Source organism: Coffea arabica, chromosome 4c (assembly GCF_036785885.1).
Source record: "Coffea arabica cultivar ET-39 chromosome 4c, Coffea Arabica ET-39 HiFi, whole genome shotgun sequence".
NCBI lineage: Eukaryota > Viridiplantae > Streptophyta > Magnoliopsida > Gentianales > Rubiaceae > Coffea > Coffea arabica.
In genome coordinates this window covers 8,598,582-8,718,948 of record NC_092316.1, presented here as the reverse complement: position 1 = coordinate 8,718,948, position 120,367 = coordinate 8,598,582, and the positions used below count along the sequence as shown (strand labels likewise).

Here is a 120,367-nt window from a genome sequence, read left to right as displayed (position 1 = left end):
TCCTAGAATCACAATTTTAGCCACTAAATTAAAGTCTCATCGTCACCACCATTTACATCTAAACTCCTAAAAAAAAGGGGGAAAAAAAACCCTCGTTGACACTCATTAGGAGAATTAAGAAAAAGAAAAGAAGAGACACCCTTCATTTATATCAATATCAGTAGCTTTTAGAATAAAGTAAAACATGTCAAAACCTATTAATACAAATGCTCAATTCCACCAAAAACAAAAGTGGAAGCCTATGCACGTCTACAAAATATCAAGCAATAAAATTACATACATACTTTTTTTTCTTTTCGTGTATAAATAGGAAGGTCATAGCCACAAAAAATAAAAAATAAAAATAGAGAGAAGGTAATAGCCACTGCATTTAAGTGGATATTTTAGGGAAAAATTAAACAAAGAAAAAAATAAAAGGGATATATAAACAAACTAGTACAATATTTCTGGCTGATGGAGGTGCTGCTCCGGCTCAAAAATTGACCTCCCCGCTTTCTCGCTAGAGCTAGAGAAGAAAACTTAATAAATCAAACGCCACGGCTCTTCATATTCTTCTTGGGGTAAATAGCACTAACCTCCCTTGAGAATTATCAAGATAATTACAGAGACTTGTACTCTAAAATTTATTTTTGTTGCAACTACATTAAATTCTCTCGTTTAAAGTTGTATGTCAAGTTAAATAAACTTTTCATATATAGTCAGGAATATTGTCAAAAGTTTATATGAATTTTCGAACTACTTTGTTAAGAGTAATGGAGAAAACATATTTACAAAATAGTAAAAGAAGAGCCATTTTCTGACCAAAAAAAAATCAAACGAGAGTTAATGTAATTCGACAAAATTAAGAAAGGAGGTTTGTGCTGTCAAGATAATTCCAAGAAGAGGTTAGTGTAATGTACCAATCTTTTCCCAGTTAGAAAAATCATGCTTGAGCTTTTGCAGGGAGCAAGTGGGTTCGGTCGTGATGGGAGTTGGATGACATGCATGCTCGGACATTGAACATGTTCTTTGCTTGTTTACCAGTTGGTAAAACCTTCTTGAAACTCCTCCTTTTCTTCCCTTTCTTCGATGCCTCAGCCACGGGCAGTTGCTGTAGGACAACGGAGAAATGAAAAACATATACAATTGTATTGACTCAAAAAAATATATATATGTTTTGTTTTAACAAAGAAGAAAGAAATTAGTTTTGATGGGTGCTTTTACCAAAATATAGTTTCATGATCTACATGTAAGGCAATTTAATTAATTTTCAGACAAGAGTACATGTACGTACCGATAAGAGTTATCAACACCTTATCAAATTCTGATCCTATTTCACATTGACAATTGATTGTTCTTTGATAATGGCAATCAATTAAAATCTATGAGAGGCGTGTGTCACTCAGAGGAGGTGTGACTAGAGTTAACATTGTAAGTTTCGAGTTATTCATCGAAATGGCAATGCATTGTTAAACAATTCATAGTCATAAATACAAAGAATCTATTATAGTTGATCTCAAGTCACAAGGAAGGAAAAAGATCTTCATAAGCTGCATGGCTACATGCCAAAATGAAGAATACCTTTGACGGGACGGAATCATCATCAGTTGGAGCCACATCTGTTAAATGATCATCCACTCCTGCATTGCACGTTTTCTGGTTACTCTAATTTTACAGACTATTTTGAAATATCAAAACGGAACGATCAAAATTCGCAAGACAAATGTATTCATGGCTAACCTTCATCTTTGTTGTCTTTTGTTTTATCTACAAAGTACACTCTGAAACTTGGGGAGCCTGGAAAGAAGAGATCATCCTCATGATTTCTGATCATTCTTCCATCATCATCAACGTCGTCGTCGTCGTCGTCGTGATCATCATCCTCATGATCTTCGACCTCTTCCACTTTTTTAACATCTCCATCCATGACACGTTCAACCTTGGCCTCATCTTTGGCCAATGGTTCAATTGATCTTCCTTCATTTTCTTCCAAATTACCCTTTTCTCTTGAGATATCCTCCTCAGAACATACATCTTTCTTGCTGGCGTCCTCTTTTTCGGAGTCTTCTTTCGTCAGTCTGTCTGGTGATCCCCCTTTTGAGCCCTCAGACGTGACACAGCTACCGGTTTCATCATGTAAAAATGAGTCTTTCCCGGCCTTGTTAGATAAATCCTGTTTTGTTGAACCGCTTTGATCTTCTTCCTTATCTGCCAATAGCAATTCTTTCTTCGAAGGCGTAGTGCCTTTAAATGCCTGGGAATGTCTTCGTTTCTTGAATTCCTCAAACCGATGGAGGAAGAGAGGCCGTGCCTTAACCGGCATGACAGCGCCATTGTCACCCAATGTTGAAGCACCACAGCCCATTATTTTGTTTTAGGTGTCTTATAGGGGATCATAGGAGCCAAAATGAAGGGCAAAAAACTAAGGAAGATGGATGTAAAGAAGACAAAAAATGTAATGAGAGAAATGAGAGAAGGGATCCAATAGTTTTTACTTGGAAGTAATTAAACCTTAAGTTTAGAGGCCCTGCGCCTTTTAAGGATGAAAATTTTAGTTGCTAAATCTTGGGATGGGAAATGGTGAGAATTCCCAAAGACGAAGCAGCCTCTACTTGAAGATTGAATCGTCGACCCTTATATTGCAGTTATAATGGATTATATTATTAGCTGTCCTTATGGATATACTTGTAATTTAAATTCACTTGCCTTTTTACACTTGGGAGATTAATAAAGAAAGAGCAGGAATCCCATCTTGTTTCAAGGGTAAATTAATCTCGCTATCTCCACGTACGCTAAGGAGAAAAAACTCTTTGTGGTTATCAAGAAAATATATTTGAAGATGAGGATAAAAAGAAGGAAATTATGCCAACGTCTGCAATTTATTTTAAGTTCGAACATAAAAATATAATTAATAAATAAATCAATAACTAAAATACTATAAACGAAGGTGACAAACATAAGTTGAATTTAAAGCACTTGGAAGGTGCTAGATACGTCTTTTAACTATCGTTTCTCCTCAAATCACGTAAACTTAGCGCTTACGCTCTAGAAATGTGTTCATGCAAATAAAAATGATGCAAATGTTTACGGGCTCCTCCTATTCCTCAGTCATGTTTTTGGTTTTGGCCAAAATTACTTCAATTTAGGCCACTAGTGCATCCTTTTATTATTGGGATAATTTCAGAAACCTCCCCGGAGGTTTTGACAATTTCACTCAGCTCCCCTTAATTTTAGAAAATTACACTAACCTCCCTTCCTTTTACTATTTTAGTAACAATCCAGACCCAATAGACCAAAACTATCTTCAAATATCCTAATATACCCTTTTGCAAAATTATATAGTCTATATAGAAAAGGGAAAGCAAAAATTTTTACTCATCAGTTCTTCACCTTGCATGAAAACTACAATCTTACCAAATTGATCATGTTTGACGTTACCAAATTGATGAAGCAAACTTGATCAACTTTGGTAGTCCTAATTTTGATTCCTAAATTCCACCAATTTTTGCAGCCCCAAAATCCCTAATTTTTGCCCCTTTCACCAAAAATCAACTATAAACCAAGATACCACCACCTTATCAACCATATATAGACTAAGTGCTTAGGAAGTTGTCCGATGGTGTGTTTTGTTTGCTGACATGTCATTTGATGATTTGCTGAAAAGTGGTCGTTCTCCATGATTGTTGGCCTGTGGATTGCGTTTGTGAGCCACCGAGCCCTGGCTGAAAAAAATTAACTCCTTCAATGGAACCCAAGACCGGACTCATAGTGGTCATAATAATAATAATAATAATAGTGTTAGGCTTGTAGTGCTGATAGTAATACTCTGCTTCCCATTTTACCTAATGTCAGGTTTTTGGTGAGGTTAGAGTGTGTATTTGGGTCAATGTGACAACTTCTGTTTTACCTATTTACCCTTGTCTTACATGTTTATTTACTTTCTTTTTGTGGGTTGACTTAGTTTAGCTGTTGTTGGGTTATAGATGTCAAAACAATGCTTTGTCACTGTGTAACTTTTCAGCCATGCGTCCCTTCTTTGCCTCTTATACTTTCGAACGTTGTCCTCCGTACGTCTTTGGAAGCTGCTCCATACTTTCTGTCCTGGATTTTGCAGATGCTATCATGCTTTGTGGTTGGTTTATGCATCCGGTGATCATTTTCCCTCTTTCGTTCTGTTGTTTCAGCTATAAGGTTGGTTTGCTCTTTATCCCTCTGCTTCGTTCTCTGTTCTTTTGGAGCTTTCATTTCTATTGACCAGCTTCAGGGTAATTATCTCCACCAGTTTTTCGCTTTTCGTTTTATATGCTGTTTACTGCTTCTCCTTATCACCTGTGGCAGCATTTGCTATTTTATTCGCTGACTTTGTTCCTTTTTCCCCTGTTCCCGTGCTGATGAATGCTGATCCATGTATGCCGTTGCTATTGTGGTGAGCTCATTTTAAAACAAAAAAAAAGGCTTTCCCGCCTCTTTGTTTTCTTTCCAATATCTCATCTTTCTGTGCTTGTCATTTCCTCTTCTACAGCTTTATTTGATGTCCTTGTACTTGGGATTTTCTGGCATTCTCGTTCTTCCGAGGACGCTGCTATGGAGCTGATCTTCTGTTATGTGTTATGGCAGGAATTTGGTTGCAGGTCAGATGCTTGTTTCTTTGTTTTGGTTGGCTTTTTCCTCCTTCTGGCTGCATTAGTTGCCGGCTATTTCTTGCCTCCTTCCTGGTCATTTCATACTTTACTTATTTTCCCCAACATGCATTCTTCAGAATCTTCATGCTTTCTTTAGTATTTTTGCTTCGTACATTGTTTAAGCTTGCTTTACCGTTTTCGCTCGCTACATTTTTGTACTGTAGATGGTGTTCATGCATGTCTTCATCCTTTGATTGTTTTATTTCTTACATCAATTCACGTGTGTCGTGGTCTTCAGACTCTTCACTGGAAATCAGGAACTGCTCCACCAACTCTTACCCACTCCAATCTCCAGAGTCCAGACGTCCTCCTCACCCCTTTGTTTCTCCTTTTCCTTTTCTCAATCAATCAATCTTCTTCCTCTGCTCTTTTGCCCCTCTCTTCTTTTCTTCAACACAAGTCAAATCTCTTCTCTCCATCTCTCTGTTTTTTGTTTGTCTCTCAAGTCCACTGCTTTCTCCATTTTAATTTTGTTTATGCTGTTCCTGCCCCTTGATTAAATTTTCTTTTATTCTCTATTAAATTTTATTTGCTGTTCCAGACTTCCAGTTCATCTCAATCAGACTCTCAGGCAGACAGACACCCAATTAAAAAGTTTCGAGTTGTTTCACCTATTTGTTTCATTGTTCTCCCCTTGTGACCTTGAATCAATTTGGTGAAGGTTCAACCTTGCAGTGCGCTTGACATGGAAATGAAGTGCAAACTGATTTCAGAGTATATGACAAAGGTTACTTTTTTGTGTTGTATGATAACTTGCCTAAGCTTCTTTGGGTGATCTAAGGTTAGAGTAAATGGAATGCAAGAACTCTACTTATGCTTGTGATTATCCTTTTGACAAATTTCAACTTTATTTTTGGACGAAGCACTGCAATGTATTGGGGAAGAAAGTAAAGTTTTCCAGTTCTACTCTCAACATTTTTTGTTTGTTGACTATCTTCTTATGGATTGTGCCCTCAGCTTCATTACATAGTGGAGCTGAGTTTAGGCCATATATGACTTAAATGAATCTGAAAAAAAGAGGTCACTTGCTCGTTTGTATTAATTGTCTGAAACTTCTGCAAAATGTCACTTTAAAATAAAAAATTTATTTTCTGCAAAATGTCACTTGAGCTAAACTACTTCTTGGAAGGGATATAGGGTATATCTTTTAGGTTTATTAATTCTTTCTGCAAATTTTAGCTGACTGTTCTGTTTTAATTTGTAGGTAATGAACATATTGAAAATGCTGTGCCAGTACATTGTGATGATGAGCAAAAGGTTGATTGATCATGAGACAACTTCCAAGGAGCTGCTACAATTGGGCTGGACTCCATGCTTTGAACAAATTCTACATTGGAAGATTTTGTGAGCAATATTGTTCTTTGTTATAACCAAACCATGCAATCTTTAGCAAAAGTCCTTTTTTTTATAGTATTATAGGAGTCTTTTCTTTTGCCTACAGAACTGGGTTTAAAATTTATTCAGGCTGGTTTTACTTTATATTATAGGAGGAAATTCTTGTTCTTGCAATGGCAAGACTTTTCCTTTGGGATTGTCCTCAACATTGTTGGACTTACGGTACTGATGAACGGTGCAGGTCATATTTTATGTTTCATAAGATGGATGTTCACCAGCCGCAGTTGATATTCAAATACTTACCAATACTTTCATTTACAGAGAGTTACCTTTATCAGGTAAACAAAATGCAACTCTCTCTCTCTCTCTCTCTCTTCCCTTACTATATGTGGCTTATATCCTGCATTTTGGTGTGTACATTAACTTGCAAATCCATACATTGTTGGTCCATTTACCTGTACAATAGATGCTCAGTGACTTCCTTATGTGTCCTAAATAAAATGTTAAGCTTCCTTACATAGTCCACTACCCCTTTTCAGAATGGAATACGGTAATACCAACAAATCTTCATGACATGAAAAAAATTCCATTACTTTTCCAGTACATGTGAATGTGCCTACTGCTTGGTACCTATAAATGTGAAAAGTTGTGACAGTAATTGTTCCAATTTTTTGTTACTATAAGTAATGTGTCAATTATGTACCTGAATAGCATAGTGAGAGCTGGCATTAACTTTAAAGTATGGGGAAGAAATCTTCTTTAGCGATGATAATAAGCACATAGGTATAATCATGTGTTGTGTAAATCAGCAAGTCAAGCTTGACTGAGAAGTTTCTACCTTAAAACATCATGCCAACTCTGATTACAAGGTTTTGGAGGATGCTTGATTTTCTTTCTCAGATTTTCGGCTAGACAAGGTGGAAGGGCATGATAGCAGTTCTTTGGCTCGGTTCAGTTAATGTCAAGTGTCAACATGCTGCAAGATAACAATTAGTTTTCTCGATAAATAACTGATGCTGTTAAAAAGGATTTTAATTCCATAATATGTTTCATTCATGCTTCCTATTATCTTGATTTTGAATTTACAGTTGGATACTTTGAATGAGAAGCTACGTCAGTCACCAACTTATGGAGTTCAGCTTGGAGAAATAGAATCCTATGCAGTAAAACTGCAATTTAGAAGATCTTTATGTCAAGCTATTTTCAGGATTTAGGTTTCATTGTCCTTTTGGCACATGTGTGCCAAACAGAGGAAAGAAGGGCAATAAGATCCTTGAAGATGTTAGAAGCTGACCCATTTAAACCACTTCTTATCCTACTTGAGCATCAAGGCCTTCTCATGGAGCGGTCTATATCTATTTCTGTTATGATTTTTGTAGTTTCCTTTATGTTCCCTCCGTGGGTTCTTAAACAGTATTCTGGAGGTTTTTAGAATCATAAAGGTTATATTGCCCCCTCCATTTTTTCAGGATAAGAGAAGAGCTTTGGTTTGGAGTAGAGTCCTGGAGTCTTGAAAGAAAACTATATGTTGTCATCCCTTGAGTGGAAGTGAGGTAAAATTAACAAGTGCATTCTATATTTTGACAAATAAAGTTTTGAGACATTTTCCTTTCCTTGTTTGACTAAACCATTGGCATCAGATTCTACATAGTGCAGATATCTGTTTAACACATGCATAAATTGGTAATCTATTGTATCTGATTTCTAAGCCTCCAATCACTTGTATATTTGTTTATTAATTCCAAGGATTGTATTTCGATTTGGATCATGGATTTAACTGGAACTCTCTGTCCTATTGCAATGTCCTCTGAAGTCGAAAGGCTAACTCAGTTTTCAACTACTGAGCTCTAATGTTTGCAAATAGAAGTAATTATCATTTTTTTTTACAAAACAATTGTTTCCCTCTATTTTTTCAAAAGCTTATATTGCTTTCTCGCTTTATCCGCACTAGAACATGGATATAGGTCAGCATCTCCAGACTATTCTACATTGAAAGATGCTTATATGCTACATCAAGCCTTCTACTTCAAAGTCCAGGATGATGAAATGCGTAACTTATGAAATATACCACTTACTACACTACAAATGAAGCTCTCAACATTGACAACCTCAACATTAACAATCTCAACATTAATGATTGACAATCTACCTATTCTGTATTTTTACTCGAGCCTTCATGTATCAACAGTCTGCACTTATTACTTGTAATGTTTTTTACTTATGCCTTTGATATGTTATTCATTATAATTTCCAATTTTGTCAATTCCTTGTTTCCAGTTTTTTATTAGTTTACTCAGCAACACCGGGCATGCCAGTCTTTGAAATCTACACCGCGCATAAGCGCGGTGAGCACCTCCTAGTATGCTTCTAAAAGCTTACTTACAACCTCATATCACCTCAATTCTACAACCAATCTTGTATTCATGAATTTTGCACTCCAAACTGTGAACCAAATGCCTATAACCTACCTAATAAAAAAAAAAAAAAAAAGCTAGCCCTCAACTACTTATACCAACACTAAGAGCAACCCTAACCTCCAGCCATGCCTAGAAATAGAGAGCCACCAGTCTGTAGGCAAACCAACAGCAAAAAATTGCAAATAAAAAAAAAACCCACATGGAGATGTTAATATTTTTGTGCACAGTAAACATAATAACATACCATCATCCATCCTTCCAGCAATCAACTTCAAAATTTTTTTTCTTTATCACTATCATCTTTTTCATCTACATCTTGTTTAAAAAAGGAAATCCGCTTGCTCAATTTGTGAATTTGGCAATTTCAGTTCTCTATTATGAGTGAAGGATAATAAGAATTGAAAAAACTAATGGGGCTAATAGTATAATAAAAAGAAAAGAGAAAATAAGATTGGAAATAAACACTGTTCTGTTAGGTTTGCATGGTGGTGTAGTTGGTGGCAGGGAAGCAATGGTGACTGGTAGTGTGGAATTATGGGAAAAATGAGATAGGAGATAGAAGAGAACAGGAGAGAAAAAGAAATAAGGAAATAGGGATTGGTGGTTGAGTCATGAGCAAAGAGGAAGAAGTGTTGTAGGTTTGTAGCGGCAATTTTTCCTTTTCTTTAGGATTTGTTTTTTATATGGTGTGAAACTGTGAATTACCTGTCAAACAAAGGACATTGTAGTCATTTTACTGCTCCAAAGGAGGTCAATGTAATTTTCTAAACCTAGAGGGAGCTGAGTGAAATTGTCAAAAACCTCAAGGGAGATTTCTGAAATTAACCCTTTATTATTTCATAGATCAAGAATGGTGAGAACATCTTTCTCTGGTATGATAATTGGCACCCTAGAGGACCTTTGTTAACAGCCTATGGTTCTGAAATAGCAAGACAGTTTGGAAGCGAGCTGCAGGCTAGAGTCTCAACTATTATAGAAAATGGTGATTGGATGATTCCCACGGGTAGAAAAAAAAAAAAAAAACAGCTCATATTGAGAATTTTGTACAACTCCTCCCATTTAGACAATCCTTGAATGCTGACATCCAAGACTCAGTAAGGTGGTTGGCTAGTAAGACTGGTACCTTTTCTGTTAAATCTGCAGTTGAATCGTTAAAACTTCAATCTGTTGAAGTTCCCTGGCACCACCTTTTATCAAATGAACTATGATCTCAACTATCAAATGAACATGACATGAGTGTATTATTATTGTATTTTCTCCATATAGTATTTTTTTTTTCATTCATTCCAAATTATAGTCCACTTTCTAATTGAATAATAAAATTAGTTTTTAAACTCTCTAAAATGCCCTTATTTAATGTACTTTTTATCTATTAGTATTCACATATATGGAAAAAAATAAATCTCCAAAAGGGACTGGTGTATAAATCATGCACGGACTAATTTCTAAAGTTTAACTCATGTTGCCTTCAACAAAATTATACCACGGAGTGCTTTCACTTTATATATATTATTGAGATAGAGATAGACAAACCTATTCGATGAGGAAGGGGTTGAATTAGATGGTGAGATGGGAGAGGTTGTAAATAAAAAGTTTTAAATTTAAATTCTTCTACTTAAAAAAAAAAAAAAAAGGAAACTATGAGTCGATGTTGTGCTCTCAAAAGAATTAATTTGCTTTTCTATTCAAATATAACACGCTAAGTTGCTTAGGTGATTTTCTTAGAAAATTAGCTTAATTTCTTTTATACAAGTTTCTTGTTTTGTATAAAAATAATTAGTTTCTTAATTATTTAGATACTTAAAGTAGTAACCAAAGAATTTGCTATTTCTATGAATTTAGAAATTAGAAATTATTTCTTATTCTGTATAAGTTTAGTAATTAGCCATAATTTTTTTTCTTATTATTACTTAGGTGTTGGTCAAATAAGGTTACATATAAATAAGTGGGTGTCAGGATACTACAAGGGGACAAACAAGGGAATACATGTTGCATTATACATACATGGGGTGAGAAAGGGTTCTTAAGAGGTGAGAGAAATTATAGAAAAATTGAATTTGGATTCTTGTATGGGTTTTATTCTCTCATAATAAAAAGTAAAGAACATATTTTCTCTCCATTGATGTAGATTTAGTGATAGAGGCGAATCACGTTAAATCTTGTGTGTTGTTTGTTTTTAATGCTTGTGATTTGGTTAATATTAAATTATTGTGTACTTAATATCTCAATAGTTATTTGTTTTGCACCTGGATTGCAATAGATTCAATTCTCAAAGGTAAAGATGAACTAAATTTTAAGCAATAATCTGTGTTTTATTACTCAAAACTATACCATGAAAACGAATAAGCTCCAAATATCCCTTACCAAATAAAAAACTATATCTTATATCCACCAGAACAATAAAATCACTTTATCAATCAAAACAGTAACTAACAACCATATGCAACCAATCAAAACCTTTTGACTCTCCTCAACAATCAAGATAGAGTAAAAACTTTACCACTTGAGGCAACGAATAACAAGTGGACTAAAGAAAAATCACATCTTGTAACCAACCGATTCAATTAGTATAAAGGAAAGCAAGAGCAAACCCATAAAATCAAATTAGTGTTTGGATTAAGATTATCTGGAAAAAATTATTAGGAATGATACTATAGCACTTTTGTGATATGATATATGTGAGATAAAAAAAATAATTAGAATTTAAAATGCAAGGACAAGTTACACTTTACCCTCCTATGATTTAGTATTTTTTTATATAACCCCCCTCATGATTTGGATTAGAGTGCCAAAGTGACAGAAATAATCATTCGTAACGAGTCACCTAAAATGTCAAAAATAATCTTATGTAAAGTTGAAAATTATTTATTAACCAAGGGGGGTTGTGTGTATATTTTGAAAACCATAAGGGGATTATATGGTAAAATATTAAACCATAAGCGTTACGTTACGAATGATTATTTCCGTCACTTTGACACTTTAATCCAAACCATGAGAAGGTTATGTATAACTCTTGAAACCATAGGAGGCTACATAAAAAATACTAAACCAGAGGGGGGTAAAGTATAATTTGCCCAAAAATGCAAGTAGGATAATGTTTGCAATTTTTTTTTTCAAGTTAAACTGTCCAAACAGACCTACGTACGAGTTGCTGTGCTGCTCCAACGAAAGAGCGAGGACATTACAAAGGGAAGAAAACCATTGGATTTGTGTTATATGTATCAGAGAAGTAGCTGTAGATTTTAATGCATAATCATAATGTACAAGTGGCCAAAACTAGAGGTTCGCTTGTTACTGAAAGAAAAGTTGTCCTACAGATACATTGTACATAAGCCAAAACTCATTCAACCAGTAATTCAGGAACAGTTTTGGCAAAATAATGGTTGGAACTTGGACGAGTTCCACAAAATTAGTAATTGATAATATCACATTCTATCGAAGCTCAAAAGTCATTAGCTTGTTCAAAAAAAGCTACTGTAATGTCAGAATTCGAGTTTTAGAATAACACCAAGCATCTTAAATAACATACAGTTCAGGTCATTACACTTCCACTCATGGTTGCCGCTGAATTTTGTTAGTAATTGGACTAAAATTTCAAGAACTTGGAAGATTCAAATGCGCGTGCTGCTTAGTCATATGATGACTCTTCTGCATGCTTCTATAGTTACTATCCAAGTCTTTTTCAATCTTTTAGCTCCCATCATATATCATCTAACTATATATGTTATTTAACATACAGAGATGGAGCGAAAGCACCAAGGAACAAAGAAAAATTATTAAATTTACCTGCGAACGCCAAACACCAACACTTTGCGCAGCCACAATGGAGGATAAATGTTACGCCAAATTGCATATTGCTCTGGCTTTCCTTCAATTCAACCGAATGTAAAAGGGTAAGAAGCCAATTTGTGCAGCAATTGGGATCGAGAACAACGAAGAGAGGAAGAAGAGGAGGCAGCAGGAGAGGAAGTGGTGAGAGGGACTAAGTCCCTACTCTCTTTGGATTATAGGTCAGGGGTTTAAACCCCACTTACAATGAAAAAAATTCAAAGAAGGTGTTAAAGCACTTTTTTTTATTTAGTTAGGTCTGTATATCTGCTAATCCCTTTCACAGCTTCTTTAGGCTCCCGTTCCTATAAAATATGATAGATTAGATTATACAAATGTTATCATTGCCAAAAAAAAGAGAGGAGAGGAAGCGGTGGCAAATTTTTTTTTTTTTATCCTACCAAATGAATTAATGTGCTGATAAACCATTAAACAAACAAACAGCTTGGATGAATGGTCAAGATGCTATACGTAAAGATGCTTTTATTATAGTAAGATAAGATATAAATTTCGTTATATAATTGTGACCAATTAATCCTTCAAGGACCATATACGCCTACAAAACTAGCGGTCGAGGATCCTATGTATAACTTCCCCAAGAATTCTTGTACTTCGCTAATCAAGTTATTTGTATACTGTGCCGTCAAGTTCACTGTTGCCTCAACAATGCCCAAGTCGCCATTGATCCTTTGCCCAAGAGACGAAGTTGTCTGAAAAGTGTGCCGATTTAAAATGGTCACAGCTGCAAAAAAATCCCCTGAAATGGTTCTTTTAATGTTATCTGGGCTCCCTGGAAGATTGACCAATATTTCTGAGGAGCCAGCCTTTGGACCTCTCGCCCAGTATCTTCGAACTCTCGATGCAATATATTCGTCAATCAGAACGTATGCACCACACTTGCTTACAGCAACTCCAAGTGGTCCAGACAGTCCATTTAGCATCAATGACAACGTTTTAGTCCTTGCATCATATTTGTATAACTTTCCTGAAGTGTCATTGCTCTGGATGATCGTGGAAAGATTCCTGCAAAATAATCAATTTTGCCCAGTCTTATTAGGCATGTCAATCTCCAAGAACGCTTAAATAATTTGATGATATTGGAATTTTCAACGAACCTGGACAAAAATATTGCGCCAGCATCTGTGAAGTAAACGATTTGATTAGCTTGGTCGATGTCTAATGCATTTGGAAATACAAAAGTGGTGCCATTGAGTCCAGTTGCTAGCTGAGTTGCAAGCCCTCCACCAGGTGAAACCACTAGGAAGCCGAATTTGAAGTCAAGAACATATAATTCACCGGTTTTGAAGTTAAAACCGAGGCCCAGTGGCCTTCCACTTGTTGATGCAGCTGAGCTATTGGCACCATCACATAGTTGCTTGGTCCTGAATCCTAATTAGAAGAAAATTTTAAGGAAAACACATTCTTGTCTGGTGAATTAGGTAGAAACCCGTCAAAGAAAAAGGAAGATTTTCAATTGTTTTGAAGGAAAATAACCATTCATTAATTACATGATCAATTCTGTTACTAATTTTACATTTAATTTTGGCAATGGAAAAATTTTGGACCAAACGAGGAGAGGCAACAGCCGTAATGAGATATCTAGCTAAAATGAGAAGGCTATCAAGCGATAGCAATTGGAGGAACAGAAAAGAAAGAAGAATGACAATAATGAGAAGGGGAAATGTGGAGAAAAGAAAAATAGCCGAATTACTTTGTATGACGTTTCTAACGGTTCAAAATATTCACATAACTCTTCATAATAAAAATATAGTATACTCAATCATTTTCTTCCACACTTTTTACAAATCAACAAATTAATTCCTAACAATCATCCAAGTATAAGTTCTAAATCTAAGTAACCATCCAAAATATTCCAAATTGCATATAGAGCATCAGTGCGTGCCACGCAAAAAAAAAAAAGAAAGAAAGAAAAACACATACACGCCCCATTAACAACCAATTTTATATCCAAAATTAAATTTCAATGCTCAAATATCTTTTTAATACAAGCTAATTTGGTCTAGAACCACCATTACAATCTTCCCATGGTCTTAAAAATGTTAATATCTCAAAAGTAGAAAATAAATTCTACTTTCACAATAAAAGCATAAGAAAAAATTTCTAATCCAATGAAAGAAATCCTTGTGTAATTATTAACATTTTATAAAAAATATTTCTTGGCAACGAATAAAATATGACAAATACCACATCTTTAGGTTTTTTTCCTATTTCAATCATCAATGTCATCATATATTTCTCTATCACTGTAAACCTTTTCATTTCCTTCTAGTTTGACACATAATCTGCTCCCTTTATTGATTTTGTAATTTTAATTTGCTAATATCCAAGACTGACTTCTTTGGTTTGATAGTTTAATGATACATTGGTGTGAATCGTTGAAATTCAGGTTGTTGGTCCAATTTTGACTTCTGCAAAAGCTAATAGAGTAGTGGCTTGTCAACGCCACATTTTGTGACCATATGTTAATTTTGAGAGCTAGGGAGCCCAGTTGCAAGAAAGTTTGAGCACATACCTGATACCTCAAGAATGAGGCCGTGATAAAATAAAGATTGATATCTCAAAAAAAAAAAAAAAGAGCTCAAATTAGTGTATTCTAAAAAAGCAAAAATGTTTTTAGTGCGAGTTTATTTTGTGAGTGTTATCTACTGTATGCACATTGAGTTTATTTTTTTGATGTGTGATTTCTAATTCCAGGTAGAACGTTCTTCTCCATAGAGGAGATGTGCTTTTCACATGAAATGAAACAGGGTAGAAGAATTTGCACTTGCCCATTGGTCCCTCAAATTTCACAACAGACAAGTACTAATTTGTTCTCCTCCTTAAATGGTACATAGTGGCAGCGAAAGCAACCCTGCGAACTGGGCAGACAAAGGAATTCTAAGAGCAATTTTGTATTAAAAACAAGTTGAATGGGAAGCATGTGGAATCCTGGTTTTAAGCCCCTTCTTTACATCAGATTCTTCAGAAAAGGTGATAAGTATATGCTTTGCTTGCTTCTTCCCCAACCTCTCTTTCATTATCGTAATCTAATTCTATGTAACATGCTACTTTAATTTTCTATACGAAAGCTTAAGATTCGAATGCCTCTTAGTCCTCACTTACAATAAACCTGCTGTCTCAGTTGACTTTCAAGATCTAGCAGCCTCTTTTTTGGCAAAAAATCTGAAGATTAATTACTATATAGCTGTTGTACTTTCTTTTGGGATACTTCCTGGAAGATTTTTAACATATATATATATAGCAGGAAACTTGGATTTTTAAAAAAAAAAATTTTTTTTGAAGTAGCCTCATGGTACAAAGATATCGGATCTGGGGTCTCACCGGTCCCTTTTAGGGTAAAATGTGTCTTCAGACACAAAAGATTTTTCAACTATATTATTTTATTTACATTATAAACACGTTTTACCCTAGTATTTTATATTCTCAACCACATTTTTATCTTCGATATATTAAATAATAAAAAATATTATACTCTGTAATTATTTAAAATAATATTTAAATAGTACTCTATCCAAACATGTCATTTCAAATTCTTTTACTCCTTACTCCAATTTCTTTACATTTTACTCCAATTTGTTTACATCTTAACTAAACTTTTTTACATCCTTCTCCAACTTGTTTAGTCTATAGGGACGAACTGGTTTGAAATGGAACTTGTGAGCCCCATTCCCCCCCCCCCCCCCCCCAAAAAAAAAGGTAGAAGGGAACAATCAATAAAGTCTGATCTTTATGTCGGAAAACATTTTCTTCCAAGCTATTTTGCCCTTTTTGAACCATGAGTAAATTTCCAGCTGCAATGACTTCTTGAGCCAAAATTTGGTCCTCTTGATTTCTATTAGGAGGAAACTGCTGCAGTTTGCACGTGTTTTTGAACACTTTCAGTTTCTTTCCTAAGAGGCGTACGTCCTAAAAGCCTGTGTTAGTACGCCAATTTTCTCATTCTTTTTGGATTTGCGGCTGCCTAATTAAAGACGTTCAACTTTCACTTTTCCATTGTCAAAAAACATACAAAAGAACCCAAAAGAAAGGCTAAAGATCAACACAAGATGAAGAGGAACTAGATCCAAAGTGAGATGAAGCCAATAAATAAAGGAAATTATACAATGGGGCTACTAGTTTCTTCGTAATCACACTGACTAGAGGAGACCTCAGTTAGAACACTTGGATCAGAGAAGAAAGAACTAGAGGACGAGGTTGAAGCTACTTCACTCAAGTTGCCAATAGTGAAATTTTCGAATCTATGCTGGTCCATTCTCACATTTTGCTCGGCTATATTCTTATAATTCTTGCAAACCTGCACAGTTTCATCTACAGCTTTGGTGCTTCCTTTCTTCAAAAATATATGGCATAGAACCCAATTGCCCAATTGGACCGAAGAACTCTGCAAAACATTAAAAAGTAACCAAAAAAAAAAATTAAACAAATGATTAACGGATCAAGAACACAATTATCTGGCAAAGAACATATTCCACGCATTGAGTGAAATCATAATGTGTAGTAGTTCCTAAGCCATGTGGAGACTCTAAGGCACTATAGAGAATCATATTCGGGTTCCACTGATACTAGTAATTGGTTTAATCAACTGTTGTACACTTACATATGTATATGTACGTTGACTTATTTAACAGACATTCTGCAATACCAAAAGAGATAAGTTGTCTATTTATAATACTCATTTGTACGTAACATAGAGTGATTCACTTTGATAATTCAATACTTAATGCATCTGTGCCATAACTTGTCCGACCTCTTACTTTATTTTATGCTCCAATGCTAAAGAAGCACGTAGAACTAGAATATATCTATATTACTTATGAGGTTCTCTTTTCTTTTTTCCTTTTCCATTCAAGTGGTCCTCAGAACTTGAATGTATCTATATTCAATCTCATCCATAATCCTTTTAAGAGTTTACCTGAGAAGATTTTGCAGTTTGTTGCGAGCAGCAGGCTGTTTTTCCTGTGAGGATAAGGCGATATTCATGCATGATCCAATCCGTTCTGGAGCCATGCGGTGACTTCCCTTTGTGGAATACCAATGTTTTCCTTAACCCCAGCAGCGGTTTTCTCCTGGAAGACACAATTTGTTTGTCTACACCAGTGGCCTTCCAGTAGCCAGTATCAGTAGCTCTATTCGTCCTGTTACCGTTAGGGTACTTGGCTTCCTTGTTGCTGAAGAAATATCTGTCTTGCTCTAAATCACCTATACAAATATCATGCAGGTCAAGAAAATCAGCAAATTTATATACCCGCAGCAAGTTTTTGATACCATACCAATCTTTCCCTTCCCAAGTTAAATCAAATAATACTACTACTTTGACTTGGATAGATAGTATTATCGTTTTTACGAGAATTGCTGCAGCATTAAAATGTGAATTATGACAAATACCATTTCCCATATATAAGCCGGGCAGCTTAATACATTTTGTAGCACCAGTAAGGGCAAGACTTTGTGCCCACGTTCGACTGACATTCTAGACAGTCCATTTGTTTTTCCATAATTTAAGATGAGGTTGTATTTCAAATCAGCTTAATCATGGTAAACAAGAAAATTGAAAAGGTTATGGTAAGAGTTCAAAGTGAGCATTGAGTTCTCGAGGTAATTACCCGGCAAATCCCAGGGATCATGCTTGCAGACATTGATCTCAGGAATGATTGAAGCAGGCAAAGGACAAGAAAATGTTTTACGCAGCAAATATTGGAAGACAATCTCTTCATCCGTTGGTTGAAATCGAAAACCAGGAGGCAGCCTGATTACTCCATCCTTGACAAACTTCAGACAGCCCATATCCTCAATTAATCCCAGAGAACTGAGACAGAGACAGAGACAGAAAGGAAGAGAGCTCGGGGAAGATGTTGATGATGAGGAGGCTGTGCTTGATAGGTTAAAAGTCATGGCTCTTTATAGTGCAATGGGCTAGGACATAAAGGTGATGGTATGGATACTTGGAAGCTTCAAATTTAAGAAAGAAGGATCGTATAATCCTTTTGCTTTTCTACTGTCTAATGGTCCATGAAGATCAAAATGCTTCGTTGCTTACCTTTTTTTCCCCTCCACGATCAAAGCTGACTAGGAGTTTAATAAAATACTACTACTGGTAAAGAAAGATAGAAAGGTCAGCTAACATGGTTGTGTTTCTTACTATAATTTATGATTGTGAATAACATTCAAATTAAAATTGCGTGGCATGAATTCAAGAGTGAAAGTGTATATATTATTAACATATATAAAATTAATCCGTAACATCAATCTAATTAATTTCAATCTAAAACCAAAAAAATGAGCAACTATTATCAAGATTTTAATTACCCCTTGAGCATAAGAACATGAGTCAATATGACGTAATATTATGTAGAGATTTTAAATGATAATCTCCATAGTGTCATATTATGTAGAGGCTTGGATCTAGAAAATAAGTTGGTTTGTTGTATATGCCTATTGATTTTTCTTTAATGTTTAAATTATTTGTGATAGCAAAGGACTTCTTCATTTTCTGTTGATACTCTTTCTTTTTCTTTTTTTTAACTTTTCACCATGTGACTTGGATAAAAATATCCCTATTCATAATTGAATTAATGACCACTTCTTTTTATATAAAATTATAAAAATAAAATAAAAAGTACGAGCTATTTTTATCCTTTCGCATGAATCAAAAAGTCAAGAGTGTCATTAACTCATTATGGAGTGCTATTAACATTTGGATTAATCTTTTATGCACTGACGATATATACACTATCATATTTAGATAAATGCCACATATGATAAATTTAAATTTCACTTATGTGGTATTCATATAATGATGATAGTGTATATATTGTCAGTGCATACAAGATTTATTCTTAATATTTACCATATTGTAAAATCAAACTTACTTAGAAGAAGAAGATTTGTGTGTTTTCTTTTTTTTTTTTTTTGGCCCTTTTTGGTTTTCTACGAGGAAGAGATTTAAACTGACAATCAGACTCCATATTTTTCTATTTCGTCCGATTCTCTTTCGTATTCTTACATCAGTCAGAGTTCCAAACTGGTAATTGTCATCATGAGCAAAGAATAACGTAGCAAAGAAAGAAAGAGACTTTATCCTGTTACGGAGTAATATCGTAGACAAGATAATACATTTTCAACTTTGGCTGAAGACAACAAAGATATATATACAGACGATGATTGGCAACTGGAAAAGAGAGCAAAAATGCTTTCAATTTTCTTAGGCGGTAAACTTCACTGATTCCTTTGGAGAAAATAAAAAATCTACAAATGATTCCATTTCTAGAGAACGAAGAAAAAAGAGAAACGTGACGAAATAGATTCCCACTTCCCCGTGCATAAGCAAAACAACTGGCAGTGAATCATTATATTCCTCACATAATCATTTTGTTTGCATCGTGTTCATAATTGATAATCCAGTCCATTATCTTTTGTTCCGTGAATGAATTAGCAGCCAAAAATTTTTCTTCTAGTAACATTTTAGAACAAAGAAACAGGATAAATTAATATGCTGGATAAAACCATTTTCAACTCTACAGCTAAATTAGAAAATTTCAACTAGCATTTAAAATTTAGCAAGCGCTCAATGGGGGGAGGGTTGGGTTGGGTTGTACGGGGGGAGGGAGTGTAAGCAAGAGGTCTCGGGTTCGAGTCCTCCCGCTTAAAAAAAAAAAAAAAAAAAAAAAAAGCGCTCAATGTGTACTTGTCAGCACATCTAACCTACCGTTTAAATACACATAATAACTAACAATAATTATCATCGCTTGTATTTATATATTTTTTCTAATTACAACTATATATTATTCTCCGTTGCATTTATATCATTTTCCTAACTAACTTTACTTTTTCAAAAATTTACATCTGAAAATTGGACATTCGTTAGACATACTCTTCAAAATTTCACCAAAAATTTTCCCTCCGCAGTCTGCAGCTGTTAGCTTTATTATAGTTTAACATGTTTGCATTAAATGGTTTTGACAATCTTTTGAACTAAATTAATTGTTTGCTTTAAAATATGGGTATCTGACATAGAAAGGTCGTCTATCCACCTCTATCATAAGGTGACATTTTAAAAGATTGAAATAGCGGATGTCTTTCTTTTAGTTGATTTTGAAAAAATATGCATAGTTTGGTTTGAAAGTAGGAAAAAGCTATTTGCTTTCGTATAAAAGTGAAGCCCTCGAAAAGATAAGGGTTGAAGATCTAAGCCGATTGACCCATATGGGATAGCATAGGTGCCTTCCTTCGTTCAGAAGGTGCTGCTTTTGTTGTTCCATATACAGATGGTGGTAAAGTCATAAAGGTAGCTCATGAACGAAAAGCAGCAAAATCTGCATGCATTCTTGCAATCCCTTTGCATTAATTTCTTTAGTTAAATGCTCCTCTTTCCCTACCATTGAAGGCAATTAGAGGTCTTGATCTTTTGAACATTTCATGGATTTCACTATGCTACGTACCTTATTTTCTTAGTAGAAGATCAGAAGATCCAGAGCTGTGAAATTTGGTCTCCATATAGGAAAAATTACCAACTTGGAATTGCTAAAATGCAGAGCAACAAAGATAATTCGGGATCAATCAATCAAAGTCTTTCGATAAATATGAGGAATTATTACAATTATTTTTTAATTAATAAAACAATATAACACTGTTTGTATTTTGCCCAACCACCCTATCCCCCGCGATGCTTTCTAATTGGTAGATGATAGATTATCGTTTGGGTTGATTGACCCTAATTCATGAACTATGTTAATTTCTAACTCACATATGTTGAAAGATTTATGATATTCCCTAACGTGCATTTTAATAGATTTTCTTCTTTAGAAGTTATTTAGAGATATTTCATGATTTTGGAATAACCACTGAGAAAATAAAAAAATTCTCAATGTTTGTTCAACTAGTCCAAAGAAAAGAAAAAGAAAAAGTTTTCCAAGGCTTTCACTTTCGGAAGGAACGACATGTTACAGGCAGCTTCTGTGTTTGGCTAAGCGGATATTAACCAAAAGTAGTAGCCACTGGAATATAACAGCCGTAGAAAATTAGCATGCTGGGTTCATTATGGAGGGATTTTTATTTGGTTCAAGGGAAATTCAAACCATGCAGGAAAAAAAATGGAAACAATGGGAGGTTTAAGAGTTAAATATATTAATTTTTACTTTTTCAAAAAATTCTAAAATTTATAATAAAAAATGAAATACTAAGATTAGCTCTTATGCGTTAGACATTGTACAAGATGAGAAAATACTAATTCCTCAGTGTCATGTTCCTTGACTGAATAGTCAATTCAAACTTTTGCTCGTAGTTGTACATCTTTTGATATCAATATAATCAAATTATTGTTTCAAAAAAATATAATAAAAAATGAAAAAAAAGAGAAGAATTTGAGATTCGAACTAAAATCTCATTATTACTTAAGTAATCTTTTTACAAACCAAACTTTGGCTCTGTTTGAATTCTCCATTTTTTGAAAAACAAGTTTTTCATATATAATGTTACAGTAATACACAAATAAAACACAGCTCCAAAAATACCATATCCATACAATATATCAAAAATAACTCCAAATATACAAAAAAAATTAAAAAATAAAATCTGCACTATCTTTTTCTTCCATCTATCATGATCACCATTACCCCCACCCATCATCTTCCTCTTCTTTCTCTTTTCTCCTCTTTCCTCTCCCTCCCTCTCCCTCCTCCCTCTCTTTCCTCCTCCCCTCTTCTCTTCCCCTTCCCCTCTTCTTCCCTACCACATCCCACCTCCTCCGCTTTAGCCTATCAAAGGCCGCGACGAGGCCAAATCGGGGAGGGGCGGGGTGTGGTGTGGTGAGAAAAGAAAGGGAAAGGGAAGGGTGGGAGAGGAGAGAAAGAGGAGGAGGAAGAGGGACGGGAAGAAGGGAGGAGGAAGGAGAGAAGGGGCGGTGGCGGTGGCGGTGGCGGTGACGGTGGTGGATAGTAGTAGTAGGTGGAATGTTAATGTTTAAAAATTATCTTAAAATTTTTTAAAAACATCACTAAAAATATTTTCAATAAAAATTTTTCATATACGTTATTATAATAAAATATTTTAAAAACGCATCTAAAAACATCTAATCCAAACGGAGCCTTTGTAATTGGCATTACCCGGCATAAATTGTTTAGGCTGGATAGAAACAAAGCATAAAGTGTTTGTTTTGTGGACTTGGCCTAATCGTATCGAAATGCTTGTGCAGACCTGAAAGCTTGGGTTGACTGTAGCACAACAGGTGACAGAAAGGGCCCAAACTTGCCAGTTTACTAGGGGTTGTTAATTTAATAACGTTTGTGTTTCATGTTTTCCAATACTATATGTGTTTAAAACTTTATGAACAGAAACCCAAAAAAAAAATTTGTTTTTGGTAGAAGTATAAACAAAAAAACATTTCTGACACTGAGGGCAGTTTATAAAATACCAAAAAAGTCGTTATTACTTGTTCTTGAAACAAATACTTGAGTCCTTCAAAAAAAAAAAAAAAAAAACAAATACTTGAGCAGAGTGAGGTGCAAATTTTGAATTTCACGGTCCCGGTTTTATTTCTTCTCTCTCCCCTCTAATCTTCATCGTCAATAATAAACTGGCCAACCAAGAAAGGCAAAAGCCAAGAAGTGAAGGATGATAGGGAATCACCTAACTCATCTCTCCCCCGAATAAAAGGTGGGGTTAAGGTATATTTTCTCCGCAAAAGAGTGTACACAAAATTGAAGAAAATGCAAATGTACGAGTTCATCTTTAAAGCAACTGAAAATTACAATATGTCTAAACAATAAATATCAATGTAAAATATCTAAAATTAAGAAGATGGTCGTCATTTAATTTATATATGTTGTATAGATTGTATGTTGTTTAAAGTGGGATTTTTTTGTTTGAAGGATTTGAAGTAGGATTTACCACAAATATATTTGTCTAACTAATCTATCTTAAGTGAACTAGATGGTAAGGTCCGCATATGCTTTGTTGGCCCAAGTCAATGGGCTAAACTCGGACCATACTCCCCTGTAGCCTAACATAGCTATCGCTAGTTTTGACGGCCTGTTGTCTGTGACTCAGAATTGTCTTCGTCTAGGGTTTAAGAAGGGGTCTAAGAAGGGCAATCCGAGATTTCTACGATCTAAATCCCTGAGCTCAGTTGCTGAAAGAAGAAAAAGAGAAGTCACAAGTAGCGGAGTTCAAGTTCTCTTTTGCTGATGGATACTTCACGGGTCAACTCCACTGAATTGGAGCAGTTTCTGAGTGTAAGTTCTCAATAAGGATCTCTTTTTCTTGGTGTATTCATTTTTTTAAAAAAAATTCTTCTGTTCTCGATCTCTAATTTGCTTGTTCTTTTTGTTTTCTAGTTTGCGTTTGAATAAATGGGTTTTTCGGAATTTTTTTCTCCTCATGAAAGATGGAAATTCTAATCGTCAATGTTTTAGTTTGCGTTGTTTTGTTTTTCTGTTGTTTTGCTGTTGATTCTTGAACATTTGAATATCTTCCTAAATGAGCATTTTTTTTTAATATTTTGCTTGTGGTGGGTTAGCAAAAAATTTTTGATCGTGTGATGGTCATGAATGTCAATGAAGATAGATGGGTTTGATTTTTTATTTTTTAACTTTTGTTGCGAGGATAGCTACATTGATATTTTCACTTGCTTCTTGTTACCTTAGAAAAATAATAGGTGCCAATATTGTTATATTAAAAAATAATAGCTACATTAATTTATGTGATGAGACTGGTAGCCAAAGATGATTATTACATAGGTAGTAGGATTATAGGAAATTCTATTCAGGGATGGAATTCGTGGGGTTTCATTGAAGAACTATGATTTCTGGTGATCTTGGAGAGCTAATTCCACTTTAAAGAAGAAATGTAGTTTAATTTTTGTTTCTGTTAAATTTTATTACGAGATAAAAGAGGCAGAAAAGGTGATGCTGTACATTGAACAAGTTATTAAATTCAAACATTGGTTTTGGAAATTAGATTTCCTTAAACCTTTTTAAGGAAAAATCATTGATCTTGCAAAGGTTGGATGCTTTCCTTATAATGGCTCCATAATTGGTTGATTGGCTAATATGTCCAACAGAGTAAACATGTTTTAAGCACGCAAAAGAAAAATCTATATGTTATGCAAGATAAAGCTTAAGTTTCCCTTTTTAAAGTACAAAGCTGAACTTCAGATGCAAAAGGATCTGCACTGGCTAGTTAAAACGCGAGTATTTCTTTCCATTTTATTCATTCTTGGTCTTAGCGATGAATTAGAATTTATCTTGAAACAGGTAGAGATAGCTGTTGGTCTGAAGTAAAATGTGGCAAACATATTCGTTTGGATACTTACTAGTAGTTTTTCTGCCTAAAGGAGTATAATTCTCAGCAATTGGTGCCTTTTTAACTGTTCTTGTATGTGCAGTTAGATACAAAGTTAGATGAATACTTGGAGGACTACCCCAAAGGAGCAAGGAATAGCTTGAATACTTTTTCTGGGGCCTTTGTGTTTGGGAGAGAGAAAATATATAGAAAAGAAAAGTGTTTGAAAGGAAGCTTTTTTCTTGTTTGGGAATTTCAAAAGGAAAAGAAAAATAGTGAACAGAATAGGCTCTTATTTTTTTCTGCCCTTGTGGAAAGAAATGGGAAAAAGAAAAAGAAGAAATTTTAGTTGATGAAAACGTATAATAGCTAAAATCTTATTAATCAGTTCAACTGGCCTAACAGAACAGAAGGGATATACAACACATGAAATTGCAAAAGTTTATGAAGTAAGAAAGCAAATTTTATTCTTTCTAAACCCCCCACCAAAATTAATGGGCTTTTGTTTTGTTTTGTTTACTCTCCTACTAGAACTCTCTTTTTTCTATGCTTGGTTTAAGTTCCAAAGAGTGGGTTAGATCTTTCTTGATTATGACGTCTCTCTATTCTGAACTATTGTCTTTTGGAAACGGTTCTAGTTTGCAATTATTGGGATGAAGATGGTTTTGAGATGACACAGATACAAAAGCTTGTCCTGGAGGTATCTTATTGAGGAATGGTTGGAGAAATGTAACTAGATGGGTAAGTATTTATTCTCTTAACCATCCTCGGACGGAGTGCAGTAGGATCAGGATGATAGGGGAAATTTGCCTCAGGATTGAATGATAATTATGGATCCCTTGACAAATCCATGGAATGGATCTATATGAAGAAACCCGTTGCAGCTATAAGTTGTTAATGAGGTGGTCGTCATCTGGCAAAACACATGATTAAGTCCTTGTACATACCTGTCAAAACTGAAGTTACACAAGGGACAGAAAAATGTACGAATCTGTGCTTTTGGTGAACTAGTGTCAGGTTTTGATGTCTCTACAAGTTTTCCTGCTGAGCTATGTGATATACCTTGAATTTTCCTTATTCTTTAGTGAGCATAACCTGATTGAAATATTAATGTCAGATCTTTTTGTTTCTATAGATATTTAATGTTAATCATGTAATACTGCAGAAAGAGAAGGAAAAAGCCATGGCTAATGAAATAGTTGCAAAGCTTACTCACATATGCTGGGACAAATGCATTACCAGTACTCCTGGAAGCAAGTTTAGCTCTAGCGAAACCACTTGTCTCACAAACTGTGCTCAGCGCTACATGGATATGAGCATGATAATAATGAAGCGCTTCCAATCCATGCACTAAAAGATTAGATTGGCATCTTAATGGTATTGGAGGATGGTGCTTTCCCTTTATTAAAGAAAATTTTCTGTCAGTTCTGGTTTCTAATCCTCCTTGTAAGCAGCAGGATATTGTTCATAGCATATGCTGCTACTTTTGACCAGTAAATGCCGATTATTTAACTTTAACACCTTTTCAGTTCTTTGCTTACTGTATTTGAGTTTACTCCTGTTTGCAGTTGGTTTAAATCGTGAAAGTTATTAATCACATTTTCTGGTTGTTGGCGAGCTAATTACTTGCGTATCTCGGTTTCACTAAGCAGCTTCAAGAAATTCTTATTGGACATTCGAAATTTCGAATACCTCGTGCCTTCTCACTTCATAGAACTAGCACTATAAAAAGGCAAGGAGCATGGCTCGCTTTTCTTTCATGCAATAGGCTAAGGGCGCAAGACGTAATCTTGCCTTGCAAAGATGTGGTGATCAGTCCGCAAGTCATACTCCCTCCAGTACTCATTCAAACAGCAACAGCTGCGTGCTGCCATAATTCATGCAGTCATTGGGGGACTGTTTTAGGTAGTGACAAGCACCAAACTGTATACTTGCGAGCATTCTTGAGCATCCAAAGTTCCAAACTATTTGAACAGAAGAAAAGATGTGAAATTTGGAAAGCTTGCTTTAAATCCTGGTGTCCACATTTCGGTTCGACAACCTCCTATGCTTTTATTTCTTGGGGCTGGAAGGTCTGAGTTAAATCAAGTATACGGAGACGACAAGAAATGGGAGCACAAAAAGGTAGGTAAAAATATATTATGATAGAAACAAGGAGCACGCTTAAACTCGCACATTCTTTTTTCTTTTTTCTTTTTTTTTTTGTGTGTCAAAAGTCATTCCTTAAACTCGCACATTCACAATCGTTGAAAGAAGATATACAGAGACCACGCACACCTCAAGACTTTTCAATCAAGCAAAACTCGAAACTCGCAAGCATTTCCCTTTCTTTCTTTTACCCTTGATGGAAAAGGGAGGAGGTTTCTATGATTTCCCCTCTTTTCTCCCCTGTTTGTTGTAGTATCCGACTGATTTGTCATTGCTGATTTTCTACTGTAAATCTTTCGCCCAGAGGAACGTGATTTGAGTCTCCCATTCGACAGGCCATTGCGACAATCTCAGGGGAGGCAGCAGCGGGTGGTTGCTGGTCGGATAATTGGAAATTGTCCAACTCTTTAGGCATGCTTCCAACTTCAGCCGGCATATCCAAGCTTCCACTTGTCCTTGCCCAACTAGAGCGCCTGGAGTGTAGAATACTCCTTCCCTCTGTGCTCTCAGTAAGAGTGATCCTACTCAGCTCAGGGGACACGATTGGCAGTTCGCCAGATTTGTCCAGACCATCATCATGTCCATATTGCCTTTCAAATTCATTTGCATTAGTAGTACCTTCATCCCAAACTGGCTTTCTTCCCATCTCCAGATCACCCAAGGGTTTCCCAACTTTCGAAACTGAAAAACCATCACCCACCACTCGAGGTGGGAGCTCAGGCTCTCTCTGCACTTTCGCCCTAAATTTGAATTTTGACGGAGGAATCCTGGTGCAGAATACCTCCATGAAGTTCTTAGATATCCCTTTGTTAAATGGATTGGCTCGTCCATCATATCGGTATCTAAAGTTTTCATATGTCGACTGCAAAACAAACAAACAAACAACTTATCACGTTATCCATATAAACTACTGGGTTCTGAAAATGGACTTAATCATCAATATTTTGAAACATTAGGGGCCTCTCCCAAATGTCCAGGGAACAAGAATTGGAGGTAAGTAATCGTAGTTTTAGTTAAGCAGTTATACCCGGTTTGTGCTAATCAGATAAAGATGGAAGACTGAGAGGCCCCCAACAAACCAGACGCATACAAATGTGTAAACTATTAGGACAATGGAAGCTGGAGTCTTGCTCATTGCCTTCCAGATTGTTGTCTTCTCACTGTCCATTATTTTTCTGATGTAAACCCAACAAAAGCCATGTACGTACAAACACAGGATTGTTGTTGAGAAGACGAACATGAAAAAGAACCTGTAATTCCGCTGCACCAAAGACAAAATGATATATTAAGAGTCAAACATACAAGTAAGATTGCCCAAAGTTAAGGAAATTTCTTGTCAATACTTGTAAGGGCTGCCATACTATGAGTTTTAGTTACTTAAAAGAATAATTGAACAAGCACTCTGAAGATCACACTGCAGATAGCATAAAGTAACATTCATGTTGGAGTTGCTATATCCGTTATCAGCCACCTCGAAAAGTTAAATATCCATCACAAAGTTACATTGCTCAGTTTCCTGTAAATGTTTCAGGGGAATCAAAATGCATGATACGTTGAGCAGGCCAAGCCAATTTATTTAGGTGCTTTCTATTTCCAATGGTAAACATTAGGAGTCGGAAATCACTGAGATCAATAGAAAAACATGGTTAACAACACTAAAAATATAAAATTCAAAAGGCTACGGATTACTACCCTGCACCCTTTTCCCTCCTAACAACATCCACAAGAATCTAACTAATACCTCCACCAGAAAAAAAAAATTTTTATTTTCCCCCCTCCTACTCCCATAACCATATACTAAACTTATCGTCTTTAGTCCATATACAATAAATCAAGTATTTGACTGATAAGAGCTAAAAAATCAAGCTTTCATCAATTATTCACTGGGGTTCAAAAAAGTTTTGGGCAGATCAGAGAAATGCAAGAGTAATGACAATATCATTTATATTCAAAACGGTTTTTATCTAAAGATAACTATTATTAAAATAACAAACAAGCCATAAAGGACAAGCTACAGATGCTTGCTCCTAAGATTTTTTAAGTTGGACAAACATACGCGTTCTGATGCAAAACAAATCAATATATGTTGCTATAACAAATTGACCATGTACAAGTAAATCACGCCATTCATAGTGTAATGTAGAAATAAGTGCCTAATTGCTGTATTCTTGAAAAATATACAGCCAGAATGTAAACCTTTTTTTTGTCAAAACATAAAAAATCACCTAATGAAAAGAAATGTAAAAACAGCTTCATGGTCCAAACGAAGCTGAAATAACTATTTGCCTATATCATTGGATTTTTTTCCCAAACAATAATTAGACACAACAACACTTACCAATCCAATGCATTGTCCGACCCATGGACAGTGATGATCAAATCTTTCCACACAGTTATTGCATATGGAACAGTGTGAACAACGTGGAGGCCTATATAGCATGCAGGTATCACAATATTTAACTTTCACTACAACGCCATTCACATATACATCTTTGATGCGACGAAGACGTAACTGTGGAGTTTGGCCAGGCTCTATTACTGGACTGCCTTCATAGGCTTCTGGCTCCGGAGGACGTGCACTACGAGGAACTATACCAGGATCTCTTCCAGAAGTCAGGAGGAGAATGACCACATCCTAATGAGAAAAAAAAAAAAACCCATCAGTTAATTACCCTACATGATTTAGCCAATAAATAAAGGACAAAATAAGTTCTCCTTACACCTGTAAAAGATCCAAGAGAAAAAGGATCCATTAATTAGGCACAATTTTAAGGAGCAGATGCACATCCTTCTCAATATTAGATCATGCCTTCATCTCAAGTACATGCAGCAAAATTACTGCCAAATTAGGTGAGAGTGGAATTTAATAAATTAAGGTAGGGCATATATAAATCAAGAGCCATCATGTTAAACTATTCATGTTTAATATATTCATATACATGGGTAATTTTCCACGGCATCTATTTACTGAACTTGGTGGTATTTTTGGCAGCTGTAACTCACTTCATTTCCTTTATCACAAGCACAAGCTTTTAGCTCCAGCAATCCAATTAAATGCGAATTTCCTCTAATCATTGAAGTTGAACTTCTACACTTCTAAATAAAGAAACTTCAGTAATAAAAAGTAGAGATACAGTTAAGACGACATGAAATCCCCAAGGAAAAAAGATCAAGTTTAATAAGAATTGCCTCAAATTATCCACTATATTATATTGATGAAATGTTTAAGGAGATCTAACTGAAAAAAGATCCAATAATTCATAGAAAAAGAATCATAAAGTATGAGAGTTTCTGCTTTTAAGAACGTAGGAGAAGACCTAAAACTGAGGAAGCAACTGTTTGATGACATGGCTAAGGGAAGCTACTTGAGAAAGAGAACCCCAAAGTTTGGATATGAGTATTTATATGCTGCCATCGAATGATTGACGCCAACTTAGTCCATATGATTCTTCTAAATAAATCTTTTCATTCATAGGTCATCTACCTAAAACACAAAGGGTAAGAGAGAATTTCGCAAGATTTCACTACACAACACTACAACAGACTCCACATGTAATATAATATCTCTAATGTATATCCAGCCTATTAAGTACCTTCCGTATTAATCCTTCGTCAATTATTTAAGTATCAAGGTGAAGGTATTTTGGTATTTCTAAAAAGTGGAAATGTGGGATCATGCCATTTAATCGATGAAAAACAGTAATGAAAAGTATGTGATCATATTGGACACAGGATTGTCTACTGATCAACACAAATGCAGACAACAGGATTGAGTGCAAAAGTTTGAAATCTTAGGAAGTCTGGCACGCCAAGAAGTTTACACATAGCACATCCATCATTCAACCACAGACATTTTTATTCTCATGGAATACAAGAAAAGAGTATATGGACTTACATAAACCGTGAAAACGATGGCTACAACCATAATTGATATGCCCCAATGATCAGAAAAATCATCCATCAGCTTTCTGGCAACGAAGACGCAGAAAACAGCAACAGGAGCAATTATGAGGAATATCGTTAGAAACAGTGATCTCACATCAGGCCCAAAAATGAATCGTCCCCAAAGGAAAAATTTCTGCAAGGTAAGATGAAAAACCAGATCAGGCAAATTATGCACTATTCAGGATCTGCTACACAAACATACTAGAATAGAGGACAAAATATTCTTTTTTCTTTTTCTTTATTGCAAGGGAAATTTGGTAAGCAATGGAACTTCATCAATGTTATCTAACCACAGAATATGACTTTGAGTCATGACAAGGTTTATTGCTTCCAAGAAGAATTAAGCACAACAACAGAATCTTTTGATAAACATACTTCTTTAGGCGACTGTTGTTTCATGCTATATTAGATGTGATATCAGTGACAATCATGGCATGTACATTAAGTTTGCTATATATGTCTCAGCATATACATTCCAAAGTGAGGTTTCCACGCATATGGATTCAGAAGCAAGGATCCTCGCTATAATTTGATGCAATGAGGATAAGTACTTATACACGCAACTTGTAGATAGTTCCATCCTTCATATAATCAACCAATAAAACTCTGCGCAAATATTCACTTTCAAGTCTGTGTTGGAATTAGTTTATCTGAATATTGATGTGGGCAGCGCAATTTGGATTTTTTCCAAGCTTAAAACACATGAATTTTGATTCAGAACCATCGAGAGAATACCCTCGTACTTTTCCCCTTTATGCTTCCAATCCATGATCTGCATAACGGTTAAGATTGGAATTCCCAGCAGTAGAAAAAGTTGAAAAGAAAAAAGAAACCAATAAAAGATGATTCATTTATATATATACATCTAATAAAATTCACAAACAAACCATAAGCAATAAACAAGATCCCATTACTGATAACCTTTCAATTCTGCATAATCTGAAAGAGCTCAAGAGAATTTCAATTCTTACTATGTATTTATATATATATATATTTTTACAAAAAACTTAATCTTTGATTGACTATTCTCCAAATTATACATATGAAAATGAGCATAGAGAATTCTGAACTCACATTACTGCCTTTCCAAGTCTGATAAGCCCTGACGAAGGCTGCACCATCGGCAGCGCCACCATCCGAGTCCGAGCTCCGCGGCGGAGCCACCCCATACATCTCTTCCTCTATTTCTCTTACTAAACAAAACTTTTTTCCACCACAATTACTATTAAAATTTTAACAAACCACAAATTCAAAATGGAATTGAAACGAAAAACAAAACCCACCAAAAAGGCGGCTCTTTCAACGATATAATAATCTAACAGTACCAAGTAGTGAGAATCAATACTAGTATAAAAAATTTCTTTACACGGTTTTGACTTGGTTGGCTGTAACGGGTTATGAGAAGGGCATATCAAGCCATGTAGGAGAGATAATCTGCGATATATTCCGGCAACCACCAGCCAGCCACGGCGGCCGGGAAGGTTGGTGAACAAAGGTCTACAGAATTTATGTATGGACTGTGGGAAAACTGAAAAGTAATCTAGCACTAGTTTGCTGGCAAGTAGAGGAGGACTTTTTGCAATTTTGTTATAGTGAGTAATTATACTTATTTTTTTTTTGGGATATCTGACTTATTCTAAAACTTCAAATTAAGAATGGTAAGAAAGCAAGGAAATTTCTATTATTTCCTTTTCAAACATACTTTTTTTGCTAAATAATTATATTAGAAATTGAAATTTCAAACCTTAGAAGTGAAAAAGAAAAGAAAGGAAAAAAACAGAAGAAATGTCTATTTTCTTTTCTTTAATGTTTAAGACGAACTTTTTCGGCTAAATAGTCACGATCGAGGTTGAAATTTTAAACCTTACAACTAGAAAGAGAAGAAGGAGGGGAAGTGAAATTAAAAATGTTCAATTAGATGAACGAAAGTTTTGTTGATAAGAAAAGAAAGTCTTCAAAATGATTTGATTAATAAATGAGAGTATAATTAAAGAGGTCCTTTAGATTTAACTAGTATAACATATGACTATTACAAAGTTACTAGTTTCTTTCTCTCTTTTTTTTTCTTTCTTTTTTTGAAAAATATACATTTTGTGCATCAAGAATCTATATATAAGAAGTGTCTCATAAACACTTGGTTTTTTTTTTTTTCTTGCAATAGTGTCTCAATTCATATCACTATTGCAAAAAATAATTTGCAAGATGATAAGAGGCCAGTGGAATAATCCCAACCAGGTGCACCTTTTTGTTTTCCTAATTTCCAAGAAAGACTTTACTCCTTTTTGAAGAATATTTCTTTAGTGGATGAGTGTTCAACAATATAACTACTTCCCTTTTTTTTTTTCTCCTAAAAATATGGCCCAAGTAATAAATGTACAAGTTTCCTTTGTGTGAAAGCTTTTATTGACGTCAACAATAACAACGTGCCCAGTTACGACCTGATACTAACTCATGGCCCCATAACAATAAACGTCATTGTCTTTCCTGAAGGAATTCAAACTAATTTTCTCAATATTAAAAAGAGCTGCCAAAACGTAGCTGCCATTGAAACTGGTTTACTTTTTATAAGTTAAGACAATAATCAACTTTTGTATAGCAATTATTCATACCTAACCCTCAAGTTGTCTGGTTTTATGTGCTTTTTTTTTTTGTGAGGATCAAAACATATAGTTTGTTGGAAGGAATTAAAAAAAAAACTGAAATGTTAAGCATATGATTTGGTTTTATGTATAATTGAGATTAAACCATCACCTCGCAATTAAAAGAAAGAAAGTACATTTATACAATGGGTGTATAAAATGAAAATTTTGGTGGCAACCCAACTATTTGATTTTTGTGGCCAATTAAGATCCCTATTAACTAGATGTAATATTATTGTTTTAGAGTTAATTATATATATATTAATAATATATATACTATCACGATTAATTGCATAATGCAAGAAAAAGAGACGAAAACTGAAAAGGCAGTGCCAGCAGTATGCAAGAGTTTGTTTGTTTACGTTTTGGAAAAAGTTCTCTCCAAAAGAGAATTAATAATGATGTTTGGGGAAAATTTTCCGCAAAAGTCTATACTTTATTGACTTATGGGCCATGCACAAGAAAATGTTTGAAGTTGTTTGTCACTGGTTTGAAAACCATGTATATATGCATTAGCATTAAATCTAATCTAAGGCCCCGTTTGATAAGTAAATTTTTTGTGTATTTATCTAAAATTTTATTATAACTTATTGTAAAAGTTGTAGTAAAAATTTTTAGGATGAAAAACTTTTTTCTTTCTTTCTTCTTTTCTTTCCTCTTTTCTTCTTCTCCCTTTCCCCTTCCTGCCACCGCTGTCTCTGACGTAGAAGAACCAGCAACCATTGGAAAAATTATTTTTTTTCTTTTTCTCTCCCCCTCCCCCTCGCCCTCCCGACGCCAAAGAACTTGCAGCCATGGATTTTTTATTTTTATTTTTTGCTTTTTCTCTCCCCCTCTTCTCCATCTCCCTATCCCCCACTCCTCCCCTCCCTCACCACCCTCTCCTTTCTCCTTTGCCGATCTGGTCGTGCGACCAAATTGCAGCTAGGGGAAGGGGAGAGTGGCGGGAGAGGCAGAAAAGGAGAGGGAAGGAGGGAGGGAGAGGGAAAAAGAGAGGGAGAGGGGAGAGAGAAAGAAAAAAAAAAAGGGGAGCGCCAACAAATCGGTCAAAGGGGGAGGGGGAGTGACAGGTGCCGAACCTGTGTAATAATAATAAATAAAACATAACTACCACCAAAAGCAGTCAATGATTAATTTTAAGTATTGGAACAGGAACTCTAGGTGTGCAATGGGTTACTTGATTCACCCTGTTCCCGAAGAGTTTGCTTTATCCGATATATCAGAATTAATTATGACTAAATTCACTAACTAGTAGACAGTGGCAAGTAGGGTCGTCTTCTCAGGGACTGGAGAGAAATTTGTTTCCTTTCGAGTCAAGAATAAATGGGGGATTTGGGAATTAAAAGCTAACTAAATAATTTAACTGCAGAAAATAATTAATTAAAAGAAATAATTAAGAGAACTCTAGCCAAGGGTACACTTCAGAAATTGTTCATGCATTGATCATCGATTCACAGATAATTCCAACATTTATTAATAGATTGGTTATAGTTGTCATGCACGCGATAAACAACCAACCCTTCCTTAATTTCTCGATAGTTAAGGTACGACAGTTAACTATTTCTCTAATTCAAAAATAACCCTAGGTACGATCGTAGGATTCAATTTTTAGATTACATTAATAATTAGAAAGGTTCAATTCTAACTAACAAACACGCTATGAGGGTTTGTTTAAGTTAGATCGTACGTTTCCCTGACATAAACCCAATTACGTCAGTTGCTACCATGCCAGAGATAATTGAACAATTACGGATTCAATTACCCCTAATTAGCAAAATAGCTTATATGAATAATCAATTATTGCGCACTAATCAATCATATACAAGAGCTATAACAATTAAAAGTAGGAAACATATAAATACCAATAAATGAAGGAAACAATTAAAAATGGTTTAGATCTCATAGTGGGAACCAAATCATTAGTTGCCCCCTTGACTAGAAATAAGAAGTTATTTCTCTATCAATGGAGAACAATCCATGCGAAAATTAAGAAATATTAGTTGACGGCATTCTTCTCCAAATTCGAAGGAAGAAAACTCAATGGAATAAGAATTATCTCTTGAACTACCAAGTCAAAGGGATAATTAAATGTTCTCTGCTATGGCCTTTGCGGCACACATGATAGATACCGAATAGGAGAAGAAAACTACTAAGACCCCAAAACAAGTCTCCTCAATCTAAACAATGACTAGTCTCTCATCTTGTCGGTTTTTCCACCAAATAAGGAAAACAAAGAGATAAGGCAACTACTGAAGTTTGCTTCTTTCTTGTTTCCTAATGCTAGTAAACTACTAGTCACGAGAGGAAAGGCGTTGGTTTAGCACATCTTGGAGTCGGATTTGCAAGGATTCTCAAGACTTCCCACGTGCACGGGATTTTCTCAAGAAAGTTATCCTTTTAAGTACTTTTCTGCTCCACTACCTGTAATTAGGTCCAAATACCAAATATAAGTATATTTCGATAATTAAAACAATATTTGGCAAAAACAAAGAGGAAAATTAACCATAAAATTAATAACAAATTATACCCTATCAGGGAGAGGGAGGGAAAGGAGAGGGGAGGGGAAGGGAGAAGAGGAGGAAGGGGGGAGAGAGAAAAAAAAAGGAGGAAGGCTGGCATCGGAATCGGCGCCAGAATGGGTGACCGACACCGGAAACGGCGGTGGAGGTAGTGGTCGGTGATGGAGGACGTGATAGGTTGGGTGGAGGAGGAAAAAGAAGAAAAGAGGAAGGGAAAATTTGTGTATTAGATATTTTGAAGTGTGTAGGTTAAAAATTTTAAAAAGTTTTTTTGGGTTACTGTAACTAAAGTTGTTAAAAAATTAGTAGCAGACAAATTTGGTAAAAAACTCAAATTCCATACAGGGTCTAATTTTTGGTTATGAACAATAGAATTTCTTGATACCTCCTTTTAAAGTTCTTTACATCTTCCACTGCTTGAGGGATGGGAAAGCACTGAAAAAAAGGTGTTAAATGGAGGGACAATCCTCCAAATTTTTTTGTTTTGCTAAACATGCTTGTTCCATCTATAATGATTTTCAATGGAGGGATATTTCTTCAAATTTTATTGTTACCATACTTGCTGCGGAAATTATTTCAGATTAATGAAAATTTTTAATTTCTTTTTTCAGAAAAAAAAAGGAGATGGGAAAGCATTGATACCAGTAAATTACTTGTGGATGAGCTTTGGCCCATTTCTTGTTTTATTCCTTGGCCCTTGGACAATGATTTCTCCTCCGTGAAATTGGCCTTGGACAATTTTTCAAATTCCATTTCAGGTATAGCATATTTGTAATTTCCTTCTCTTCTATAAAACTCTTATAAATTTTAATTATAAAAAAAAAGACAATATCAGTTGAAGAAGAGTAACATCTATAAAGTATAAACCCTTGAAATAGAGAAAATATATTCTTTCTTTTTCTTTAAGGTCAAGGTAGAATATCTTCTTCTTTCTTGTTTTTTTATGCTATTAAAGATAAAGCAAATCAAACATCTCCCTGTAATAGTCCAGAGTCGTTAACTTAACTCTTCAATATCTTTATATAAATAACCTCTATAGTGCTGTCTCTATCTATTAAGATTTGCGTGTGTTCTTTTTCTTTGTTCCTTTTTCGTCCAACTTAATCAAGTTAACTAGAAATCTCAGCTGCCAAAAAAAAAAAAAAAATAGAAATCTCAATTGCTTCCAATCTCATGAATAATAGTTCTTTCAATAGAAAAATAAAACAGCTAAATTTATTGAAGATTAATCTAAAGATCTGTCAAATACTGAGTAGGCATGAAATTCTAAATTCAAGCAGAGGAGTACATTTGTCAGCTTCATTGAAAAATAACCACAAAACATTCAAGAATCAAGAGCCTCCCCATCATTCAAGAGCTTAACTATACATAGGCCAATTGAAAGCATATTCAAGTCCATTGGCATCTGATTTTTCAACTAAACCTGATGGGATGCATCTTGTTCCCTTTCTCCTTGTTGGATTTGTTCTTGCACTTTTTCATTCTTAGCCTTATTGGTTTCATCAATTGGCAAAGAGCCTAGTGGTAGCATTTCAGATGGGATGATTGTGATGGGCTTCACGATAGTGGGGAGCTTTGGCTCTTCTGGTTTCATCTTGATATTCTTGTATGTTACGTATAGGGCCATTTGTATCATCCCAAAAATGAATCCCACTACGGTGGGAACCTGTATTAAAATGGAAAGACAATTAATGGAATATGAAATTCGATAATCATGAGTTCTTCAAAAACCTCGATTAATTGAAGAAAAAAAATGATGATTTCTATAAACCAATTTTTGACCTTTTTCATGGCTTTGTGATTTAGAACATATCATCTGTTCTCTTAGGTTTAAGGTAATGATTGGAATACTCGCAATTCACACATGAGTTAGCAATATATAGTACAAGTCATAAAAAACTACGCAGGAATATATTGAGACACATAATTAATCTTGAGTCAACCAATCGAATAGTGCCCAATCTGAATCTGATTTAACCTAAGCACTAAAGAATATCTCACGGAAATAAAAACTTTCTAAAAGATCATTAGTGTTTAATTAGGAATTATTGCTAGTGATTCTCGTAAATAAATCTTCAATAAGAGGAAGAAGTTAATTACCGTGATATGTATGTCCTTAAGTAGTAAACCATAAGAACACCACGTAAGAGAATTCAAAACAAGGGAAAATGATAACCAGAATGGCATGAACTCCACACTTCTAGTACTTATGACCTGCTTCTGCATTGCACAACACAAAGAAAAACAAAAAAAAAAAAAAAACAAAAGTAAGCAGAAGATAAAACTAAAAGACAAGCACACGTACGAAGTTTGCTACCAACAAAGTATCTTGTTGAAGATTCGTTGAGCAAAACTCGACAAAATTGATAGAACAATCCTCAGATTTTCTATGGTGAAATATCCTCATTGCATCAAGCAATTAAAAAGTGACAAATCATTGAATTAAACGTTCAAGTGGGATAACTAGATCATGATTTAAGGCCTAGCAAGGAGAATTTAGCATAAAATGAGCCGTTTTTAGCATCCTTACCATTACGCTTAGAGGTGCAATGTATACCATCGCGGACGAAGCAACACAAAGCCAGCCTAGGGCTTGAGTCTTTCGAGCTCCTTTGGCCAGATATTCGGTCAGAATGCAAATCGATCCAAAACCAATGAAGTTCAGAAGAATTACAAGCTTCAAAGTGAACATCTGCAAAGGCCAGTTTAAGTTCAAATCAGTTCATGATCACTTGAGATATTGAGTTATATTCATTATTAAAATCATGAGGGAGAAAAAAAAAAGCCCTGGAAGAAGGAAAATATTGCTGCATGTTTTTTCCTTTTCTTGATAGATATGCTACGCACTCTGGGCTTCTTTGGTGCATGAACAATGAAGAAGGCAATGTAGATGGTCTCTATGAGACAGCCAATGGAGTTGACGGTAACCAGAAGCACATTTGATTTGACTCTGGCATAATCAACCCAAAGCATGGCACTGAATAACGAAACCACGTAGGGGAATGAATGAAACCCTTCAGTTGATTTTTTCTTGACAATCCTACGAAACGTTGGCCTGAAAATCATGTCGAAATATTCTTCTTGGTTAGTCATTGATCATGAAAATCACTGAGAGGGCAACAAGTGTGTAAAACTATACGAGAATACGACTTACACTGGAGCAAGATACACCAAGAAGGAGACCAAGTTACCTGAAAAACATTGATTGTTAAGAAACAATGAAGAATATGAATACAATCCCTAAAATGTCTGCTCGACATGAACACAAGATACTGAGTAAGCATCACATATACACTGTCCAATGTCCTCCCATTTTTCATTCCATGCATCCTTGTGTGATCGGTGTTGCAAAACCAACGTAGCCCAGAAAAATTAAAAATTCAGAAAGCTATGTTGTTTATTTTATGCGTACGATGCTGTTATATTTAATGTGGTTTAACTTTTTGTTTTCTACCTAATGTCATGCACATATAAAGTTTTGCCACGTTTCATTCCACTGAAGGATGAAAAGGCACCTAAAATTTGAGTGCGAAGTATAATGCTATCAAATATATCGAAAGAAAACTATTCTTTTCTATTTTTACCTATAATACCAAGGGCGAACACCCATGGATTTTGGATGGGGAAGAGGGGCATAGCTTCAAGAAGCTAGAAATCTTTCCCTTTTGGCAGTGGGCCTCTAGAGGACACCCCTAAATTTGCCTGATTTCTTGATGCAGCCCATTGTCAGTGGGTTGGGCATATATATAGTGTGGGAATTGAATATTTGCTTCACAGGAAAAAAAGTAAAATTCAGGGTAAACGTGTGAAGTAATAGTAGGTTGGACACATTATTGATCATACAACAAATCAGCAACCACTAGCCCTAGAAGGCTGCCACATTATACATGAAATTATTTTCAATTATCCTCTTTTTCTTGCGTTGAAGTAATGATTTCTGGTAAGGATATGCCTCGTAATTGCCTGACGTCTCTAAAGTTGATTGTAAGTTCGATGGATGATTAGCACTTGCATTTCTAATTAATTAAGCTTAAACAATTCGTTGTTAAGGTATGGGGTCCTTAAATTTTGACACAAAGGTTCAGATTAGCTCATCATTATCATATTGTGTTGATTGAGTTTGCGGCCTAACACAAAAGGAAAATTGAATTGTTGAATCGGCAATCACAAATAGAAATGAAAACGACAATCATTAATAGAGATAAAATCTACTTCAAATTTTTCGTTAGTTTTGTATTTTTTTTTAATGCAAGTGAGAAGTCTCAAATCCGAAATCTGTCACTTATACTCCTTCCCCTCAACCATTCAACTCATCTTTCCCCCAACTTTTCGTTAATTAAGAGTCTATAACGAAGCTTTTTAACAGTTGGGGTATGTAATCTTACCATAATTTCCACGGTATGCGACTTAGAAAGCTTACACTACAGTTGGAAAAAGTTGATTCCCCAACCAACTTATGGTATTTTACCTTACACTTGGGTAATAGATTGCGGTCCATCAAAAATGATGGCTTGAGATGCAAAATGTTCTGCCGGGATAATACTACAAGAAATTCAATGGTAGGATTGATATAACTAACAAATTAACTCATAAATGGTGGGAAAAATAACTCAATAAACTATAAATACACCCAGTACAATTATCAATAATAATAGGTATAAACCAACAAATACTGTGATCTCTTAACTTAGATATAGTTAAATTTGAATTTAAACTTCTAATTTTTGAGATTTCAACGTTTATCACTAGACCAACTCCTCATCAGTTACACTTAAGTAATTGAACTGCATGAATTTCATATAATAAGATTTTAAGTATAATATTTTGTGGTGAATTACTGAAAAAGTTCTCGAACTTTTTCAACGAGTTATGTTTCATCCTTGAATTATAAATTACTTTATTGTAAATTGTACATTTATTACACCACAACTACTTACTCAAAATTAGGAAAGCAACCATTTAGCTCTATCGGATTGGAATTAAACAAACACAATTTGCTTGTTATATTACACAAAGATTTCAATATCTCAAATATGTTGCACCACCACTAACAACTTTACATCAGAATAAAGACCAAACTTAGTATTCTGTTTTTAAAAAGGATATCTAAGCGATTGAATTACAATAACGTTATCTCTTAATTCTCAAAAATTATTAGACAGCTCTTTATGGTATTATGAGCAGATGAAGAATTAGGACCAAAATCTAAGACTAAGACCATTTTACTCTTACGACCAAAAAGACCAACAAATATTGGACAAAATTTAATGACTAACAGATAATTTAAAAAGTTTGAGCACCTGAAAAGTTTTAGAGCAAACTATTTTATGAGAGGTTTATTGATCCATTGGAATCATAAGTGTTTTGACCGTCAAACAAAACTCATTCTCCTAGCTTTCAAAAAGAACTCATAATTAAACCCCTAAAGAATCGCAATCTTTTGCACTTCTCCTCTGTTAATCATGCCAATACAAAAATAAAGGAAAAATAACAACAAAACAATTCTGGGCTTCTTCCTTTTTCTTTCTTTCTTTTATCTTTTCCCAGAACCCACCATAACCGCAAAATAAGCCATGCAAAACACTCGACTGCACCTTTTGACTCGAAAGATTTCCAAAAGGAAATCTAAAGGCAAAACCAACCCAGAACCGCACGTATTAGAAACCTTAATTCCTAGCGCCAAAATCATTCTGGTGGATGGCGGCTTTCACGCTCGGTCAAACTTAAATATCAGATGATAGAGACTTTCTATGAACCACCAGAATAAAGGGATTGCCATCATTGTTTCAGTGCTTCTCATCAATAGATTAATCAAAACGGGATCGTTATGTAAAAATTCTCCTGTGTTTGTAGTATCCCAAAAAAAAAAAGGGGAGGAACGTGAATGGTCATTGTTGGTTTCCATCGTTTAAGTTGAATTGCACCAATACCCCTGTGAATTTGCTTTGATGGATGTTAAAACTAGGAGGAATATGCGGCGCAGTTCGAGATTGGGGGTGAGTGGAAGGAGGGCTGATGGGGTTAGGGGTGGTTCTGTTTGGTGGTGCAAAGGATCCCGGCGATGGGCGATGTGGGCTGTTAAAGTGTTGCGGCGGCGAAGAAGAACCAGAACTAAAAGTAGAAAAGGTGGTGCTTTGTAAGCGTTTCATGTGTGCATTATTGCGTCCTTCAATTTAGTAGAGGTTGTGTATGCTTAACAGTTGAGTTTAACATCTACGTTTGTAAGACCTGGATGGATAAATTCTGTACTAAAAATTTACTTAGAACGTGAAAATTTAGTGCCATTGACAGTGAAATCATTTGTTAAAGGTGAAAATTTTATGTTGATGAATAGTTACTTTGATTTGAAAAAGATGCCAAAACTTACAAGGAAAAAATTAGCGGTCTAATGATTAGATAAATTAAGCACTAATATTGGTTGGAAATACATGAAACGTGTAACAACAAATTAAACCGTTAAAAACACATTGAAGAATGACAATTTCATTTGGTGCTGAGAATCATTCAGCAGTTCTAATAATGTGGACATTAATCTGCAGGGCTGTACATATTGTGACTACTTGGGAAAAGCAATGTTTATCTTGTTTCCGCCTTTCTTAGCATGTTCTCCATTATTGACATCTTCACGAGCAAGCATGGATACTCTGTATCATGTGAAAAATGAAGCAGACAAATCACAACCCGATGTTTCCACTAAATAGCCTATGATTTGGATTTGGAGGAGCTGTCGATCTCTGAGTTTAACTTTCGCCATTTGTCAAAAAAGGTTTCACAACCAATTGGTACAATATATTATCATCACTTGTTGCTAACTTGCTATTGCGCTCTATCCTGCACCCTTTTTTTTTTTTTGTGACCCTTACCTGCCAGTTCAGTAGTGGATTCAGACTTCTTAATGTGGGCTCCTGATTGCACCATAAAATACATGACTTCTTAATAATTACCAATTAATAACTACAGATACTATAAGAAATTGGGTTTTCTAAAGTATTCATATGCCACTAATAACTGCATCACGGATTCGAATCGTTAAATGGGTAAGTAAAAGATGACTGTTAATTCTATTTTTTTTTTTTTTAAGAAGTATTCGTATACCAAGCAACGTACTCAAAAGAATGGAACCGTTCAACTTCATGACTTTAAAAATCTCAAGTGCCTTTCAAGAAAGTTAAGCAAAATAGGTATAAGATTAATTAATTACCAAAAATAGGTATCAGATTAATTAATTACTTTGGAGGATAATTTTTACAATGCAGGTATCTTTTTATCACTAGCATAATGGACCATTTTATAGTAAATACGGCAGCAACATTGACAGGGAAATGGACTAATGGTGGTAGGTTAACTATTCTTTAACAGGGAACATTGACACTAGCATTACATAACAGGAGACTCTACCGTACTTACGTGGCAAGTTTAACGTTAGAATCTGTTTTATAAAATAACAATACTTTTAAGCGCATATATAGATTACGAATCCGAATCAAGCCGCGTAAGAAGGAAGATCCAAATTCTTGACCTTAAGAAAAAGTCTTTAAGAGTTTTTAACCGTCAAACCAACCACAAATGGTTCAGCACCATCGTCCGTACTTGACCAATGATCTTCACCGCATGTTTGGTTGATCAAACTGATTCAGACCAAATAACTTCAAGGGGATTTGCATCTCCAAGCCTAGTACTTTTCTCTATTTATTTCCCAATTTAGTTTATCTAAAATGATTATCATATTCGAAACTCGAAGAATTTGGGAGCATTCTGTCCAATTAAGTGATGATATGTCCTTTGGCCGTTGCTGAATGCCAAATGATATCTCACTGAAGATGAGTATTAATGTGACAGCTCTGCTTTCTAAAAGTAAGTTTCGAGGAAATAAAGGAAGGATCCTTCATTCACCTTTAAATGAAGACCTTAGAAGGTGGGAAGCCACCAGATGTACGGCTACTTGAGGTGTTATTCAGCAAATGATCTTTAATTAGTCTTTTTTTTTTCATGATATTTAATTAGTTACTTGTGATTACGGTCTTGGAAGATATTTGTAGTGGTCAAATTAAGTAATTAAAGTGAAACTTTTTGTTTTTATAATAACATTTATGCCACTTTGAGCGATTATTGTTTCATTTCCCTTAAAGACATTTTGATTTATAAATATCAGTGTGTTGACTAATTAGGACGTGAGAAAGTTAAAATTCGTGCAGCCTATTGCTTCAAGGGTGAAATTTGATAGCTCATGTTGAACAACTATTTCAGTCCAATATGCTTGTCTTCCATTACACGAATGTGCTTGTGATCTTGCTGTGGACAACGAAATATTAGACTAGATTCAATGCAATTGACTCATTTACTATGCACTAATCATGTACATCTAGGCTAGGGTTCTTTTACATAGCTTTGAAGTTTTTCTTTTATTTTATCTTCCCATCTCTCTTCACACCCTTTTTAATCCCAACTGTCAAGCACAGAATTCGACTCCTAAATCTGACAGTGATAAAGATTCTAAGAAACCTCTTTTAATTATTGGGTCGACTTAGACATTTTAATATATATATATATATATACACACACATATATATATATGTGTGTGTGTGTGTTCAATACTTCCGGCTATTTCAATGTTCAAATGATTAATCTATTAATACGTATTACACATACATGACATTTATACTAATTCATCAACATATTTGGGCTCGTCATCGATGGGACAAGTTCCAATCTAGTCTGTGGATCTAGATTTGCATATGTTGTTTCCAGCCGCATAACGTTTCGGACTGATTTCTTCCCGAAGGACTACAAATGACACAAAAAAATTGGTCTCTATCTTATAGTAGAATGTTATATACGGATTCTCAGAATAATTTGAGAATCCCAAAACCTAAAACAAATGTTGCTCATAGCTAGAAAAGAGGGCAACTAGTTTTTGGCTTTGACTCCTCTTTGAACCCTTCGTTTATTGTAGCTTTTCCTCAGATGTATTTCTAAAGAAGGCAATGTAGGATTTTGTGTCGGACATACTTGTATAATCAGGACACCAATTGACTATTAAATCTCATGGTTATGAGTTATGACATAGATGTACTCTGTGGATATGTTGACAACTCAATAAATGAATGACAAAATAAAAAATATATGTGAGGAGAAGAATTTCTTGCTTTAATTAAAGTACTTTTACGTGCATTTTAGAGAATAGAGTGAATGAATAAGGGATTTTGAACCGCCAAACAAAAGAAGCTTTGGACATAAAAAATGCTAGAGGTAATCATACAAAAATAATGTACCATAAAGAAGGACAAGAAAGTTTCTGTTCCAATTAACTAATCAACTTGTATTATTTGACTCGGTGAAAAGTTAATGAAAGCACAATAAAGCAAGAAGAGATCAAATACAAATTCAATAGGAGTATAAAATATTCTTTGTCTCGGAACATTAAAACCTAAGGCTAAAAATCTCCGACTGAAAAGTTTTAACCTTTTTCGGTTCTCTGTTCCATTGATCATTCTGTTGGAATATACCCGTTTTTCTAGCACTTATGCATGAAGCTTAGTTCAATCCTATATATATATAAAAAGGAGTTGGTATTTGACTGTTCGTTGTTTTTCATCCGACTTTTTTAGGGGTAATTTAGGTAACATGATGGCATAGTACAACTAATCCAGTTTCGAGTGCAAGCATACTATGCTTATTGCTATGTGAGTTGATAAGCGTACCCTTGGTGGCATGATGATTACATTCTCAAATTAAGCTTATGTAGCAGTAGTGACAGCTTTACCCTTTTAACCATCCGTTAAATCTGTTTTTAAGACAAAGAGGTAGTTGGGTGAATTTGGAATTTAAACTTGTGCAAAGAGGATTAATTGAATTCAGTAACTGAAGTATCATTAAGACCATATGAATGCATCAAGATGATGATTAATTGACTACTCTATAGTGGAGGTGTAACTGTAGACGTTTTCCTCTCTTGAACTTCTGCATGTGCAATTGAACTCATACAAAGAGTGGGATGATCAAAATGAGCAATTATGACATCTTAAAGATAGGAGTAATGCATGAGAGATGAGGAATCTCTTGGAAAACATCTTTAAAGTGTAACTGCAAAACTCTTCCTCTTCAGTAGCATTTGTTGAGCAAATTTTTGAGGTAGTTGGAATAATGGGGGTTGTTAATATAAAACCTCATTGGTTCAGCTGGTTATGGTTCATACCACATGTTGTTACTCTTTTTCTTTCCTTTCCTTACGGTTTCCATTTCAACCCTTCGTGAAGGTATGCTTATTTTGCTACCCTTCTCCTTCTTATATTCCTTGATTAGATTTGAAAAGTTTGTTTTTTGTTATTTAAGTTCTTTGATTCAAAAATCCGATGTTCTTTTTTCCATATTAGCATTGTTATATATGTATGATAAGATATCAATGGGTTGTATCTTTTTTTTTTTGGAATCTGCTTTTGTTTAATTGTTTCAGTCCTGGTAGACGCAGGTTTAACTAATCATTGGATCCCACTATTAAGGTTTGCTTTTCATATCCTTATATACTTAAGATCCATTAAATAGTTTAAATTTATATACAATTCTGATCTCCTTTTCATGTCTTACTCCAATCAGCTGTGGGATGATCAAGCCAAAAGTTGTCTCCGAATGCTTGAAGGCCATGGTATTTGAGCCATGTGTTTTCATCCTAAATTTCCTATTATAATCATTGGTTCAGCTGATGATATTGTTCCGGATATGGTGTGCAACTACTTACAGGTAATTTATACATTTGAAAACTCAACTTATTATTATTCATCTTATGAGAGTGCGATGCACCTGTTTCAAAAGTTTCATTTCATTCCAAAATAATTTGATGCAAGGGCTTTGTTTGGTATTATAATAATTATACCAATGTGATATCATCACTTTTGTAGCCTTGATCTCCTCTATTTTTTTTTCGGTACTAGGTTCCCTCATTTTTAAGAAAACAATATTTTTTATTCTATACAAAATCATGCTTTATTTCACAGTGAATTTACCGATTAAACCACTCACTTGTTATGAATGATGAGTTCTATATATTTAGAAGACTAAATTTAGAGTATTACATATTGACAGTTCTTTTTTACTTTGTCCCATGTTCTTTTCAACTGAATATTTCAAATTTGTTAATTGCTACTCTAACTACTTATTCACAACACAGGTATCAACTCCCACGCGTTGCGTGGGACTCTTTGCTAGTAGTTCAAATAAAATAAAGAATCAAAACTTAGTTGAATGAAAAAAAAGTGTGTCTAATAGGTGCTCTATGAGCATGCATTAAGATATATTTTACGTGTTATATTATTGAAAATATGAGATTAATTAGGAAAAGTAAATAAATACAAGGAAAAGTAGGTAAGATTAAATAAGAAATTAAAATATATAAATGTAAGAGAAGATAATAATTATTAGTATGTGTATATATGTATATGTATATATATATACAGTAGTTTAGGTGAATACTAGATTTGTTAACGAGTGTTCTAAGGGTATTCGTTAAAAAAATGCATAAAAAATGTACATTTTTTTTTTAATATGGCTACTCAATTAAGATGATTTTTAGATTCAATAAAAAAAAAGATTACTTTCGTGTTTCAATTAGTACACCAAGTTAACATGAGATAGTACAATTTGAGCATATTTTACGCCTTTGTGCCATCAGGTTCTTAATCAAATGCAATAAGACTTAAAAACTAACATATCGAGCTACAACCCAACCCAACTAAGGAAATAATCTCAATCAAGAGATATTCTAGGATCTTTACCGTACCCCCACAGCTAAGGTATCAAAAAAATGGCTACTTTCAAACTCACAGGCCAGCTTGCTACTGTGGTGTAGTCCAACCATAACAGCCATCAAACTCATTCTACATTCTGATAATAAAACAAATTCCTTATACAACTTTAGAACATTTTTAATAAATTTAGATTCTTCATGCTAAACCTAAAACTATATGAACTTATATTTATACTGGTGGTCTGTCTAACGGGTGATCAAGATGGAGTTAAACATATAATGTAAAATACGATAATATTAACATATGAATTCATATAATAGATCAGTTGTAATCTAAATATATTAACGAGTACCCATTAAGTATCCGTTGGAAAAATCCTATCTATATTTGAATTCACTTCGACTTTTAGAAGAAAAATCAGAATGTAATAGTCCCCACAGCCGGCAGTCTACGAGCCATATCGGAATCCATATTGTCCTCGCAATCTGAAATTGATGGTGTCATTGATCACGCTGAACCTCTAGTTTCTCATTACTTCGGTTTTGGAGGCTCCAACGTTAGTACGAGCTACTTTTTACATTTGGTGCAAGTCCATTGCAACATTCAACTCCTGAATAATGCTATGTTCCGACAACAAAAGCAAGAATCTTTGAATGACTTGTTCCAAGAAAGTTCTCTGAACAACTTGGAGAACTATTAAATTAGTTTATACTGTTTTTGAGAGCTAATAAGATCTGAATTCATCTGAGAATCGAATCCCACTGGCGATTTGTAAAAGACAAATGAGAAGGAAATAGCTCCTACTCCAATGTCACACCTTTAGTGGTTCAAAATCTAGTCTTTCATAAACTTCAGTCTGAGCCACATAGGAACCCATTGTTGTTCTCGCAATTTAAAGGTTAATTATGTCACCCACCACGCTTCCTCAAGTTCCTTAGTACTTACATTCGCCAAGCTTCAGGGTAGGCATCAACTACTTTTAAGATTAAAAAATAAGTTCTATTTGTTTTAGCTCTTAGATTAAGAAACTAAACTATAAGGTTATTTGTTTGTTTCTCTTGTTCTTTTTGTTCATATGATCCTGGAGATTTTAACTACCTGTTGCTTTTGGTTGATGGTCTTGCTTGGAGCTGCTTTTTGTCGATGGTCTTGCTTGAAACTGATTTTTATTGACTGGTGCAGCCAATAGGATAGGTGCAGCTGAAGATGCCCCCTATTTGAGCACTTGAAATAGTATAATGAGAAACTCAAAGCAACTTTGAGCAATTAGTTTTGTTATAAATTTGCTTCATTAGGAGTTCACTTCACATAAATGTTACTGCATCTTTTTGGCTGAAAGAAGAAGGTTGTTGAGGCTAACTTCTCTGCCTATTTGGGCAGCTTTGAATTCTTGGCCATTATGAACTTTTTAGTAGGTGTGGACTAGGAACTTTTACTAGAAATGAAAAATAAAGACCCTTTAAGGTTAGGTTAAATCTAATTGTACAGTTAATTATAATTTTGTTAAACCATACGATGGTAAAAAAATATTGCTTCGACTATTCTCTACCTGTTTATATGCATACTATAAAAAGTAGAAGAGATAGGTGTATATGCATCTCATGCATACTATTCTTTACCCGTTTACACGTGATATCTAACTTATCGGGTGAAGCTCAAATGCTACTTTGCCAAAATTTAAACAGTGATATGTTTTGAAGGTGGTTTGGACAAATTCAAATACCTTTTGTTACAATTAACTTTTAGAAGCATCTTTTTTACAAGGTTATGCCAACAAGTTAATGTAGACACGGTGTTAAAAGTGATTGAAGCGATTAAATGGGTAAACTTTTGCCAACAACAACGTACGGTTCTATGGTGTAGTGGTTAGCACTCTGGACTTTGAATCCAGCGACCTGGGTTCGACTCCCGGTAGGACCTACGTGTCATTTTTGGCAATTTATTGTTCCATTATTATTATTTTTTGGTTTTCTCTGTCCATTTAAAGCTCCAAGAATATAAAAGTCTTATTTGATTCAGCACTATTACCTACCAAACTCTACATTCAAACTAGCTGTAAAGTATTCTAAATATATCATGACTCAGCTTCCTTTCTCTCCGTTTTGGCAATTTGATATTCTATTTTTTTTTTGGGTTTTGGGTGTCCATTTAAAACTCCAAGAATATAAAAATGTAATTTTATTCAACACTATTGCCTACCAAACTCTACATTCAAAGTAGTTGTAAAGTATTCCAAATATATCATGACTCAGCTTCCAAATACAGTGTGAAAATCACACCTAAATTTTGTTACAGATAACCCAAGTTACCACTTTTTCACGGTAATAAAATGTATCTCAAATCAACAGTTGGTATTGCCTCTAATTAATTATACGAGATTGAAAAGTGCCCATGTCTATTTACAATTCACTCATGATCCTTGGTCTCCTCAAGGCTCAAGGTATCTTCGTTTATGGTTAGAACAATAGGTCTCCATTAGCTTATTGTACGATTAATTTACAGAAAGAACGAGGCTACAAGAGAACTCTTGAATCCATAATTTTCTCCTAAGAATTTTCTTTTTTTAGCCAAGTCCCTTTGTGCAACAAAGTCTAATTGACCCTAAATGCAGATATTTTAAGGAATTATAATCTTGGTTCCTTGAATTCTAGATTTGGACAATTCTTTCCGGTAAGATTAACCAAAAACACTGTCTTTTTTTTTTTTTTTTAAGACAGCTAAAAAAACAGTTTAGACCCTTTGATTTATAATTTGGACACTTTAGGCAAATTGAAAGAAATCGGCAAACAAACAGACAGGTCATAAATTTGAATCAACAAAGGAGATAAGTGAGAAATTACTGTTGATCCTCTTTAAAAAAAGAGCATTATTTTAAGAATAATCAAACATTTTCCGTTTAGGATTAACCAAAAGTACTTTTTCTTTCTTTCATGGTTTTTTTTTTTTTTTTTGGTTTTTGGGGGGGGAGGGGGTGTTTTAAGACAACTTAAAAATAGCATTCGATTTATATTTTGGAGAGCTCATGCAAATAGAAAGATATCAATTCACAAACGTTCCTAAGAGCCAAGCTTTGGAGGGAAATCAGAGTGTCTCTTCAACCACGATTTTCATTCTAATCCTTTATTTTTCCTCCCTATTCCTATAGTTTCTTAATGAAAAGCTAAATATCAATTGTGAACTTAGTTGAAATGGCAATCATTGTATTCGAGATTTGTTGCGGCTATAAAAAATAGCCATAAACTTGTACTAGTCGGACAAGTAAAATATGAGCGACACATGGACCGATACGCAGGCTGCTATGTGGCGCTTCTTCATCGTATTGTTTATACTCCAAATACTCGTAGACAAACGCCCTGACAGCTAATCCTAGCTTTTTTGAAGCATTAGCAACTTCAACTGTTCAAGCATCTTTTCAAGGGTGTACGTACACAAAAATTATCACGTAAATGTGCCCAACTTTTGTTTCTCCTTATATTTTAGACACTTAATTTTTCTTTATTAATAAACTACGTGCTCCTCCTGAAGACAAACCCAATCTATATTTAACTGTCAATTTTCTTGGCATTGCTAGCCTCTGAGAAAGATCCGTTTGAGTGGATCGGTTTTTTATACGCTTGATGTATTGATTATTATCCTGTCAATTAGAGCGAAGAAGAAAAAAGGGAAGATGTATATATATACCACGCCAAAACTTTACCAGGGATGGGAATGAAACTATATGCAATCAACTGGAATTCAATGATTTTTCTTCCAATCGATCACTTATTTTTTTCTGAAAGAGTCAATTTCCTACTCATATTTAAGTAGGTAAGCTAATCAAGCACCAACTGAATGTGGAATTCGTGATAACAAAGTCATACAAATCAATTTGCCTGGTGCAGGGAATTAAGATGAACATCAGATATTTGCGGGTAAATGGTCTCTAGCGCGCCAGTCATCTCAAGAAATTTGCTCCAGATGTTAAAAGCCCATTTCTATTATTATGTTCCGACACTATCCAATAATTCAACCAAACCATGCCAGCTTTAATTTCCGAGAAAAAGGTGAATTCATCCTCCCTTGCTTCAAAGAATGACATAATCCACCGTCACGAGATAAGATAAGGCTACGTACTAAAACATATCGCTAGATTTCCATCACTACTACTGCTGCCCTTAATCTTTTCCATCTAACGATCCATCCAAGAACCACAATGGCATGTCCCTTTGTATTATTGCTGCCAAGTGGACGCAATGAGGTGGTTCCTTCAATCATTCTGGATTGGTTTCTTGCTGAATCGGAGTTCATTTTGCAATAGAACTTCCCAGAAAATATGAGGATGACTTGGACACCTTATAGCCATCGGGATTGGAGGATGACATAATAAAAGAAGGCAGTTGGGACCCTAATGTTCTACTGTTCATGCAGCGGACCACGAAAACAATGCAAATCAGGATGTATTAGCTTGGGAGGAGTGTGCTTTTTATGGTAATCATCTAAACAGTCCTCGAGCACAAAAAGATCTTTTCCTACTGCACTTTCGGACTGTTTCCTTTTTTTTTTTTTAATTTCTTTGTAATTTTTTATCATTTTATTCCTTGTTTTGCACTTTCGCACTAATCAATGTCGTGTTGCCGGGTCTGTTTGGCACCCTAATTTTTTATCAAGTTTTTTAACTACTAATTTTTTAATAATTTTTGCTACAACAATTCAAAAAATTTCCCAAAATTTTATCTACACACTTCAAAAATCTATACACAAAAAATTTCCCAAAAACTTTTCTTTTTCCCTCGCCCAGCCCAACCCACCACACCGGCCACCACCTCCACCATCTCTCCCGGCGCCGATTAAAAAATTTCTCTAATTAAACCTCAAGTTTTGATTTTGTCCGCTTCAAGCGCCGGAAGATTCAGTCCGCTCTGAAACAACCAACAAAAAGTTCATATCTCACCAATTCTGCTCGCACTCTTTGAGCCTTCTCTCCCTGCCGTCACAGCATGCAATTTTAATGAAAACCAACCCACCATTTTAATGAAATGAAAAATTAGCAGAGCTACCCAAAAAAAAGAAAAAAAACCCAAGAAAATTAATACTAGGATTTTTGGAGGAGCAACAAATACAAAAGAGAAAACAAATCATCAAGAAGAAGAAGATGGAGGAGCCCAAAAAGCACTTTTCCCAAGCAACGAAGGAACAAGACTGTGATCAGCAGAATGGGCAAAGCCGGGGGTGGTGGAGGGATTGGAGTTGGAATTATTTTCCTGGGCGGAGCAGTAGCCAGTGCTACTGCAGCTTTCCTCATCAAGAGGCGGCTCCAAAAGTCCACCAGAAATATCAAGAATTGCAGCCATGATCCGTCAACTCCATCCGCTGAGATTCCTTACAAATTGCTGGAGGACAAAAACACAAATCAAGCCAAGGGCCTAAAGTTTATTGCTCGCGATTCAAATTCTCCTGCATGTACGGATACGTATCAAAACTTGAGGTTTGTAATTGCCGAAAGATCCTGGCGGGGGGAGGGAGAGGGAGGGGGGAGAGGAGAAAAGCAAAAAAAAAAGAAAAAAAAAAGAGCAGAGGTAGTACTGGCGGAGGTGCTGGAGGTGGGAGGCAGAGGAGAGGTAACGGGAAGTGGGAGGGGAAAGGAAGAAGAAGAAAAGGAGAGGAAAGAAAAGAAAAAGGAAAGAAAGAAAAAGAAAAAGAAAGAGAAAGAGAAAAAAAAAGTTTTTCACGTCATAAAAATTTTTCACCTCCTAAAAACTTTTATAAAATTTTTTTAAAAACTTCTACAGTACATTACAATAAAATTTTAGACAAACTCCTAAAAAACTCAGGTTTCAAACAGGCCCTATATATATGTACATAGCTCAACGAACCATGCATGTTCGCTCACAAGCCACAACTTTGTGTGAAATAAGGCTGAGAAAGAGCAAGAAACTAGTAGTCTTTGCTACAAAAACTCCAATAATGGCTGTTTCTTCTGATCAATTGGCGTTTGTATTCGGCATACTTGGTACAAACTACTCTTTTACCTTTCTCTCTAATGTTGCATGTATTCTATTAATTCGCATACTGCACATCAAGCTATTCTATTTTAAATTCTCAGGAAATTATTAGCTCTCACTAAACACTCTTCATAGACTATATTTCTTCTAGTAAATTTCTCATGATCCTGCCCAAACATTCTCCACAGGCATTTCTTCTAGTATTCTTTTTCTCTCATGATCTGTTTTTGCACAATCAAAATATCATTTCCACGCCATGCAATCGTTTTCATTCACCTTGAATAAATAATATAATTACTTTTCCATGACCTTTTCAAGTATCAAGTGGATAAACTTTTCACGAATTGACTCATGAATTACTAACAATTTTTTTTTTTTTGCCTTTTTTCTGCAGGCAACGTCGTCGCATTTTGCGTGTTTTTAGCCCCAGTGTAAGTCCATATTTGGTTGACCATTTGTTAATATTGCTCTAAAAACATTTTGTCGAGCTAATTGATTTCTTCTCTTTTTTTTTTTTTTCATTTACAGGCCAACGTTCTACCAAATTTACAAGAAAAAATCAACTGAAGGGTTCCAATCAATTCCATATGTAATTGCACTATTCAGTGCCATGCTGTGGATATACTATGCATTTCTCAAGCCTAAAACCACTTTCCTCATTACCATCAACTCATTTGGCTGCTTCATAGAAACTATCTACATTTGCCTCTTTCTTTTCTACGCAACAAAGAAGGCTAGGGTATGTATCTAAACCCTACATTTAGAGGGTCCACGGCAAAACCAGTCCTTTATTCTCTAACTTTTATATCAAAAGGTTAAGAAAATAAAATATTTAGTGATTCTTATTAGTTTTATTAATATATGCAGGTGGAAACAGTGAAGCTACTTGTGCTGCTACTGGCTTGTGGATTTGGCCTTCTTGTTCTCCTAACTCACTTCCTAGCCAAGGACTCCACCCGTGTCCGTATTGTTGGATGGATTTGTCTAGTTTTCGCGCTATTGGTGTTCGTTGCCCCCTTATGCATAGTGGTAAGTTCACAAAATAGGGCGGAAAAAAAGAAAGAGTTCCTTCTTTTTCATTAAATCTTCTATTCGCGCGTCTTCTTCCCTTTTCCATCTTCAATGACCCTCAGATTACTAATTTTCGTTTTGTCATTTTGTGCAGAGACAAGTTATACGAACCAAAAGTGCCGAATACATGCCCTTGCCTTTATCAGCTTTCCTCACACTAAATGCAGTTGCATGGTTCTTCTATGGCCTTTTACTCAAAGACTTCAACATTGCTGTAAGCTCTTTAGCAATTTCTAAAGTTTATACTAGTTATTTGGACACACCTATGAAGAGAATCTTATACTGACATTACATTAATAAGATCAATCTTTTTTAAATATTTTTGCGGGCTAATATTTCTCTCTTCTTTCGTGACAGATTCCCAATGTTCTGGGATTCGTTTTTGGCGTTCTCCAAATGGTGCTGTATAAGATTTACAGCAAGTCAGAGAAAGACAATGACCTTGAGAAACAAGGCAAGGTTTCTCAGTTGGCAGACCAAATTATCATTTTGGAGGAAAATAAGCTTTCGGACATAACTGAACAAATCATTGACGGGCAAATTATCATTGCAAAACTTGGACAATTGGAGAAAATTCCTGTGGTTCTACGAGCAAATAATGACGGGCTTGAAGCTGATACAGATCTCAATGTTCAAATGGAGCCTATTATAGTTTAATTATTGCCTGAAGGAATGTTGAATTTCCAGTTTATTGCACAGCGAAGGGAAAAGGATGTGAAGTTTCATGTCCTTGACTCTTACATTAATATGTTTCGTTTTGTACGTGGTGTGACATTAGCTTGTCGTTAGTCAATTTATTAAAATCAATCAAAAGTCGAGGGACTTTCCATCAATTCATCTATCTAGTTTTCATTTTACTAAAAGTTGATCATTGATTTATATATTACGCACCTATCTAATGGAGTATTATATTTTTGGGATAATTTCAAAAACCTCCCTAAGGTTTGTAATGGTTGCATCCACCTCCCTTAAAGTTTGAAAAATTATAGAAACCTCCCCTAAAAAATATGTTTTGATAACAAATGGTGACGTAAGTACAAAAAAGTCTATTGAACATCCTATACTGTCCCTATTGCTTTGTGAAACAAATTAAATGGCAAAAGAAATCAAATATCAACATTACTTGCTAAGTAAAAAATTTTAAGGTAGTTCTTTGCAGCAAAATTTATGCCATATTTCAAGGCATCATTTTATAATGTTTGGGCTTCCCTTTTTTTTTCCCCTTGCTAAGTAAGTTGTGAAGAAATTGTTTCACAAATGCATTGCTACTAGTAGTAAGCAAGAAGTCCATTTAAACAACCTAGGAATTTAATATAATATATTAAATGAGATGACGTTAAAACTATTCGATAAAGAAATATTTACAAAATGCAGATTTCTTTTTCCTTCACACCCACTTTTCATTTAAGATTTGTAAAGTTATCAAAATTATAATAGTCTTTTCATAACACCAAGGAAGGTAAGTGTAATTTTTTAAATCTTAAGGGAGGTGGCTGCAATTATCAAAAACTCCAGGAGAGGTTTATGAAATTATCCCTATATTTTTATTTTCTTTAACTTCATACAGTTTGGGGAAATGATAAGGGTGAAAAGTACTTGCACATACCTGGGCATGAACGACAGTGTGATGTAAGCTAATCTTATGAGCAAAAGTTGAGTGGATTTGATAGATTTCTGCCTTTCTGGGACTCAAATATTTCTTTCTTTTTTTTGTTTTGAATTTTGGAGAAATTATAGTTGAATAGTTGAATGGCAGGCTTTTCCAAAAAGGGGCTAATTCCTTAGACTATTGTTTGAAAAAAAAAAAGTCGTCTACCTACGGATCTGACATGGGGTAAGTATGAATCTATGGGTGCCGGGCTGTCTCAGCCCGGCACCTGACACAAACTTATTTTTAAGTTTATGTCAGGTGCCGGGCTCAAACATTAAGTTTGTGTCAGGTGCCGGGCTGTCTCAGCCCGGTACCTGACAACTTTTCTTAAAAACCAAAAAAAAAAAAAAAATTACCGGTCAGCAAAATTCACTCTTTCAATTCTTAGCGTACGTGACTCCAACATTTCCATTAGAATTGCTAGGGTTGAAACAAAATTCATCACTTAGGATTTTTTGGTGAACCATAGGGGAAAGAACAGCATGGGGCGGCAAGGGAGAAATATGAATGGTTCAAGGCAACTCTTAACATCCGCGAGAGTCGAGTAACTTTTGAAAAGGGGATCAATTTTTGGACAATGAAAAAATAATACCAATGAAAAAGTATCAAAAGCATTTATTAAGTATTTAGGTGCAATTTTAAAGTGAAATTTTTTAATCTTGATGATCAGGCTGGAGGATGCTACTTTTGATGATTTGGACCTGTTACAAATTGAGCATAAGAAATAGGCGTTAATCATAATTAATTTCCTTAGAATATATATCATTTTTCCCTTTAGCTTCTAACAACGGCTCCGTTTGGATTAGCTGTTTTTGGTTTTGTATTTCAAAAACACAATTGTAGCATTTTGAATATGAAAAACAAGTCCGTTTGGATTAGTTGTTTTTTGGGTTGTTTTTTAAAAACTATATGAAAAACTTTTACTATAGATTTTTTTGGATTATTTTTAGAGGTATTTTTGAAACATATGTTTGAGTATTTTTAGAATATTATAATTTTTATATTTTTATATAAATATACATTTATGCATTTATAATACATTTATATTTACAAATGTATAGATGTATATTATTATAAATGTATAAATTATAAATGAATATTATATAAATGTATAAATTATAAATTATAAATTATAAATTTTATATTTTTATATAAATATGCATTTATGCATTTATAATACATTTATAGATATTTATAAATAAATATTTATATATTCATATAAAAATATATAAATGTATTATATTATATATAATACAAAATCTAAATATATTTATAAATGTATAAGCGTATATTATTATAAATTATAAATTATAAATGAATATTATAAATATATTATAAATTATAAGTGTATATTATTATAAATGTATAAATTATAAATGAATATTATAAATGTATAAATTGATATATTATAAATATATATTAATATTATGTAGAAATGTATTTATATAATTAATATAAATGTATATATGTATTGATATTATGTATAAATGCAAAATTAATATTATGTATATTAATATAAATGTATAAATGTATTATATTATATATAATACATAATATAAATGTATATTTAAATGTATAAGTGTATATTATTAAAAATGTATAAATTATAAATGAATATTATATAAATGTATAAATTAATATATATTAATATTATGTAGAAATGTATTAGTATAATTAATATAAATGTATACATGTATTAATATTATGTATAAGTGTAAAAATATTATTATGTATATTAATATAAATGTATAAATGTATTATAAATGTATTGTATTATATTATATATTATACATAATATAAATTTATATTATAAATATACATAAATATTTATATAAAAAGCTTAATAAAAAGCTAGGTCGACCTGAAGTACTAAATCTTTTAGTCTTTTAAGTTAATTAATTTTCATTTCAAAGTTGAAACATAAGAAAAAGATGAAAATAGATTTGTGCAAAATCACTAATTACTCTTATAGGATGTTAAACTAAGAAAAGGTTTTTCAAACAAAATATCCCATTCATTTTGTTAGAATTATTATGTAACTTTTAAATGTTCACTATAATTTTATAAATATAAATTTATTGTGCAATATAAAAAGAAAAAAGGACGAAAAAAAGAAAGAAAAATGCATAGTGTGACATGGTGATATGGTTAAATATAAAAATAACGATAAGCATTCAAATAATAAAAGGCTAAAATAACGCTAAATCCCCATATTATAATATTTGATATTTAACAAACATGTACTAAAAATGATCACATCAACGCCCCGTGCGCCTTTTGCCCTTGCCTTTATCACCTGGTGTTGTGGACGGACAGCAAAATCTTTTGGGTTGTCGTCTGCAACGTTCCCGCTAGGGGTGCAAACGAGTCGAGCCGAATCGAGTTTTGAATTTATCGAGTCGAGCTACACTTATTTATACGCGAGCTCGAGTTCGAGCTCGAGCTCGTCGAGCTCGAAAAATAAAGCTCGAGCTCGGCTCGATGTAGGAAAAGAAAACTCGAGATCGACTCGTTTATAGCTCGCGAGCCTAGCTCGAATTCTGGCTCGCGAATAGCTCGAATTCCGCTCGATTTTCTGGCTCGCGAATAGCTCGAAGTCAGCTCGATTTCTAGCTCGTTAGGAGCTCGAGTTCGAACTCGAAAACAGCTCGAAAATTTCTGCAAATTTAAGCAAGAAAACAGCAATTTTGTCCGCATATTTTTGACAAAATTTAGCATGATAACAACAATTTTTCACATATTCTTGATCTTGAGGCCTACAAATTATGCACTAATACAATCATAAATGTCCAAATGTCCACTAATACAAATTATCCAAAAATATCCAGATGTCCACTAATACAAATTATCCAAATTTCCACAAATATCCACTAATACAAATTAAAGTAGCTTGTTGTCCACAAGAACCAAGGCATGACATGAAGCGAGAATTAGTCCACCAACTCCAACTCCAGAAAATTCCTAAAGGTTAAAAGAATCATAAGAAAAACGATTTGGCAAAAATGCAAATGCCAAATACGAATAAAACCATCAATCAAAGAAATGAAATGCCTGATAACCAGCAATGCACAGAGAACTCATGTGTGATAACTAATGAAATGGAGATATACTAATAACAGAGAACTCATACCCAATGAGTTATAGATGACGCAAATGAAATACATGACAAAAGAAGATCAAATGTGAGATGCAAAAAGTATAACAATTTCCAAGATGATATAAACCATTTGCATCATTAAATTTCATAAACATGTGAAAGAAATCAACTTATTAGTACAAGCAAATCACGCAACTATCATTATTGACATTATTCATCTATATGAAAAGAATATCAAATCTTCGAATCCTTAAAGAAACCATAAGTTAACAGGAGCACAAGGGTGCCTACATCATAAGATGTTTGTTCATCTACATGATCGTAGTCATTGTTAGCCTGCTGCATTGCGCAAGAATGGTAAAACAGATCAATAGAATAGCAAAGTTTCTTCCATGTAATCGAAAGGGCACCAATTTCCCATGCAATTGCACAAGCTGTTAAAAAAAAGACAAAAAAAGCAATAGAAAACAATATATTGCTCCTTGCATTAGGCGCAAGATGTCCCCTACTGCCTTAATTTCCTACTGGAACAAACTCAACACAACACATAACCATCGCATATATGATTGCATTCCACCAGCGTTCTATAACCATCTACAATTCTGCACTAACCTCTGTGATCTTAATACCATGAGTTAGAATTGGACAAAACTCTAAATAGGAAATTAAAGGTGAATTACCTCAAACATCTCCGAAGTCAAGAAATAGGCAACACAATCTCTTGTCTATCCTTCAATTTCTGGAAAAACAAAAAAATAAAATAAAAGAAATTAAGAAATAGTAAGGCCGAATTTAAATATTATGTGTGATAATTTTTTTTTTGTTACCTTTTCCCTTTTCTTCACCCCGTGTAGCTTACGACACCAATCTCCAGCACACATTAACATTTCTACAGTTTCTGGAGCCAAGGAAGCACGGTAAGAGTCGATTACTCTGGTTCCAGCACTAAATGTAGCTTCTGAAGCTACAGTGCTTATTGGAATGGCTAAAATATCAGCAGCCATCTTGGGAAGAATCTTGTATTTTGTCGTGTCTTTCCACCACTTCAAGGCATCCAAATTCACGATGTCTATCGTTGAATCATCTGCAGCTGTGAGGAGACCATCTTCAAAGTAGGTATCCAACTCATTCTTGACGGGTTGAACACTCTCAACGGTAGCAATATGGGTAAGAAATTCACTCATACCCGAAACATGGGACACTGATGAAGATGCACTACTACTGCTCTTGGTTGGGTGATCACTGCCGATTAGTAGTTGAGAAGATGATCCACTTTGGCCTGAAACATGTATCTCCACATATTCATCATATAGGTCATACAAGGCTTGTCGAACCTTGCCTATATTGCTTTGCACTTCATGTGAAGGATAAAGTAATGGAAAGCAATAGTTTATGACCCTCATCTTGCATCTGGGATCCAAAATAGCTGCTATAGACATTAATAAGTTACATTCTCCCCAGTACTTATCAAATTTCAGCTTCATCTTTTGCACCATTGACCGGACAAAATCATCTTCATCATCAACCTTACTATCTAGTAGCACTTTTATCCGACAAACTTCATTTAGATATAAATTTGCTGTCGGATAATCACTACCAGGTATCACATGAGTTGCTGTCCAAAAAGTTTTTAAAATATTGCACACTTTTGAAACCTTTTCCCAATCTTCTGTGGTTGGACAGAAATCATAATTTGGCTCTCTATCTCTGTATCTTGGAAAAACATCTTGAAACTTCAGTGCACAAGTCAGCATCTCATAAGTAGAATTCCACCTTGTTTTGCAGTCATAAATTAGCATTTTTTCTGGCAACTGCAGTTGGCGTACAATTTCAGCAAATTGCAAGCGTCTTCCATCTGTCTTATTGATAAACTCCACACTGTTCCTGATTGTGTCAACTATTTCCTTGATCCGACTAAGTCCGTCTTGAACCATCAAATTCAGTATATGAGCACAACATCTCACATGAAATAACTTTCCTTTTGCTAATAGACACTTGTTTCTGGAGAAAGTGTCCTTCAAACATCTCAGTGCACTGTCATTATTTGAGGCATTATCGACTGAGATTGTATAAATCTTACTCTCAATTCCTCAATCCGTTAAACATTTGAAAATAGCATCCGCAATTTGGATGCCCCGACGTGGAGGAGGGACGTACACAAAGTTGAGAACCCGTTTCTGCAATCTCCAGTTACTATCAATCCAATGTCCGGTTACGACCATATACTCATTTTTTTGGTTCTTGGACTTCCAAAGATCTGTAGTCAAGCTGATTTTCTTGATTTTCTTTAATTGATTCTTCAATTTTGTCTTCTCTCTTTCATAAACTGATGTGCAATCATTTTTGTTCATAGTCCGATTGATTCTTTGCCATTCGGGCATCCCTCTTTTTTGCATCAAATTGAAGCCTTCTTCCTCCACAATTGAAAATGGATGCTCATGCATAAGCACCCATTCAGCAGTAGCCTCTCACATGGCTGCCATATCAAACGTCCCGGAGTGAAGATAGGTTTGAGAAGCTTCGGCAGAATCAGCAGATGGGAAATTGATCTTTGTTTGTTGTGTTGCTTTTTTTAGTTTTTGCAATCGGATAGCACATGACTTCCTATGCCTTAGCAAACTTGAAGTTGTACTAGTTTTCGTTTTCTTGAACTTTGCATGGCAATGAATACACTCAGACATGAGAGTTTTTTGATGGCCAACTTCAACATCTTTAAAGTCATCCCATGCTACTGATTTTTTCTGCCTCTTTTTTTTTCGAAAAGCATCCAAGCCATCATCCGCAGCAGCTTCTTCTCCAATTGTTTGAGTGGTTGCATGTGTATCACCTTCTAATGCTTCATCTTCACTCCCTAATTCTTCATCACCAAGAGAGAATTCCAGCTCTTCGTCAATGTTAACAGCAATACCCTTGTCAATGATATTCACTGGACTAGCGGAATCACCAACTGATCTAATAATTGGTGAAGATTGCTCTTGGTTGGACGTATCCATTTTATTTTCTCAATTTCTTTTAACTATACCAAAAGGAAAAAAAAAAAAAGCCATAAGCAGCATTCTTTAGTCCCAAAACAGATTACTATTACTAGGAAACAAGTTAGTAGCAATAATTATTTTCAAGAAAGTCCATCTTTTTTTTTACTTTAATTTGGGGTGACACACACATCTAAGAGAAGTCATCAAGACCAATGGGAACAGTGGATCTATCAAAAGAAGATAGCAAATGAAAAATAAGCAAAGAGATTTAATTATGAGATTGAACAAAAAGAATAACACATTCTTTTTTGTCCTCACTGTTTTGTACCGAATAGGAGTATGAAAATGAATCATCAATGTCATGAAGCCAAAGCCATTAGAGAGTCTTGACATTAATATACTATAATTGAGTTAGATCATCAAGAGCCCTTGAAGGCTATAGAAGGTTGAAACTATATTTAAGTAATTCAAGCGTCAATATTGCTGGATTAGATATTAACTTTAATGATATAGATTGCAAATGACCTCATGTTATGTATTCACTCATAATCAAAACTGTGTGAAATTAAAGGAACAAGAACATCCAAGCTATGTCCTCCAAGCTGCTTGTAAAGGTGCTAATTAATTACTTCTTGAAGATGAAAAATCACGTCTTCAGTTAGTCTTTATTCTTGTAAGCAGCCATAAAAATCAAATCAAGGCCGACCATAATGCTATAAACTTGACCAGTATGATGTATAATATTTGCATATTAAGCAACTTGTAAAGGTGTTAATTCATTAGTTCTCAAAGATGAAAAATCACGCCTTTAGTCTCTATTCTTACTAAGCAGCTGTAAAGATCAGATTAAACCCGACACTTAATGCTATAAAATTGAACGGTATGATGTATAATATTTGCATGTTTCTCAGTACTACTTAATATATGATAAAAATAAATATGAAAAAGAATGTTATTTATCTTGAATATAGAATACAAAAATTTTTGGGAGTCCGACTAACAAGCTTCAAGTATATATCTAACAATCTACACTGATACATTTCAAGGACTATCTAACAAAATCTGAAGCCGTAATTCCTGTACTGATACATTTCATATCATTCTGAAGCCGTAAGAATTAATGTTGCACATTTATTGAAAATTGATAGCATTGAGACCATCTAAAAATTAGTTGAATCATTCGAATCATGCTTCATTGGCTTAGCAAGAAATTGGAAGTGTAACACGTTAAACATTCTTTATAACAAAGATAAGCACTCAATTGAAAACCAAATATTTGAGAAAAATCCAGTTTTTTTATTGTTTCCCTCTAGAAGTGCACTGAACCACAAGGACCTTTTTATCAATGTTTCACTGTGTAAGTGTTGCATTCTTTTTAATTCTTCAACTCAAAAGCTTCAAACAAGATAGTGAACCAATTTACAAGAGATAAAAGGAAATCTACACTTAGCAGCTCTATTATTATATATAGATACTTAATTCAACAAATCTATAATCCAGATTAATAGAATTTTCATTATACAAATTGTTGAATTAAACGGCGCATTGAGTAGAAAGAAAAAGAAGCTGAGTACATACCTGCAAAAATCTAGGAAAAGCTCAGTGGGTTGCGCACTTGCTCCACTGGAAAATCTTAGACAAAATCCGGAGATAGGAATTCACCGAGAAGCTGGTTGGGTTCGGACGTCAGTCAGCCTCGTTGAAGTGGTTGGGTTCGGAAAAGCTGGTTGGGTTGCCTATGTGGAGCTGGTGGAAGCGGTGGAGAAACTGGAGATGGAGCTAGTAGAAGCAGATATGGCAGTAGCGGGGAATTGGGAGTTTGGGACTTCCCATGGTTTCAAGAGGGTTGCCTTTCTGGCTCCGTGCATACTGGGATGAATCTGGTGTTTTCGATTCTTAGGTAAGGGACCCGGGTGCCCCCGCTCATTGGAGCTGCACTTGCGACAGAGTTGGGACTGAGGACAGTCAGCAGAGAAAGCTTGGAGGTTGCTGAGGAGCCGGAGGAAGTGGTGGAGGTGGAGCTAGTAGAGATGGCGGTAGCGGAAGTACGAATTAGGAGTTTGGCAGTGGGACAGTCGGTCGGCGGAGCCAGAGGAAGAAGATCGATCGAAGGAAGTGAAGAAACAAAATTAGGTAATCTAACCTAATAGAGGAAGTTGTAAATTTTAATTGATTCAGGGGTATATTTGTAATTTCACACTGACTCGAGCCTAACGAGCGGCTCGTCGAGCTATCGAGCCAAAGAAACGAAGGCTCGAGCTCGCCTCGTTTGTCTTAACGAACGGCTCGAGCTCGGCTCGAGCTCGGTCAACACGAGCTCGAGCCGAGCTTTGACTCGAGCTGCTCGCGAGCTGCTCGCGAGCAGCTCGAGTCGCCTGTAGGCCTAGTTCCCGCAGAACTATTGGCTCCTGTTGTGCATCGATTGGAGGGGCAACATCTATGGAAGCATCATCAAGTCCTGCGTCCTCCTCCTCAACCGTGTCTGCAGTCGTACTGCTATCACAATCGTTCTGAGAGCGATACGTGACAAAATCTCCCGAATGACCGTATCTAGTAGCACATACTGGCTGAATCGATGTAGGTACGGTCATAGGCTGTCCAAAACTATAATAATCAGGAAGCTCTGAAATAGGAGATGTACCACCCACTCCACTAAGAAAATTGAATATTGGATGTAGTTCAGAAGAAGAAGATGACACTGCTGCAATGGTAGTGTTTCCAACTAGAGGCTCGTGCGATGAGGATGGATATTGTCCACCGAAGGCAGGACAATATGAAGAGGGTGTGGGATGTGCACCAAAAGGTGGAAACTGTGGCAAAGGCGTGGCATCTAGACCAATATGCGATGAGTACGGGAAAGATGTCACCTGAGGGCTAAAAGTCGATATATTCTGTGTAGTTGGCATAGCATTGATATCCGGCACCTCGGTGTGTTGAATGGTCTGCTCCCCAATGACTTCGTCTTGCAAGCCATGTCTGTGCCGTCGACTTCTACTAGATGATGGTCCACCTTGTGTAGGGACACGCCGCACACGATTGGGCTGTGGAATTTTTTGTGACACAGGAGGATTATGACCGAAAGAATTAAAATCACCAACAACCATGCGATCAAAACGCTGGAGGTATTGCATTGATCCATATGCTCTATCAACAATGGTTGCATAATGGGAATGAAAGCGACCGTTAGTGTTCTCAAGCTGTAGTGCATCACGCGATTGCTGGCCAACCTGCTGCATAGTACCCATCTGACATATACAAAAAACGGCGACAATCCTTTTTAATCATTGTTGAATAGTAAATTAATTAAATTAGTATATAGTAATAACTTACCAAATACTCAAACTGGCCAGAAACTCCATGCAACATATGCCCATACTGTGCATGCTGCTGGATAGGAGGCGTAATGTACAGAATGGTGTGATTATGATACCACTCGAGATACTTATTGGAAGGCCTGAATGTATCTATGGGCACACCAGGTACCTCTGCAGTTGCACGCGCATTCCAGTATGCTATCCAACCCTTATGAAAATCAGCCCAATTTCTTCCCGGATAACCAGAAATATCCAATTGGTGTAAACCACCCCGATTAGTGTCAACTGGTTCCGAAATGTCCTGCCTCATCCCAAATTGACGCATGACACGATCAGGAAAATGAAATTCGACGATGTACCAGAATATAAGAGGGACTCTTGCCCGCCATATGTGCGCTCCCCGTTTGCAGTAATCAGGTAGTCGTGCCAGTATATCATCGGTATACGGCATCCAAATAAACTGATATCATAACAATTATTTAGATTGTGGATCGGCTCTTTGTGATATTATTATTATAAATAATTTATTTAGATATAAGAGACAAATACCTGATCCATGCGTAATAAGGCTAACTGCTCCCGATAATGTATGCCGGACTAACTAGAAGGGTCAACCCCTGTTCGTTCGGCTGCCCATCTCCCTCCTCTCGGAAAAATCCCCAATTCCAGAATATGGGAGTACATCAGGTCGAATCACAGGAATCCGCTCCCACGCCCAAAGTTGTAGTAACAAGTATGGACCTCCAGTTGTTATTGTTCCAACACGAGATGCGTGGCACATTCGTGAATATAAACAAGCCAACGTCGCAGCCCCCCAGCTGTATTGTCTCATGGCATCCAAATCACGGACATAGTCTAACCAATTCAAACTCACGAGATTCTGACATGAATCAGCAAATAACAATCCACCCAATAGAATCAGGATGAAATTTAACTAATTTCACAACTAATTAAACTAATTAATCCACTAAACTAATTAAAATAATTGTTTACTAAATAACATAAACTAATTATCAACTAATTTAACAAATAAAGTGAATAGCATTAAACTAATATCACTAGCTATGAAATTTTGCTATGCTAATTACATTAATTTTATGTATTTATTTTATTAGCATAGGTATTATTTCAATTACTTAAATTGCCCCGACTAAACGGCTATCTTAATCAAAACTCAATTGCACAAATTCGTTCAATTAATCCATTCAATTAATTAACCTCGCCAAGTACATCTAAATTCATTTAATCGAACCTCTTAAAATTAATTCATTCAATTAATTAAACTAATATATCCTATTGGCTAATTAAACTAATCATATACTAAATAACATAAACTAATTCATTTAAATTCATTTAATCGAAATTCATTTAAACTAATTAAACTAATAACATATACTAAATAACATAAACTAATTCATTTAAATTCATTTAATCAAAATTCATTTAAACTAATTAAACTAATAACATATACTAGATAACATAAACTAACCTTGCCGAATACATCTAAATTCACCCCTAATTGAACCTCTTAAAATTAATTCATTCAATTAATTAAACTAATATATCCTATTGGCTAATTAAACTAATCATATACTAAATAACATAAAATAATTCATTTAAAATCATTTAATTGAAATTCATTTAAACTAATTAAACTAATAACATATACTAAATAACATAAACTAATTCATTTAAATTCATTTAATCAAAATTCATTTAAACTAATTAAACTAATAACATATACTAAATAACATAAACTAACCTTGCCGAATACATCTAAATTCACCCCTAATTGAACCTCTTAAATTCAACGAATTCCACAATTAATTAAACTAATTAATCCACTAAACTAATTAAACTAATCATATACTAAATTACATAAACTAATTATCAACTAATTTGCATAATAAAGTAAATTGTATTAAACTAATAACACTAATATCATTAATTAAGTTATGCTAATTTTATGTATTTTAGTTAAACTAATTTAATTCATCCATTAAATAAATTTAAACAACTAATTAAACTACTTAAACTAATTTTATCACTAAACTAATTCAACTAAGCATGTACCATATTATTAAACTAATATTAGCTAACTTACGTAAAAAGTAAATTACATTATTTGTATACAACTATTCTATAATAAATTAAATATTTATTTAACAAAAAATATTAATAACACAATATAACAACAATATAAAATATTTATCACCAATTGAGTAACATAATATAACAGTTATAACAATTTTTATATAAGACAGATCACTAACCTCTTTCGAACTATTTGTATTTAAAAAATTGATTGTCTTGTCAGCACTGTTAGTAGTCAGTACGGCGACCTAAACAAAAGCACCGTAATTAATTAGCACGGCGATATCGTAATTAATTAACATGAACGTCTTAGCAAAAATACATTAACAATAGGCTCACCAATTCTGCCCGCGAACAAAGCTATGGCCAGAGACACCGAGAGGGACAATTCTCGACAAGGCAAATCTGAGACACCAATAGGGAAGGCAAATCGCAAACACAACAAATGTCTTTCGGCTCTGGAGGAACTTTGGCCGAGAAGCTGAGTGAGAAGTGAGAGGGATGATGCAAATAGAATTGGGAGAGCTCAGAAATAAGGAAATGAGAAATGAGGTGCGGGGTGAGGGGTGAAGGGTGAAGTTTGGTTCGTTTATATACACATTCGGAGTTCACGACACTGGAGCAAACCCACGTGATTGCAGCTTTTGTTTCTGTCCGTAGCTAGCCACCACGGGGTGTTAAGCTGAGATAGCTTTTGTTTGTTTTTCCGTAGCTAGGCACCACGGGATGCTAAGCTGAGATTCCACCAGCTAAGAGGCACCTGATAAAAGCTCTGGCGGGTCAGGAAATTGCATGGACGAGAGGGGCGCATGGCTTTAAAAAGCTGTCTGGTGCACAGCTTTAAAAAAAAAAAAAGGAAGAATCTGTCAGGTGCCGGGCTGACAGAGCCCGGCACCTGATAACTCAATCACACAAAATTCTGTCGGTTGCCGGGCTGCCAATTTTTAAAATTTTTTTTTTTTTAAATTGGGGTGTCAGGTGCCGGGCTGTCTCAGCCCGGCACCCATGTGGATTTTTTTAAAAAAAAAGTGTCAGGTGCCGGGCTGAGGCAGCCCGGCACCCATAGATTCATACTTACCCCATGTCAGATCCGTAGGTAGACGACTTTTTTTTTTTCTTCAAACAATAGTCTAAGGAATTAGCCCCAAAAAGGAGACTCAAACCAATAATAGCTTAACGAGTCATATACACAGTTGGATGCATTTTCCCTAACACATACATATATCACTAAATCTATTTCACAAATAATTGGTTAAGTATCTTCCTCTTTATTCCTTTTTCAGTCTAATATCAACAATCTACACTATTCATACACTATTGGGGAGAGGTGGGTTTGAAACCTCGTTTTAGTACACTAGAGAAAGCTTTAAGAAGCTTTATTTGCCTCCCGTCTATAGCGCGCTCTAAGAACCCTCGTATTAGTTAAGTCCTTGGGCGCAGGTGCAGGTTCAACTTCCGTCTATAGCGAAAAAAATTTAAAACTGGTGCAAAAACACTTCTTTGATATAATAAAGTCTATATACCTGGTAGTCCCTAAAAACTAATTTTTTTAGACTTTCTTTCCCCTATAATCTACGATAGAATAACGCATGCAATTATTATCGTTTTCGGAAAAAAAAAAAGAGTCTCTTACTTTATTAGGTTGGAAGAGGTGCCAAAAAAGAATGGACGGTGATCCGCATAGCTTTTAAAGTCAGAAAAATAAACTGAAATAGGATGCCAAGTGGGAGATTCTTTATTTGACTTTTTAAATCCTCTCCTTTCCCCATTCTCCTCTATCAAACTAGGAGTTTGCCTTCAACTTTTAGGGGGAAAAAAAAAGGAAGAATGGCAGACCAATTTCATTAGTAAGGTTTTTATGATAATTTATCTTAGCAATTTTCTTGGGTCGGTATTTATCTTAGCAATTTTCTACAAATTAGATACATTTTGCAGGTTACTGAACTAAGCTGAAATTGAAGCATTAATTATTGTATTCTGAACTACCTCTATCTTCTCTTTTCTTTTTTTCCTGATCTTATATTTGAAAGAAGACTATGCAACATCACTTTCCTTCTTCTAGCAAGTGCAGATCTACCAACGAAGAGAAAAATGAAACTTCCTAGGATGCATGATTTCTAAAAGCAACTACGTCTGTCAGAATTTGCAATTTGCTAGAATTGCTTATAGAATTTGTCAAGAATTGATACGTTATCTTTTTGTTCAGAATTTAGCATATATAAGAAACTTCATTAAGTGGCTTGATTCAACAACTATAGACCCTTTTGATTTCAATGCTTAAAACTATCATACGCCGCCTCAATTCAATCAATCCTTATTATTACAAATTTTTTATGAGTTAAACAACCTTTTGGGAATCCATCTTTTGAAGCATGACGATGCTCACATCATATAATGTGGCTATACCTGTCACGCAATTAGACATTCACGTATGATTAACTAATTTTCGGTAAGCTTTAGACTTGTAGTACAACCATATCCTTCAACCCATTAGTCAGGCAAGAATCTTTTCAAAATGCAAGTGACATGAGCACACTATTCCTGCCACAATGCACAAATTATCTGTCTATCTACTTAGCTTTTTTTAAGGATACATGTATCTGTAAAACAGGTAATCAAATATAATCTTCAATTTTGATCCAGTAGTTAAAAGCCATCATCCCTGGGATAACGTTTGGCATGTCATTTAAAAATAGACGACAAGTGGGTTCATCTTAATCTCTAATTGTCCTAGGATTTGTTGTCTTAATCTTCACTAATCAATTCATAATATTGTCAAAACGCAAGCTGATAAGAAGTTCTTGTGCTCATCACGTCTACATGATTTTGCTTTCTTGGGTTAAATCAATCCATTCCAGCACTCTTTTCTTTTTTGGATGGGTTCAGTTTCAATCACTACCACATGTGTCAAGACATGCTCTTGAGATCATCGGTCTATTGTAGTAGTTCTTGCAGATTGCCTTCTTTTTGTAAGAAAAAATTTGAGTAGGTTCAATTTCGATTATCACTGCAAATTAGGACATGCTCTCCGGATCGATTACACAATTTTTTACAAATTATTTACCAACACAACCGTCATACTAATAGTGGGATTCAAATACACAATTTGTCATGAAAAAATAATCCGTCCTTACCATTGTGTTCCTGTATGTGCTTTACGAATATAGAGCTCCTTATTAGAATGCAGTACAAGAATATGAAAGGCGAGAGGGGAGGAAAAGGGAAAGATAAAAGAAGAAAAGAAAAGGAGAGGAGATATTGTGCATATGTTTCACACTGTAATTCTAGTTCATCATAGCCACAAAAAACAGTTTGTCAACATTAAGTTGTCCTCAAAATGGGGTCTAAAGCAAGGAGCCAGAATTGAAATTGACATGCACTAGTCTTTTGTTTAAATTGGGAAACTTTAGCATAAAAGTTAACCAATTTGTTGGTGATGATGTGGGAACTGTAGCATAAAAGGTAACCAATTTGTTGGTGAAGATGTAAGTAAAAAATTATATGTCTCGCCGCTCTGGTAAATCAATTTGTTAGTGTCAGAGGGGATGCAATTTGGTTTCTATCGTAACTTGCAGTGTGCTCTTCGAAGCACCACTTGTCATAAAATGAAGGCATACAGAAAGTGTTTTAGGGTAAAAAAATATGGGGTTACTCGTTAACACACCCGATATTCATTTAATATATCATATATATACACATATTAATAATTATTATTCTCTCTTACATTTATATACTTTTCTTATTTAATATTGTCTACCCTCCCTTATATTTATTTATTTATTTTTCCTAATTAATCTTAAATTTTCAAAAAAAATAACACCTAAAAAATATATTAACGAATAAGACACCTCTTAGACAAATCAAAAAATATAACTCTAAAGTGGAGAGGAAATCTTGAAAATAAGGGATACACAATAGACTGCCATCCTAATTAGAATTCTTAGAATAGTTTACAATAAAAAATTTTGCGGTTTAACATCGCAGAGAGAATAGTTCTAAATTTGTTTTCAAGAAATTTAGATTATTTTTGGAGAAGAGCACAAAAGTTGCAGGGACATTCAATATAAAGCCTAACCCCTGGTTGATGCCATTTATTTCTACACCAATTTTTGGACAAAATGACAAACTAGCTCTTCTCCAAGTCCAATTACGATTTGGATGTAAATAGATACTTTTGTCATCTTAATCAAAATGGTCGTGGGAATAAATGGGTTGTGGCAATACCATTTGTCTTTCTTTTCAAATCAACTCGTTTTTAATCAGCCAACAATAAATTTTAAAAAGAAAAACAAAATTAATCGGGTTGTCGAGGTTTTGCGTTTAGTCAGTTAAAGCGATCGGAAAAATGAGCAATGTGGGCCAATGATTGGTTCGGTCTTCTGCCTGGGTCTTTGGGGTTAGACCCTATTGCTAAATTAGCCCACATATTGTTTTCTCAGACTTCTGGGGCTGAGACAGAACATTGGATGGGCTACTTTGACGCGTCCAAATACCTTCACTTTGCAAAAGATATGAAGTGTTTTCTTCTTTTTTTTTTTTCATGCGCAATTATTGTAGATAGAATACTTGGAGTTTTCCTTTCAGCATTTGGCTAAATTTTATTTATTTATTTTTTGTTGAGACAAAGATCATATCTTTATACATTACAAAGATATACATAAATTATAGCATTATTATCACTTTCCCCCCTTAAAGTTCGGTATCACTATCTATTTTTCCTTTAACGTTATCTTTTAATTACTTTACCCCCCAAAACTAATGGTTAAACTTAACGGGATTTGTTAATTAAAGTGAAAAGACAAGTTTAGCTCTTAAAATTATTATCACTTTATCTCCATAAACTATAGTCTCATTATCAATTTACCCCATAGAGTTATTTTTTAGGCAATTTATCCTACCATTAAACCAACTTAGCAAGTTAAAAAAATTTAGAAGAAAGTACCCTCCTCTTTATATAATAAAAATAATAAAGTGGTTCTTCTCCTTTTTAGTATCAAGAAAAAAAGTCAAAGTATCAATCTCTTTTTTCTTGTCAATCTTATTAATATTGAAAAAAAATCGAAAAATGGGGAAGGGGAAGGGGAAGGGAGAGCCCAATTCATTTTTTTTAAAAATACAAATAAAAAAGAATTAAATATTTTTATTATTTTAAAATTATTTCATTTTTCTATTTACTATCAAATTTCAATTCTAATCCCAACAATCTTAAAATAATACAATAATGTTAGACCCTTCTTTATTTTCTTTCCTTGCAAAATCTAATTTTCTATCTCCTTCTTTCGTATCTCTTTTTCTTTAACTAATATTAATTAGTGTGAAAAAAATTGAGAAAATTCGTTTATTTTTATGTTTTTGGATCTCTTAAAGTGAAAAATAAGGAAGAATAACCATTCCAATTTTTTTATTTTTAATTATATATAAAAAAGCATAAATATATTTAAAAATTTTTGCCATACTAGTTAGATTAACGATGAGATAAAATGCATAGAAAATAATATTAGAAATTAAAGCGATTGTATCACTATAATTTAAAGGGATAAAATGATAATAACAATGTCGTAATGCTATAGAGTAAAAGGGTATTTTTGTCCAAAATTTCTTAACATGTTGCGTTGAATTACTTATGGAGGTAAAGTGACTAAAAGATAACGTTAGGAAGTAAACTGATAGTAATGATATAGTTTAAATGGGATAAAATGATAATAACTCTAAATTATATGTAAAATCACTTATGTGATAATGTGCTTGTCCTAGCACGTGTTATTTCTTATTTTTCATCAACATTTGCAACATTAAGAATAGCAATTCTGGGTCCCAAGCCAGGTACCAAAATTTGAAACTATTATTAGTGTTATTTTGAAACTTAAGACTGTAAATTAAGTAACAAGGCAAGCTTCAAATTTTGGATAATATGGCCTTGTTTGGATTATCATTTTTTTTCCAAAAATATTTATGTTTTTCATGAACATATTTTTCAATCACCTTTTTATTTTACGTATATCAAATTGTTACAATACTATTTTTATAAGAACTCCAAAAATAGCAATCCAAACAAGTTCTAAGTAGAGGCAGATCTACAATGAAAGCATTAGGGCGCATGCCACCCATGTAATTCCACTAATATCCATGTTGTTAGAAAATTGGCTTAATTTCTTTTAGGACAGGTTTCTTATTTTGTGTGGAAGTAACTAGTTTTCGAATTGGTTTTAATTACTTGAAATAGTAGTCAAAGAATTTTCTATTTTATTTAGGATTAAAAGTTATTTCCTGTTCTATACATGTCTAAAAATTAGAATTAGTTTCCTATTGTTATTTGATTTTTTGGCCAAATAATATTCTCTATAAATAGGTGATTTGCCATACTACAAAGGAACATATAAGGACACATAAGGACATCATGTAGCCTTATACATAGGTATGAGAGAGAGTTCTTGAGAGATGAGAGATGGTATATAAGGGTTGGGTTTGGATTCAAATTGTATTCTTATATAGGGTTTTCCTCTCATAATAAAGAACGGGTTTCTCTCCGTGGACGTAGATTCAATGGTGGAATCCAACCACTTTAGATATTGTGTATCGTCTATCTTTTATGCTTGTGGCTTATTTATCATTAAATTGTTGTGTAATTCATATCTCAATAGTTGTTTGTTCCGCGTTTAGATCCTAACAAGTGGTATCAGAACTTGATTGTGAAATTGAGCTGCTCACAAGCACTTTGATCTCAACAAACTGAATGGTTAGATCAAGAGTTTGATTGTTCAAGATTGGATCCTTGTTAGCTATTGAGATCAAGTGGATTGGTAGCTGTTACAAATTAACCAATTTAATGGATATCCTTGTTTCAATGGTTTGGCAAAAAGCATTGATGGTGCAGGATGGAAAGTTGAAAAGTATGAAGATACTTGACGGTGAATCTAGATAGGTGATTCAAGAGTCAAGAAAAAAGTGGAATCCAATGTTGATTTTGGACGTGAATTAGTGGAGATTTTCTCACACCTCCAATGGTTGATATTTCATTCCAGTGACTTTTAGATTTCGGTTATGTTTTTTGGGTGGTGTGGCACGTGTCTCACAGAAATAAAGAGATCTAATTTCCATACGTCAGAAGATTCTAACAGTTACGAGTTTTTTGTTTTAGGTGGAGTTTTGGAAACCACACATGGCGAGATAATCTTGAGGATGGAAAGAAATATGGTAATTTTACCATTTGATTGCCTCAATGTTTAGGGTTAAAGCTCACAGAAGGGAATCCCGAATTGCAAGTGGTGATGAGAAGAAATTCTGCAAAGAAAGATGGTAAATTGAGGCACCTTCTCACGAGTCAACTAGAGGTTGGATTCGGGGTAATTACACATGTTCATTTGCCGATTGAATCAATTTGGTGCCAAGATTGTATTGATTCGAGTGTGTAGTTCGATACCATATTATTTGGTAGTTGAAGGCAAATGGCTGCTAAAAGAAATTTTCTCCAAGGTGGAGATTTGTTAGGAAATTAGTTTAATTTCTTTTTGGTAGATTTTTTGTTTTGTGTGGAAGTAACTAATTTTCTAATTGGTTTTAGTTACTCGAAATAGTAGCCAAGGAATTTTCTATTTTGTTTAAGATTAGAAATTATTTCTTATTCTATACAAGTTTAAAAATTAGAATTGGTTTCCTATTGTCATTTGATTTTTTGGTCAAGTAATGCACTCTATAAATAGGTGGATTGTGATACTACAAAGGGACATATAAGGACATACAAGGACATCATGTAGTCTTATACATGGAGTATGAGAGAGGGTCCTTGGAAGATAAGAGATGGTATACAAGAATTGGATTTGGGTTCAAATTGTATTCTTGTATAGGGTTTCCTCTCATAATAAAGAACGGGTTTCTCTCCGTGGACGTAGGCTCAATGGTAAAGTCAAACCACGTTAAATATTGTGTATCGTCTATCTTTTATGTTTGTGGTTTGTTTATCATTAAATTATTGTGTACTTGATATTTCAATAGTTGTTTGTTTCGCGCTTGGATCTTAACACATATGATTTGTCTAAATTTTCAAATTAGTTAGCCTCCCTGAATTTTTTTTTTTAGCATCCATGAAGTTGCCTATGAGTACGTAAATGCAAAATTCGTTAATTTTTTAATTTAGTGAAAATGGATGCTATTAAATTCAAAACCAAAGGCCTTCTACATTAGCATTTCTATATCAATTTTTTTTTATGTTATATGATTAAAGATATAGTGCAATACTTTCTATTGTCCATTTAACACCATGCATCATAAGTAAAGCTAATAGAACTTAAACCTATGAAGTAAAAAGCAATATAGTGCTCATGTATGCTATATATGTGTGTGTATGTGTTTGTGTGTGTACATGTATAAACTCGGAATGCATACTCTAGTAACGGAACCTAAGATTTTCAAATGCATTACTAGTACCTTCGTTTATAGATAAAAACTGATTGCATTCTGGGATGTATTTCCTGCTATTAATTTTCAGTGCAGATCATGCAAATTAATAGCAAATTAGCAAGTAACATGCTGTTTGACTAATATCACTTGTGCAAATACGTAATCGTACGGTATTTTAGATTAACCATCATAAAATGCAATGCAAACCTGAGCCACGTATATGTATCACTAATTCACTATCTCTATCTCAATCCTAATCGTTCTTTTATTCCTAAACTTAGTTAGAAAATGTGTTCAGTTCTTGCTTGAGCTCTAGTTTTTTTTTTTTTTTGGCGGCTGTAGGAGATTAACAAAAGCCACCCAGCAATTAATCTAAAAGAGGCCATACGTAACACAAAATGGACCATACGAGATCTTGGATCACTTTTGGTTTATGGATGATGTTGGTCAACTTACACTAAGCTGGAGGATTTTTCCATAAATTGGATAGGACTCACCGAATCACACCTTGATGACGAAGCCCTTGTCACTCGTTTTATTCCTCTCTTTTCGTAACTAATCAACAAAAAGAGATGAGTGTAATTTCAACTTGCAAACCAGTGTTTTCTCAAGCCAAACTAATGGATGTCATTCCCCCAAGATATGTATCACTCTTTCTTGCATAGCAAAATGTTAGATAAAATAACTATTAACGTTGTGGAGATCTATCACTTCTCTTTTCGTAGTAAAAGACTACGACCTTTTTTTTTTCTTTACATGGACGTTATAAACTAGAGTGTAATAAGAACCAAAACCCAATTCAACTAGAAGGGATATTAGTCAAGTAATATTCATATTTTGATTCTCAAGATCTCATTCTCCTTTGTAATTAAGGTTTAGAGCCCCGTATTATATATATATAACGAAGATTTTGTATTAGATAAGGAAAATTGAAGCATCACCAACGATCATACATATTACAGCTATTTCTTTAATTGTCAATCCAGCTATTAGATCAAAGTTTTGTAAATATTGACCACTCTCAAGAAGGAAATAATTGACAGAGTGGGTTGGGCTGGTTTCAACTTGTCGCACTGAAATCCAACCTAATGTTGATCTAGCTCGTTAATCAGTAGTATCAACTTTACCCTTTTTCGCGTACTAAATTCTGTCTGGTGCAGAAGCATAATACCTTTCTAACACCAAGAAGGCAAAAGGATTAAGTAGCAAACTCTAGCCTCTTAATCGCCACGTTTATTGCTTAGAGAGGAATTTTGACAGCTAGAGACAAAATGGCCCCCATGCATAAGAGTATTATTGGTGATGACATGGGCACACCATTCTAAATTTGTTTTCGGTGAATAGAAGCACAACTCGGGCTTCAACAAGAAAGCATCAAACTCTTCCGGAAACTGTGAGTATGAGTTGTAACCCTTAAGTTCAATTGGCTGGTGGGTGACACATCATAAAGAGTGAAAATGGGACCCTCTTGTTATCGAGTATTGTACCTGCAGCAAATTGAACTACATGGATAGGGGTGAAGGGTTTTTTGTGCGAGGCAGAAACCATCCAAATATGGTTAAATGGAGCATTAGAGAGTGAAAGCATATTGGATCGTGATTACTGTAGTACTCGTGAACAACTGTAAAGATTGACAAAAAAAGGTAAATTTTTCAGGTATTGCCTTGTACTGTTACATTGACTCCCCTCAGTGCTTTCCTTCCTCGAAACTAGGCACAGCTGAATGTTCCATCTCCTCTATATAAACCCTGTGCGCCATACTGCATTTTCTGTCCAACGGTGTAAAACAACCCTCATAAGTTCAGTAATTCCAGTCCAGTAGTTTATCTTGTTTATAAGAGAAAATCTCAAAAGTTTTTCTTTCTTTGCTGGAGAGATGGCTCAATTGGCTTTCATCTTTGGCCTCCTAGGTATGACTAATTACATATGCAAAATGAGTCAAACCTAGTATTACATTTAAGCAAGAGGCTGATAATGCACCCAAGAAAACAATTTGTCGTGAAGAGAGAAAAGTGAACAAACAAGATGTAGTTAAATTGTTACGATTCATACAACATCGAGGGAAACAGTTTATCACGTTGCATGTCATGAGAAATGAGTTATTTTTCTTTCATCTTGGTTTACTTTTTTTATTTTGTATATTTTCTTGCATTAAGAATGAAGTTTTCTTGGGATTTTGTTTAAACATCTAATACTTCGTGCTCATGTTTCGTTGTTTTGCAGGTAATATTTTTTCATTCATGGTCTACCTTGCACCACTGTGAGTCAATCGTTTGCTTCCTTTTCCTTGGGGCAGCTAATAACGTGCTTAGCTGAATGATTTTGTTTTGAGCATAACTGTAAGCATGTTCTCTTAATTTTATTTTTTAACTGCAGGCCAACATTCTACTCCATTTACAAGAAGAAATCGACTGAAGGGTTTCAATCCGTTCCTTACGTGGTTGGCTTATTCAGTGCAATGCTGTGGATATACTATGCATTCCTCAAACCAGACACAACTCTTCTCATTACCATAAACTCTGTTGGCTGTTTCTTTCAAACTGTGTACCTTTGCTACTACCTCTTTTATGCACCAAGACGAGCTAGGGTACTAAGCAAATTATATTATCTACTAATCATAATCTCGAGCGTTATTCTTAATCCTTGATCGACTAATTACTTTGTGCTAAATTGCAGATTCAAACCGCGAAACTACTTGCTTTGCTAGTTGTCATGGGATTTGGCTCTATAATTCTCCTAACTCAGTCACTTTCAACTGGCAAAACCCGTGCAAGAATTGTTGGATGGATTGGTCTAGTGCTCTCATTTTGTGTTTTTGTGGCACCTTTGGCCATAGTGGTAAGTGTTTGCAAACATAATTTTCACTAATATACATGCAATTTTTTGCCTTCATTAATTTTATATTGATTATAGTTTTGATACAAATAGTTTTTCCTTGAACTTTTTAATCCACAGAGACAAGTCATACTAACCAAGAGCGTTGAATACATGCCATTTCTTCCATCGTTTTTCCTCACATTAAGTGCCATTATGTGGTTCTTCTACGGCTTTCTGCGCAAAGATTATAACATTGCTGTAAGTACAATCCTCCATATTTTACACTTGTGCTTGTACATTTCAAATACTAATACTATTTCTATTTTGGATCGTTTATAGATTCCCAATATACTAGGTTTCTTCTTTGGGATCCTTCAAATGGTACTGTATTTGATTTACAAGAATGCCAAGAAAGCTGTTGAGCAAAAGCTTCCTGAAATTCAAAATCAGGTTATAGTTCTAGAGGAACACAAACTTCCTGAATTGCAAGAGCAAGTTATTGAGGTTGTAAAGTTGAGTGCACTTGTACGTCCAGAAATAGTTTCAGTGATTTCTGCTCAACTCAATAATGAAAACGGAATGGTTAAGAAGATCACAGAACCTTCAAGCTGAAGTTTCCATAGTGCTTAAAAAACCAAGCACTCAAATCAAGAATCTCTTATTCTAATTGTGTTTCTTCTAAAATTAGTTTGCTATTGAATGTCTATCCTCAAATTGGTCATGTAACATCCCAATATTGTGCAATGAATGTTCTCTAATTAACTATATATGGCAAGTATCTCTTTCAATTAATGTTGTTTTTCCTTCCTAGAGAATTATGTATGTTGTCATGGGCCTCTTGCCCATGCAAGAAGAAAAGGCAAAAGCAATTGCAGATGCCTTCTGTTTCCGCCAAATATTGATGACTTCTGCAAAGGTGAAGCCAAAGATTATGTTAGATATATTATCTTGCACAAGCTAAACTTTTCCAACTCCTTTTGGGTTTGATGTAAAATAGCAATTGCTGTTATCGAAAGCCCAAAGTAACAAAGCAAAGTTAAGCGTGGCTTAGTCTTGTCTTGAAGTGCCTTTTGAAAATGTTGTCAAGTAATTATAGGTAAAGTTCAACTGGAAGTTAAGTGCTCCTAACTTTTTCTAAACATCATTATGTAAGAGCTAAGTTCTTTTATAATTTTCTTTTATTAATCCTGACATCACAGGTAACCAATACATTCCAATTTGACTTTTGCAAATTAAAACAAGAAAATAAAAAAATATATATATAATTACCAATATATTCTAATTTGATTTTTGCAAAGTGAATGCTAAAAATAATTCGGTTTATTCAAGTTCTCCTCAGTGCATCATCATCTTTGATAACACCTTCGAAGTGTAAACAAGTAAATTAAAAAAAAAAAGTTATAGATGAGAAATTTAAATGGAGAGATGAAAGAAAGAGTATGAAGAATTTCAAAAACTACTTGGAAACCCAATCTTTTGTGACTTTGTTCACCTAAAAGGTAATTTTTTTTGGTGTTCAACAGATTCCTTCTCCTTTGCATATAAGGAGCACCATCCATCAGTAGGAGTGCCCCATTTGAGAAGCCGATCCTTCAGCAGGAATGCACCTCAAAAGTAACTTGCCCCTTTCGCCATTCCCATGTAAGGCTTGGAGCCTTCCTGGTGTAAAAGAAACAAAATAAATTTATGTCTCATTTCCTAGAATTCCTATCCAAAAAAATTAAAGAAAATGGGGGAAAAGAAGAAGAGGAATGGATTTGGAGTGTCTTGGGATAAGAACTCCTGATATCTCATAGCGGCATATATACCGGCCTGTTCTCAACATATTCTCTTAAAAGCTGATTTTTTAAAAAAGCCAAAATCAGAACCGTAAAAGCAAGTACTTTCTAACTTCTAATTTTACCTTTCTAAGAAATTAATCAGCTTTCAAAAAATAGCTGATAACATTACATAATTGATTTTCTAGAATTAGATGCTAAATGTAGGTTCAATAAATTATTTGAGAATAGGAATAATTGCTACTCAGAGACAATCAACTGGCTGTTTTGATTGGGGTTGAATTGGCAAAATTTGGTGATGGATTCAGTTGCTCATTTCAAACCATGATAGAGGTCCTAGAAACCCGCCCTAGCAATTGGGAAGATAAATTTTATTAATGGATTTGTCTAACGATTCCGTACGCTCATATTCATTAAAATACAGTTCATGTATTAATATTTTAAAGGGTTATTATCACATTATCCCGTTAACGTTCAATGTCACTATCAATTTCCTCCTTTACGTTACCTTTTAATCACTTTACTTCCAAAACTAACGGTGAAACTTAACTAAATTTGTTAATTGAAATGAAAAGATATATTTAGCCCTTAAAATTATTATCACTTTATCGCATAAACTATAGTCTCATTATCAATTTACACCTAAATTCATTTTTTAGGCAATTTATCCCATCATTAATCTAACTTAACAAGTTAAAAAACTTTAGAAAAAATTACCCTTCTCTTTGAATAATCAAAACAATAAAAAATTTAGAGTGGCACTTCTTCTTTTTAGTATTAAAAAAAAGCCAAAGTATTAATCTCTTTCTTTTTTGCAATCTTATTAATATTGAAAAAAGTAGAAAGATGGGGAGGGGGTAGGGGAGGGGGAGAGAGAGAGTCAATTCATTTTTTAAAAAAATACAAATAAAAAAGAATTAAATATTTTTATTATTTTAAAATTATTTCACTTTTCTGTTTATTACCAAATTCCAATCCTAATCCCAACAACCTTAAAGTAATACGATAATGTTAGATTTTTTTTGTCTTCTTTCTTTGTAAAATATAATTTTCTATTTCCTTCTTTCCTATCTTTTTTTCTTTTCCTAGTATTAATAAGTGTGAAAAATAAATTTAAGAAAACCCATTTATTTTTATGTTTTTGGATCTCTTAAAGTGAAAAATAAAGGAAGAATAACCATTCCAATTTTTTTATTTTTAATTATATATAAAAAAGGATAAATATATTTTAAAAAATTTTACCACACTAGTCAGATTAATAACGAGGTAAAATATGTAAAAAATAATGTTAGGAATTAAAGCGATTGTATCAGTATAATGTAAAGGGATAAAGTGATAATAACAATGTAATAATGTTATAGAGTAAAAGGGTATTTTTGTCCAAAATTTCTTAATATGTTGAATTGAATTACTTATGGGAGTGAAGTGAATAAAAAAAAACATTAGGGATAAACTGATAGTAATGATAGTTTACGGGAGTAAAGTCATAATAACCCTATTTTAAAAATGAAAAGTTAAATAGAGGAAGCTTATAATGTAAGGTAATATGACAATTATTAATGTGTGCATTCATGTGATAGATTAAGGGTAATTTAGCTGTTTTAACAAATGCCCATTGAACACTATTAGAAAATCGCTTCATTCATTTATCCTCCTTTCATTTCAAATTTTTGTCTAGAACACATATTAGCAAGTGATGTCATTTGCTGATAGTGATTGAATTATTTGGCCTTTCTTTTATTTGATTTGTAGGGTAAATAGCCGAGTCATTGGTGTAGAAAGACATAGAATTTTGAAGGAAACAGATTTTTATAATCAAACTGAGAAACCTACACAGCATGTAAAACACTATTTTGAGCATATATTTCGCGTCTCATGCTTCATTTTCCCTAATTATGAGCAATGCTGTGCATCACTGAATTTTTGTGTAACTGACTATATGTCGATGTCCGCGTAAGCAATGCCCCCTCAGATGAAAAGTGCAATTACATAGCAATTTGTGTCTCGTACTTTGGTTACTATATTGTTTAGTATGACCCATTAAGTAAATTTTGACATTCAACTTAGAAAATACTATTGCTATTGACTTGTATGTCACTAAATTATTTTGTTTTTGACTGTTAACTCTGGGTTTGACATCCTAACTTATTTATCACTGACCTAGTATACATACACCTTTATGCAAACTTATTCAGTGCGTAGATCCAGTTCTACTAAACTTTTCTGGTTTACACTAATATTCTCTACTTGTTTTTGGATATCAAATAGGCCTTCCCAAAGGGTAATTTTAATGTGGCGATTTACCCTCTTTTTCAATCAGTTTCGCTATAGCAATAGCAACCGCTACTCTAACTAACGGATAAGATGCTTGATATCCACAAGGATAGTGTACATGGTTCACGATTATTCTCCTTACTACAGGATGTTTACCTAGTCAATGATTAGGTCCAATTCTACTTACACTTTTCTGGTTCACCCTAATATTCTCTACTTATTAGATTGTTGTTGATGTCAAACGACAGATCTCTCCAAAAGGTAATTTTAATATGGTGATTAAACATGACCATGGTTCCAAAACCACAATTTCTGATTTAAAAATCGACGGTTCTAATACTTCTAAAAGGTAGAATAGGAACTAACCCTTATAGGGACAGTTATGGTTACAGTTCTTGAGTCCTGTTCCGGTCTAGTTTTGGTTCCGATTATGGTTTTGGTTTCTTTTCGTTATAGTTCGAGTTCTTCTAATTATGTTTAAACACTTGTTCTTATAAAATTGATTCTAAAAAAATATGACAATGAATATAGAAAATATAAGAATTGTATTGTATTATTATGTGTAAGAAAGAGAAAAAATTATGCAAGTTTTATTAAAAAAATATTTTGTTATTGATTAGATTGGATTGGTCTTGAATTTAGATTAGATATGGGGTCTAGACTTACTAAACCATCTATTCTAGTTCGGTTCAAATTTTTGATAAACCTGAATCTGAACCTTTAGTCACAATTATGGTTCCGATTTCGGTTTCCAATATTTGATTCCAATTCCGGTCTAACAAACCACCGGCCCAGTTCCAGTTCAAGGTTGAACGTGGCCACCCCTAGTGGTGAATTATCCTCTCTTTCGATCAATTTTGCTATAGCACCCGCTTCTCTAACTAATAGATATATAAGCCGTTAGTTCTATTGTATAAGAGTTATTGAAAAATAAAAGAGCAATAATTTCTTTCTTGTTCTATTAAGATAAGAGGGTTTTATTGCTCCTTTATTTAGTTTTTATTAGTTATTTTCGCAGTAATTGTACTTAACTATAGATAGATTTTTTTAAAAATTTTAAAGATTTAAAGAAAAGTAAACACTTACGCTCTATTTAGCTGGGGAATTGTATATATACAGAATGTCCATCCAGTTGATACTCACTTATTTGGAAGTGTATAATTGTTGATGTTGGGTAGAGAAAAGAAAACACAGGAAGAACTGGCAACTCTTTTCTTTTGAAAAAGCCTTGCCACTTGTGCGCGTGACTGTGTGTAACCTTAGATGCGCAAATTTCGACTACCTTTCAAGTGGATTTTGGTCATTAATTTTGACGACATTTCAAGTGCTCTTTTCCCATTTCGGACATAAATTTGTGTAGGCCAGAGAGTAACCAAACAAAAGGAGAATCCCTCCCCCAACAATCCCGTAACGGATGTATATGAAGTCGTTCCTCTGATTCTGTCTATAGTGTTCACTGACTCGAAAGTAGGCATAATTCAACTTCAACATGGCCCGCCATTTCAATCTCCAATGCCTAGTGGCAAAATAAGATGATGCGAATATTCAGGCTCATACGTAGGATCTTAAGTTGAAGATCGAGAGGCAAGCAATAAGAAGTAACACTTCGGTCAACCATTACTTTTCGCAGCACTTTTGCATAGAATTGAGTACTGTGCATTTGGACAAAATCTACGACAATTGCAAAGGGTCGAGAATATACATATACATATATATATATATATATGTGTGTGTGTATGTGTAATACCCTTTCCACATCAGTCACAGCCGGGAAAAATAAAAGAATGTAGTATTAAGAAGTAGATCTATGGCATTATGATATTAATGTCTATTTGAACAAAGGTTCAAGTTTGAAAGATTCTGGTTTCACTCTACGCTTTGGTACACATTTTGACGTTGGAGCCTATTAGACGTTCCAATTGTTGTTGGAAGTTGGAACACAACTCTGGCCTGCCAAACGAGCACTAGCGCTTATCCATAGGAACGTACATTTTTTCCGTGGAAGGATTTGCTGTTACCACCTACAATGTCCACAAAGTGATTGAATTTGATGGAAGAAGGACAAGAATGATGAACTTTTGCAGCTATCTTGGAGCTGTAACAAGTTAAAGGGTTGTTCTTGAACCAAAAACTCTCTCGTTGAAACAACTGAATTGATCTCTTGTTATCTAAAGCATGATTAAACCTATGAACACTTCAAATTCAACTAGGAGGAGGATCACCGCGCGATGCGCGGTGTGCGAATGCAATTATGCCCAGTAATGGCCAATTTAATTGTAATTTATGAACAATATTAGCTAATTCAAACGGCAAGTAATATAAAAGTGTTACACAAGATTGAACAAATAAAAACACAAAAAAAGGAAACAGGTCTGTAAATGTCCAAGCTAAAATTAATAAGCAAGCAACGAGCAGGAAGATAAGAAATCCAACAGCTAGGAAATAAGCAGCAAACAAACGAAATGGACACATAAAATAAGTAACAAAAAGTAGTTCAGCATGAAATGCAAGGCTGTCTATAATTTCCATCCTTCAGCAGTAATAGTACAGGAACAGGAGTTGAAAAGCTCCTTGTTAACCCAACAAAGTCATCCAAAAGTTTCGGGAAGTAGTAAATAAGCTCCCGCAATTCAAGTCAAAGAAGTGAGGCTCTAAGAAGATGCAACCAACCACATAGCAGAAAATACAAGTGATAGAGACGGAATATAGATAGCAAAATATAAAAGAAGTAGGAAAGAGAGGAGAACCAGAAACACTAACCTGTCTGGCTGCAAAAAAAGCTTCGGGGCAGAATCAGAGAAAAGCAGGCGGTACCACGATAAAATCGAGCATACAAAAGCTAATAGTGAAAAGAAACAGAACAAGGAAAAATAAGCCCGTGCTAATACCGAGTGCAATGAAAAAAGTAAAGGCATTAAGCTGGTGCGCAAGAAAAGAAAGAAACTGTTGCTGGAAAAAGAAGGCAATAACTAAGTAAAATGACAAAGCAACAAGGGAAAAAAAGAAAGCAATTATTTTTTTGTAAAAAAAAGCTCAACAGATGCAGAGGGACTAAGTTAAACGTTCTTGGAGCAAGGCACTCACCAGCAAAACAGCAAAGATAGCAACTTTGCAAGCTGAAACAAAGTCAGGAAATTAGTAATGAAAAAGGCAAAAAGAAGCAAGAGCAAGAGAAGAAGGAAGTTGATAGCTAACCTCTATTCTGTCTAGAGAAAAAAGCAGCCGAAAGGGATTAGAAGGGAGGATGCAGCAGCTGTAGATCTACCGCCGATCATGATGGTAAGCCGCCGAGGTTCTGCTAGAACAAACCAGGTAATGGTAACAACCACTGTACAAAGGGAAAACAACGGATTATCCCTGAACAGAGCAAGGCTGAAAGGTGATGTTTGGCAGAAGGCAACAATGACGGTCACTTCATTTTTACAAATATGTCCATGAGCAGGAAATAAGGAAAAAAGAGAAACTGAGCAAACGGAAAGATAAAGGCTGGGTAGTTTAGTAAAATAGAGGTACCAACTTTCCCATCAAATACAACTCTCCACCAAATGGAAGTAATCAGAAGTGATGGCTGAGGATGTATTCGATTAAGATGCGCAGATGCAGAAAGTAGATTGCAAAAATCGATGCCAGCAACGGAAAGTGCAACTCTTTAGACAAATATACGAAAAAAAAGATTTTGTTCAAGGAAAAAATACTAATAGAGAGGCAAATTTTATTTTGAACAGCTAAAATGCAGGCCAACTAATTAAGTAATCATTAACAATAACAAAAAAAAAAAGTGACGAGGAAAAGGCAACAATTAACAGAGAAAAATTGATAGGTAAATATGAATGTAAGTAGGCAAAAAGGCACTTTTTTGCTAACCCAATATATTGGGTCAGATCAGGCAATAAATAATTGTTAACAATCAACGTTAAAAAATGATAATTATTATTTGTTTTGGCAAAAATATTTTTTTTTCTTAATAACTAAAGGAACCGGTAATTAAACACGATCCATTAGATGAACAATAAAAAGCAAGACATTATTAAATAGCTATTAACAATTAATTGTAGCGTATTGGTAAATAGATACAGTTTGGTGGAAGAAAAAAATGGTCATTTTTTTTTGTTAAGACGATCCACCGGAGCAAAAAAAGAAGAGCGGCCAAATAAACAACGAATCATCAAAGGGGAAAAAACGAAATTATTAATTAACCAACGAAGCATTAATGGCAAAAAAGCATCTATTTGATAAAAGAAAATAAAAAAACAGATTAAATTTGTTTTTATTTTTGGAACAAAAATGGTTTTTTTTGGCTAACAACTGCAAGGGAGCACTAATTAAACACGATTTATTGGATGACCAAAAAAAGGCACTATTAAAGCGCAAAGCGCCAGTAAATACATGCAGTTTGGTGGAGGAGGAAAAAAAGGACACTTTTTGCTCATACAATCCGCCGGAGCATAAAAAAGAAGCTAAAAAACCAGCAAACCATTAACCGGGGAAAAAATTGAAGTATTAATTAACTAACGAAACATTAACAGAAAAAAGGGCATTTTTTTTTATAACATCCATAAAATAAAACAGTTGATAAATATATTTTTTTTGCGAAAAATGTCCCTTTTATTTTGCCTAACAACTGCAAGAAATCGCTAATTAGACGCGATCCATTGGACAGCAAGGGAAAAACCATTATTAAGCAGCCAGCAACAATGAATTGCAAAGTATCAGTAAATATATGCAATTTGGCGGAAGACTAAAAAAGGCCAACGAAAAGCAATAAATAATTGCTAACAATCAACGGTAAAAAATGATAATTATTATTTGTTTCGCCCTAAAATATATAATTTTTTTGGTAATAACTGAAGGAGTCGGTAATTAAACACGACCCAACTCATCAAGCGCGATCTGTTGAATGACAAGAAACATGACATTAAATTAGTTATTAACAATTAATTGCAAAGAATTGGTAATTATATGTGATTTGACGGACAACAAAGAAAAAAAGGAATCCAAATTTTTTGTTAATGTGATTTGTTGGATAAAAAAGTAAGAAGCAAAATTTTAGCACAATCCTACATGCAATTAGAGGACTATTACTTTTCATCCAATCAAAACTCGCCACATCATCAATTTAATATGCAATTGGGAGGACTACCACCAATCGACGAATCAGAGGACGACAACTCATCAAATTGGAATCAATTGAAGGACTATCACCAACCAACCAATGGAAGAGCGCCACGTCAGCATTTGGGTTCAATTGGGGCAATTGCATTCACACATTTATTATATATGTTAATAAATACTAGCTTCTCTTAAAGAGGGAGGATTAGAGTAGCGTGAACCGTGGCTTCTCTTAAGATAAAATGCCTTCTTCTTTTTTTTTTTTTGGAAACAAGATGAGATACTTGACTTCAACCCCCAAAATTGACAAAGTGAGTCAAATTAGTGTGCAATGTCACATATTGTATTATCATACTAAAAGCTTTGGTGTGACTCATTAGTCATTTCTACTGTTGCAAATCAACCTCAACTTTCTTGTTTTCCAATTTTCGCTTTATTTTTTAAACAAAGGACTAGGTTTTGATTACGTATTGTTTGTAATTAGAGCTAGCATCGGGTTGGATGCCCTAAAAGATCTCTTTAACCAAATTCTATCCCACATATCTAAATATTTTACTAAATCCTATTGGATAATTCTACTAGTTTTAATTCCATTATCAAATCCTCTTAATCGTGGGTTTGGATTACCCATTGGGTACCTTGTATCCACTAAGTTGAATAGTTCAAAAAAGAAAAATTAGCGTTTATTAAACTAAAACCAATACATACATCATATTAAATAAGCACACTGTATTGAGTTTTAAACTTGTGTAAAGCTATAGAGCTTGCATGAGAAAAATTCAACATTCAATGAAGGGTTAAATCAACATTTTTTTTATTTTAATTATGATTATCTTTATTTGTATTAGGTCAGGGCTATGTGTTATGATATTGGATCATAAGATTACGAAACGTGTTATCGAACTATTAAATTGGAAAACACACACATATTATATTTATATTTATATATATATATATATCGAATATCAAGCATTTAGGGTCCTCTTATCAAATCTTATCAGATTATGCATTGGTAACTATTCATTAATACCAAATCCTAATAGATAACCCATCAGTCATCTAATCAAATTAATCATCGGTACGATACCCATGGATATTGGGTTTTACAATCCCTATCTGTACGAGACATAAAAATCATCTTGCAATGCTCATGGACCTGACTAACTGCAATTACATCCAAATCAAACCAGACCTAATGCACTCATTAGCCCAACTTATGCTATAGTAGTAGGAAATTATGCTATTGAAACACTTCTCTTTGTAAGGTTTTCTTAAATGACTGATTTTTCATTTTTTTTTCCTATGGTCGAGTTCTCAATCGAGTCAAGACTGAAAACTGAGAATCCGCTACTCCGAGATATCAGAACTTCTACTTCACCTTGTAAGCACGGTGATATGCTCGAATTGGTGATTTAACGTGTACAAATTTTTGATGTAGGTAAATTGAAAACTCAATAAAATATAACAACAAAATTAGGATGAATAAAGTTGGTCAACATATACTCCCTCGGTCCGTAAAGATAGACTGACTTTGCTCTTGTGTGTGTCCCAAATTATACGCTTATTTCCTTTTTTAAAGAATAGTTAATTTGTTATTTTACTAATATACCCATATTTAATGTACATAGTTATTACAAATTTTTGAACACACATTAGTCGCCTTCTAATGGGTCCAAATTGAAAAGTTTGACTGTTTGGCAATTTTATTTTTGTTATTTATTTTAGTCAAACATGTAACATTAATTTGATTGACTCTTGTATTTGAAAAACTAAAGTACCTTAAGTTCCAAGAATAATATAGTAATATGAACCTCTTACTTTGAATGAATGATCTAATATTAACAAGGGGTATTTGAGGAAAGCATGAACAAAAAAATAATTATTGTAACTATATTAGCTAAATTTTTTAATTTATGTAAAAAAAGAAATAGGTCTATCTTTACCGGACGGAGGCAGTAATTAATGCATATAAAGTAATCCCAACAAACTTTATGAGTTATCTCAAACTCCTATCCTAGGATAGGATGGATGAATGTAGTTGGGGGTTGAATTGATTTATTTTGCTAATATCTCATTTCCATTTCATCTTTAAGAAGACGTCATTAAAAAGAACACACCACTCTATGGCCTGTATAAAGGATCCACAAGACAGAGTTTCAAGTACCCAACACTTGCATTTGCACCCATCAGTCTTGCAACATGTCAAAAGTTCTTCTCCTCTGCTGCATTCTTTCGCTCCTCTTTGTCATGAATCTTGGTACTTTTTCCTTTTCACTCTCTTCTCTCAATCCTTGTTGTTATGAAAAAGAATAATAGACAAATGTACGCTGGATTGGCAGATATGGCCATTTTAATTAGACTTGCTACACATTGCCTACCTGACAGAGAAAACTAGACCAGTTTTAAGTTACATATATAAAACTGAAATTTTCGCATCGAAAAAACGAAATCAATGCATATGATTAAAAAGAAAAGCAAAGAGGGTTGTTGGATTATGAGTTTTTTGTGAACTTAGAATTAATACTAACCTAGAAATTTTCTCACATGTACAGCTGAAGAAGTCCCAAATGCAGGAGGGTTGGAGGATTCCAAAGTTACGCTAAAGCACCTTGGACTCAGATCAAGCGTAGCGCAATGTGTTAGAGATTGCCACGCGAGGTGGCCAAACTCCACAGCGAGATGTCCCTTTTTACATGGCCATAGATGCGCCTGCCTATGCTATGTCCCTTGACTCCCTTCTCTCTAATTATTATTATCAATGATAATTTCCGTAAGTGAGAAGGCCTATATAATATATATGTGACTTCTCGGTTTTTATACAGAAACTATTACATGCTATGAAAACTTTTCTATGCATAATCTATATTCCAACAAACTTTACGAGCAATAATCTATATTCTTCGCTCCAAAAGTCAAAGATTAATCATCTAACTTTACGAGTAATAATCTATATTCTTCGTCCCAATTTTTGTTATGTGAACGATAGAAAGCATCTGTTTTCGATTCGATAAAATCATAAAATTAATCGAAAAGGGAGCAAAAGAAGCAAAAATTACATATTAGCAGTACCAAAGAGCATCATGAGAAAGTACTATTAATTTTGGAGAGAAAGTGAAGGATTAATCATCTAACTGGACCATCATTAATCCTAAAGGCATGAAGAACAATGACAAATTTTAAAAGTTCTGAGATCTAATGGAAATTTAGTATTAGCTATTCAAAATTTGCTACGTGATCAAAAAGAACGATGGAAACGAGTTTGTTGGACCAAATATGAGATCATTAATTTCCAAATTTCTTGAAATTTTTTAAACCCACATAATTTTAAACACTACAGATGATGATTCAAGGCACAAATAAGTTGAAAGGAAAAGGCAAAGTGGGTGTGAATCTTGGACGTTATATATGAATCTTAGGTACAAGGAATTGTAATCCGGCTTAAAGAGTACACAGGCACTACAAAACCAATTTTGCATCCTGCCAACTAAACAAATAATTAAAATTATAAAAGCGCAAAGTTTAAAACGTGTATATATAGCAACTTAAGAAAGTATATAGACCTGATTCTGCTATGAAATTTCTTATAATTGGTGAATGAATTGAATAGTCAATGACATAAAGGCACAGAAATTTAAACAAATTTGGGTTCAAATATATCATGCCTAAAGGTGTGAATAAAAGGCTCATTCTTGTACCTAATACCTAACTTAGTTGGTAGGAATACTAGTACGTGATCATAAAATTCTTGATTCAACTTTTAAACTCATTTTTTAGAAAAGGTTTGAAATCTCCTCTTAAACTAAAAAAGAAAGAAAGAAAAAAAAAATGCTAATCGTTTAGATTCTTGAAAGACACGAGATATTGGAGGAAAATTCACCGCATTCATGATTCATTTTTGAATTGCTGTTGATTGACAAAAAAAACAAAGATTCATTTTTGAGTTGTTGAGGCTTAAATTATTGAGATTTAGTCTTTTCTTTGGGTTTCAAAATTGTTAAGACAATTAAGCTCTATGGTACAATAATCATGCCGTCCCATCAACAACAATTGCGTACCTCTCAAAAACGAGAAAACAAATCATGCTTTATCTTTTCCCAAGCCAATCGGTTGTTCGAGGCATTATCGTCTCAAACAACTAATTACTTGATGGATTTCTCTTTACACAAAAAAAAAAAAAAAATCAATCAAGAAAAAAGGGCTGATGTTTTTTATTCACATTCAATTAGGTATCTGTTCACCACATCTCAAGGCTGTCCAGTCCATGAGTTCACATAGGACGTTAGATAATTTGGGTCATTAGTATTTACCTTCTGTGGGGAACTATACAGCGTTTGCGGCCTCTCCGACTGCCGGATAGATCAAATTAGCAGCGCACTTTTATCAATTTCATCCCTTATCCGACTGTCTCCTAAGGGCCATATATATGACAGCAGAAATAGAAAAATTACTAACTAGAATTTGCCAAAGCGAAGCCAAAGTGCTCGAGTATTGCAAGTATATAGTAGCACTAGTATTTGTGATTTTCATGATTGGTAGTTTTTGTAATTTTGTATGGTCTGACAACTTAACAATTTTTTGCCTTGGCTTATGGATAGTGGAAAGAGCAAATGGAAGAACTATTCAACGATCAAGAAATTAGTGGTTTCTTTATCTTTTGAAAGCATTTCTCCAAAATCTTCAAGAATGGAGGGTGCTACAATCATTTTTTTGTCGAAGAGTAAATCATGGCATTGTGTTGGATCAGCTGAAAAATCCCAGCAAAATCATGATGAGTACAAAACAAGGTATAAGATTGCCGCTAAAGGTTGTTTTTCAGTGTATGTTGGTCCTGCGAAACAAAGATTTGTCATCAAGGCAAAATGTGCTAATCATCCGCTGTTCAAGATGCTGCTTGAAGATGCTGAATTGGAGTATGCATATAGCAATGAAGGCCCTCTTTTGCTTCCATGTGATATTGATCTTTTTTTACAAAGTTTTGGCTGAGATGGATAGCGGGAAAGAGGCCATGGTTGATGATTCTGATTCATCAGCTGGTGGTGGATTTGCGTATGGCTCCTGCAGTCCTTTTAGTCCGGCACGGGGTCTCCGAAATGGCACCATGTCTAAATGTTATAGTCCATACGAACTTCTCACTCCACCCAGATTGCTGAACATCAATTAGTACTTCTCATTGCCTTTTCTAAGTTATTCTGCCGTGTAGGTGTAGGAATAATGTCTTATTTTAGGCTTTCTCAATAAGTATGGGATGTGACAAAATGAAACATGAAGGGTTGAATGCCGTGAAAATTGATTACTCAACTATTGATTAACACCTTATCTGCGTGCATGTGTCTAAACTAGGCTATTTTGAAGTGATTTCGAGGAAGATATGTTCTCAGAAAAATAGACATCCAGTATCTCTCTACTTGCCTGAAATTTTTAACTGGATTATGAATTGAGATAATTGTCAAAAAAGCTTCATTTAGTCATATAAAGTTTGACAAATATCGCCAAATTCATAATCTCACTCAAACTATTGGGATTTTGGTTTTCACAAAGAAAACCAGAAAAGACTTTTCTCTTTTTAATTAGATAATTTGCTCCTCACTTTGTCAACAAAAGTACATAATACATGTATAAGTCGACTTAGTGATTCTGCCTTGAATGATTGGAAATCCCAAATAACGTCCAATATTTTATTCATCAGGGGAAATTGAGTGCATCGACTCAACTTTCTAGCAGTGGATCTACCCACTAACATTAGGGTGAGGCATACAACTTAGAATTTTTCAAATTAATTTTCTGGGCTGATGTACCATAGAAAATCTCCATATATGTCTCATAATCTTTGTTTACGGGATTGAAGGCTCACCAAACAAGATTAAATCACCTTCAAGTAATATTGACTGACTTCCAAGATTACCTGTTGAATAGAGTCCCAAGATTAAGCTGATGATGGATTTCGGAATAAGATAGTCAAATGCCAATCTTTGAAGCCTTCCAAGATAGCCAAATGCCACTAGAAAAACAAGCCGACTCTTGTACTTCTACGGTTGGAAAAGTTGCAACAGCCTTGCAATTCAATTTGATGAGCTACAAAGCCTTTAGATTTAGGTTCATCAAGAATCAAACTAGAAGGCTTATACATGAGAATTAGGTATGTCAATACATCGGATCTTTTTCAAATTCAACCCAAATCCAAAGTACTTGGATAGGGTTTGAATTTAATTTTTTAAATACAGATCCTATCCAGATCCAGATCCTGTAAAAGAGTTATGGATCTAGAAAAAGTCTGATTTTTTGTAATTCATATCCAAATCCAAATACATACCAGACCCAATCCAAACCCATGTATACATAATTAAATTATGTATATATATATATATTAGTAAATTTATAAAATATTCTAATATTTTATGGTCATTGAATCGAATACAAAGATTTCTTAATTGTTTGCTTTTTTTAACTAATCCTAGTTGTCATTGTGATTAGTACAATCTTTTTTATAAAAAGAAGACAAAATAAAGGCAAATAAATGAAAGATTAGACGTAGATATAGTTAAAATTTAAAAAATAAATCGAAGCAGTAGATAATAGTTATTTTTTGAGTACATAATATTGCATTCAATTTCTTGAATATTAATTTTATTATTTAAAAATAAAAATTGAGTGGTGTGTATATTTTTTTTGAAATATATATATAATACATTTTTACTTTAGTATATTTAGAAAAATATAGCGGGTACCCATGGGTATCCAGATCCATGAGAGTCTGAATTTGGACTTATTTTTTCAGACTCATAAGGGTCTGGTCTGGATCTGAGTTCAACTAAATTTAATGGGTTTGGATCTAGATCAAAAGAATGCAATCCAGACCTACCCATTAACATATCTAATAAGAATAATATCTTAGTATAAATTTCGTTAGACAGGATACAAAGCATTATAGATAGTTGAGCAGGCTAATTATATCTTTAGTAATTTTTTTTCTATTGGTTTTTTTTAGATAATGTTATTTGCACTCCCTTTATGTTATTTGCACTCCTACTACCCCATTTTCATCTTAATGATACCATATTACTACTGTTCTAATTTTTTTTCCTACCTTATCTTGTGTTCATATGTAAGGAAGTTGGGCACACTTGTCGTACGTATCCAAAAGGTAAAAAAAATTAACTTTTGCATCTTTTTTTTCTAAATCTACATAACTATTTTTAATTTATTTTTCATATTCTTATTTTAATTTCAATTTTGCAGAATTTTTACGAGCACAATTAAGGTTCCATTGCATTATTTGGATACTAGATGCTGTCATACTTTTGTTGAAACATATTAAAAAGTTTCACTCCCTCTATGGTGGCTATATGAGCTATTCTTAGTAGATTTTTTGAAGTGTTAATGTCCTATTTATGAGACATTGTAATTATACTCATATTTTGCTCATCTTTGATTATTGGGATTTTTTTATTTATTTATTTTTTGGACTTGAAATTTGGAATTTGTTCATATTACATTGCTAGATAGATCTTTGACATCATAAGATTTCGTAAATTTTTGTAGAAAAATACATAATGCATGTTAGTGACAATTTTAAATTGGCCATTTTAATGTGTAATGGAATAATTAATTGATTTTAGAATGTAAGAGAAAATCTAGTAAAGTTAACTCATAGACAAGAAAATGAAATTAGAGAGGAGGTAATATGGTCTCGTCAAAATAAAAATAGAATAGTGGCACAGATTAGTGCCTATCTTTAACGAAATCTTTGTTTCGATCAGGCCCAACTCCTCATGTCTTGTTGCCCTGGTGGATTGGGTACCACCTAGGGATGTACGCGAGCCGAGCTACTCGCGAGTAGCTCGGTCAACGACTCGGCTCGAATTCGGATTGACCGAGTTCGAGCCGAGTTTCGAGTAGCTCGAATGAAAATCGAGTCGAGTTTCAAGTTGAAATAGCCCAGTTCGAGTCGAGTCGAGTAGCTTGACGAGCCGGAGTTATTTAAATAATATATTTATAATTTAAATAATATATATGTATTATAATTATAAAATGACCATTATGGGTATAAGTTATATGAAATTTACAATATATCCTTCTTTATAATAAAATCCTATAATGGCAAAAAAGTAATAACATAATTGTAAAAAGACCTAAAATGAAAAAAATTTTCGAGCCTCGAGTATCGAGTCAAGTCTCGAGCCTAAAGAAAATTTTTCGAGTCGAGTCTCGAGTATCGATTTTTTGGGCGAGCTCGAGCTCGACTCGAGCTCGAGCTTTGGTGTATATAAGTCAAGTCGAGCTCGAGTATAGCAATACTCGAGCTCGACTCGGCTCGATTACACCCCTAGTACCACCTAATCAAGAATCTTTCAACCGATGCCAATCCTAATAACTCATAAACTTTGGGATTAAACTCTATAGTGGCTATATGAGCTACTCTTAGTAGATTTTTTGAAGTGTTAATATCCTATTTATAAGACATTGTAGTTATACTCAAGTTGTGCTCATCTTTGATGCTTGAGATTTTTTATTTTTTATTTTTTGGACTTGAAATTTGAAATTTGTTCATATTAAATTGCTAGATAGATCTTTGACATCATAAAATTTCATAAAATTTTGAAGAAAAATATATAATGCATATTAGTGACAATTTTAAATTAGCGATTGTAATGTGTAATGGAATAATTAATTGGTTTTAGAATGTATGAGAAAATCTAGTAAAGTTAACTTATACACAAGGAAATGATATTAGAGAGGAGGAAATATGGCCTCGTCAAAATAAAAATGGAATAATAGAAGGACAAATAACATTACTTTTTTTTGACATAGAAATGATTAGTACCTATCTTTATGGAAATCTTTGTTTCGATCAAGCCCAACTCCTCATGTCTTGTTGGCCTGGTGCATTGGGTACGACCTAATCAAGAATGTTTCAACTGATGCCAATCCTAATAACTCATAAACTTTGTGATTAAACTCTACTAAATTTCAAGTTTCACATAGCATATTGTTTGAGCTCAAGCTTTAAAGTTTAAATTCAATCATCACCGAGGTCAAGCTGATCTTTAACCAAGAAGCTTGCAAGTTCTCAATTCATTTACACCCCTAACATGAGTGATATGCTCCAACTGGCGGTCCAACGTTTTGCATTTTTGTCATTTTTTATATACATAAATTAAAAACTAAATAATAGAAAAGGGAAGATGATTAATAACAACTAACTTATGCTTTTCCAATGTTTGGAAGATTCAATGCCTCTTAAATAAAGAGGCCAATGGTCTAGATTTTTTATTAGTGAAATGGCTTCTAATATGGAAACCAAATTTCAAAAGTATTAGGATTGCTATAGTGTTATCTTATTATTTGTCATTATTTTGGATCCTCGTTACAAACTCCAGTTTGTGGAATATTGCTTTTTTGTGTTGAATCCTCAATTACTGGATGAAAAGATTCTTAATATTAAACAAAAGTTGTTTTATTTGTTCGAAAAGTACTCTAAAGCCAATACTGCTACTACTACTGCACCAATGGAGGGTACTTTTAATGGTGATGATAGACAAACTAGAGATCTCATGGATGTGAGTAAAATCGATTCATATGTTTTTGTATTTGTTTCAATTTATATAACCTTAAACATTCAATATTTATGATATTTGCAAGGTTTTGATGTGTACCAATCTCAATAAGGGCCAAGTGGTAACAAATCTAAGTTGGAGTTGTTTCTTGAGAAGCGACTAGTAGATCGTAAGCAACAACCAGATTTGAATGTTTTGATTTATTGGAAGGAAAGTAGAATTAGATATCCTAAGCTTTCACTTATGGCTTGAGATATTTTAAGTATTCTTATTACCACTGTAGCATCAGAGTCTGCTTTTAGTCATGGTAGGAGAATCCTTGAAAACTTTCAAACTTCTATGTTGTCGAATAATGTGGAGGCACTACTGTGTTCTCGAGATTGGTTGTATAACAGTGAAGGTAAATTAGATATTTAGTTGCATTGACTATTAATTTTCAGTAGCTTAGGACCTCTTTAATTCTTTTCTTCATTGGTTGATTAAATCTGCTAAAATTTCAGAGAGTCCTGATAAAGATTTTGAAGTTGAACAAGAAGACGGGGAACAAAATCTTGGAATTGATATTAGTAGATTTATTGCTAAACAAGATACATCTTCAAATGCTGATACTTAGGAAGTATGTCATGTGAACTCATTGTTATTTTAGAATACTTGTTATTGCTTTCTACTGTTATTTTAGTTAGAGTTGTGATTTGTGCTTTGATTTGAATGCATGGGTTTGATTTCTTTGAGACCTTGAATATTGAGACTGGAGATGGAAAGAATTTAGTTAACATGAAGGGATTTAGTTAAAGACCATGTGAAAAAAAGACAGGCCAAATAGACAATGCCTTGACTTTGTGTCAGTCAATCAACATTAATAAAACCTGATCACTTCTTGAAGGATAGAGAACATTATATGACTGCAATACTAGAAATGGTCACATTATAAGTATCTAATGTTTCTATCATCAACAAGATCTTAGCCACTTTATGACAACGAAAGAGGAAGAATGTATCTTTTTATAAGGAAAATCAAGCTGGAGCAACATTGAAATGTTTCTACAAGTTATATGACTCAATTTCCATGACCATCTTTTCTTCCCGTCCTAGACCAACCAAAAAAGAACAAGAAATATCACTAGCTTTAGAACTCAATTTCCAAACCAGAATTCAGTAGTAAACATTCTACAAGAAATGGAATTTCTCCTCAAGACAACCAAGATAGAGTTTCAAATGCATCCTGTTGAGTTATCGCATGCAGATTTTATTTAAGAATCTTAAATTGGTCAAATGGAACAAAGTTTTATTTAGTACTTTGTTGAAGATATGTGATCTAATATTAGGAAAGATATGATTATAGTATCATGTATTAATTAGGTATCATATGATTATAGTATCATGTATTAATTAGGTAGTAGATTGATTTAGATTAGCATGATTTTAGGATCTAAATTAGGTTACACTTGTGTATATATATATGTATGTTGTGTAATCCTAATAAGATGAAGAAAAGTATTTTCTCTCCATTTTTCTTAGTTTCATGGTATCAAAGCCCTACCATCAAGGTTAGGGTCTCCGTCCGCTGCCAGAAAATTCAGTAGTCATCATTCGGTTCATCTGGTTCTGTATAGGACACATCTCTGTTCTATTCTTCACTCTTCTTTTAAAGAGTTCAGATCTATCTTTTTTTATTTTTATTCTATTAATTCTGAACCCATGGCAGAAACGAAATCTGTTGTTACGTCTGATGTGGTTCCTGTGATGTCTAAGATCACGGACCACAAATTCAACAATTCTAACTATCTTGATTGGAGCAAAACGGTTCGTCTTTTTCTGCGAAGCATTGATAAAGACAATCATCTGACTGATGATCCTCCAAAAGATAGTTCAAGACAGACATGGCTAAGGGAAGATGCTAGATTATTCCTGCAAATACGGAATTCTATTGACAGTGAGGTAATTAGCTTAATTAATCACTGTGAATTTGTTAAGGAGTTAATTGAGTATTTAGAATTTTTGTATTCTGGTAAAGGAAATATTTTTCGCATATATGAGGTGTGCCAAACCTTTTATCGTGCAGAGAAACAAGATAAGTCCATCATGACTTATTTTATAGATTTTAAGAAAACTTATGAGGAGATTAATCTGCTGTTATCGTTTAGTTCTGATGTGAAAGTTCAGCAAACTCAACGAGAACAGATGGCAATTATGAGTTTTTTGGCTGGTCTTTCACCTGAATTTGAGGCTACTAAATCTCATATTCTTTCCAGTCCTGAGATCTCATCCTTGCAAGATGTGTTTAGTAGGGTGCTTTGCACAGAGAATACCCAGTCTGTTCAGTCCAGCAGTGCTCTTGTTGGTCTTGGAAAACAGCAATACAAAGGTGGTGGTAAAGGAATTGACACTCGGGGGCAGAATGCAGAAGTAGTTGTGTGTTACTATTATCAAAAATCGGGCCATATGAAGCGTGATTGTAAGAAATTGCAGTACAGGAACCAGAGAACTCAATCCGCACATATTGCTTCTACCAATGATGCTATTAACCATGAAAAGTCTGTTACAATTTCTGCAAATGAATTTGCTAAATTTTTTCAATATCAAGAATCATTAAAGTTTTCATCTACTCCCGTAACTGCCATCGCTGAGTCAGGTAAACCAAACACATGCCTTGTGTCCTCGTTCTCCAAATGGATAATTGATTCTGGTGTCACAGATCATATGACAGGTAATTCTAGTCTATTTTTCACTTTTCAGTCACACACATCTGCATCTACAGTTACCTTAGCTGATGGGTCAAAATCTCGTATTTTTGGATCAGACTCAGTTAACCCCACTCCATTAACTCATTGTCATCTGTCTTAAGTTTGCCTAAATTGTCCATTAATCTAATTTCTGTGAGTAAAATTACCCGTACCTTCAATTGTTCTGCCCAATTCTTTCCTGACTATTGCTTGTTTCAGGATCTTACGATGAAACAGATTATTGGTAAAGGGTATGAATCTGGAGGTCTTTACATTCTTGACACACAGATACCAAAGTCCATAGCTTGTTCTGGAATTATAACTCCATTTGAAGCACATTATAGGCTGGGTCATCCTTTTCTCCCGTTGTTAAAGATATTTTGTCCACAATTTTAGAGTTTGTCTCTATTAGATTGTGAGTCTTGTCAGTTTGTCAAACATCATCGTGTTAATCTGAGTCCTAGAGTCAATAAACAAGCGGGATGCTCCTTTTGTATTAGTTCATTCAGATGTCTGGGGACCTAATCCAGTCACTTCTAAAACTGGATTCAAGTATTTTGTTACTTTTGTTGATGATCATTCTCATATAATTTGGTTATATTTAATGAAAAATCGGTCAGAGTTATTTTCTCATTTTTGTGCTTTTTGTGCTGAGGTTAAGACTCAATTTAAGCATGCTGTACAAATATTGCGAAGTGACAATGCCAAAGAATATTTATTCGCACCTTTTCAATCTTATATGGTGCAAAATGGCATTATTCATCAAATTTCTTGTGTGGATACACCATCCCAAAACGGGGTCATAGAACGAAAGAATAGACATTTGCTCGAAACTGTAAGAGCCTTATCATTTCAAATGCATGTTCCTAAACATTTTTGGGCTGATGCAATGTCCACAGCTTGCTTTCTAATTAATCGTCTGCCTTCATTTGTTCTGAATAGTGGGACTCCTTATAATACTCTTTTTTCAAATAGACCTTTGTTTCCCATCGAACCTAAAATCTTTGGGTGTACATGTTTTGTCCGCGACTCTCGTCCCCAAGTCACTAAATTAGACCCCAAATCATTGAAATGTATTTTTCTTGGTTATTTCCGTGTCCAAAAAAGATATAGATGTTATTGTCCTAGTCTTAGGAGGTACATTGTGTCAATTGATGTTACTTTTCTTGAAAATACACCTTTTACCCCATCCTCATCTCATTCATGTCAGGAGGAGGATGATGATTTGTTAATCTATACTGTCACATCTTCAAGATCTTCCCCTGCTAAACCTCCAATTACTCAGGTATATTCTCGACGACAAAAGTCTCCTGCTGCATGCTCTGAACCAGTTCCTTCGTTACTAGATCCTGTCTCAAGTGATGATCTTCCTATTGCTCTTCGCAAAGGTAAGCGTCAATGCACTTATCCTGTGTCTTCGTGTGTATCTTATAATCATCTACTCACCTCTTCTTGTTCCTTTATTACATCCATTGATTCTATCTCCCTTCCTAAAACTGTTCATGAATCCCTATCCCATCCCGGATGGCGCAATGCTATGATAGAAGAGATGAATGCTCTAGATGGTAATGATACTTGGAACTTAGTAAATTTACCTGCAAGGAAGAAGGCCATTAGGAGTAAGTGGGTTTTTGCAGTTAAATTCAATCATGATGGGTCGGTTGCTCGGTTAAAAGCTCGCCTTGTTGCCAAAGGCTATGCTCAAATCTATGGAGAGGATTATTCTGACACTTTTTCCCCTGTTGCTAAGTTAACATCTGTCAGGTTATTCATGTCTATGGCAGCCACTCATAATTGACCTTTGCATCAACTAGATATCAAGAATGCCTTTCTTCATGGAGACCTCCAAGAGGAAGTTTATATGGAGCAACCACCAGGGTTTGTTGCTCAGGGGGAGTCTGGGAAGATTTTTCATCTTCGGAAGTCCTTGTATAGACTGAAACAAAGTCCTCGTGCTTGGTTTGGAAAATTTAGTCTAGCAGTTAAAAGGTTTGGGATGCAGAAAAGCAAATCTGATCACTCGGTTTTCTACGAACAGTTTAAAGCTGGTATTATTTTGTTGGTAGTATATGTGGATGATATTGTTATCATTGGGAATGATGCTGCAGGTATTTCATCTCTTAAAACTTTTCTCCATAGTCAATTTCAGACAAAGAATTTGGGACTATTAAAGTATTTTTTAGGTATTGAGGTAGCAAAGAATAGGAAGGGGATATTCCTGTCCCAAAAAAAATATATTCTTGGGTTACTATCTGAAATAGGAAAATTGGGGGTTAAACCAGCTAGTACCCCAATAATCCCTAACATGCAGCTCACAAAAGAAGGTGAATTGTTAGAAGATCCTGGGAGGTATAGAAGATTGGTTGGAAAGTTGAATTATCTTACAGTGACTCGTCCAGATATCGCGTATTCAGTTAGTGTTGTTAGTCAATATATGTCTAATCCTACTGTTACTTATTGGGCAGCTGTAGAACAAATTTTGTGTCATTTAAAAGGAGCTCCTGGACGTGATATTCTGTATAAAAATCATGGTCATACTAGGATTGAGTATTTTTCAGCTGCTGATTGAGCAGGATCCAAGGCAGATCGAAGATCCACAACTGGATTTTGTCTCTTTGTTGAAGGAAACCTGGTCTCATGGAAGAGTAAGAAGCAGAATGTTGTCTCGCGATCGAGTGCAGAGTCAGAATATAGAGCTATGGCACAATCGACATGTGAAATCATGTGGATAAATCAACTTCTAACTGAAGTAGGTCTCAAAACCTCAATGCCCGCAAAATTGTGGTGTGATAACCAAACAGCTCTTCATATTGCATCCAATCCCGTATTTCATGAGCGAACAAAACACATTGAAATAGATTGTCATTTTGTTCGTGAGAAAATACAGCAGGGCTTGATTTCTACAGGATTTGCAAGGACTGGAGAACAATTGGGAGATCTCTTTACGAAGGCTCTACATGGGGTTCGAGTAGATTACCTTTGTAACAAGTTGGGCATGAGCAACATCTATGCTCCAGCTTGAGGGGAGTGTTGAAGATATGTGATCTAATATTAGGAAAAATATGATTATAGTATCATGTATTAATTAGGTATCATATGATTATAGTATCATGTATTAATTAGGTAGTAGATTGATTTACATTAGCATGATTTTAGAATCTAAATTAGGTTACACTTGTGTATATATATATGTATATTGTCTAGTCCTAATAAGATGAAGAAAAGTATTTTCTTTCCATTTGTCTTAGTTTTCATACTTCATAATGCCAAACCGGAATAGATGGTAGCAATATGTACAGCCACATTATATCAGCAAACAGGACTATGACAACCTGGAATATAGTTATGTGCTTTATTGTTGCTTCTTATCACTTATAATTTCGTGATATTATTTAGTTGTTCTTTGCCCTCCTTCAGCTTGCTCCTGCTAATGGTTTATCAAAGCCAAATTGTACTGGTGGTGTTTCTCATGGCTTGATTCGAAAGCATAACTTTTGGAAAGATTTTTGTCTAAAATATATACTTTAATTCTAGATTCCATGACTGTCACTTTTGGTAATTGTAATGCAATTGGTAGTTTCAAGATACTCTGGTTGGTTGCCCTTCTTTAGTCTATGTTTTAAATGCCATGACTATTCAGAGGCTTTTTGATATAAACAGGCTGAGGAAATCCTTTGAATATTTGCTTGCAAGAAATCACAAGTTAATTACGGCAGAAATGATTGATGATACTGGAGTATCATATAAGAGAGGTAAAAAATGGAAGAAATGTCTCTTGAGTATGAATTGAGAGGCTACTGAGCTGACTAAATTCACGATGCTATGTTTCTCGTCATTGTTTAAGGACCAGTTAACTATGTCATATGATAGTGGACTTTCTAAATGCTTATCCATCCAAAAGCTTTTTTGTTGTATCTCAGAAGCTTTTGGCTAATCTATTGTCCTACTAATTTACTGGCTTATAACAGTATTTTTTCTAAAATTGAATTCATGAATTTGACAGATGTTTTTGAAGGTAGGTGCAAGAGATGTATGCGAGTTCTTTGAAAGCATTGAGCATGGTAGCTCTGAGAGGATGAGAACTTTTTGAGTTTAATAATACAACTAGTTAAACATTATAATCTGTTTCTTGCTCTATGAATGTATCTATTAATTTATGCTAATGGACAAAACTACTATTTTGAATTAATCTATCATGTTTCTAAAGATTATGCAATACTAGTGCAGCATGTTTATAACCATAGCAACAGTGAGGAACTTATAACCATAGCAACAAGGAGAAAATAGTTACCACAGCAATGAGGGGAAGCTTTTGCATGCAGTGCACTTTGTATTTTTAGTTTATAAGTTTCTTTTGTGTTTATTTTTTGCATCAAAATTTTAGTTTATAACTTTCTTTAAGCCGTGATTGGATCTTTTATGAGACTAGAAATATGCTTGGTACAACTAAAGTTAAATCAAGTAACAAGACTTAGAAAATCGTATATTGGTATGCCATTTTTTAATGCTATATCCAACTTGGACCAAAATTGTTGCTTTGGTCTCTTTGTTTGGACCAAAGCTACATCTAGCTTGAAAATCCTTACTTGTATAAAAAAATAATGAGTTCATCGAAATAGTTTAAACAGTTGTACGTGTGTGTATTGGAAAAGTATATTAGTGTATATTTTAGTGTATTTGTGCGTGTAAAAATAATGTATTTCTAAAGAACTTAAGAAGTGAGTGTGTGTTTATATCTGTGAAAGTGTTTGTGTGTGTGAAAATATGTTTACGTGTGTGAAAAAAATTTTGTATGTAAAAATGTATTTGAGAGAATTTTTGTATCAAAATCTATTAATTAATATATTGGATCATATTTGGGTTAAGGGAGTGAGATGACCCAAAACAAAATTAACCTAATTTAAAGTTTGACGGATTGGGTATAACCTATTTAAGTAAAAATCCAATATCAACCCGTCCAATTGCCAGGTACTACTACTGGCTTCTCTTTAAGATAAAATACATTTTTCACTTTTCTTTTTTTTTTTTTTGAAAACAAGATAAGATACTTGAGTTCAACCCCAAAAATGAGTCAAATTAGTGTGCAATGTCACCAATTGTATTATCATACTAAATGCTTTAGTGTGACTCATTAGTCATTTATACTCTTCCAATTCAACCTCAACTTTTTTTTTCCAATTTCGCTTTATTTTGTAAACAAAGGACAAGGTTTTGATTATGTATTGTTTGTAATTAGGGATAGCATTGGGTCGGATACCCTAAAAATCTTTCTTACCAAATTCTTCCTGCATGTCTAAATATTTTACTAAGCCCTATTGGGTAATCCTACTGATTTTAATTTCATTATCAAATCCTCTTAATCGTGGGTTTGGATTACCTATCGAGTACCTTATATCCACTAAGTTGAATAGTTTAAAAAAGAAAAATTAATGTTCATTAAACTAAAATCAATACATACATCATATTAAATAAACACACTATATTGAGTTTTAAATTTGTGGAAAACTATAGAGCTTGCATGAGAAAAATTCAACATTCAATGAAGGGTTAAATCAACATTTTTTTATTTTAATTATGATTATCTTTATTTATGTTAGGTCAGAACTATATGTTATTGGGTAATAAAATTACGAAACATGTTATCGAACTATTAAATTGGAACACACACACATATTATATATATATATATATATATATATATATCTCATATATCAGGTTTTTAGAGTCCTCTTATCAAATCCTATCGGGTTATGCATTGGTAACTACTCATCAAAACCAAACCCCGATAGATAATCCATCAGTCATCTAATCAAATTACCCATGGATATTGGATTTTACTATCCCTATATGTACGACACATACAAATCATCTTCCAATACTCATGGACCTCACTAACTGCAATTACATCCGAATCAAACCAGACCTAATTCACTCATTAGCCAACGTATCCTATAGTGGGAAATTATGCTATTGAAACACTTCTCTTTGTGAGGTTTTGCTTAAATTACTGATTTTTCATTTTTTTTTTTTTTCCCCATGGTCCAGTTCTCAATCGAGCCAAGACTGAAATCTGAGAAACCGCTACTCCGAGTTATCAGAACATCTACTTCACCTCGTAAGCCCAGAGCCAAAAACTGGCTAGGCCTGCGTGAATAAAACTAGTATAAGAGGGTTGTGTGCTGATGCCATAGATAACCGGGTGCTTGGGCTTCAACCAAAATTCAAAGAATTCTTATCCAATCCTGACGCGGGCTCGCAATTGCCCCAAAATAAAAAAAAAAAAGTTTTTTTTCCAGCGAAGGATAAAAGTTTGTAATAATAAGTTAATAACATCAAAATCAAATGCTATCAACCAACAAATTATACTGCAAAAGCTACATCAGTTTTGTTCAAAATGCAGATTTATTTTATAATACATGACGTTTGATGTCCAAATTTCAGTCGATTTAACACAAATTGTATGCCATGTACTTCTTCTTCTGAAGTGATAAAAATAAAAGGTGAAACAAAGCATATAGTAAAACATAATTTACAAATTAATTAATTAATAATTGGGTATGTGATGCTTGTTATTTTACATGGCATAAAATTCGGCTACTGTGTATTTGTCATATACTTTTTTGGCTATATAAGGTCCTTGTTCTCGGTTGTTTTAAATTTTACAACATCCGATTACGGAAACTGATTATAGAGAATAATTAGAATCAGTAAAATTTACAATTTGGATTATTATTATTATTATAGATTTTAAATTTTTTTATCGCTAAACATTATATAATCAGAATACAAAAGTAACCGATAACATCACAATGAAAACCTAATCATCCAACAAAATCAGAATCTATAATCAGTTTTAAAAATGCAATTGAAAACAAGCCCAAAGTTAATCGCATAAGTGGTAAAGTCTTCATGTGACATCTTAAAATATAAGAAGTTCATGACTAGGTATTGGTGCTTTGATTTCAAGTAAGAAAAATAATTATCAGTTGATGCAAAAGAGTAGAAGGACCAGAACATCTCAAATTCACTATTACACCAAAAAATGGAGTGCCCAAAAGGTTAATCCACCATATATAACTCCATATACAATTCCAAAAAGCATCCCTCACAAAAATCCAGTGCCACCCATACATCTATACCCAAAATACTTCCCAGGATATTAAAAAGGAAAAACAAAAAAAAAAAAAAGGGAAAAGCCTTAGAGGGAAATTAATAAAGCCAAAATATTTCACATTGTGTCGAGACAATGTACAACTTTTGAAGCACAACGTACAGTGAGGACACTGCACGTTAATTGCAACCTTTAAACACCAAAAAAAAAAATTTTTTTTTTTTTTAAATACTTTAGCATTTATCATTTCCCTCTAAAGCTAACCTTTCCAATAGTGTTAGATTTTTGTGTTGCCTATAATGCTTGTATTTAAGTGCTATATTAGTCTCTCTTTTTTTAAAAATAATAATAATATTAACTGTTTGTCTGGTAATACTACTAGAAAGTTTGCAGCAGCTCAGCAGATAACGGCGGAGACGGAGAGAGGATAACGGAAGGTGTTAGCATACTGGAAAGAAATAGTACGGCCGTTAAGGAGGGGCTTGCCGTCATTGACCAGGCAGTCGTTAAAGCGAAGCCGTTTGAAGATGTGGGGGTTAATGAGCCGAGCCGAGCTGAACCAGCCGCAGTGCAAGTGAATCCCCGAAATGTCACAGCCGGTGACGCAGACGTTCATGATCTCCACAGTATAAGTAGGGATCCCACTGGGCAAAGGGGCGGTGGGGCCCTGATTAATGACTATATCAGAGCTGGAACACTTGTCCCCCCATATCCGGTGCGTTTCCACTCCGTTTGCTGCGCGGTAAAAGTGACAGCCACATGCAGACAAGTTCAAATCACCCGCATCAGCCAATGGAACTATTTTATTACTGGAAAGAGTTAATTTCAAGCAAGTACCAGTAAAATCCAGACCATTTTACCTGGAATTCTATTGTATTTTATGTCCAACTACAAAAATTTGTTGGGAAAAAAAAAAAGAAAGAAAAGAAAAGAAAAGATTGAAGCTACAGATGGAATGGGGAAAGAAATGAACCAGGTAATGAGATAGTCACAGAGGACAAAATAGGGAAAGTGTTGTAATTTGTAAAGACTAAAAGGGAAAGGGACCAATCAACCAAAAAGGGGCTATAATCATAGGGAATTGAGGCTTGGTTTCAGCTTTCAATCCTTTTTCCCCTTCCTTTCTTCTATAGTAGTAAAATACAATTCACAAGGAAAGAGGTAAAACTGCACCAATGTCAAAATGGAGTGCAGAAACAGGAATAAAAATGATCACAAAAGGGCTTGGAAAAAAAAAGAATCTAGTATTAACCCAATAATATGAGTTCCTTATGTTGTACGTTGTGCATAACAGAGTAGTACCTTTTCAGCAAACTAATTATTTTTTTTTCCCAAAATCTTAAAAGTCACAACAGATTCATTCTACTGATTCCATAAACTTCCAAAGCCCAGAAAATTCACACAAGTAACGAAGAAAAAACAAACTTCATTAAACACAGAGAGAACCATGCAGGGGCGAGGGAGGGCAAAAAAGTGTAAAAAGAAAAGGCAAGAAAGAGAAGAAAAGGCACTACTAGCAATAGCCAAGCTGCCTGCAGGATCCATGAACAGAATAGTACCCAACAAGAGGGCGGAAAAGCAGGAATTTCTGGCAGCATTCAGCGCATACGTATATCAGTATATGCACATATCCCACATCCACAAGGCAGATAGCAGCAGTAGTAGTGCTACTGAGTGAGTGAGTGTGTGAGTAGGTGCAGTACAGTACAGTAGTGTTAGTCTATGCATGCACAGCAGCAGCGGCAGCAGCACGAGCTGCAGCAGCGACAGTGGGTGTTGGGTTTGCATAAAAATGGCGTCGACAATAACCCCAACTGCCTATCATCCCCCACCTCAAAAGCACAAAAAAAAGAAGACCATCTATCCATATATCAACTCATCAGATTCAGAGAGAGATTTTGAGAGACAAAATTAATTGAAAACAACAGAATGGTATGTCCAGAGCCTATCATCAAAAAGACTTTTGGTCATTTGGGTAGCTCCTTATCCATTTTTGCATTAGAATCCGAAACATATAGTACAACTACAATCAATGCTATCTGATTAAAGAAAAGCCTTTACGAAGAAAAAAGCTTACCACTATCAGTCTGAACCTTCAGCAACTTCCTATGTGAGGAGGATGCAGCAGACAATAACCCTTCGTTTCTCGACTCATTCCCATCCAATGCACTTTTTGACTCATTTGAAGACAACCCATCTGAATCATTTCCAACCACTTATCCATCAAAATCAAATACTGAAAACTTACAGCAGAAAGACGATGGAAATAGACATCAATGCCCAGTACAAAAAAGAAGGGCTTCTCTTATTGTTGAAAGTTAAGCCAATGCTAATCCCTTTTCAAGAACAAAAACAAAATCGGTCCAAACATATCAATGTTTTGAAAAGAAAAAAAAACAACAACAAAACAATCCTTTGTATTAAAAAAAGGGCTTCTGTTCAATGGTAGGATAAGGCTAATGATTCTTTGTTAAAAAATCAACAAAACATATGTAAAAAGGACTATTATTGTATTAGATCATATTGGGAACTGGTGATTATATACAAGTATGATTGAAGAAGAGACCTGAACGTTGCCGTGGCGAGGCGAAAGCAACGATTATAAGGAAGAGAATCGACACCGCAAACGTCGCCGAGAATACAGAGGTTCGCCGCCTCTTCAATGATTTAACCCAACTACAACTAAACTCGTTCATTATTTTATTCCTCCAACCAAAAACCAGAAGAAAATAAAAAACCACCTTCAATCCCTCGGGAACCAAAAAAAAAGAAGAACAAGAAGAAGAAGTTTCTGTGCTTTTCTCAAGCAAAATTCCGAAGCAGAAAGCAGAAAAAGAGAGCACTGATTTGACTCGGATGAACCAGAATAAACCCCAGCTCTCTCTCAGAGCCTAGACCCTGCTACTTCTTCTGCAACATTGGTAAAAGTTGCCCCCGTTGTTACCTGTGAAAACCCAGAAAAAAGAACAAATATCATCCAGCAGAAAACAAGCAAGAAAGAAAAGGGGGAAGAACGGATTCTTATATAGGAGGGTTTTTAAAGGGGTTTTACTTTTATATATGCTTGACTTTGAGGAATGAAAAGGGAAAGCTTCGACATTATGGAAAAATGGGTACAAACACGGAAAATGAGAAGATATGGAAATGGATATAAGCATGAGAATAGAAATGGAAACCATGAGAGCATTTATATTCATCTACATAAGAGAAACAGCAACAGCGTCTGAATTTTGATATACAGAGGTAAGTTTTTTCGTTTTTCATGCTTTTGGAATTTTTGGGAGAAATAAACACTGGGTTTTCATGAATCTAAATAAGGGAAGAATATATGTAAAATGTGTGTGTTTTTGAGCGTGTATAGTGCGTGTTTAAGATAAGATGGTATGCACGTTACCTTTGGTGAGAAAACAGAGAAGAAGTATGTGTTGTGTGTGTGTTTTGGGGTTTCAAAGTGATGAATGAATGAATGAATGAAAAAGTGTGTATTTATGAGAGAATGTGTGTGTGTGGTTGGGGGCGTGTGGGTTGTGACATGTGAATCGATATTGAATCTTTTCTGGGCAAAGTGGAATGTTGTGCGTGCAGAGGAGAGAAGGGAAATTAATGTGGTGTTTTCCTTTTGCCTCCTTTTTGTGTTATCAAGTGTTTTTTAACTGTGGTTAAAAACTTCACCTGCTATTTTTTTTTTTTCCAAACGATTTCACCTGCTGTTGCTGATGGTAATTACTACTCCCTTCCTTTTTTTACGACTGACGTTTAAGAAATTTGTTCTAGTGTACTTTTATCTGTCGTTTTATTATTCCTGTATAGTATTAATTATTTTTTCACAATCTTACCATTTTATCTCTCTTTTCCAATACAAGGTTCTTAATTACTACTCCTAGTAATTATTATTTCTCTCTTTGTAACAATCCTAATAATTAATGAGGGTATAAAAGGAAAATAGTGTACAGATTTAAGCAATGAAAAACTTTTCTTAATTGGTGTGCAAAACCTTTTATCTTTCGTTTTATTATTCACGTATAGTATTAATTATTTTTTCACAATCTTACCATTTTATCTCTCTTTTCCAATACAAGATTCTTAATTACTACTCCTATTAATTATTGCTTCTCTCTTTGTAACAATCCTAGTAATTAATGAGGGTATAAAAGGAAAATAGTGTACCGATTTAAGCAATGAAAAACTTTTCTTAATTGGTGTGCAAAACCTTTTATCTGTCGTTTTATTATTCACGTATAGTATTAATTATTTTTTCACAATCTTACCATTTTATCTCTCTTTTCCAATACAAGATTCTTAATTACTACTCCTAGTAATTATTGCTTCTCTTTTTGTAACAGTCCTAGTAATTAATGAGGGTATAAAAGGAAAATAGTGTACAGATTTAAGCAATGAAAAACTTTTCTTAATTGGTGTGCAAAACCTTTTATCTGTCGTTTTATTATTCCCGTATAGTATTAATTATTTTTTCACAATCTTACCATTTTATCTCTCTTTTCCAATACAAGGTTCTTAATTACTACTCCTAGTAATTATTGCTTCTCTCTTTGTAACAATCCTAGTAATTAATGAGGGTATAAAAGGAAAATAGTGTACAGATTTAAGCAATGAAAAACTTTTCTTAATTGGTGTGCAAAACCTTTTATATTTCGTTTTATTATTCACGTATAGTATTAATTATTTTTTCACAATCTTACCATTTTATCTCTCTTTTCCAATACAAGGTTCTTAATTACTACTCCTAGTAATTATTACTTCTCTTTTTGTAACAATTCTAGTAATTAATGAGGGTATAAAAGGAAAATAGTGTACAGATTTAAGCAATGAAAAACTTTTCTTAATTGGTGTGCAAAACCTTTTATCTTTCGTTTTATTATTCACGTATAGTATTAATTATTTTTTCACAATCTTACCATTTTATCTCTCTTTTCCAATACAAGATTCTTAATTACTACTCCTAGTAATTATTGCTTCTCTCTTTGTAACAATCCTAGTAATTAATGAGGGTATAAAAGGAAAATAGTGTACAGATTTAAGCAATGAAAAACTTTTCTTAATTGGTGTGCAAAACCTTTTATCTGTCGTTTTATTATTCACGTATAGTATTAATTATTTTTTCACAATCTTACCATTTTATCTCTCTTTTCCAATACAAGATTCTTAATTACTACTCCTAGTAATTATTGCTTCTCTCTTTGTAACAATCCTAGTAATTAATGAGGGTATAAAAGGAAAATAGTGTACAGATTTAAGCAATGAAAAACTTTTCTTAATTGGTGTGCAAAACCTTTTATATTTCGTTTTATTATTCACGTATAGTATTAATTATTTTTTCACAATCTTACCATTTTATCTCTCTTTTCCAATACAAGGTTCTTAATTACTACTCCTAGTAATTATTACTTCTCTTTTTGTAACAGTCCTAGTAATTAATGAGGGTATAAAAGGAAAATAGTGTACAGATTTAAGCAATAAAAAACTTTTCTTAATTGGTGTGCAAAACCTTTTATCTTTCGTTTTATTATTCACGTATAGTATTAATTATTTTTTCACAATCTTACCATTTTATCTCTCTTTTCCAATACAAGATTCTTAATTACTACTCCTAGTAATTATTGCTTCTCTCTTTGTAACAATCCTAGTAATTAATGAGGGTATAAAAGGAAAATAGTGTGCAGATTTAAGCAATGAAAAACTTTTCTTAATTGGTGTGCAAAACCTTTTATCTGTCGTTTTATTATTCACGTATAGTATTAATTATTTTTTCACAATCTTACCATTTTATCTCTCTTTTCCAATACAAGATTCTTAATTACTACTCCTAGTAATTATTGCTTCTCTCTTTGTAACAATCCTAGTAATTAATGAGGGTATAAAAGGAAAATAGTGTACAAATTTAAGCAATGAAAAACTTTTCTTAATTGGTGTGCAAAACCTTTTATATTTCGTTTTATTATTCACGTATAGTATTAATTATTTTTTCACAATCTTACCATTTTATCTCTCTTTTCCAATACAAGGTTCTTAATTACTACTCCTAGTAATTATTACTTCTCTTTTTGTAACAGTCCTAGTAATTAATGAGGGTATAAAAGGAAAATAGTGTACAGATTTAAGCAATAAAAAACTTTTCTTAATTGGTGTGCAAAACCTTTTATCTTTCGTTTTATTATTCACGTATAGTATTAATTATTTTTTCACAATCTTACCATTTTATCTCTCTTTTCCAATACAAGATTCTTAATTACTACTCCTAGTAATTATTGCTTCTCTCTTTGTAACAATCCTAGTAATTAATGAGGGTATAAAAGGAAAATAGTGTGCAGATTTAAGCAATGAAAAACTTTTCTTAATTGGTGTGCAAAACCTTTTATCTGTCGTTTTATTATTCACGTATAGTATTAATTATTTTTTCACAATCTTACCATTTTATCTCTCTTTTCCAATACAAGGTTCTTAATTACTACTCCTAGTAATTATTGCTTCTCTCTTTGTAACAATCCTAGTAATTAATGAGGGTATAAAAGGAAAATAGTGTACAGATTTAAACAATGAAAAACTTTTCTTAATTAGTGTGCAAAACCTTAAACGTCAGTTATAAAAAAAGGGAGGGAGTACTAATTAGTGAATGAATAATTGTGGTTGGATATTGGACTAGACATTGAGATTTTTTTTTTTTTTACCTGAATTTGTACTGTCTACTCACTTGGATGAGAATGAAAGGGAATGAGAAGTAGTAATAAAATGATTGTTCATTGGCTTTTGGGATTGCTGTTAAGTAGTTGAGAATGGAGAGACTGTAGACATTCTGATTCTATACACTAGATTATTGTGTTTGGATCGCAATTTTCTAGGATTTTTGTAAAAAAAAATACATTGTAACGATTTTATACAATTGAGGTAAAAAAGTGATCGAGAAATATATTCATAGAAACCAATCAGGTAAAGATTTTTGGTAGAAAATCTCTATTCAAGCAAGGCCAACCGACAAACAAAGACGTTATTACTCCATTATGCAGATGCAGATTGATACATAATAATTACATGTGTTACTGGCTTTCATCTGCTACTGTACAATGTGTATCGTTCAGGGTCGACATGATTTAACTATAGTCTAGTTGCCAGGGTATGAACTCCGCGCGAGACGCGGAAGTCGGGTGTCTCTGTTTTCAACTGTTCTTGAACTTTTTTTTTTTTGTAATCGTAATCCTTTTTAGATAATACCCTAAAATTTAGAAGGAAATGGCCAAAGAATGTGTATATAATTTGAAGTACACACATGCATTCACCCTATATATATATATATGAAGAAAATTAAATGAATGCAGTCAAATCATGCATAACACCCTGAATGATTTCTACGAAGCTAAAGGGAGGTGCCTTGGTCTATTTCTTGAATTAACATATGTATGATGTATGAACTTTCATCTAACCGGATGTTTCTAAATTCAAATATCACAAAATAATTGAAATTTCTTATGTACCAGAGTTAGCATGAATAAGTCTTGTAATAAAGTAAGTTCTAATGTGTTATAATAGAAAAGTTTCATCTTTTCTAGAATAAAAAAAAAAATCCAGCACTATAAACCTTAAACTTGAGATTGTAAAAATATCATAAAATCATGGCTTGTGAAATGCCATATTATATATTCAATCTGCATGACCAAATATGGGGAATCAATATGAGAATATATTTACAACACGACGACTTACCGACCATGGATTTTTTTTTATAGAAAAATTATTATTAAATATAAGAAATCTTGCATGCTAGTTATCTTTTAAAATTTGGTCTTAGACTTGAGTGTTTAAAAATAATAACAAGCTAGCTATAACAACATAATGCGGTAGAAGTCTGTGACCAACCTCAAAATAAATTATTACAAAAGCTAATTAGTCATCCCTCTATTGATTAGCAAGGACTAAAACCAATTAAATCCAAAAACAAAACCAACTAATGGTAAGGGCTGAATGCCATTGTCGCTACGTTTATAAAGTGAGTGAAAAATCGCCCTTGATTCTCTCATAATATATATATATATATATATATATATATATACAAGGATTTAATTAAAAAAATTGAAAATGGCAAAGAAAACCTAGAAGGATGCTGCAAGGATGGCAAAAAAAGCTTTTGGACTGGTGGCCACCACCTAATTTGGTGGGGACCCTTGCCTCCCACCAAAATGTCACATTTAAGTGGTTTGCTTCAAAAAAAAATTCAGGCAGGTGTGTTGTGCATCCGTTTATTCCAGTGGTGGTTCAATTCCCTCCGAATTATTCCTGGACCTCCTTAGGTCCGTCCCATCCCCTTAGTGTAGAATAGATTAGGTTATACAACAATTGTCGTCTGCAGAAAAAAAAAAAAAAAAGATTAAAGTGGGGTATTAGGCTATCAGCCTAGGGTCAGTTATGGTGCGAAGTTTATTCTTGTGGGGGAATTTTCTTTTAAGTTGGGGAAGGAGTGTGAAATGTGAATGGGCGAATATGACAAAAATTGACGATGGACGTGTATCGTGGGGTGCGATAAAGGATTCTTACACGTGCGTCAGAGGCAAAGGCACATGACAAATGGCAATGATTAGATATTTGGGATAACTAGCCAGGTAAATTCATTAATGGGCAGTGGTGGAAGCTATTATTGGAGTATTTTGTAATTTGCTAAAAATATGTGATAGTAGTATGTCCAGACTAATTGCTGTAATTTTCGTATTCAAGGATATTAGTTTATAAATATATACAAAATTAATTATTGAAAAACTGCACAAATCATCCCTCACATATCATTGATGTGAAAATTTAGTCCCACGGAATGAAAATGATCATTTTTAGTCTCTAACAAATTAAAGATGATCAACTTTGGTCCTTGATTACTTTTCCGTTCGAAGTTTAGCCAGAACTAGTCACAAGCAGGTCACGTGACTAATTTTTAAAGGGTAAATGTGACATATCAATGTAATGTTGACCAAAAATGTAAGGGACTAAATGTCCTATATCTCAATTAACCAGTATACAAATTTGGCTAATTATTTTTTTATATTAAAATTTTCCAAAAATACCTTGAAAAAGCACATGGATTGTACAACAAAAAAAAATTGGTTTTGGGACAAATATCTAATTCCATCCACCTCTTTATTATAAATAAACCATCCCTATAATTTTCAAAAACCCTAGATATCTAAGAAAGGCACTAAATGGAATTTCCAACTCAAAACTAGAACCTCATTATATACTAAAAAATTGCATCATAGAGAAATCAGATTTGCACAAAAAAAAAATCTTCCAACAAGTAATTTATGAATTACTTGCCAAAAAAAAAACTCCAACAAGAACAAGTAATTCATGTTCTACACATTTGATAACTCAACTAAAATCTCAAATTATTGTTTTAAGTTTGCCTATATTTTTCTCCAATATTCAATTACAAAATAAACAATAAGCGAAAATGAAGCAAAACAACAGTAACCTTGGCAAGATTCCTCAGACAAATGTTACATGAAATTTCAACTTCAATGATATGTCTTCTATCTCCAATGTTGCCATTAATCTTCGGGCAAGATCATCAGTTTCCATGGTCAAACCAAACAGCACCGCTAGTAATCTTGAACTCTTGTTGAACTCTTCTTCATGGTCAAACCAAGCATCATTTCCATAGTATCAAACCAGGTAGCCCACATCCCGAGTCCAGCACCACTAGACTACCAAAAATGATGGAGAACTGAAGTGTCACAACTAGGACTGCAAACGAGCCGAGTCGAGTCGAGTCAAGTTTTGGGCTAATCGAGTCGAGTCTCGACTAAATTTTACTAAACTCGAGCTCGACGAGCCGGCAATTTAAAGCTCGAGCTTGACTCGAATCAAATAATAAAATCTTAAGCTCGAGCAATTCGAGTCGAGCTCGAGTTCGAGCTCGAAAAAAAATAAAAAATAATTATTTTATTTTTTAAAAAATAAATAAAATAATATTTTTTCTTAATAAATAATAAAATCTTAAGGATATATATGTAATTTTACTATTAAAATAAGAAAATAATATAAATATACTTAAAATAAAAAATATATATATACTTAAAATAAAAAAATATTTTATATATATATATATATATATACACCCGGCTCGCGAGTTAACGAGCTTAATATTTTGAACTCGAGTTCGAGTTCGATTTCAACTCAAGCCAACTCGAGCTCGACTCGAGCCGTTCGCGAGCCGCTTGATTCGTTTGCAGCCCTAGTCATAACTTTCCAAGCCAAGCCGAGGGCCCATTGGTTCCAGCTGCTATGGTGGTTAAGACTACTATTGCTTCCTCAGTGTTAGAACTGAAAGAGATGGTCGCGGGGCTGAAGGTAAAAGGAGAATCGTCAACGGTGGTGGGCTCATCCAAGGGATTAGACATGAGGGAAAAAAAATGACATTGCTTGCTTGAGGTCCATGAGCGAAGAATCAGGGTCTTTAAGGCCTGTGAATTGATTGAAAATAAACCAATTTATCTGCCATATCCCCCCTTCTTGTTTGGTCTATAATTTTTTTGAAGAAATTGAAGGGGAAAAATATGGGGAAATTAGGGTTTTGGAAAGAAAGGGATTGATAGTCCCTTATATTTTCGATCAATGTTACACTGATATACCACATCTACCTTTTAAAAATTGGTCACGTGATTTGTTCATGACTAGTTTCGGCTAAATTTTGAACGAAAAAGTGATCAAGGACCAAAGCTAATCATTTTTAATTTGTTAGGAATTAAAAGTGATCATTTTCATTCTGAAGGACTAAATTTTTACATCAGTGATATGTGAGGAACGATTTGTGCAATTTTGCCTAATATGCATGCATATCTATGCATGTAGGATTATTGTCATCATGAACTACGAGCCTGCAAGCCTCCGAGTTCCATGAGGCATAATAGCTATAAACCATGTATTAACGAGTTGCGCTTTGAAATAAACACTGTAGGCGAGGGAGTGAAAATTTGGGGCAAGGTAGAATATATAAAGATCCAGCACTTGCAAATTTCCGTACAATGGTCTAAGATTCGGTTTGAATTGTTATTTTTATTATATATATATATATATATATATATATACCATAATAATTTAATGTATGTAAAATAAAAAAATAATTGAGAAATTTGTTTATAAAAAATGTAAAAAATTTTCTGCACAGAACAACGATGTCCATCCAAACAAGGCCAGAGTCTTTTGAGCGGACAGTACATGAGCATATCAATTCTACCGCAAGAGAAGTCTTTCGCTCAAAATTTTCTTAATACTGTACTCGTCTATTGTTGATTTTACCATTACTTTTATTTCAAGTGTCGCATTGACACGTACCATGTACAATGCCTACCATCATAGCCTACCTCAACTTCCAAATTTCATACTTGGACTCGATCAAGAGGCTAAGTAAACTATGCCGAGACCTGTAAGCCTCTTCAACCGCGCTTCATGTCGATTTCAATACACTGTCCAGGACTCGGTGTAGAATTACTCTACATTATCATTCTCCAATTCATCACATTCACATTACCAGCTAAAGATTAAAAACAAAAACAAAAAAAACCAAGAATTCAGATGCCAATGATCATGATGCCTAATCAACATCTTCTCATGAGTTTGTACCTTCTTACATAGACCAGATAACCAAGGCAGAACCTTGTGCATATATAATTTTCAACTACGAACGCACACGCATCATGATGTTCGGTTATTTCTTCATATGAACGAAATCTATCAGGTAAAAGGGGATCGGGGGTAAAAATTGATGACGACAACTTAGCCTTTTTCCATTTAAAGAAAAGACCTCCTCCGTCTCTCTCTCTCTCTCTTTTTTTTTCTTTTCCGGTCCCAAAAGGAGAGATTTAAGGGGGTGGTTTTTTTGAACTATAGCAGCACTCAGAATCACGATACACGATAGATATACTAATAGAGGTAGAAACACAAAATGTTTAAGTACAGATACACTAATTACAAATGCATCTTTACAGCATCCATAAGAATCACTAATCCAAATCAACGCTCCCGTTTGCCATTTGAAATGGACCTTGTTTTCTCCAGTAGTCTCACCTTGTCAAGCAAATCTTGGATGGTATTTGATGCATCCTGTAGAGAAAAGAGAATTGTCATCTCCTGGATGGTATTATCTTATCCACTAGATATCCAATCTCATTCCTTTGCTTTCTTTCTATCCAATAATGCCAAACAGTGAAATCCCAAATCCACACTTTATGCTGATTAATTTTAGAGTTGTTTCTTTTATGAGGCCACAAGAATAAAATAAAAAACCCCCCCAGCACCCCACAAATGACAAAGAAGTTCAGCCTCATTGGTCAAGAGATGAGATAAAACGATGACGCGTCTTCATATTAAAAGAGAAAATTAACCTTCAACTTCTTTCTCAAATTTTCCTCCTCAATTTCACGACGCTGCCTCTCCTCAGAGAAAATATCTATCAAACTCTCTTGTTCCTTCCTTAGTTCTTGAATTTCTTCTTTTGCTCCGTCCAACTGTGACACATGGCAAAGGAACTGGATTAGCAGTAGGCAGGATGCAACAAGCAACCGAGAGACTAAAAGACTCATCTGTCATATCCAACATATACAACACTTTACAAGCTGTTTCTGCTTTGTTAGCGCACCCTTTTTTGAAACCTCTTGCAATTGTAACAGAGCATCAAGAACTAAAGGTAGAGGGCACAAAAAAATACACTATTTAACTACCAAATAGTTGTCAAGCAGTGGCAGAAAAAGGTGAGAGAGAATATATAACAGAGCGTTTTAAACATTAACATGTTCAGGCATGAGACCAAAACAAATGAAAATATAGTTAATATATTAGTGCCAATGTATTAAACATGTGACTTGTAGAACTTTGACACATTCATATTTTAGATTT

General features: G+C 34.2%; 12 protein-coding genes, 3 long non-coding RNA genes and 1 other non-coding gene across 17 annotated transcripts in view; 6 read left to right on the top strand and 10 right to left on the bottom strand.

Annotated features, from left to right (window-relative positions):
- Positions 1-12,780: 12,780 nt before the first annotated feature.
- On the bottom strand, positions 12,781-13,742 carry LOC140004663 (protein STRICTOSIDINE SYNTHASE-LIKE 12-like). Its single transcript, XM_072044791.1, has 3 exons — positions 13,736-13,742; positions 13,357-13,630; positions 12,781-13,264 (listed from the first exon to the last, which is right to left on the bottom strand). The coding sequence occupies exons 1-3, from the start codon at positions 13,740-13,742 to the stop codon at positions 12,781-12,783; spliced, it is 765 nt and encodes a 254-aa protein (XP_071900892.1).
- Positions 13,743-16,320: 2,578 nt separating this feature from the next.
- Positions 16,321-18,169, bottom strand: LOC113738758 (NAC domain-containing protein 83-like). The gene is made up of 3 exons (XM_027266024.2): positions 17,866-18,169; positions 17,175-17,461; positions 16,321-16,643 (listed from the first exon to the last, which is right to left on the bottom strand). The coding sequence occupies exons 1-3, from the start codon at positions 18,152-18,154 to the stop codon at positions 16,359-16,361; spliced, it is 861 nt and encodes a 286-aa protein (XP_027121825.2). The 5' UTR covers positions 18,155-18,169; the 3' UTR covers positions 16,321-16,358.
- A 5,043-nt stretch (positions 18,170-23,212) lies between these two features.
- LOC113738689 (mitochondrial import inner membrane translocase subunit TIM8) lies at positions 23,213-26,060 on the top strand. The gene is made up of 2 exons (XM_027265932.2): positions 23,213-23,490; positions 25,704-26,060. Exons 1-2 carry the CDS (start codon positions 23,443-23,445, stop codon positions 25,890-25,892), a joined length of 237 nt encoding a protein of 78 aa, XP_027121733.1. The 5' UTR covers positions 23,213-23,442; the 3' UTR covers positions 25,893-26,060.
- A 587-nt stretch (positions 26,061-26,647) lies between these two features.
- Positions 26,648-32,236, bottom strand: LOC113740313 (probable protein S-acyltransferase 7). Its single transcript, XM_072045900.1, has 6 exons — positions 31,915-32,236; positions 31,706-31,834; positions 30,582-30,764; positions 29,025-29,321; positions 27,714-27,947; positions 26,648-27,548 (listed from the first exon to the last, which is right to left on the bottom strand). The coding sequence occupies exons 2-6, from the start codon at positions 31,802-31,804 to the stop codon at positions 26,955-26,957; spliced, it is 1,407 nt and encodes a 468-aa protein (XP_071902001.1). The 5' UTR covers positions 31,805-31,834; positions 31,915-32,236; the 3' UTR covers positions 26,648-26,954.
- A 4,749-nt stretch (positions 32,237-36,985) lies between these two features.
- On the bottom strand, positions 36,986-39,498 carry LOC113738894 (bidirectional sugar transporter SWEET14-like). The gene is made up of 6 exons (XM_072045056.1): positions 39,374-39,498; positions 38,944-38,980; positions 38,637-38,844; positions 38,320-38,481; positions 37,890-38,009; positions 36,986-37,455 (listed from the first exon to the last, which is right to left on the bottom strand). Exons 1-6 carry the CDS (start codon positions 39,423-39,425, stop codon positions 37,207-37,209), a joined length of 828 nt encoding a protein of 275 aa, XP_071901157.1. The 5' UTR covers positions 39,426-39,498; the 3' UTR covers positions 36,986-37,206.
- A 9,880-nt stretch (positions 39,499-49,378) lies between these two features.
- TRNAQ-UUG (transfer RNA glutamine (anticodon UUG)) lies at positions 49,379-49,450 on the top strand. Its single transcript has one exon. It is a non-coding gene; the product is annotated as a tRNA-Gln (tRNA).
- Positions 49,451-53,255: 3,805 nt separating this feature from the next.
- Positions 53,256-55,415, top strand: LOC113738512 (bidirectional sugar transporter SWEET9). The gene is made up of 6 exons (XM_072045899.1): positions 53,256-53,519; positions 53,906-53,942; positions 54,040-54,250; positions 54,379-54,540; positions 54,677-54,796; positions 54,940-55,415. The coding sequence occupies exons 1-6, from the start codon at positions 53,363-53,365 to the stop codon at positions 55,237-55,239; spliced, it is 987 nt and encodes a 328-aa protein (XP_071902000.1). The 5' UTR covers positions 53,256-53,362; the 3' UTR covers positions 55,240-55,415.
- A 3,556-nt stretch (positions 55,416-58,971) lies between these two features.
- On the bottom strand, positions 58,972-60,078 carry LOC140005015 (uncharacterized). The gene is made up of 2 exons (XR_011812840.1): positions 60,011-60,078; positions 58,972-59,194 (listed from the first exon to the last, which is right to left on the bottom strand). It is a non-coding gene; the product is annotated as an uncharacterized lncRNA (long non-coding RNA).
- Positions 60,079-60,171: 93 nt separating this feature from the next.
- Positions 60,172-61,264, bottom strand: LOC140004662 (zinc finger BED domain-containing protein RICESLEEPER 1-like). Its single transcript, XM_072044790.1, has 2 exons — positions 60,263-61,264; positions 60,172-60,198 (listed from the first exon to the last, which is right to left on the bottom strand). The coding sequence occupies exons 1-2, from the start codon at positions 61,262-61,264 to the stop codon at positions 60,172-60,174; spliced, it is 1,029 nt and encodes a 342-aa protein (XP_071900891.1).
- A 2,878-nt stretch (positions 61,265-64,142) lies between these two features.
- On the bottom strand, positions 64,143-66,505 carry LOC140004661 (uncharacterized). Its single transcript, XM_072044789.1, has 4 exons — positions 66,169-66,505; positions 65,636-66,079; positions 64,681-65,550; positions 64,143-64,448 (listed from the first exon to the last, which is right to left on the bottom strand). The coding sequence occupies exons 1-4, from the start codon at positions 66,175-66,177 to the stop codon at positions 64,143-64,145; spliced, it is 1,629 nt and encodes a 542-aa protein (XP_071900890.1). The 5' UTR covers positions 66,178-66,505.
- An 11,376-nt stretch (positions 66,506-77,881) lies between these two features.
- Positions 77,882-79,719, top strand: LOC113738892 (bidirectional sugar transporter SWEET14-like). The gene is made up of 6 exons (XM_027266164.2): positions 77,882-78,020; positions 78,334-78,370; positions 78,487-78,697; positions 78,787-78,948; positions 79,066-79,185; positions 79,267-79,719. The coding sequence occupies exons 1-6, from the start codon at positions 77,987-77,989 to the stop codon at positions 79,537-79,539; spliced, it is 837 nt and encodes a 278-aa protein (XP_027121965.2). The 5' UTR covers positions 77,882-77,986; the 3' UTR covers positions 79,540-79,719.
- Positions 79,720-84,769: 5,050 nt separating this feature from the next.
- Positions 84,770-86,580, bottom strand: LOC113738486 (uncharacterized). The gene is made up of 4 exons (XR_003460152.2): positions 86,175-86,580; positions 86,064-86,095; positions 85,740-85,818; positions 84,770-85,000 (listed from the first exon to the last, which is right to left on the bottom strand). It is a non-coding gene; the product is annotated as an uncharacterized lncRNA (long non-coding RNA).
- Positions 86,581-90,250: 3,670 nt separating this feature from the next.
- On the top strand, positions 90,251-90,882 carry LOC113738622 (uncharacterized). The gene is made up of 2 exons (XR_003460191.2): positions 90,251-90,345; positions 90,641-90,882. It is a non-coding gene; the product is annotated as an uncharacterized lncRNA (long non-coding RNA).
- Positions 90,883-99,340: 8,458 nt separating this feature from the next.
- LOC140004660 (uncharacterized) lies at positions 99,341-102,163 on the top strand. The gene is made up of 4 exons (XM_072044788.1): positions 99,341-100,274; positions 100,350-100,447; positions 100,585-100,730; positions 101,494-102,163. The coding sequence occupies exons 1-4, from the start codon at positions 99,341-99,343 to the stop codon at positions 102,161-102,163; spliced, it is 1,848 nt and encodes a 615-aa protein (XP_071900889.1).
- Positions 102,164-107,404: 5,241 nt separating this feature from the next.
- Positions 107,405-110,918, bottom strand: LOC140004904 (protein TAPETUM DETERMINANT 1-like). Of its 2 annotated transcripts, XM_072045054.1 has the most exons (4): positions 110,871-110,918; positions 110,043-110,420; positions 109,554-109,673; positions 107,405-108,211 (listed from the first exon to the last, which is right to left on the bottom strand). In XM_072045054.1, the coding sequence occupies exons 2-4, from the start codon at positions 110,170-110,172 to the stop codon at positions 107,874-107,876; spliced, it is 588 nt and encodes a 195-aa protein (XP_071901155.1). In that variant the 5' UTR covers positions 110,173-110,420; positions 110,871-110,918; the 3' UTR covers positions 107,405-107,873. The 2 variants fall into 2 exon arrangements, with proteins under 2 accessions (XP_071901155.1, XP_071901156.1); XM_072045055.1 differs by lacking the exon at positions 110,871-110,918 and having other exon boundaries at positions 110,043-110,443.
- An 8,320-nt stretch (positions 110,919-119,238) lies between these two features.
- LOC113740225 (protein MICRORCHIDIA 7-like) overlaps positions 119,239-120,367 on the bottom strand; it is a 12,004-nt gene continuing 10,875 nt past the window's right edge. Inside the window, exons 19-20 of the mRNA XM_027267767.2 lie at positions 119,857-119,979; positions 119,239-119,575 (exon numbers count right to left, since the gene is read on the bottom strand). Of these exons, the coding sequence (XP_027123568.2) occupies positions 119,486-119,575; positions 119,857-119,979 (213 nt within the window). The 3' untranslated portion in view covers positions 119,239-119,485. The remainder of the gene's footprint in view (positions 119,576-119,856; positions 119,980-120,367) is intronic.

Bases quoted from the DNA above. Each gene is read 5' to 3' on its own strand.
- LOC113740313 (XM_072045900.1), bottom strand. From the start codon at position 31,804: ATGTATGGGGTGGCTCCGCCGCGGAGCTCGGACTCGGATGGTGGCGCT. The intron at 27,948-29,024 runs GTAAGTGTTGTT...TCTTTGGTGCAG, and splicing joins TCGGACAATGCATTGGATTG to CGGAATTACAGGTTCTTTTT. The intron at 27,549-27,713 runs GTATAACTGCTT...TTTGTTTTGCAG, and splicing joins ATCTGATTAGCACAAACCGG to TCGACATATGAAAACTTTAG.
- LOC140004663 (XM_072044791.1), bottom strand. The intron at 13,265-13,356 runs GTTCGTTGAAAA...ATTATTTTGCAG, and splicing joins GGCGCAATATTTTTGTCCAG to GAATCTTTCCACGATCATCC.
- LOC113738758 (XM_027266024.2), bottom strand. From the start codon at position 18,154: ATGACTTTTAACCTATCAAGCACAGCCTCCTCATCATCAACATCTTCC. The intron at 17,462-17,865 runs GTAATTACCTCG...ATATTTGTATAG, and splicing joins TGATCCCTGGGATTTGCCGG to GTGATTTAGAGCAAGACAGA. The intron at 16,644-17,174 runs GTAAACTCTTAA...AATGTTTTGCAG, and splicing joins AAACTGCAAAATCTTCTCAG to AGTTCTTCGGTCCAATTGGG.
- LOC140004661 (XM_072044789.1), bottom strand. The intron at 65,551-65,635 runs GTAAGTTATTAC...TGTATATGTCAG, and splicing joins CTGGCCAGTTTGAGTATTTG to ATGGGTACTATGCAGCAGGT. The intron at 64,449-64,680 runs GCGACTCGAGCT...TTCCTCTATTAG, and splicing joins TGCGGGAACTAGGCCTACAG to GTTAGATTACCTAATTTTGT.
- LOC113738894 (XM_072045056.1), bottom strand. From the start codon at position 39,425: ATGCCCCTCTTCCCCATCCAAAATCCATGGGTGTTCGCCCTTGGTATT. The intron at 38,845-38,943 runs GTAAGTCGTATT...CATGATTTTCAG, and splicing joins TTGGTGTATCTTGCTCCAGT to GCCAACGTTTCGTAGGATTG. The intron at 37,456-37,889 runs GTAATTAACTTC...ATTTTAATACAG, and splicing joins TTAAGGACATACATATCACG to GTTCCCACCGTAGTGGGATT.
- LOC113738892 (XM_027266164.2), top strand. From the start codon at position 77,987: ATGGCTCAATTGGCTTTCATCTTTGGCCTCCTAG. The intron at 78,698-78,786 runs GTACTAAGCAAA...GCTAAATTGCAG, and splicing joins ATGCACCAAGACGAGCTAGG to ATTCAAACCGCGAAACTACT. The intron at 78,949-79,065 runs GTAAGTGTTTGC...TTTAATCCACAG, and splicing joins TGGCACCTTTGGCCATAGTG to AGACAAGTCATACTAACCAA.
- LOC140004904 (XM_072045054.1), bottom strand. From the start codon at position 110,172: ATGAACGAGTTTAGTTGTAGTTGGGTTAAATCATTGAAGAGGCGGCGA. The intron at 109,674-110,042 runs GTCTCTTCTTCA...GAAATGATTCAG, and splicing joins CTCGCCACGGCAACGTTCAG to ATGGGTTGTCTTCAAATGAG. The intron at 108,212-109,553 runs GTAAGCTTTTTT...TTTACCGCGCAG, and splicing joins GAAGGTTCAGACTGATAGTG to CAAACGGAGTGGAAACGCAC.
- LOC140004662 (XM_072044790.1), bottom strand. From the start codon at position 61,264: ATGGTTCAAGACGGACTTAGTCGGATCAAGGAAATAGTTGACACAATC. The intron at 60,199-60,262 runs GTAATCGACTCT...TGTGTGCTGGAG, and splicing joins CATTTAGTGCTGGAACCAGA to ATTGGTGTCGTAAGCTACAC.
- LOC113738512 (XM_072045899.1), top strand. From the start codon at position 53,363: ATGTACATAGCTCAACGAACCATGCATGTTCGCTCACAAGCCACAACT. The intron at 53,520-53,905 runs GTACAAACTACT...TTTTTTCTGCAG, and splicing joins GTTTGTATTCGGCATACTTG to GCAACGTCGTCGCATTTTGC. The intron at 54,797-54,939 runs GTAAGCTCTTTA...CTTTCGTGACAG, and splicing joins TCAAAGACTTCAACATTGCT to ATTCCCAATGTTCTGGGATT.
- LOC113738689 (XM_027265932.2), top strand. From the start codon at position 23,443: ATGGATACTTCACGGGTCAACTCCACTGAATTGGAGCAGTTTCTGAGT. The intron at 23,491-25,703 runs GTAAGTTCTCAA...GTAATACTGCAG, and splicing joins AATTGGAGCAGTTTCTGAGT to AAAGAGAAGGAAAAAGCCAT.
- LOC140004660 (XM_072044788.1), top strand. From the start codon at position 99,341: ATGGCAGAAACGAAATCTGTTGTTACGTCTGATGTGGTTCCTGTGATG. The intron at 100,275-100,349 runs GTAAACCAAACA...ATCATATGACAG, and splicing joins AACTGCCATCGCTGAGTCAG to GTAATTCTAGTCTATTTTTC. The intron at 100,731-101,493 runs GTTGTTAAAGAT...TTATTGTCCTAG, and splicing joins CTGGGTCATCCTTTTCTCCC to TCTTAGGAGGTACATTGTGT.